Here is a 144,179-nt window from a genome sequence, read left to right on the forward strand (position 1 = left end):
ATTGGGGAATGACTTGTATGATTATACATTTGAGTCAGTTCTCTATATATTCTAGAAATGAGGCCTTTATCCCTGAGCTTAGCCATAAAAATTCTTTCCCAATTTACTATATCCCTCCAGATTTTGGTTGCATTGGGTTTGGTTGTGCAAAAACTTCTCAGTTTAATATAATCAAAATTATCCATTTTGCATTTCCTAATGCTTTCTATCTCTTCTTTAGTAAAAAATTCTTCCCTTCTCCATAAATCTGATTAATACACTATTCCTTGCTTCTCCAGTTTATTCATGGTATCAGTCTTTATGCGTAAATCATGTACCCATTTGGACTTTATTCTTGTGTATGGTGTCAGGCATGGGTCTATGCCTAATTTCCACCACACTGTTATCCAATTTTCCCAGCAATTTTTGTCAAACAGTGAGTTCTTATCCCAGAAGCTGGGGTCCTTGGGTTTATCAAACAGGAGGTTGCTATATTCCTTGCCTACTGTGTCTTGAGTGCCAAGTCTATTCCACTTGTCTACCTTTCTGTTTCTTAGCCAATACCAAGTGGTTTTGATAATTGCTGCTTTATAGTACAGTTTGAGGTCTGGTAGTGCTAGGCCACCTTCCCAAGCATTTCTTTTCATTAGTCCCTTTGATATTCTGGACCTTTTGCTCTTCCAAATGAATTTTGAAATTATTTTATCTTGCTCTAGAAAATAATTGTCTGATAGTTTAATTGGTATGGCACTAAATAAGTAAATTAATTTAGGTAGAATTGTAATTTTTATTATATTAGCACGGCCTACCCATGAGCAACTGATGTTTTTCCACTTACTTAAATCTGACTTTATTTGTGCAAAAAGTGTCTTGTAATTGTGTTCATATAATCCCTGGATTTGTTTTGGCAGGTAAACTCCTAAGTATTTTATAGTGTCTACCTTAGCTTTAAATGGGATTTCTCTTTCTATCTCTTGCTGTTGGACTTTGTTGCTAATATACAGGAATGCAGAAGATTTGTGTGGGTTTATTTTGTAACCTGCAACTTTGCCAAAGTTGTTTATTATTTCAAGTAGTTTTTTACTTGAATCTCTGGGATTCTCTAAGTAAATCATCATATCATCTGCAAAGAGAGATAACTTAGTTTCTTCTTTGGCTATTCTTATTCCTTGAATATCTTTATCTTGTCTAATTGCTACAGCTAACATTTCTAGTACCATATTGAATAATAGTGGTGATAATGGACCTCCTTGTTTCACCCCTGATCTTATTGGGAATGTATCTAGCTTATCCCCACTGCATATAATGCTTGCTGAAGGTTTTAGATAGATGCTGCTTATTATTTTATGGAAAGTTCCCTTTATTCCTATGTTCTCCAGTGTTTTTAACAGGAATGGGTGTTGTATTTTGTCAAAAGCTTTTTCTGCATGTATTGAGATAATCATGTGGTTTTTGTTAGCTTTGTTGTTGACGTGATCAATAATGGTAATAGTTTTCCTAATATTGAACTAGCCCTGCATTCCTGGTATGAATCCTACCTGATCATAATGTATTAATCTCATGATAAGATGTTGTATTCGTTTTGTTAAAATCTTATTTAAAATTTTTGCATCTATATTCATTACGGAAATTGGTCTATAATTTTCTTTCTCTGTTTTGTCTCTTCCTGGTTTGGGTATCAAAACCATATTTGTATCACAGAAAGAATTTGGGAGGACTCCTTCTTCCCCAATTTTCAAAAATAGTCTATATAGTATTGGAATTGACTGTTCTTTAAATGTTTGATAGAATTCACTTGTGAATCCATCTGGCCCTGCAGATTTTTTCCTAGGGAGTTCATTGATGGCTTGTTCAATTTCTTTTTCTGAGATGGGGTTGTTTAAGTATTCAACTTCCTCTTCTGTTAATCTGGGCAATTTGTATTTTTTATAATATTCATCCATCTCGTTTAGATTATTGAATTTGTGGGCATAAAGTTGGGCAAAGTAGTTTCTAATTATTGTTTTAATTTCCTCCTCATTGGAGGTGAGTTCACCCCTTTCATTTTTAATATTACTAATTTGATTTTCTTCTTTCTTTTTTAAATCAAATTGACCAACGGTTTATCAATTTTATTAGTTTTTTCATAAAACCAACTATTGGTTTTATTTATTAATTCAACAGTTTTCTTAATTTCAATTTTATTAATCTCTCCTTTGGTTTTCAGTATTTCTAATTTGGTATTTACTTGGGGATTTTCAATTTGTTCTTTTTCTAGCTTTTTCAACTGCAAGCCCAAGTCATTGATCTCTTCTTTCTCTATTTTATTTATGTAAGCATTCAAAGATATAAAACTTCCCCTAATAACTGCTTTTGCAGTATCCCACAAGATTTGGTATGTTATCTCATTATTGTCATTCTCTTGAATGAAATTGTTGATTTTTTTTATGATTTCTTCTTTAACCCAATCCTTCTTTAGGATTAGATTATTTAGTTTCCAATTGATTTTTGGTTTATCTTTCCATGGCCTTTTATTACATGTAATTTTTGTTGCATTATGATCTGAGAAGGATGCATTGATTATCTCTACCTTTCTGCACTGGATTGTGAGATTTTTATGTCCTAGTACATGGTCAATTTTTGTAAATGTTCCATGTACCACTGAGAAAAAGGTATATTCTGCCAGGCCTAGAGGCCTGAGGGCTACCCGAGTCTTACCTTACCTCTGTCGCAGGTCTTCGGCTGGCCAAACCGGATAAACATATGAGAGAAGAGACTTTCCGGAGTCGAACAAGGGTTAAGCTTTATTCAGGGTCCTGGTTACAAGTGCAGGGGGAATTCTTCCTTAGGAGGGAGCAAGGAATCTCCCAAGGAGGCAAAGATCTTACAATAAGAGATTGGAAGCAGAAGTGTAAGTGGGGAGAGAGGGGGAGGGGAGAGCGAAGAGAGGAAAAGGGAGGAGAGGCCTTCTGTCTGTCAGGGCCCCTCCGCACTAAGAGAGCCTTCAGGCTTTCCTGACCCTAATTAAGCTCTCCGGCCGCATAGTTTGCACCTGAATACCGTGCCTGTTAGATAACAATAGGTGTGCCCAGATCCGGGACAGTCTCGAGGGGGATGCTCCTCCCATCACGTTTCTCATGGGAAGAGGTGGAAATACACGAGATTGCTCGGTCTCACTCCTCGATTCCCTGGTGTTTTATGGGGGGGCCTCATGAGAACTCTAAGATTTAGAAGTTCCCACCTTTACCCGCCCGAGACTGTCCACATGGAATTGAGCTTCCATCCCCAGCAATATTCCTTTCTATTCCCATTCAATTTTCTCCAAAGATCTATCATATCTACCTTATCCAGAGTTTTATTTACCTCCATAACCTCTTTCTTGTTTATTTTGAGGTTAGATTTATCGAGTTCAGAGAGGGGGAGGTTGAGGTCCCCCACTAGTATAGTTTTGCTGTTAATTTCTTCCTTCAACTCCCCCGATCTCTCCTCTAAGAATCTGGATGCTACACCACTTGGAGCATACATGTTTAGTAATGATATTGCTTCATTGTCTATGGTGCCTTTTAGCAGGATATAGTTTCCATCCTTATCCCTTTTGATTAGATGTATTTCTGCTTTTGCTTTGTCTGAGATTAGGATTGCTACTCCTGCCTTTCTTACATGAGCTGAAGCACAATATATTTTGCTCCATCCTTTGACCTTTATCCTATGTGTATCCCCCCGTTTCAAATGTGTTTCTTGTAAGCAGCATATTGTTGGATTATGGCTTTTAATCCATTCTGCTATCCGTCTCCGTTTTATGGGAGAGTTCATTCCATTCACATTCACAGTTATGATTACAATCTGTGTATTTCCCTCCATCCTCTTTCCCACCATTTGTGCTTTTAGCTCTCCAGTCTCCCTTCCCCTCCTCAATAGTATTCACTTTTCTCCCCCTCCTCCTGCAGCCTTCCCCTCCTTCTTTTAGCCCCCCTCCCTTTTACTCCCCTTTACTCTTATTGCTTCTTTCCTCCCTTTTAGCCTCCCCCCCCTTTCTTCCCCCTTCCCCTCCTACTACCTATAGAGCTAGTTAGGATTATCTACTTAAGTTTATTGTTACCTCCTTTAAACAAATCAGATGAGAGTACCTCTCAAACAATGCTCATCTCCTTCCCCTCCTTCCCTCTACTTTAGTTTTGTACTTCTTCCTGTGATGTAATTTTCCATTTTCTGCTTCCTCCTTTTCACACCTCCTATTACAATTCCTTCTCATACTTACATCATATTTTTGACATGACATCATTTACTTTATACCCGTTCCCTCTATGTATATCCCTTTTATCATAATAGCTGCACAGTTCTCAAGATTAACCGGTAACATCTTCCCTTATAGGGAGGTAAACAGTTTGCCCTAATTGAGTAACAAATTTTTGTTTTTGTTTTTTCCCCCTTGTTTACCTTTTTATGATTCTCTTGAGACCTGCATTTGAAGATCGAATTGTCTATTGAGTTCTGGTGTTTTGGTCAGGAAGCTCTGGAAATCCCTTATTTCGTTGAATGACTTTCTCCTTGCCTGAAATGTTATGCTGAACTTTGCTGGGTAGTTGATCCTTGGTCGAAGTCCCAACTCTTTTGCCTTATGGAATTGGGTTCCAATTCTTTCGATCTTTTAATGTCGAAGCTGCAAGGTCCTGTGTGATCCTGACTGTATGTCCTTGATATTTGAATTGTTTCTTCCTGCCTGCTTATAGTATTTTCTCCTTCACTTGATAGCTCTGGATTTGGCAACGATATTTCTTGGGATTTTGAGTTTGGGATCCCTTTCGGGAGGGGAACGGTGGATTCTTTCGATGACTATTTTGCCCTCTGAATCTAGCACTTCTGGGCAGTTTTCCTTGATGATTTCCTGGAAGATATTGTCCCGACTCTTTTCTTCATCATGGGTTTCTGGCAGGCCAATAATTCTTAAATTTTCTCTCCTGGATCTATTTTCCAGGTCAGTTGTTTTTCCAATTAAACATTTTACATTTTCCTCTATCTTTTCATTCTTTAGATTTTGTTTGACTGATTCTTGCTGCCTCACTGAGTCATTAGTTTCTACTTGCCCAATTCTAATCTTTATCATATTGTTTTCTTCAGTTAACTTTTGCATCTCCTTTTCCATCTGACCAATTTTTCCCTTTAAGGAACTATTTTCTCCAGTTAATTTTTGTACTTCCTTTTCCATTTGACCAGTTTTCCCAGTTAGGTTTTGTGTTTCCTTTTCCATTTGGACAATTTTCCCAATTAGGTTTTGGGTTTCCTTTTCCATTTGATCAACTCTTCCTTTTAGGGAATTATTTTCTCCAGTTAATTTTTGAACTTCCTTTTCCATTTGTTCAATTTTCCTTTTCAAAGTGATGTTCTCATCAGTGAATTGTTTTTTTATAATTTTAAGATCATTGGCCAGTTTTTCTTCTATTTCCTTCTTCAGCTGTTCCAGGAGAGCTGCTTGTGCTAGCGAGAAGTTTATAGTCCCTTCTGAAGTTTCAGATGGAAGTACAGTCTCAGCTCTGACCTCTTTGGTGTTTGTGTTTTGGTCCTTATCCCCATAGAAAGATTCTATGGTTTTTTCACCCTTCATCTGCCTTTTCCTGTTCATGTTGTTGACTAAGTGTTGTAGCTTCTGGTTCTTTCAGTCAGAAGCTACAGAACTTTGTGTTGAGCTGATGTGTGAAAAAGCTAAAAGCAGGTTTTTGTTTTTTGTTTCCCGGATCAACCCTGGGTTTAGCTTGTTAAGTGTGTGGGAGGAGTGGTCTGGTCTCAGGAGATCTCCTCAGCTGAACTGAGGCAAAGGCAAGCTCAGGGGATGATGATCCCAGCTTCCCTATTGTCTTCCCTTTTCCCCTGGAGGGCTGAGGCACGCCTAGATGCTAATGCGTGTTCCCACCCCCTCCTGGCTCCTCTCCTGGTACTGAGGCTTGCCTGGGTCTTAGTGCGAGTTTTCTCTGCCCTGGGTCCTCTGTCCTTCCAGTTCGCCTCCACCACAGTAGGAGGAATCCCCCCTTAGCTATTTTCCTAGCCTCAGGTGTTATGAGACTATTTGCCCCCTTCTGCTGTTCCTGCTGATCCAGGATTTTTCTGGGGAAATATTTTATGGTTCTTTCATGGTCATCAGAGGGGGAGGAGAGAGCATTTACTGATCACTCTGCCATCCTGGTTCCTGGAAGTTCAAGTAGGTGACTTACCTTCAGGCTGAAGGTCTCAGGAGCTGCTGCGCTGATATCTGGTTCTCACTGGCTTGGTTCAGCTTGTCTTCCTCTCTGCTGGTTCCGCCCGCCACTCTCAGGCTTCTTGGGTCCCTTCCACTCCTCTGCACTGACCATGCTCTGCGCTGGGGGCTCACCCCCGCAGAGCAGATCCTTCTCGTGGACCTTCCAGTCTAACCTGGGCTCCGAATCCGTCACAGTCTGTCTCCCACTGGATTCTGCACCTCCAAAATTTAGTCAGATTCTCCTTTCAGAAGTATCCAAAGGAGTTTGTCCAAGAGCTTAGGTGAGTCGTTGCTCTCACTCTGCCATCTTGGCTCTGCCTGTCACCTTATTTATTTAACATATGCAAAGTACATCATGCAAAGTAACAGTCTGGACTAACCCAAAGCTGGAATTAAAGTTGTCAGGAAAAATACTAACAATCTTAGATATGCAGACAATATCACTCTGATAGTAGAAAGTGAAGAAGTCTCTTGATGAGAGTGAAAGAGGAGAGTGCAAAAACTGGCTTGAAGTTTAACAGCAAATAAAACTAAGATCTTGGCACCTGGTCCAATTACTTTCTGGCAAATAGAGGGAGAAGAAATGGGAGCAATGTCAGATTTTATATCCTTTAGCTCAAAAATCTCTGTAGATGGTGACTGCAGACATGAAATGAAGACACTTCCTTTTTGAAAAGAAAGCTATGACAAATCTGGACAGCTTATCTTGCCAACAAAGACTCATACAGTCAAAGCTAAGGCTTTTCAGTAGCAACATATGGCTGTGAGAATTGTACTATCAGGAAAATTGAGTACCACAAAATTGATGCTTTTGAGTTATGGTGCTGGACAATACTTTTGAGAGTCTTTTGGATGGCAAGAAGATCAGATCAGTCAATATTTAAAATTAGCTCAGATTGTTTACTGGAAGGTCAAATACTGAAGCTGAAGCTTAAATACTTTGACCACTTAATGAGAAGATGGGACTTACTGGATAAGACCCTGATGCTGGGAAAGACTGAAGGTGAAAGAAGTGAATGGCAGAGGATAAGATGGATGAATAGTGTTATGGAAGCAATGAGCTAGGACAGACTTCAGGAGATAATGGACAGAAGGGCCTGGCATGCTGTGGTCCACAGGGCCATGAAGAGTTGGACTTGACCGAGTAATTGAACAACAAAAATGATTGTAAGAGGCAGAGATGAGTAGAAAGGGAATTCTAGGCATGAGGGACAGCCATTACAAAGACCTGGAGCAGGGAAGAGGAACACCAAATGTAAAATGGGACCACAGAGTACATGAAGAGGATTAATATGTAGTACCTGGAAAGACAGATTAGAGGAAGGTTGTGAAAAGTCTCAGTTGCAAACAGGAGCACTGGTCCAAAAGCCATGGATGAAGCCTCTTCTAGCGTTGGGTCTTAGCTTCCTCATCTTTAAAACGTGTGAGTTGGACTAGATTGTGTTTTTAAGTGCCTTTTAGCTGACATTCTAGGAGGTCTTTAACAGAAGAAATGATACCTCACTAGTCCAGTCTTGAGTTTCAGACTGTGGTAAGGAGGGAATGCTTTTGAGGTAGAATGTGGTCCTTGTCCTTCAAGAGCATGGAGCTGAATGATGTAAAATAGAAGTTCTCAACCTTTTATATGTCATGGATCCCTTTGGAAGTCTAATGAAATATATGGATTCTTTTTAAGAATGGTGGAGTAGTTTTCCTTCTCTCTCTTCCCTCCCCTCCTTTTCTCCTCCCTCCCTCCCCTCCCCTTCCTTCCCCTACACCCTCCCCTTCGTTCCCCCTGTCCCTCTCCCCTCACTTTCCTCTCCTTTCCTTTCTTTTTTTGAAACTGAGTCTTCCCATTTTTCCCAGACTGAATGTGCAGTGGCTACTTATAGTCCTGATCCCCCTGATGATCAGTATGGAGATTTTATCTTGCTCCATTTTTCTGACCCCTGATAGTTTTCCTCATCTTAGCCTGATGGCTCTCTGCTCCTGGCAACGTATCATATTAGTCCCGACAGTGCAAACTCAATCAGCTCAGAATTCCTAAGCTTGACATTTATGTGTCTCAGGCTTCCTCCGCAGCAGAGGTGGGTACCATAACACCCAGCTCAGAATATGGACAACATGCATAAAATAAAATCTATAGAATTCCAAAGGAAAACAATTGTATTAAAATAGTTGTGAAAATTTATGGATCCCAGATTAAGAATCCTTGATTTAGAAACTGTTATATTGAGGATATTCACACTTTCATAATATATTGAGAATGGAGAGGGCAAGAGACAGAAATAATATCTGAAAATGGCAGGAAGATAAAAATATTTGATCTGCCTTGACCAGTTGACTTGGATAAATCTCCCTAGAAATCATGTTATATCTACTCACAGCTATTGTATTTGCAATAGCAAAAAATTGGAAATAACCTGCGTGTCCAGCAATTGAAAAAATGACTGAAGAGCTATAGTATATTGATGTAATATAATGCTCTGAATCTGTTAAACATACAAAACACATAAAGAAATATAGGAAGACTCATACATGTTATAGCTGAGAGAGTAGGTATTAGAGAGTGTGAGTAGCTGGTTTAGCCAACGTATTTTAGCTGCTGAGAAGCAGCACCAGTGTGTAAACTGTGTCCCAGAGTAGGTCACTTGGCAGCTTTTCTCACCATGTGGGTTCTTTCATAAACTTTAATCTGGGAAAAACTTGTCCTTGAGGAACTGGCAAATCTGCTGCTCACAGGGATGATGGAAAGGTGAAGTAGGAGGGAGGCAACCTATAAAGGGACTTGACCTTCTGTCCAAATGATTTCTGGGTGATTGCTCTAAGAGAAAGCAACATGATCACTTGGCTGCGGTTGCTCTTCCTGACAGGGAGCCTTTTTAGCCTGGGACTTGGGCTGTGGGTAATCTTTCTGCATTTCTTTAGAACAGATGTCCCTGCTGGCATTGTCTACACAGGGCGGTTCCGTGCCTTACACTGCATCTTCCTACTAGTGACAGCTTTGGTGAGTTGATCACTTTGACTATCATGTCCTGCTAAGAGTTTGGAGAAAGTGGGTTGGGTGGGAGGGGATGCTGGGGAAAGCTCATGCCACTTATTACTCGGGTGCTCTTAGGAGACATATACATATATATGTATATTTACACACACGTATATACATACACATACATGTATGTGTGTATATATATTTACTCACATGTGTACACATACACACACACATTCCAAGTCAGTGGAGAGGTTCTTCCTGTAGGAGATTGATTACTGTTCCTGGTCTACACTACAGTATCCTATCCATTGTCATTGAGATGTTTTTTATGCTCTGATGGACTGGGGCTTTGGGTATTTACTGATAGTATTTTCACAAAGGGGGTGCTTGGTCAGGGCCAGGGGCAGCCAAGTAAAATGACCTAAGCCTTGTTCTTGAGAAGTTCATGATCTAAATTGGAGGCTCCTCATCTTTGTTAAGTATGAACCACTGAGGGTCATAAATCCAGACTTGGAAGGGATCTTTGAGGTCATTTAGTCCATTTGGAGGGAATTTATCCCTTTGTCTTACAGATGGATAGGGAAGTGACATGATTTGCCCAAGGTCACCCAGGTAGTGAGTGGAGGGCCATGATTTAAACTCATGTTCCCTGACTCCACACTCAGCATGCTTCCCACTGTACCATCCCCAGCTTCCTCCTTTTTGACATAAAAACTTTCTGAGGGCCTCCTAATGACAGTATCAACTGATTGAGAAAATCCATGAGGACAGAAAGCTATTCTGAATTTGATTTTGTTTCTAAATGAATGTATGTTTTATTAACCATCACAACATCTACATGTTGTGTACTTTTGATAATCCCCTCTATATGTCATTGGCACATGCTATGCATTTGGTCTATAGCACGGATGTTTGTCTATTTATTATTCTGATATTTTATTGGCATGAAGTAAACATTAGGATGACAATGACTGGTGTGTATATGTATAAGATCAAATGAGATCATGTTTGTAAAATGCTTTGCAGATCTGAAAATTACTATGGACATGCCAGATTTTTTTTTCTTGAGGGACAGTATGGTAAAATGGAACAAAGCTCAGCTAAGTGGCACTGTGGACAATAGTGATTGGGAGAGAGCAAGATCTGAGTTTCAATCCTGCCCCAGATACTTGTGAGCTGTGTGACCCTGGGCAAATCACTTCAGTTTTCTGGGTCTCAGCTTCCTTATTTGTAAAATGAAAAGGGTTGCACTTGGCCTATCACCAGCTAGGTATTGTCCTTCACTCCCTACTCACTCGTCTCACCCAAATCCAATCTGTTGCCAAAACCTGGTGTAACATCTTCCCTTTTCTCTACTCTGAACATGGACACCACCCTGAAGGCAGCCTTCACCACCTCTGGCTTGGACTATTGCCACAGGTTGTGGTTGGGCCTGCCCTCCTTGGGTCTCTCCTCACTCCCATTCATCCTCCATTTGGCTGCCAAAGTGATATTCCTAAAGTGCAAGTCTGATCTTGTCATTTCCCTAGTAGCCTTCCATCACCTCCAGAAAAAACTACAAAATCCTGTTTGGCATTTAAAGTCCTTCATAACTTTTCTATCTAATTTTCTAGTCTTAAACATCTCCCCTCAATGGATTCTGTGGTCTAGTGATACTGGGCTCCTTGCTGCTCATTGCACTAGACTCCTCATATCCAGAGTCCTGGCATTTTCAGTGACTGTCCCCCAGGCCTTGAATCCTCTCCCTCCTCATCACTGTCTCTTAGCTTTCCTGGCTTCCTTCAAATCCCAGCTAAAATCCCAGTCCATCAATCAGACAGTCAGTAAGCATTTATTTCATTGTTTTCAAGTTTTATCGATACCTTTTGTTCTGACATTACAAAAATTTACAGATTTTCCCCAGTTCAAGAGAAAGTAAAACAGTCAAGTCAACCAATTAGCATTTATTAAGTACTTGTTGTTCAAACATTGTGCTAAGCCCTGGGAATATCAAAATCGACAGAGAGGGCTGAAAGGGAGGGAAGAAATAGTTTTTATTAAATGTTTACTATGTATCTGGCACTGTGTTAACCATTGTGGATACAAATAGAAGCAAAAAGAAATACAGTCCCTGATGTCAAGGAGCTTAAATTCTAAAAGGGAAGACAGTATGTGGATTCAGAGAAGGGGGGAAGGAGGTACCCCATATAGATGGGATGAGGCATGAGGAATGGCTGACCTGAGCACACCCCTTAATGGAAATTCTGGGAGGAGCCACACAATGAGAGGAAGAGGCATCAGCAGAAACAAAAGGGGCAGAGAGTACTTCTGATGGGGGAATTCCAGGGCTGCAACAGGTTTGGGTATGAAGAACTGCCCTACAGTTGAGGAAATCTGGGGTGTACCTTCTAGAAGCCCCTTCTGAACCCCCTTACTCCTACTAAGTACTCTTAGCCTTTCCTCTGTTGATTGTCTCCAATTATGTCTCTCTCTCTCTCTCTCTCCATACATACCTACATATACATATACACACACATATGTATATCTTGTTTATACATGGTTGTTTGCATGATCTACCCATTAGACTGTACCTACAAAGTAATGACTCTCTTTAGCTTTTCTTTGAATCATCAGAGCTTAGCGCATAGTAGGCACTTAATTAATACTTACTGACTGATTCTCAGGTCCCTTCCAGACCTAAATCTGTGTTTCTATGGGCTCTGGACTGGGAATCCAACAGATTTGTGTGACTTGTTTCAGTTTTCTTGCATGCACAATGTATTATAATAAATACTTGTCACATCTGCCTCAAAGGGTTGTAGGGAGGATTAAATGACATAATTTCTGTTTTTTAAAAAAAATATTTTCAAGTATTAAAATTCTATAGAAATAGAAAATATTATAGAAATATAGTAAGGTACAGTATAGTACAGTACAGTATAGTATAGTATAGGTGGGTCTGCAGTAACTCTGTGGCCTCCTTCTCCTTCCCTGCCCTTCTTTCCCAGGTTAGAAACTACTGGTCTAAATGATAAGGGAAGAACAAAAGCCTATCCCCTCTACCTCTTCCCAAATCTGTCTGGAAATGAAGCTCCTCCAGGAAACTTCCTCTGGATGTCTCACTGCCTCTGACTTCATCTGCTTCATTTTTATGGTTACTCTCTTTGCACTGGGGTTTACCAGTTTGTTGGGAAATTGGGCACAGTTCCATGTACTGATCTGTGTTAAGTTCAGAGCCATGGCTAGGACCTCTGAGATCCCTTCTACCTCTAAGAGGTTATAGTTTTGTTCTTGTGCTTCTGTCCATTTTGCCTTTCTAACTAGACTATGAACTTTTTGCATCTAACCAGGTAATGACCAGAACCATGGTGTCCATTTCTTTTGGAACTCTACATAGGACCAAGCCAAAAATGGTAACATGTTTGTCCCACCCATTAAAAGAAGCAGGGCATGCGTTGCTTCCAGTTACCCTAAAATAGATTTGTTTATTTATCCTTGCCTAATGGCTCCCAGACAAACCTACTGTAAGCCAGTAGATTAAGGCCTTCAAGGCTTAAACCTGCCTTTTTGTAACTTCTACCAGGCTACTTTGGAGTTCAGACAAAACCAGTATAATCCTTTCTTCTTGCTTGTTTTTGTGCATTGCACACTGCATACCCCAGAGTTAGATGTCACAGTGGATAAAGTCAAGAAGCCCTGAGGCTGTGTGATCTTGGGCAAGTCACTTAACTTCTCTGTGCCTCAGTTACCTCATTTACAAAATAAGGATATTGATAACACCTAACTCTGAGGGTTATTGTGAGAACGAAGTGAGAAAGTACTTATAAAGTGTAAAACTTACAGTAATCCATAAATGCTAGAGGAGATGATGATGAACATAGGCATCTCAAAGTCAACATGTCCAAAACAGAACTCATTATTTTTCTCAGCAAAATCACCTACCCCTCATCTGAAGTCCAAGACACTGCTGTTTTCCTAGAGTAACTAGATTAGTTACTCAGGCTTAAAACCTCAGTTTCCTCACTCTCACGCACCCCATCTATGCCATCGATTGCTAAATCATTTTGTTTCCATTTTCACATCTCTTATGTTCTTCCTTTTCCCTTCCCTTACACAGCCATCTTCTTAGTTAAGACCCTCATTACCTCTCCCCATTCCCATTCATCCTCCACCCAGATGCTAATGGAATCTCCCTAACAGACAGGTTTGACCATGTTCCCCAGCCCCCTTCTCAAGAGAATCCAGTAGTTCCCTATCACCTTTATGATGAAATGTAAAGCCATTGGGCATTCATTGCTCTTGATAACTATGCCCCTTCTAGCCTTTGCTGTCTTATTCTTTCCTTCTCTGAAGTCTCACTACAGTTCAAGTACACTGGCTTACTCTGCCCCGTCTGTCCCCCCATGCCTGGAATGTTCTCTCGTCTCACCTCTGTCTCTCAGCTTCCTTTAAGACTCAGCTCCTTAGCATATTGCTTAACACGTAGTAGGCATTTCATAAGTGCTTGTTGACTAACTGGCTTCCCCCATGACAGCCTTTCAATTACTTGAAGATGGCAATAATGTCATAGTAGAGTCTTCTCTTTTCCACCAACAGACTTTCCTACTGCCTAGGACCCACACCCGTACTCCTTGATCACCCTCCTCTGGATGATCTTGTTTGTCCAGATCTGTATTAAAATATCATGCTAATAATAACAATACTTCTACTAATGACTAGCTTTCATATAACACTTTCAGGATTGCAGAACACTATGTAAATCACAGAAACCTTGTGAGGTGGGTGCTATTGTTATCATTTTTAATTTTTACAGATGGGGAGGGAATAAGCATTTAAGAAGCACCTATTAGGGAGATTTTTTATCTTAAAGTCCTGCGATCAGATAGCTACTACCTTCCCCATTTGTACACTATGCTTTTTTTTAATGTGGCCTTTTCACGAAAAGGTGATGAGTTTTTGGAGGCTGTGACACATAGTAGACTCCCATTAAGCTTGTTGCATACCCAAACTGTGATTTTTTTCCCACACAGCTCCCACTATCCTGCTTATATGTCCCCAGGTAAGATCTCAGCTGTTCATTGATTGGCTCATCTCAGTGGGGAGTACATGGGAGTATGGAGAAATGAAGGGATAAGGGGGTGAAGGTTTTGTAATAGATCCTAAATATCCTAGGAGAAACCCTTAGGCAAATGTGCCAGGTTACCTCACTCTCTGTTGAGTGTGGAGTAGAGAGGATTCCAATTCAGGTATGACTTGTCTAGATGACTTCTCAGATCCCTTCCAACATGGAGATGCTGTGAATACAGTTAGTCAGTAAACATTTATTAAGTACCTACTATATGCCAAACACTGTGCTAAGTGCAGAGAGTACAAATATGAAGGGCTGTCCCTGCCCTCATGGCATTTACAATCTAAGGGGGAAAGACAACACATCAATGGAAGTTAAAAAGGGTGGGGAATGAGGTGAAAGGTGCCTGGTATGGGAGCATCATGGACAAGTCCAAAGCTGTGAAGTGAGTTTGTGAAATCTTCATGTTCTACTCTCTCAAAAAGACTTTCCCAAACACCTGGGGAAAATTTTTATTGTCTTCAAGTATTTAAAGAGCTGACATTTGGAAAAAGGAGGAGGGATGAGCTCGGTGAAAACTAGATATTGGTGAGGTAAAGAAAAACCTCTTTGTAATTATTGTCTTCATTGGTAATAGATTCCCCCTCTCTGGAAGTCTTCAAGTGGAGATTGGGTGAGCCCTTGTCAGGAATATGAAAAGGGGATTTTGGGTCAAGTAAAAGTTGGACTTAGTGGGCTTTGAATCTCTACCAATGCTGAAATTTTGTGAAAGACTGAGCTCTTTTTTAATCCTAGAGGCAGCTATGTGGTATAGTAGATAGTGAACTGGATCTGCAGTCAGGAAGGCCTGAGTTCAAATCCTGCCTCAGACATGATGACTTCATAAACTTCTGTCTGCCTTAGTTTCCTTATGTGTAAAATAGGGCTAATCAAAGCACCTATCTTCTAGAGTTATTGTCAGGATAAAATGAGATAAAGTTTGCAAACCTGAAGACACCAAATAAATGCTGGCTATTATTAAGTTTTGTGTCTGTGCATGGGAAAAGAAGAGGTCATCAGGAAAGGGAGGACAGTAGTGGTAGAATGAAAATAATGTTCAATATGCTCTTCAGGAGCATTTAATGTAGTTGGGGAATTTCCAGATAAGACCTAGGCAAAGCTTCTGTATCCTGCTCTGACCTCAGGGAATTGGTAGATTCTGAGAAAAAAAATGTCATTCCTCCCTTTTTTCCTTTGTCCCTACCCCTTCTGTGGAAGTTCCTTTGGAAAGTCCCTGTGTGGTCTTAACTACAGTAAAATCAAAACCATCTCCAGACCTCCAGAAGCCCCTGGTGACAAGGATTGTGAAATTCATGTCACTGGAATTGTAGAAAGTGAGCTGAATGGGGAACTGGGAGACCCAGGTTGGAATTTTTACTTGGGCACTGACTTGCTGCGTGACCTTTGACAAATCACTTAATCCCTGGTTTTTTAGTTTTGTCACTGTAAAATGGGGGTTTGGACTGGATGAGCTCCAAACTCTTTTCTAACTCCAGGTCCATCATTCTATGTGCTCTGGAAATTGTGAGATAGAATGGGTAGAATACATGAAAGAAACACGACATTTCTAGGTCTTCTAGATTAGATAAATATGCATCCTTCCTCCAGATCTCCATTGAGATCATGTAACATAAATTTGTTATCTACCCAAGGGGTTCTTTCTTTCTTTTTATCCCCAGTATTTAACACAGTGCCTGGTACATAGTAAACACTTAATAAATGCTTGTAGCCTGACTGACTCAAAGAACATTCTCAAAATGGTTTTAGTCAATAAATATACTAGTGTCTAATTTTCCATATGACTGTACTCCTCCAGACTTTGCCATCATAGCCCAGGAACCTCATTATCCTACGAGATCACTTTAGCTCTGGAACTTACACCTTGTCAGTGACCCCTACTCTTGTGGTCCCTCCCTCTGACTGAGAATGTGGCAGTGAACAACCCCACCTAGAACTTCCATTTAAGGAGGGTACCCAGCCCAGCCATCTTCTTCATTTCTCACCTGGCTGCACTGCTTTGGTCTTTGCCATCATACCCCTATGTTACATACCTCCCACCCACCACCAACCTGTGTTTCAGCTTCCTTTTAAGTATTGTCTTTTCCCATCAGATTGTAAATTTTTTTGAGGGCAATGACTGCCTTTCTAATTTTTATAGATTTTATTCTCAATGCTTAGCATAGCGCCTGGCACATAGTAGGTGATTAATAAATGTTTATTGACTGACCGCAGTAATTTGTCAATATAGCATATGCCAATATTCTGATTTCTTTACTGTGTTCAAAGTCATAAGAATTAGACAAGAGCCCACTGACATCTCAAGGGCAGAGCATGAAAATAATGCAACCAAGGATATAGGACAGTTATTTGTTGCTGAACAGAGATGGAGAAAATCACAAAACCATTCTCACTGGGTCCATTGCAAATTTGTTACTTGATCTCAGCTGACTCCTCACTATGGCAAGGTGAGATCCTTTTACATCTTCCTTATTGGCCACAATGGCTTTTCCAAAGCTTTTTATCTCTCCCCAAACCTCCTATGGCTCAACCTTTCATCCTCTTAGCTGAAAACCTTGCCCCATATTTTACTGAAAAGAATGAGCCCATCCACCGAGAGTTCTTGTTTTTTCCTCCTCATCTTACATCACTACAATGCCTTCCTCTGCTTTCTCCACCCCAGTCTCATATGAAGAAGGAGCCCTTCTCCTTGGCAAAAGGAACCCCTCTACAAGTACAAGTGACCACATTTCATTCTGGCTTCTCCAGCAGATTGCCTCCTCTGTCATTCCCACTCTCTCTTATCTTTAATTTCTCCCTGTCTAAAGGCTGCTTCCCTTCTACATATAAATATACCTATGGTTTTTCCCATATTGAAAAAAAATCTTTATTTGATACATCCATCCTCCTAGCTAGCAACTTCCTCATTTAAAAGTATTTTATTATCAACTATTAGTATTTGTTTTCAAATTGATAGCTCATCAGAAGTAGTATTTACTTCATCTTGTAATTTTATTATGTCTTCAATAGCTCCAGTCCTTCTCCTTCTAATCTCTGGTGAGATCAGTCCCTGCTAGCTTTAGAGTACCTGCAGACTTCAATCACACCCAGAGAAGAAAGCCTATGCAAAATATTCTAATGTCCCCAAACATGGATATTTTACATCTCATTCTCAAGGTTTACATTTTTAAAAAATATTTCTTTTTAGTTTTAAACATTCACTTCCATAAGATTTTAAGTTCCAAATTTTCTCCCCATCTCTGCCTCCCCCCCCCCAAGATGGCATTTAATTTGATAGAGGTTCTACATATAAATTCATATTAAACCTATTTTCACATTAGTCATGTTGTAAAAAAGAATTAGAACCAATGGGAGAAGCCACAAAAAAGGAAAAACCAAAAAAAAAAAAAATGAAAGAGAGAGCAAATAATAAATATGCTTCAATTTACATTCAGACTCCATAGTTCTTTTTCTGGATGTGGACAGTATTTTCTATTATGAGTACTGAAGTTATCTTAGACCCTTGCATTGCTAAGAAGAGGGAAGTTTATCAAAGGTAGTCATCATACAATGTGGCTGTTACTGTGTACAATATTCTCCTGGTTCCACTCACTTCACTCAACATCAGTTCATATAAGTCTTATGAGATTTTTCTGAAGTCTGCCTACTCATCATTTCTTTTTTTTTCTTTTTTTCCCAAGTTAGAAAATAGTTTAATGATCATATACTAAAACCACATGATAATGTTTAATTTTTACAAGGGAATAAAACTATTATGTCATTCTACCAATTGCTAACATTGTAAACTGAACTGTCGCATTTTACAAGTTAGAAATTTCTAGCCTATTATCAACTTCAAACCAGATCTGAAACCCTGAGGGTAGCAGTTTCGGGTTCCAACGTGAAACTTGCAAAAGAAAGTACTCTTGAGATTAATCAAGAAGATTGATCCTTAGAAGAGTTTTACCCATTGTATGCTTGTGTAACGTGGGGTCTATATGTAAGGACACTTCCTCTTTTCAGTTAACCAAGTAAAAGTTATCACCAATCACATCCTGAACTAAATGGTCCTACATTGATAGGAAACAAATCTGAAAATGGCTGCACTTCTCTACCAGGTAACTAAGCTTGAAGATTTGGGGGCAGATGTCCAATCACGATGTCCTTAAAGGACTGGGACATCTGAGCAACAAACTGCACAATGCCTCAGTAGAAGGAAGTATGGAAGTCAGTTCTTCCATTTTTAGTAGTACAGCTTAGGAAGTTCCTTGACCTAGTGAAAAATGATTTTTTTGTGCTTTGAGTTAGGAATCTGCCCCTTTGACTTCAGCCTTCGAACAGCTTCCCGCATGTGTTTAGGCTGTAGTGGTGGCAGCTCTCCCCATTTCTCACACACATCCAAAGCTTCTTCTACCACTTCCCCGACAAATACCTTAGAAATGCCTGACATAGCAATGACGACATTCTGAGATACCGAGGTGCCAGTAATAGACTGGATCAGCCGTTTAATAGCAGCTTTAGGGAATGCTGATCGACGGTACATTTCATAGCGGTTTAGTTGTTCTTCAGAAAAGGAAGAAACCAGGATTTGCATCTTCTGAATTTCATTTTCCTCTACTTTGTGCTTTTTCTCTTTCCTCTCTTTAGTTTCTATCTTCACCTTCTTGGCTGCAGGAGGAAGAAACGATTAGTCCTCCCTTCCAGTTCCTGTTAAATCTGATTCTTCCTGGCCCTCGGCGTCCTCGGCCGCAGCCTCCTTGGAGTCCCCACTCCCCTCCCAGTCCGTCTCCTCCAGGGCGGCGTCGGGCGGCCGGGCAGCTCCCGGGAAGGGCTCAAGGGTGGCGGCAGCGGTAAAGACCGCCGCCTCGTCTGACGCGGGGCCCATCGCCGCCTTCTCCGACGACCCTTCATCGGGCCCGTCCATCGCGGGCCCGGAGCCCGCGAGCAGGAGGAAAGCGCGGAACCTTCCCACCAGGCCAGGCCAGGGCCCCCAGAGCCGGGCCGGCCGCGCAAAACAGCTACTCATCATTTCTCATAGCTCAATAGTATTCCATTATGTTCCATATACTACAACTTGTTCAGCCATTCCCCAACTGATGGGCATCCCCTGAATTTCCAGTTCTTGGTCACCATAAAAAGAGCTGCTATAAATATTTTTGTACATGTAGACCCTTTTCCCATTTTTGTGATCTCTTTGGAACACAGCCCTAGAAGTGGCATTGCTGGATCAAAGCCTTTTGGGCATAGTTCCAAATTGCTTTCCAGAATGGTTGAATAAGTTCACAATTCCACCAACAATGTGTTAGGGTTCCAATTTTCCTACATCTTCTCCATCATTTATCATTTTATGTTTTCTCATGTTAGCCTATCTGATAGGTGTGGTATGGTACTTCAGAGTTGTTTTGATTTGCATTTTTCTAATCAATAGTGATTTAGAGCACTTTTTTGTATGACTACAGAAAGCTTGAATTTAGTCATCTGAAAACTGCCTGTTCACATTGTTTGTCCATTTATCAGTTGGGGAATGACTCGTATTCTTATAAATTTCACTCAGTTCTCTATGATATTTTAGAAATGAGGCCTTTATCAGAGACACTAGCTGTAAAAATTGTTTCCCAGCTTTCTGCTTCCCTTGTCATCTTGGTTGCATTGGTTTTGTTTGTGCCAAAACTTTTCATGTTAATGTAATCAAAATTATATATTTTTGCATTTCATAATGTTCTCTATCTCATTTGGTCATAAATTCTTGCCTTCTCCATAGATCTGGCAGGTAAACTATTCTGTGTACTCCTAGTTTACTTACAGCCTTTATATCTAAATTGTGTATCCATTTTGACTTGATCTTAGTATATGGCATAAGATGTTGGTCTATGCTTAGTTTCTGCCATATTATTTTCCAGTTTCCCTGGAAGTTTTTGTTAAATAGTGAGTTGTTGTCCCAGAAGCTGGAGTCTTTGGGTTTATCAAACAGTAGATTACTATAGTCATTGACTACTGTGTCCTGTGTACCTAACCTATTCCATTGATCCACCACTCTATTTCTTTGCCATTACCAAGTAGTTTTGATGATTGCTGCTTTATAATATAATTTAAGATCTAATATGGCTAGGCCACCTTCCCTTGCATTTTTTTCCATTAATTCCCTTGACATTCTGGACCTTTTGTTCTTCCAGATGAATTTTAGTATTATTTTTTTCTAGCTCTGTAAAATAATTTTTTGGTAGTTTGATTGGTATGGTAATGCATCTTGCTCATTTGCTAATTTTTTGTTTTTATTTTCTGCTCTTTTTAATCAGATTAGCTAAAATTCTATCACTTTTATTAGTCTTTTCAAAGAACTACCTTTTAGTTTTAATCATAATTTCTATGGCTTTTTTGTTCCACTTTATCTCTTTACTTCTAATTTTTAAATATCTCCTAGGTTTATTTAATTTTTAAAATTTTTGAAAAAGATTCAGTTCATTAATCTTCTCTTTCAATTTTATTGATATATATTATAAGGATATGATTCCCTCTCTTCCTCCCCCAGGACTGATATAGCTGCATCCCAGAAATTTTGGTGTCATATTTCATCATTACAATTTTCTTCTAAGTGGTTATTATTTCTGTGATTTATTTAATGACCCATTCATTATTGAAGTTTTTATTATTAAGTCTCCATTTAAATCTTGTATCTTTTATTTGTGGTTGATGAACAAATTGTGATCATGGTCTTCAGGTAGTCCAATGATTCTTAAATTATCCCTCTTCAATCTATTTTCTAGGTCTGTTGTTTTTTCTATGAGATATTTAATATTTTTTATTTTTAGACTTTTTGACATATCACTTTTTTTGTGTCTTATGTAATTGTTAGCTTCCATTTGACCAATTCTAGTTTTTAAAGAGTTATATTCTTCTTCAGTGAGATTTTTATACCTCTTTTACCATTTGGACAGTTCTGGTTCTTTTAAAACATTTTTAATCTTTTTATTTTAGACTTAAATACTAAAACTTAAATACATAAAAAGAAAAGAAAAAAGGAATATAAATGTGAATATTAAAACTTAAATATAAAATAAGAAAAGAAAAAATGTGCACAGCAGAACATAAGAGAGAATTAAAAATATATAACAATAAATTTCTATTTCTAGAAAGTCTATGTAACAAGTACTATGTGTTGTGTTGAGAGCTGGCCATTTTTTTCTTTGCTTCCTTGTAGGTTTTCTTTTGTTCCCTGCTGTACACTTTTTACTTTGTTCTTTTTTCCCCCATCCTCTTCTCCCTCCCAGAGGCTACAATTGAGCATTGATATACTTATATATAGATATATACATACACATACACATACATGCATATATAAACATATATTTTTCCCTAACAAATTCTACTCCTAATCTTTGTTTTTATGTTTGTTTGTATCTCTTATTTCCTATCCCTCCTGATTCTACTTTACTTCTGCCTGCTACCTTGCCGCCTATTACTTAATCTACCACTCCTCCAATGAACCCTCTCTTATCCTCTCATTCCCATTAATCTAAATACCCTTCTATATCACTCTTTAACCTATTTCCTCATCCTTCCCTCCAAAGAGTCCTCCCTTTTCCTCTCCCCCCTCCCTATCTCCTTAGTGTTTGATTTCTTTCTAAATTTAGTAGATTTTTATACTATTCTAGATGTATAGTTATTGTTCCCTCTTGAACTCATTCCCAATGAAAGTAGGTTTCTAGAACTAACAGCTCTCCTTCCCACTTAATTCCTTTGTGTTGGTTCTTCCTCTTGCACCTCATTTATATACATTAATTACTCTTTTTAGCTTTTCCAGAATGATTTTACTTTTTGAAGTCATACCATGATCAGGTGTCTTGTTGCTGAGTTTTGTTGGTAATATATAGAAATGCTGATGATTTATGTGGATTTATTTTATATTCTGTAACTTTCCTAAAATTATTGATGATTTCAAGAAGTTTTTACTTGATTCTCTAGAATTCTCTAAGTATACCATTATATCATCTGAAAGGTTCTTTCCTCACTGACTATTCTAATTCCTTTAATTTTTTTCTCTTATTAATATCACTGGCATTTCTAGTACAAATAGAATAATAGGGGTGATAATGGGCATCCTTGCTTTACCCGTGATCTTACTAGGAAGGCTCCATGTTTATCCCTATTACAGATAATACTTGCTGATGGTTTTAGATAGATATTACTTATCATTTTAAGAAAAGCTCCATTGATTCTTATGCTCTCTAGTGTTTTTAATAGGAACAGGTGCTGTATTTTGCCAAAAGATTTTTTCTGCAACTATTGAGATAACCGTATGATTTCTGGTGGTTTTGTTATTGATATGGACAATTATGCTGACTCTTTTTCTTATATTGAACTAGCCCTGCACTCTTGGTATAAATCCCACCTGGGTCATAGTATATGATCCTTGTGATACATTTCTGTGATCTCCTTACCAGTGTGTTATTTTAAAATTTTGGTCTATAGTCTTCTTTATCAGTTTTAGCTCTTCCTGGTTTAGGTATCAGCATCATAATTGTGTCATAAAAGGAATTTTATAGGACTTGTTTGTCTATTTTTCCAAATAGTTTATAAGTTATTGGGATTAATTGTTCTTTAAATGTTTGGTAGAATTCACTTGTGAATCCATCTGGCCCTGGAGATTTTTCCTTAGGGAGTTCATTGATGGCTTCTTCCATTTCTTTTTCTAGGATGGGTTTATTGAAGTATTCTATTTCCTTTCTGTTAATCTGGACAATTTATATTTTTGTAAATATTTATCCATTTCACTTAGATTGTCAGATTTATTTGTTTATAGTTGGGCAGAAAAATTCTTAATAATTGTTTTAAATTCCTCTTTATTTGGGGTGAATTCATCCCTTTCATTTTTGATACATGTAATTTGGTTTTCTTTCCTTTTTTAAATCAAATTAGCCAATGGCTTATCTATTTTATTCTTTTCCTTCCCTAAAACCAACTTCTAGCTTTATTTATTAGTTTGATAGTTTTCAATTTTGTTCTTCTTTTCTTTGAGTTTCAGGATTGTCAATTTGGTGTTTAATTGGATATTTTTAATTTGTTCTTTTTCTAAATTTTTTTAGTTGCACATCTAATTCATTGATCTGCTTTTCTTCTATTTTATTGATATAAGCAATTAGAGATATAAGTTTTCCCCACAGTACTGCTTTGGTTGCAACTCATAAAATTTGGTATGTTTTCTCATTGTTGTCATTCTCTTTAATAAAATTATTTATTATTTCTATGATTTTTGTTTGACCCACTCATTCTTTAGGATTAGATTATTTACATTCCAGTTAAATTTTAGTCTATTTTTCCATGGTCCTTCATTACATATAATTTTTATTGCATCATGATCTGTAAAGGATGCATTTAATATTTCTGCCATTATGCATTTGATTGTGAGATTTTTATGCCTTAATATTTGGTCAGTTTTTGTGTAGGTGGCATGTACTGCCTAGAAAAAAAGTACATTCCTTTCTAATCCCATTCAATTTTCTCCAGAGATCTATCATTTCTAACTTTATGAAATTCTATTTACCTCCTTAACTTCCTTCATGTTTATTTTTGGTTTGATTTGGAACAGTTTGATCTAGTTCTTATAGGGGACAGTTGAGGTCTGCCACTACTATAGTTTTAATGTCTATTTCATCCAGTAACTTAACTTCTCCTTTAAAAATTTAGATGCTATACTATTTTGTGCCCATATGTTTAGTATTGATATTACTTTGTTGTCTATAATAGTTTTTTTTTTAGCAAGACATAGTTTCCATTCTTTTTTCTTTTAATTAAATCTAGTTTTTTTTTGCTTCGTCTGAGATCATGATCACCATCACCGTTTTGTTTTGTTTTTTTTTGCTTCAGCTAAAGCAAAACATAGGTTCTGCTCCAGCCTTTACTCTGTGTGTTTCTCTGTGCTTCAGATATGTTTCTTGTAAATAGCATATTGTAGGATTCTTCAGCTAGGGAGGAACTGACTTCAACCTGTGGCAAATAGTCAATGGTTTCAGCATTGATTGATCACAGTCTTTTCAGAACATATGAATGTGTTCAGCTCATCTCTTCAGAATCATATCCTTATCACCAATCAGTGTGGCTCTATCAGCATTGAGTAGTTGAGATGCACCATGGATCTTTGGCCCATAAATAAACTTTAGGGCATCATAAAAACACTTTGGATTGTTGATGTCAGCATAAATTTCATCTGCCTTCTTACTGAGTAAAGAATCCTACATCTTTCTAAGCTTTGCTTGTACTTTGCTTTTGATGGAATTAAATGCTGCCTTCTTAGGGATAGATGAACTATCCTGCAAGTAAAGTTCTGTAAAGTTTTCTCTCTCTCTCTTTTTTTAATTTAGCAGCTTCTGAATTTCCCCATAATTTTTGTCAAACCAGTCTTGGTGTTTGTGAGTGTTCTGACTTAGATGAACAAATGCAGTGCTGTACACCAAATCTCTGAAAGCTGCCCACTGCTTTTCTGCTCCACTGTAGACAACTGTACGTTGGTTCAAGTTTCCCTCTAAGTTAGTGAGTGCACTAATTTTGGCCTAACAATTAACACCAGGAAAACACAGGTGCTCCGTCAGTCAGCACTATACCATCCATATGTGGAACCTAAGTTACAGCAAATGGAGAAGTTTTGAATGCTGTGGATAAGGTCACTTACCTTGGTATGGGACTTTCCAAGGATATACACATTGATAACGAGGTTGACGCATACATTGCCAGAGCTAGCTCAGTATTTGGGAGGCTCCAAAGGAAAGTATGGGACAGAAGAGGTATTTGACTGACTACCAAATTGAAGGTCTACAGAACTGCTGTGCTGACCTCATAGTTGTATGCCTGTAAAATCTGGACAGTATGCCAGTGCCATGCCAGGAAACTGAATCACTTCCATGTGAACGGTCTTAGGAAGATTCTGAAGATCACCTGGCAAGATTAGACACCAGACACTGAGGTCCTTTCTCAAACTAAACTGTCAGGCATTCAAACTCTACTTTCTTAAGAGCTCAACTTCTATGACCTGGTCACATGGTTTGAATGCCAAATTATGCTTGCCAAAAAGACCAGTTTTATGGAGAACTCACACAGGGCAAGTACTCACATGGTGGCCAGAAAAAGCAATACAAAGACACTCTCAAGATCTCTTCTAAGAACTTTGAAACTGATTGTGTGGCATGGAAGACACTGGTACAGGACTGCCCAGCATGGTGTGCCCTCATTGGAAAAGGTGCTGTGCACTATAAGCAAAGGAGAATTAAAGTAGCTGAAAAGAAATAAGATGCGCAAATGTAGAGAATCCACCCCAAGTGTTCACATGGACCATTTGTGCCTGACCTGTGGTAGAGCATTCTGAGCTCATATTGGTCTGATCAGCTACAGTTAGACACTCTGTAACTTGACTCTAGTATAGTGATGTTATTTTGTTCCTCTTTGAGAACCAAGGACAACAATATTCCATTCTCTTCCACATTTTCTAGTGGATACAGAATAGTCTTGCATTATTCAAATGCACTTTCATTTTTCTTTTCCCCTAATGATTTGCAGAACTTGTTTTTGAATTGAATTGTTAAAATTAACCACAATGTTTCTTGGAGTTTATACCTTTGGAGTTTTTGGGTTTTTTTGAAAAATTTCATTTTCTATATTCAAAAGTTCTGGGTAGTTCCTTTTTATTATTTTCTTCTTTATGGTGTTATTTTTTTTTTTTGTCCTGTCATGGTCTTCTGGGAGATACATGATTGTTAGGTTGTATCTATGTATCCTGTCTTTGAGATGAATTTGTTTTGTTTGCAGAGTAAGCATATTTTATTTTAATGTAATTCTTTTTGTTTTTCTTCTTCTAGGTTGTCATTCATTTTTTGTGTATCTGCATTCTCGATATATTGTTTTCCCTTTTGTTTCTTTGGTGAAGCTTTCCATTATAGATTCTAGTTTTTCTATTCATTGTTTTTGCTATGTAGGATATTAATTCAGTTCTCATAATTATCATCTCTCTTTTAAAACACCCAGGAATAGCATACAATAGTTTCATGTTCTTCTCAAATTCCAGAGTCCTCTCTCTTATCAAGTAGTTAGAGCATCTTCTATGGTTTTGAAATATTTATTTATAGATGGCTGAAGCTGTTGACTAGATCTGGAAGCCATATTTCCTTCTGTAGTTAATGTTTTACTTGTCAATTTATCTGTTTATGTTCAATGTCTTCTAATTTTCTTCTTTCTGAAATCTTTGGTAATTTCATCCTCTTCCCCCATTATTTGCTCTATTATTTACTTTCTGACTCCTTCCTCTCTGATTGTGGTTTCCTTGGGGTCTGTATCTTAAAGTATTTCATTTTCCTCCCAGCTTGGGAAATTTATGGTTCACTAACCTGTATCTGCCCTAACTTAATTGTGAGTGATGAGAACTGACCCTGGTTGGATGTTACGTTCTTTTCGAGGCTTGATGGAGTATGTACCTCATGCCAACACACATGGTATTCTGTCATGGTGACCTATCTCACTCTCTCTGCTCCTCAGATCTCTGGCCTGGTACCAGTAGTTCAAAATCTGTTTTCCCAGGACTGGCAGTTCAGAGTTTTGCAGTACTGTTTTCCCTGGCAGCATCAGGTCAGACTGTGGTAGCACTGATACAATGGGGTTTCAGTCACCCAGCAAGCTTTTGCTCCTGAAAGGCTATGGTCAAGTTGTCTGTCAATGCCTGAGCAAACTTCTGCAACCTGGGGTCAGGATTTCCCTGACACTAGAAAAGGGATGGTTGGGACTTGAATATAGGGGCAAGTTTTGTTGTAAGCCTGTGACATGTCCTTATGTCTGCTAGTGCAGCCTCCCTGCTGAGAAGTGCTGAGAACTCAGGGTTAATATTTGTCAGTTCATACATTTATGACTTTTTTAGCTTCTTTTGGATTCAGGGTGTCCTAGACCATGGAGGCAGCTAAAGTTACTTTATCTTTGGCACATCATTTCTGTTTTAGAGAAGTCTGAAAGGTCATGGAGATTAGAGAAAATGTTTAGTCTTCCACTTAATTGTTCATGTGACCCAGAAGTTCTGGTTTAGTAACAATGATGATCCCTTAATTGACTATTAAAAAAATTTCATTTTCTTCAATAATCCAAAATCTGCATTCTCTTCCTATCCTTAGTCCTAATGAGAATGAAGAAAAAGCAAAGTTCTTACAGAGATGTATGTTTAAGTGAAACAAATTTTTGCATGGGTCATATTCAAATACACACACGTATATATGCATACACACATATATAAACAGATACATGTGTGTATGTATTTATATGTATATATGTACATATACATATACGTATGTTTTTATATGTGTATTGTGTCTATATGTCTCATGTTCTTAGTCATTCACCTCTCTATATAGAGGTGGACAGCACAATAATAGTAGTAGCAATGATAATAATAGCTAACATTTATAAAGGGCTTATTGCATATAAGGTTCTGTGGTTAAGTACTTTACAATTATCTTATTTGGTCTTCACAACAACCCTGGGAGGTAGGCGCTATTATCCTCATTTTACAGATGGGGAAATTAGGTCAAACAGAGGGTAAGAGACATGCTAGGGCCACACAGTAAGGGGCTGGATTCGAACTCACTTCTTCCTGACTCCAGGCTCTGTGCACCATCTACTGTGCCATCTAGCATGCTTCATCACTAGTCCTCTGGAATTGTGGATGTTCATTACAATGATCAGAGTTCCTAATTCTTTCAAAGTTGTTTGTCTTTGTTATATTGTATAAAGTGTTGTGGTTCTGTTCACTTCGCTCTGCATCAGTTCATATGTGTCTTCCTAGGTTTCTCTGAAACCATCTTTATCATTTCTTATAGCACAATAGTATGCTATCACACATATATATCGAAATTTGCTCATTCATTCCCTAATTGATAGTCCCTCAGATTTTGTAACTTTACTACTTCAAAAAAATCTACAAATATTTTTGTCTATTCTTGGAGTTTGTTGTGCTTAGGACTAATCCTACCCTTAATCTACCTTCCCTCTAATTCCCCCCTTTCCCTTCTATTTCATTATTGAGTAAATATATATTCCTGTATCCAATTGTTTGTGCATACTCTTCCCTCCTTTGACTAGTTCAGATGACAGTAAAGTTCTAATGTCAACCTTCCCCCTCCTCCTTGTTTGCATAATCCTTGTGCACCCTGATCATGAGATAGTTTTCCCTAACCTTCTGAACCACCCCAGTGTATTTTTCTTCCTCTTCCTTTTCACTCTCCTCTTAACATCATTAAGACGTAATAGAACCAATTCCAGTCCTCTTATCTAATTAGATTTCCTCTATGACCCCGATGATGATAGTTTGTCTCCCCATATTTGAATGTTAGCAGTTTACCATTGTTTTGTACTTTATCATTGTTCATGCATGTTTACTTTTTACATTTCTCTAAACTCCTGTGTTTGAACCTCAGAGTTTCTACACAGGTCTGGTCTTTTTATCAGGATTGCTTGGAAGTCCACCATTAAACTTCCATTCTCCCCTACTCCCCACATTGTAGCATTGTACTCCACGTTTCTGGGTAATTATTGACTGTAAGCCCATAAGCCTTCTAAAATATCATATTCTAAGATATCCACTCCTTTGTAGTGGTGACTGCTAAATTATTTGTGATCCTGGCTGTGGCTCCTTGGTACTTGAATTCTTGCATTCTGGTTGCTTGCAAAGTTTTTTTCTTTGACCTGGAAACTCTGATTTTGGCCATCATGTTCTTCAAAGTTTTCAATTTAATGTCTCTTTTAGGAAGTGATCAGTGGCTCCATTTTGTTCTTTTGTTCTAAGAGATCTGGGTAGTTTATTTTGAAGATTTCTTTAAATATGATGTCTCTTTTTTTGGTCATGGCTTTCAGGTAGTCTACTGATTCTTACAATTCTTCTCCTTGATCTGTTTTCTAGGTAATTTGCTGCCATTTTTCAGTTTTTTGACTGTTTTTAATATTTCTTGGTGTCTCATGGAGTCAGTTGCTTCTATTTGGTTTATTCTAATTTTCAAAGATCTTGTTGCAGGGGCAAGATTTTGTGCTTTTTGTAACAAGCTGAAAAACTCTCCCCTCCCACCAATTTATTCCTTTAGAACTCTCATGTCATTGAAAAAAAAAATGTACTTCTCTAACAACAACCACAAAAAAAAAAACAAAACCAAGTCTTGCTGAATTGTAGCTGAATTTTGTCAAAGTTGTGCTTTCCCTCTAGGTTTAGTTTGTAGATATTTTTGAGCTGTTCTTTTTGGGGCTTGTGTCTTGAGAGTCCCTTTCACCACAGTGGCTTTGTATGGGTTTTTTTTCTGCTTGTTTATCCTTCTAGTTTATTTTAAAACTTTGGATTTGATGTTAAGGCTAAACTCTGTGCACTTCTGAAGAGAAGGTCTGGGTTCGTCCTGTTACTGCTTTCTTGGTGGTTGTTAAGTGATGTATTGTTCCAAGATCTCAGGGACATCTCTGGCTGAGGACTTGAAAACTTTCAGTGCTCCCAAAGTAGTCTGATCTAGGGCATACTCTGAGTGCTGCCTTCCTTGTCTGAGCTCTGCAAGTTGCTGACCTGGACTTGTTTCTGAGAAATAGTAGATTCCTGATGGACTCAACCACTGTCAGGGAAGCTCTGTTGGCTCAGAGTTATGCAACTGCAGATTTCCCTTTGGTCTGGGATTCCTGCACTGGGTTTTCCTTTACAGACTGGGCTGGAGGCTGGGCACTCCTATTGCTTGCTTCTGAGTTTGCCTCTCTTGGTATATCACCCAGAACCTTAGACCATTGCAAATGGTGGTGGTGGTAGGCTCAAGTCTCTTAGTCTATCCTGGATCTGTGACCCAGAACTACTGGGAGGGCAACAAAGGTGCAGGTTCACACATGTCCCTAGGCTACCTCAGTTCACAAGCTTTCTCTGGGTACTGCCATGCTCCATACTAGTCCTCACTCCTCATGTCTCTCTCTCTCTTTTTTTAATATTTATTTATTTAACTTTTAACATTCATTTTCACAAAATTTTGGGTTCGAAATTTTCTCCCCTTTTGTCCCCTCCCCCCACTCTGAAACACCGAGCATTCTAATTGCCCCTATCACCAATCTGCTCTCTCTTCTATCACCCCTCTCTGCCCTTGTCTCCATCTTCTCTTTTGTCCTGTAGGGCCAAATAACTTTTTATACCCCTTTACCTGTATTTCTTATTTCCTAATAGCAAGAACAGTACTCGACAGTTGTTCCTAAAACTTTGAGTTCCAAATTCTCTTCCTCCCTCCCTCCCCACCCCTTCCCTTTGGAAGGCAAGCAATTCAATATAGGCCATATCTGTGTAGTTTTGCAAATGACTTCCATAATAGTCGTGTTGTATAAGACTAACTATATTTCCCGCCATCCTATCCTGTCCCCCATTACTTCTATTCTCTCTTTTGATCTTGTCCCTCCCCATGAGTGTTGACCTCAAATTGCTCCCTCCTCCCCATGCCCTCCCTTCCATCATCCCCCCCACCCTGCTTATCCCCTTCTCCCCCACTTTCCTGAATTGTAAGATAGGTTTTCATACCAAAATGAGTGTGCATTTTATTTCTTCCTTTAGTGGAATGTGATGAGAGTAAACTTCATGTTTTTCGCTCACCTCCCCTCTTTTTCCCTCCACTAAAAAGTCTTTTGCTTGCCTCTTTTATGGGAGATGATTTGTCCCATTCCATTTCTCCCTTTCTCCTCCCAATATATTTCTCTCTCACTGCTTGATTTCATTTTTTAAAAATATGATCCCATCCTCTTCAATTCACTCTGTGCACTCTGTCTCTATGTGTGTTTGCATGTGCGTGTGCATGTGTGTGTGTGTAATCCCACTCAGTACCCAGATACTGAAAAGTTTCAAGAGTTACAAATATTGTCTTTCCATATAGGAATGTAAACAGTTCAACTTTAGTAAGTCCCTTATGACTTCTCTTTGCTGTTTACCTTTTCATGCTTCTCTTCATTCTTGTGTTTGAATGTCAAATTTTCTTTTCAGCTCTGGTCTTTTCATCAAGAATGCTTGAAAGTCCTCTATTTCATTGAAAGACCAATTTTTCCCCTGAAGTATTATACTCAGTTTTGCTGGGTAGGTGATTCTTGGTTTTAGTCCTAGTTCCTTTGACTTCTGGAATATCCTATTCCATGCCCTTCAATCCCTTAATGTAGAAGCTGCTAGATCTTGTGTTATCCTGATTGTATTTCCACAATACTTGAATTGTTTCTTTCTAGCTGCTTGCAATATTTTCTCCTTGACCTGGGAACTCTGGAATTTGGCCACAATGTTCCTAGGAGTTTCTCTTTTTGGATCTCTTTCAGGCAGTGATCTGTGGATTCCTTGAATACTTATTTTGCCTTCTGGTTCTAGAATCTCAGGGCAGTTTTCCTTGATAATTTCATGAAAGATGATGTCTAGGCTCTTTTTTTGATCATAGCTTTCAGGTAGGCCCATAAATTTTAAATTGTCTCTCCTGGATACTCCTCATGTCTCTTGATCTATTTTCCTATGCTGACCTAGGCTAGAAAAATGAGCCACTGTGACTTTCCTGAATTTTTTTATCAGAGTTCAGTCTGTTGCATTTTCTAGATCTGTTTGGAGGAACTTCTCTTTTGAGGTGGGAATTCCTCACTGCACTCCTTCTTGCTACTCTGTCATCTTGATTCCTTTCTTGATTGCTAACCCTAATTAGCTTTTTCTCAATCCTCATCTTTCTTGACCTCTTACCTGCCTTTGACCCCACTGATCACTCTCTTCTCTCAAGGTTTTCTGTTGGCACTCCATCTTATTTTTCTGCCTGATTCTTCTCAGTCTCCTTTGTTGCATCTTCATCCAGGTCATATCAGTCTCTCAAGGCTCCAGCCTGGGTCCTTATCTCTTCTCCTTCTTTATTCTTTTACTTGATGATCTCAGTATCTCCCGTTGATTCAACAATTATCTCCATGCAGATGATTTCTAGATTTATTTGCTCAGCCTTAACCTGTCTACTGACCTCCAGTCTTGGATTGCTATTGAACGAGCATCTTGAACTTGATATCCCATAGATATCTTAAGCTTAACACGTTCAAAACTGAACTCATCCTCTAAAACCTTTATCTCCTCCAGAAACAAACACAAAATTCTGAGGTTGGCATTCAAAGTCCTTCATGACCTAGCCCTTCTATTTTTCCAGTCTTTTTACATCTTACTCCCTTGCATGTACTTTTCAATCCTTCTTGCTGCTCCTGTAACAAGATAACCCATCTCTCAGCTCCCAACATTTTCTCTGGTTGTCTGCCATGCCTGAAATATTCTCCTTCATCTTCATCTCTTGGCTTTCCTGGCTTTCTCTAAGTCCCAGCTAAAATCTAAGAAGCCTTCTACAAGAAGCCTTCATAAATCCCTCTTAATCCTGTTGTTTCACTGGAACAGAATTTGGTGTTTTTCTTTCATGACTCTTGAAAGCACAGTAATTTGTAAAGATCTTAGCATGCCTGTTTGAAGAGATCCTGAGACTGATGGCTTGAGTCTAACACCACCTGGTGGACAATAGCCTTCAACACTGTAGGGGCCTGTCTATGTGTTCATTGAACGGTGTATGTAGGGCTCTTTGGTGTTATCTGGGACCTGAGTGTTTCTTGAAGCTAATAGCAGCAAAAGTAGCAAAAAGGCTTTTCATAACATGTGAGTCCTTTATCTAGCTTTTCTCACATTAGGTCCAAGTTAAAAAAAAATATCCAAGGGTCAACAACATGAACTCATAGCCTTCCACATCATGACTTTCCCCATTATGGTTTTGATATATCACAGGTTGGCATATGAAATTATATTGGAATTTTGAAGGAGTTTTGAGGAAGCTATAGACAATATGTGAATGCCAGCAGATGACAGAGAAAAAGTTTAGAAGCTCAGAAATGCACTATAAATATGTATGTGTATATATATATGATATTGTAGAATATCAGCACATTTTACTTTTTAATTTCATAATAGTTCACATTTAATCTCTGTTACAAAGGGAGGGTCAAAACATTTTACACAGATTTTCCTGATCATGGGGGTGCCACATCCCTAACCTTTTTGATGTGGAAGGGATAACTGTATATGTTTTGGAAAACTCAGTTGTTCAGTCAGTCAACAAGCATTTATTAAGTGCTTACTATAGGCTAGATAATCACTAGGGAAAGCAAAATCAGTTATTGCCCTCAGGAAGCTCATGTGCTAATGGGTCAGACAACTTAGACAGAACTAGGTAAATCCAAGGTATATTCAGAGTAGATGGGGGTGGGGGAGTACAGAGAAGCTAATCTTTAGAGGAAGCACTAGCAACTTGGTGAACCAGGAAAAAGTCTTGGCAAAAGGTTGAATTTGATCAGAGTATTCAAGGTAAAAAAGGAAACTAAAAGGTGGGGGTGAGGAATGGAACATTCCAACTGGCACAAAGACAGGAAGTCAGATATGAAATGTTGTATTTGAGGAATAACGAGATCAATGTCCCTGGATTGCAGAGCTCAAGGAGAGAAGAAAAACTGGGCTATGAAGAGCTTTAAATGTCAGTAAGATTTTATATTTGATCTTGGAAGTAATAGGGAGCCATTGTTGTTTCTTGAGTAGGGAGTTGATACAGCCAAACCTGTGCTTCAGAAGAATCACTTTGGTAGCTGGGTGGAACATGGGCTAGAGGGGAGAAACTTTAAAAAACAACAACATTGTAGTACTTACTATGTGCCAGGTACCACGTTAAAATCTCATTTGATGCTCACAGCAACCCTAAGGGGTAGGTGCTATTATTAGCCTCATTCTACAGATGAGGAAACTGAGGCAAGCAGAAGTTAAGTGACTTGTCCAGGGTCACAGGACTAATAAATGTCTCTGGCCAAATTTGAATTCAAGTGTTCCTGACTTCAGGTCAGGTGGTGTATTCACCACCTGGAAACACTATTTGATAGTCCAGGTAAGACGTGTTGAGGACCTGAACAGGGCAGTGACTGTCAGAGTGGAGAAGAAGGGATGAGATAGTGTAAAGGTAGAAGTGACCAGATTTGACAATTGACTGGATATATGAAAGGGGTGAAAATGAAGATGGTGCCACTCTTGCGAGCCATGATGACTGGGAGCTGGTGGTGTTCTCAACAATAAGGAATAAGGAGAGGTGAGGGTTTGTGGGATGAGAGAGTGAGTTCAGCTTTGGACACTGAGTTTGTGATATTTAAGGGACATCTGGCTCAGGGTGCCTCAGAGTGTGAGAAGCAGCACAGGAGAGAGACCAGGGCTACATATATAGATCTTGGATTCACTGAACCATGGGAACTGATTTCAGAATAGCAAAATTACACTCTCTCTTTGCTCTCACTATCTCTGGGCCACACCTTGACTTCTTGAGGAAAATATGTCTTGTTCCTTGGAGGGATGAGTTCTCTTTTCTTACTCTCAAACCTCACATTCTATGTGCTTGGACACAAAACACAGTAAAAGATAGTATTTGTAAAGTACTTTATGGACCTCAAAGTGCTACATCAATGACTTGCTATTATTGAAAGAGCTCATGGTTGAATTATCAACTTTAAGAAAAAAAGAGGAAAAACAATCCTTTCAGGTTCCAAGTTTTTCCATCTGCAGGCTGCCAGAAGGAGATGGTTCTAGGTTCCTTTACTTTCCTCCTTTCTTCTTTCTCCTGCTTCCCAACAAAGTGGGAAAGATATGGTTTGACAGCCACAGGGAAGAGCTGGCAGCCTCGCCTAGGCTATCTCTTGGTAAGGAACAAGGGGAAATAGGTCTGATGGCCTTGAACATTTGAATATCCACCCTCCTGTTGCTTTCACTGTTAGCTCCTAGCAGTACTGGTTTGCAACTGGTCAGTATGTCCCCCTTGGTTCCCATTCTCTGTTGGGCCAACTCTGCCTCTGACTCCAGGAATCCTGGAGGGGGCTCTCTCTTGGTCCTTCATTAGGCTACCATGGCTGCTGCCTCTCTTCTGCAAGATGGGGTCCTTACCCCTTGTGGTCACATTGGCTCATCTATGGAAGTTTGTGTCTCCCTCAAGCCACCCAGAACTGGAAGACCTTGAAGCCCAAGTGGCTGCATTCTCTCACCTTTTAGTCCTTGGACTCTCATTGACCTGTAGAGGAGTGTTCTTTATCTATGACCTTCCCTCAGCACGCTGTCATTTGTTACCCTAACAAGACCCTCCATCTCTCAGTTCTGGGCACACCCTCATACCTGGAAGGCTCTCCCTGTCTCCACCTTTTGGCTTCCCTAACTTCCTTTAAATCCTCATTAAAATTCCACCTTCTACAGGAAGCTTTCCCCAAACCCTCTTAATTCTAGTGCATTCCCTCTGTCGATTATTTCCTGTTTGTCCTGTCTATGGTTTATGCATTGCTATTCCCCCATTAGACTAGGAGCTCCTTGAGGGCAGGGACTGTCTTTTGCCTTTCTTTGTAGCTCTTTGTACAATATTCAGCACTTAGTCCTTAATAAATGTTTATAGATGGACTTGGCAAGCCCTTACACCAGAGCTACTATTCCCTCCGAATACCCCACGTACCAGGGTTACTCATCCACTCTGGGTGTCCACCTTTCACACAACTCTCAGCTGTGGCTCCAAGAAGCTGTACATGACCAACTGGTAAAATCTTCTCCAGAAGATGGGCTAAGCCAGGATGGGGGTAACCAACAGACCTCAAACACCAGTGGTGATTAGGGGGATGTCTACCCCAAATATATGAAGACCTCCCCCAGAAGAATGAGTAGATGAGAACATTTTGTTCCAATGGCCATGAAGCAGGCACTATGGAGAGCTTAGAGCTTAACCAGACGTTGAAGAGGCCAAGGTCATCCACTGCATCCTGGGCCATTAACAGCTGTCTTGACTTTTGTCTTGCCATTAGGCTTTGATGACTCTGAAAGAGAGTGTGAGGTTGGCAACTTGGAGCAACTCTACCTCACTTAAATCCAATTCATGTGCTAGTCAAGATATCACCCCATGATGCCGTTGGTCCTCTGAAATTAAGGATAAACAACTGACTGACCAGCCTTGCCTGCTTTTTAACCTATATCATCTTTGATTCTTCACTCTCTCCCCATATCATTAGTTCCCAAATCTTGTTATTTCTATCTTCCTAATATTTCTTGTATGAGCCCCTTCTTTCCTCTGACACTGTCTTCACCTTGGTGCAGGTTATTATAATGTCACACCTAAACTATTGACATAGTTGACTGCTACTTGTTCTCCCTGATTCAAGTCTTTCCACTGTTCACTCTCAAATCATCTTCCACTCAGTTATCAAATCTTTCTAAAGTTCAGGGTTGTCCATGTCACCCATCCCCTCCTCTATTCCATCAACTACAGTGACTCTCTATTTATTGCTTCCAGGATAAAATACAAAATCCTCTAGTTGGCTTATAAAGCCTTCTATAACTTGTTTCCTTTCGTTAACCTCTTTCTTTTCTCTGCCCTCCCTACTTTGCAATTCAGTGACACAGATGTCTTTGCTGTGTGACCCTGGACAAGTCACTTAACGCTCTGTCTGCTTCAATTTCCTTATCTATAAAATAGGTTAATACTAGTACTCTCCGGGGTTCTTGTAAGGATCAAATGTAATGATAACTATAAAGAGCTTAGCACATAGTATGTGCTATATAAACATCCACTCTTATTATTCCCTTTTCCCTCTAACAGGGTGAAATTTTAGAGAAGCTGGGAATCTGCTCGATGCCAAAATTTATCCGTTTTCTGCAAGACATTATTCCAAACAAGAATGACCCTAACGTTGTGGTAACCAAACTGTACTTTGGGACGATACCTGTGAGGTTATATCAGCCAAAGGCACCATCTGGAAGACCCCGTTGTGGGATCATTTTTTTCCATGGAGGCGGTACTGTATTTGGGAGTCTGAGTAAGAAAATATTTCCCTTTTGCTTAATAAAGGAGCAGAACCATGGTTGGCCCACCCTATTTCCAAGCTTTGTTCTCCATGTGTATGTCAAGTAGTGAACATGAATGTTTGAAACTGTTGCTCTTCACAAGGACCACAAATCCAGTGGTTTTCAAAACCATGGGAAACCCCCACCCCCTCCCACAAAGGTTTCAGACTTGATATGTTAGGTGATCCAACTCAATTTTAAGCCTTGATAAAACAAAAGACAGAAGTCTGTGGGGATAAGTAGAATTTCTACAGTCACTTCCTGACTCGGCGTGGGTAGATAGTCATTAGATCTTGGTCCTCCATTCCTCCCATGCATTTCTTGCAAATAGAGGATATTTCCAATTGGGACAGAAGGTGATTTAGTCGCATCACCTGAAACACAAGTGTTTATATACTTTTCACCATGGGATCATAGGATTTAGTGCTGGAAGGAATTTTAGGGATCTTATTATGTGAGGCTCTTAACTTGGGGTACTTAAACTTGTTTCTAAAAATATTGTGATGACTATTTTTCAATGAAATTGGTTTCCTTTGTAATTCTATGTATTTTGCTTTATACATTTAAGCCTATGATTCTGAGAAGGGGAAACACAGGTTTTCGCAGACCAACAAAAGGGCAGGGCCCTCGGATGGTTGAGAACTCCTGTTCTAATTTAACTTCTCTCCCCTATTTCAAAATGGAGTTCCTGCTTAATCAATTTAAAACCATGAGGTTGCCCTTTTATGGGCCTATCTTTCCCCAAGATCCATCATCCTCTGCCATAGAACTGATTGGAATAGTAATTGGGGAATATCATCAGCTTGAAATTGTTTCTTCTGGTGAGTGATTAGTTCAGAAGTTATCATTTCCAAAGGGGGGAAAAGGGTCCTACCTTTGATATCAGCTCAGTAATTCCCTAAGTAAAATGAGGGCAAAAGGTTGGTAAGACTAACAAATAATATCTTTCATCTCCCCATACTCCTTACTTCATTGCAGAAGAGTCAGTTGTTAAGCCTTCTTACCCACATGTTGGTCTGGATTCTGTACCAAGAAAAATGAGCAAACCCTAACCAACTCCTTTGGGGCCTCAAAAAATGTGAAATTTCCACTCATTGACTCATAGAAAAGTGGAAGAACTCAGTTGAAACAATTGGTTGGTGGATTTTCATTTCAAATAACCAATTAGATTAAAAAAAAACATTAAAAAACAACCTGGTTGTCTGAAATGCCCATAAGATATGACTGGCTATTTTAGGATCATATTGAGAACATCTCAGGCAATGTTATTGTAAGGAAAGAAGAAACATGGGGGATGATGGAAAGAATGACCCACAGATGTTCCCCGACAGGAAGAGAGCAGATAGTGATGTAATGAGCAGATAGAACATACATGCTCTACACAAGGGTTAAAGCTGAGGAATATAAGAGGAAAAGTATGGGAGGTAGGGCAGTGCTGGGAGAGGTAAGTCAGCTCCCAGTTACTACTGAAAACCGTTTCTTTTCCAGGCCTCTACAACAGCCTGTGCTGTTACTTGTCCAGGGAAAGTGACTCCGTGGTTTTATCTGTTGGGTGAGTAAGAGATTTTCCTGTAGGCAAGAGGGGTCTGGTACATGTGAGAGGGAATAATTTGATAGGCAGGTATTCTGGGAAGCAGAAAAAGGAGGAAGGAAGGCCTGTAACTAATCAGGGAAGGAGAATTCCTATTTCCAGAGATTATAGAACCATAGGCTTTTAGAGGTGAAAAAAAATCTAAGATGCAATTGAAGCCAATCGTTATCCAAAAAGGAATCCTGACTACAAGTCTTCCACAAGGAGGGGTGTGCCACCAGCAATTGTGAGACAACCCATGACCTTTTTTTGATAACTCTAGTTGTTAGGAAATTTTTCTTGATCTGAGAGTTAAATCTGCCCCTTTTCAACCTCTACCCACTGCTATAACTTCTGTTTTTTGGGATAAAACAGGAAAAACTGAACCTCTTTTCTATATGAAAATCTTTCAAATGATCTCATCTTAGAGCCTTCTCTTCTCCTTGCTGACAATTCCAAGTTTCTTCATCTAATCCTCATGAGAAATAGACTCAGGGTCCATCGACATCCTGGTTTCCCTCCTTTGGACACTCTACAATTTCAATTCAATGATTATCTTCCCATTTTGTGGTTCCCAGAAATGAATTCAACACTTCAGATATCACATTAGGGTTTTTTGACTGCTATAACACACTGTCACTATAACACATATTGATCTTACTATCCACTAAAACCTTCAGATCATTTTCCTCCATTAACCACAGATCCGTCATTCTGTACTTTTTCTCTAGTGTAAAAACTATCTAAATAGCTATCTGTGTTTGGTTATTTACTTTTATTTCTAAAATTCTGAATATAACAAACACCAGATAAAATGAGAACTGGCCCAAACAAAATATAATGAGAAAGAAGATTACATATGAAACTGTGAATCTCTTATTTTCCTTGAAAGTATAAAATAAATTCAGCATTTGACCTTTACAAAATCAATTTTCTTTTCTTTTTTGTTTTTATCTTTTTAAAGTTTGGACTTAAATACTAAAACTTAAATACACAATAAAAGAAAAAGAAACAAAAATTTATATGTTCAAACTTAAATACAGAATAAGGAAAGAAAAAACATCATATGCACAGCAGAACATAAGAGAGGATTAGAAATATGTAGCAATAAATTTCCATTTCAAGAAAGCCTATGTAATAAATACTGCAAGTTGTGTTGAGAACTGTCTATCTTTTCTTTGCTTCCTTGTAAGTTTTCTTTTGTACTCTGCTGTGCACTTTTTACTTTGTTCTTTTTCCCCCTTCCTCCACTCAGAAGGCTATAATTAAGCATAGATATATTTTTAATATAGATATATACGTACACATATACATGTAACATACATATATACATATACACATATACTTGCCCTAACAAATTCTACTCCTGATCTTTGTTTTTATGTTTGTGCATATCTCTTATTTCCTATCCCTCCTGACTCCTCTACTTTCCTTCTACCAGATACCTTGCTCTCTTATTACTTAACCTACTTCCCCCAAGGATCCCTTCCTTGTTCTTCCATTCCCATTGATATAAATACCCTTCTATATCCCCCCTTTAACTTATTCCCTTACCCTTCCCTCTAAAAATCCCTCCCTTATTTTCTCCCCCCACCCCCTTAGTATTTTATTTCTTTCTGAATTTAGAAGACATTTATCTGTCTTCTATAGATATACATAGATATACATAGATATATATATAGATATATATGTATTTTTCCCTCTTGAATCTATTCCCAGTGTAAGTAGGTTTCCAGAACTAATAGCTCTCCTCCCTGATCTAATTCCTCTGTGTTGGTCTTGTGTCATATTCAACTTGGTTTTTCTTGTTGCTTATGATATTTTATCTTTGAGCTGAGGTTTTTGGAATTTGACTGTAATATTCTTGTGGTTTTCCTTGTAGGATCTCTTTCAGGTGATGACCAGTGGATTTTTTCTATTTCTACTTTCCGTTATTGTTCTAATGCTTCAGGACAATTCAATTATTTCTTGTATTATTATATCAAGATTCATTTTTTTATTATAGCTTTAAGGTAGTCCAATTATGCTCATGTTTTCTCTTCTTGATCTGTTCTCCAAATTAGTTGTTTTTCTTATGAGAGTTCACATTCTCTTCTATTTTTCCAATTTTTATATTTTATTATTTCTTGAGCTCTTAGAACTTTTCTGACTTCCTTTTGCCCAATTCTGATTTTCAAGGAGTTGTTTTCTTCCTTATGATTCTGAATCTCTTTTTCTGATTGATTTTCTTTTCATAATCTACTTGTTTTTCTTGGATTTTTAAAAAAGTTTTTCTTTAATCTCATTTGATTTTTAAAGTCTTTTAAAAGTTCTTCTATGAATTCTTTTTGGGCAGGTAATCATTTGATGTTACTCTTTTGGGTAGAAGAGGGTTTCTTTGCTTCAGTATCCTCCTCTAAAGATGAAACCTAATCTTCTCCAATTCCATAATAACTCTCTAGGGTTGGATTCTTTCTTCTTTGCCTGTGCATTAAAAAAAAATTGTAGTAGCTTAGTTTTTGTAATCACCTCTAGTCCTGGGGTATGGAGGATAATGCCTCTGGTCTCAGATCCTCCTTCAGTTCTCCTCTCTGACCCTGAAGCCAAATCAAGACCTCTAGCCTCTCATAAGTGTTCACAGCCAGCAGCATCCCTACTCCACTGCTTCTACACTCACTGGGTATGTGCTGGTTCTTTTTCACCCCTGATGTTTCTCTGTAGCATAGCTGGGTCTAGTGTTTCTTGCAGAGGTATTTACTTTTCACTGGGACCAAATCTCATCTGGGGATTTTTTTTTCAGATTTTTCCGGATTGTCTCAGGAGGACCCCTACTCTTATTCATTTTTACTACTCTATGTTTGCCCTGAAGCACTATTTTATCTTTTTAATGGGGAAAATCTTGAGAACTTGGAATTTTCTGACCTACCTGCCCATATTTCCAGAATCCTCTTCTATTTTATTTTTCAGTTCCAAAGTCCGAAATCCAAGAAAATCAAAACCAGGAACAAATATATGTATACACATACATACACACATGTATATGTATGTGCATATTATGTGTGTGTATATATTTAAGAAAACTAATTCTTGCATTAGTTTTGCCCACTCCCCTTCCTCCCACCTAGAAAAAAAAATATGCTTTAATCGTCACTCTGAATCTAAAAACTCTATCTGGAGGTGGACAACATGTTTCTTTATGAGTCACTTGGATTTCTGTTTGATCATTATGTGATCAATCTTTCAAAGTTCTTTATCTTTATAATATAGTTATTATTATAGAAATTGTTCTTCTGGTTCTGTTCATTTCATTTTGGATCAGCTGATATATCTTCCAAGGTTTTTCTGAAAGTGTCTCGTTCATCATACATCACAATAATATTCCATCCCATTCATATATCATAGCTTGTTCAGCTATTCCTCAAGTGATGGGCAACTCCCCAGTTTCCAATTCTTTGCTACCACAAAAAAACCTGCTATAAATATATTTTGTACATATGTGTTCTTTTCCTTTAATTTCTTTGGGATTTGGACCTAGTGGTGGCATTGCTGGGTCAAAAGGTATGCATAGTTTTTAAAAGCCCTTTACTTATAGTTCTAAAATGTTCTCCAGAATGGACTAGTTTATGCTTCCAAAGGGCATTAATGTAATTATTTTCTCACTTTACCTCTAGCATTTGTCATTTTTCTTTTCTATCATCTTAGCCAATCTGATAGGTGTGAGGGGTTACCTCAGACTTGTTTTAATTTACAGTTCTCTATTAATGATTTAGATAATTTTTATATGACTATTGATAGATTTGATGTCTTCCTCTGAGAACTACCTGTTCATATCTTTTGGCAATATGTCAATTGGGAATGGCTCTTATTTTTTTTATATAAATTTGGCTTAGTTTCCTATATAAACTGAGAAATTAGACCCTTGTCTTATGGTCTCATTTGCTTCTTTGTGACCAATTCCAATTTTCAGGTGATTTGTTGCTTGGGCAAGGTTTTCTGTTTTTTGTGCTAAGATGTTAATTCTTTTTCCTATTCTTTCTTCCATAAAAGGGAGCCAGTGGCTCAGTACATAGAGCACTGAGCCTGAAGTCAGGAAGACCTAAGTTCAAATCTAGCCTAGACACTTCCTAGCTATGTGACCCTGGAATGTCACTTAACCTTGGATTGCCTGACAAAATGGATCCACTGGAAAAGGAAATAGCAAACCACTCCAGTATCTTTGCAAAGAAAATCTCAAATGAGGTCATAACTGAACAAAATTTCTTCCTCTGGAACTCTCATTTCTTTCCCCAATTTTACCTCTAGCTCTCTCATTTCACAGACAAAACACTTTTTAATTCTTGCTTCATCTCTTCCAGGAATTCTAGCTGAATCTGTGTTAAAACCACTTTTCTTTGAGGCTTTGCTTGTGGATGTTTTAGTCTTTCTCCTCTTCTGAGTGTCCCTGTCACAAGAATATTTTTCTAGTGGGACTTTTTTTTGCTTGCTATTCTTCCAGTCCACTTCCTGACCTCAGATCTAATGCTAGGGCTCTTGTTGTGGTTGTTCTTCCTTTGTTTTCAGAGACATCAGAGGGATGTCTTGACTTACAAGTGAATTGGATTTAAGTGAGGCAGAACTCTACAAAGTCATCAGCCCCACTCTCCCCCAGAACCACTAAATGCCAGTAGCAAGACCTAGGTCAGGATGACTAGCAATGGCCCAGGATGCAGTGGAAGACTTTGTCCTTTTTAAACTAGGATCTTACCTAGGTCTCACTTTATGTGAGGTTATACCCATCCACTAGTTAAAGGCTAAGTAAGAAGCGAGGTAAAAATGATTTAGTTTGCCTTCTGAAAAGAATCAGTCTGAGAAGGGAAGACCCTCAGTGTTTCTGGCCAGAACAGAAACAATTGCTACTTACACTGACTTTGAGCCATCAAAACCCAAACAATGAGCAAGTGAGGATTGTGTTGGTGTCTATTATTGGCCAATCAGTGAGAGTCAGAATGATTTGGATTTAAAGGCATAGTCAGGTAGCTTCATTTGAAGCCCAATGATCTTTATCAAAGTCTGGTTTTCCAGAGCTCTACATTTCTGTAGGGAAGATCTAGGCAAGTCTGGATGCTGTTTTCTTGGAGGTATTGAGTATTGTGTTATTCCAAGATCTCAGGGATTGCTCAGGCTGGGGCCTTGCTAGTTTTTAGCCTTCCCCAAAGGGTTTGACTTAGGGTACAGTGTGGTTATTGTTTGCTTGCTCTTAGGTCTGTAAGAACCTGATCTAGGTTTCACTCTGAACAACAGTAGATTGTTGCTGGACTCAGTCACAATTAGCCTCTGGAAAATGGTATCAGTTCAGTGTAACAGAACAGTAGGTTCCGCTTGGTCTGAAATTCTTGCTCTGGTTATTCCTCTGCAGGTTTCGGAATCATATTGCTACTGTATGCTTCCTCAGTACATTGCCCAGGATCAGGACCAAAATGTTTAGAATATAGCCAAAACAATACTTGGAGGAAAATTAATGTCTTTAAATACTTTCATGAGTAAAAGAGAGAAAGAACAGATCAGTGAATTAGGGAAGCAACTAAAAAATTCTAGAAAAACAACAAATTAAATATTTCCAATTAAACACATACTTTTAATGAGATAGTAGGAGATAAATGAAACAATGCTTATTTTAATAAGTAAAATAAACAAAATACTAAAAATCAAAGAGATTGATGAAATTTAAAGTAAAAAGTCATTGAATTAAGAAATAAAACTAGGAACTGTTTTTGTAAAAACCGATAAAATGTATACACTGGCTAATTTGATTTTTTTAAAAAAGAAAGAAGAAAGTCAAATTACTAGTTTCAAAAATGAAAAAAAGGAAAATTCACAAACAACGAAGAAGAAATAAACGAAATTGTTAAGAACTATTTTGTCCAATTATGTACCAATAAAACTGACAATCTAAATGAAATGGATGAATATTTATAAAAATATAAAATGCCAAGATAAACAGAACAAAAAATAGAGGGTGTAACCATATCTTAGGGGGGAAAAACGCTAATAAACCATAAGTGAATGTCTAAAGAACGAAAAAATCCAAGGTCAGATGAATTTGCAAGTGAATTCTATTGGACTCTTGAAGAACAATTAATTCTAAAACTATATAAACTGCTTGAAAAAAATAGCAGAAGAGTGAGACCCATCATATTTCTCCTATGACACAAATAAAGTGTTGATTCCTAAGCCAGAGAAAGAAAAAAATAGAGAAAGAAAGCTGTGGACCAATGTCTTTAATGAATATTGATGTAAAAATTTAAAATGAAATATTAGAAAAGAGACTATAGCAATATATCATAAAATTTAACACTACAAAGAGACGGGATTTATATAAAGAAAGCAGGACTGCTTTAATATTAGGAAAACTCTAAACATAACTGACCACATTAGTAATAAGAATAACAAAAATCATGATGTTATCACCAGATCAGAAAAAGTTCCAGTGCTCATTTCTGTTAAAAACGCTAGAAAGTATAGGAAAAAGTAAATCTTTCCTTAATATAAAGGGTATCCATATAAAACCAAGAGTTAGGATTATCTCTACTGGGAATAAGCTACAGGATTTTCCAGTAAGTTTGAGGTAAAGCAAGAAGGTCCATTATTTTACCATTACTATTTGATGTAGTTCCAGAAAAAATAACTATAGTAATAAGGCAAAAATAAATTGAAGGAATAATCACAGGCAAAGAGGAAACAAAATTATCACTATTTTAACGGGGCATGACCAAGAAAAGAATTTGTTTTGTTCGATGATACATGTTTGTAACAGGGGTTTATTTTTCTTCCTTTGTCATTTGGAGGTGAAAAGGTAGGAGGGAGAGAATGTAGATCTGAAAATGAAATAAAATTTAATTTTAAAAATGCAAGGATAATTGAAGTCCCTCATACTTCCCAAAAGTCTAATGGTTTTTTATCTGTTCCTTGAAATCATTCATTTTCTTTTTCTGTCAGGTGATCTTCAGAATTTTGCAATGAAAATATCACTTTTGCTTATCATTCCTTTGATCTTCAACTAAAAGTCAGGTCCATATCCTGTCTATGATGCTTTCTCTTCTCAAAATGAGGAAATTGGTATAAATCGCCCCTAAGGTTGCTTCCAGCTGTATATTTATGATCCTAATATTCTAAGCATGCTCTCCACCTTATTTCTCTAGCTTTGGTTCCCAGCTTTCCTTACATATGTATACTTTCTTAAAACACAATGCTACTATCTGTTCTGTTTCTTTTGAAAAAAAGGCATACCCTTCTAGAATAATATTTCAACCATGAATATCCTCCCACAAAGTCATGACTGTTAAGTCGACACTTCTTTATTTACCTGTTCCCATGTATCAAATACAAGTGGTTCTTGTTATGGGATAGTGCGATGTAAAGAACATTTGTATCTGAAGTTATGCTGCTTGGCTCTCCTGTTTCCTAGCTGTGGGACCTTCATGCAGGGATTCTGAATATTTTCTGGGTCATGGATCCTTTAGTTAATTGGATGAATTTTATTGACCCTTTCTCAGAATAATGTTTTTTAAATGCATGAATAATATACATAAGATCACAGTGAAAACCAATTACATGAAAATATAACTATAAAAATTTATATATTTTTAAAGTTCATGAACTCCAGGTTAAGAACTCATGCTTTAGAGTAAGTCCTTAACTCTCTCTGGGCCTCATTTTGCTCCTTCGTAAAATGAAAGACTTGACAATCTCTATGGCCCTTTCTAGCTCTGACAATATATGATTCTTATGTAGAACATAACATTTTTAACAGACATTTGAATATAAATGAAAATAATTTTATGAGAAGGTATAATTCTATTTATCTCTGGATTCCTCTTTAGTTACCGCATGGTTCCTGACCACAGGTACCCTATTCCATTTTATGACTGTGTATCTGCTACAATCTACTTTCTGAAAACCCTAGAAACGTATGGGGTGGACCCATCGAGGATCATCCTCTGTGGAGACAGTATTGGAGCGTCAAGTGCAACTTGTATTTGCCAAAAGCTCGTGACCCAACCAGATCTCCCCAAGATACGAGCTCAGATTCTGCTCTATCCCTATCTCCAGGGATTTAATTTCCAACTGCCTTCTCATCAACAGAACAGACATGTCCCATTTCTTACCTGGAACACTTTCATTTATTGTGTGTTCCAATATTTAGATATCCATCCCTCTTGGGAAGCCACTCTTCTGAATGGTGCTCATGTACCCCCTGACATGCGGGAAAAGTCTGAGAAAAGGATAAATGCCCACAATATACCTAAGAGGTTCAAAGAGAGAGGCTACCAACCCATGTCACCTGGCCCTTTTAATGAGATTGCTTACTTGGAAACCAGACAGATCTTATGGACAATGAATTCACCTCTAATTGCTGATGATGACATCATTGCCCAACTCCCAGAGACCCTGCTTGTGAGCTGTGAGTTTGATATCCTACGGGATGAAACACTGTTGTACAAGAAGAGGTTGGAGGATCAGGGGGTACCAGTGAGCTGGCACCACATTGAAGATGGTTTTCATGGAGTGGCTATCAGCTTTAACACCAAGCTCTTTTCCTTCCCCTGCTCCTTAAGAATTTTGAACATTGTTGTCCAATTTATAAAGGATCTCTGAATCTCATTCCCAGGAATTTGAAGAAAAAAGGGCAAGTGTGGACTCTGTCCAAAGCTAGGGGCCCTACTGAACTTTATTTTACTGATTTAGGGGATAAGGCAAGTTCTTCAGCTGAGGGTCAGAGATTGGGTGGATAGTCCTACCTTAGAATCAAGTGTACCAAAACAGTTTCTAATGGATAAATAGTTAAAGGAAGGTGATTTGAGGTCATGCTTGTTCACAGACATGGTGGTGGAAAGACTAGCCCAGATAATCCCTGTGTTATCTTTTCTAAGTCTATGTTGGCAATGTGGGCTATTCATACTAGAGGTGCCCTGAGATGGATTGTAAGTACCCAAATGATTCTAGGGTGACAAGGTTCAAGACTGACTGGAACATCTGCCTTCCCTCTATGAACCTCTAGTGGCTTGGCCTATGAATGACAAACTGGTCTATGATTGAGAATGGACAATCTCATGTGGTTTTCTGGGATCAACTTGGAAGATGGAAAGATGGTATTTCCCTTTGGTTCACAGATAGGCTTATACTGCTGTTAGGCTTATACCCCAAAGAGATCAAAGAAAGAGGAAAAGGAGATACAGGTACAAAAATATTCTTAGCAGCTGATTTTTTTTAATGCAAAGAACTGGAAACAATGGGCGTTCCCAGCAAATAGATGTTGGCTGAACCAATTTTGGTATATAAATGTAATGGGCTACTATTGTGATGTAAGAAATGAGAAAAGAGAGAGTTTCAGAGACATCTTGGAAGACTTCTACGAACCCGTGCAGAGTTAAGTGAGCACAATCAGAAAACAATTTCTATTACAACAACATTGTAATGTAGAATAACATAAAGAAAAAAAACTTCAAAAGTCTTAAGAACCTTGATCAATCCAATGATCAGCTACAATTTCAGAGCACCAATGATGAAGCTGGCTACAAGTCACCTGACAGAGAGGTTAAGATGTATGCATACGCATTTGGATATGGCTAATGGGGGAATTTATTTTGCTTAACTATGCATATTTGTTACAAGGTTTTTGTTTCAACTGGGGCATGATGAAGAATGGGGAGCAGGGTTAAGCTTGCCTGAAAAAATAAAGAACAAAAAAAGAAAGAAATATCACTGAAGCATTTAAAAAAATACATAGGGAGGAAAAAAAGGAAGACCAGAATGAGTCACAGATAAGGAGGCTGGCTTTTCAGGTTACATGTTAAATATACTATAAACATAAGATGAGCAGAGATTTGCAGTTTTATATATGATTTTCTTCTTCTGTTTTACTATACATATGAAAATGTTCACTTTATTTGGTGTTTGTTAAGCTCAGAATTTTAAAAAATCCCCTCAAATTCAAGAAAGATGATATTTGAAGTTATCAAGGATAAGAGGCAATAGTGTTAGTGAAGTGATTGGTTCAATATCTTCTATATTAAATTGGATACATTCTATATTGTTGATGAGTGTTTGTTGGTCATTGTCCTTCATTCTTGATGAAGACCAAAATGACATCACCACGATAAAATGAAGTTTCAATGTGTACGACTGTGGCTGATCAGACCAATATGAGGCTGATCAGACCAAAATGAGCTCAGTATGCTTTACCACAGACTGGGCACAGATAATCAGTGTGAACATTTGGGGTGGTTACTCCAAATTTGTGCATCCTACTGAGTGGGATAGGTTTAGTGAAGACTTCTCAGATTGTAGTTCTTCTCCCAGGGGTGAGGTAAGACTGAGAGGCTCAAGGTTACTATATTTTTAGAACAGAATAATTCCATATAAGGATATAAAACTGTGTAGTACATTAGGGTCTCAATGATTGGATAAAGTTTACCTAATTCTTCAATGTCTTCATTTCAAAAGGGATTGGTTAGATTTCGTGTTTAGAATGTAAGATCATATTCTCAGCTAATGAGAATAATGGTCAGTGGTGGGGGGGAGGGATTTGCCTTAGAGTCTATATAAATCACTGCCTTTTCTTTGTCTTCGGCTTTCCTACTCCAGGTGAACTGCTGTAGGATTGTCCAGATTCTCGAGAATCGAATAAATCTCTTTTCTGTCATCACTTTGAGAGGCCTCTGAGTAATTGATTTATGTAGGGACCTGAGCTATCCCACACAGTTTGGGGGCTTCGCCCGGGATCTGTGACCTTTCTGAGAGACGGCTGACAGCTCAATTCAAAGACTGGGCACCCGTGGGGAGATTTCCCCATAGTCCTTGAAAAGGGCTGCTGGGCCTCCCTCTCTGCAAGGTAACGACCCGAAGCAGAGGAACTCAGTGAAGACAGAAAAGAATAGAGATAGGGACTCCAAAGACTCCGAAGCTGTGAAGTGTGTAAAAATGCCAACCAGTTGGTGTTGAAGGTTGCAGTCAGGCAACTTGTACGGGTACAACCCAGTGGTAAGCGCGGGGCGGGGCCTGGGGGTCAATTCGTTGAGTCTTAGATAGACTCGGAGAGAAGGTGATGACTCCCAACCAAATTGGTGGACTGCGGGACCCCAGGGTGAAGGGTCCCCCCAAAAACGTTTGCTGGGTGACTGTGGGTGGGTGGGCGACCCCCACTGAGAGCTAGCGAGGGAGCTAGCAAAATTTGTTGAGTCATAGACTCGGAGGTGTTGGTGACAACCCTCAACCAAAAGAATGGGGAAGGGGCAGTCCAAACCCCACCGAGCTTCGGAATGGAGTCAGGAAATACCGGTAAATAGTCTTTTGGGAAATCAATTACAAAACTGACACGAATTACCAAATTATAGAGGAAAGGACAAGAAGAAGATGATTAAGTATTGTTGTTTCACATGGGGTGAAAAGATATCAGAGGAGGAGGCACAATCTGGCCCAAATATGGTTCCTCCGAGGATTGGGTTTGCCAAAAATTTAAACCTATATGTACTATTCTATTCTGTTAAATGTTTTGTCTGTATATGTTGTGTTGGTATTTCTGTGTGAATGAAAGTCTGTGTGTCTCTGTTTTTATCTGATAAGGTTGTAAATTTAGCCAGCCAGCCAGCAGGAGCAGAAAGGCTGAGCTGAACTGTCCTTGAAATTCCTGTTACTCCCCTTCTTCAACCCCTCCATATTAGTTTCAGAGGGGTGGAGGGACAAGGAGGGAGAGAAAGGGAGAGAAAAATTATTTTACTGTTCAGTTTATATAGTTGGTAACAGCAAGTAAAAGAATGTAGGAGAAGTAGAAAGAAATAAGTTATGTGCAGTTTCAAAGTGGCTTGAGGGAAAGGCAAGTGAATTTAAGCAGGTAGAGATGATGAGCGGGGGTACTGTGTAATCAGAAGGCTTGGAAGAAGTACAAAAGGGAGGGAGGGAATTTATCTTTTTCCCTCAGATCAAAGAGGCATGCTAGCAACCATTTAACCATTTCCTGCCTCACCCAAAAGAAGAAATTTTAGTGTAATGGGAAATAACAGAAAGTTAATTGAATTCATTCTGGTTGTATTTGGAATTGTGAGTAGGTGGAATGTATCATTCTTAATTTAATGTTTAAGACAGGTTAGAATTTATTAAAGTTTGGTGTAAGTAAGTAAGTAAGATTAGAAAGTAAAAGAAAATCTCAAGTAAGCAACTTAGAGCTGAGAGTTTTGATTATAGGTTTAATTAGATCAATATATTTGATGCCAGGCAATGTATTTAAAGTAAAAAGATAATAAGTTTAGGTTTTTCTTTTTCTTTGCAGAGTGGGAGGGCCAGAAAGGGGTGGCCTTGGGAATCCTGGCACAAATAAGAGTAGGGCAGAGACACCCAGTAGCATTTCTGCCAAAAATGTTAGATCCAGTAACAAAAGGATAGGTATTTGTTAGATGCAACATTAATCTAATGTAACTGTTACATGATTTTAAATTTTGTAATTTATTACATATAGACTGGGGTTTTAAAAAGATGTGATAGAAATTTGATAATTTGAAACTTACATTTGGTTATAAAAACAAGGAGTTGAATAGGTTAATGGCTTATTTTAAGTTTTAAGTAAACTTAAATAAGTTTAAATTTTTAGGTAATTCATCTAAATATTGTATTAGAAATTGCATTGTTAAGCTATTTAGTGAATTGGTTAAAAAGAGCTGTCATGAATTTTTTTTTGTAAGAGTTTTCTTGTTGTAGTTCTTATTAAGAAAATGAGAATGCTTTAAAAATGTACATATATACATACATATATATATATGTAGGTGTGATTTTCAAGCCTGTTCCATCTGAGGATGTATTATGTTAAAAGTTTATTTCTGCTGTTGAAAAGGAAATTTTAGCTAAAATTGTTTTCGCCATGAATCAAGCATTTACTCTCAAGTTATGTTTGTAAAAGAAAGTTTATGGGCAAATGTGAAAAGGCTGTGGGTTTAGGTCTTGTGATTTCTGTCAATTAGTTTCAAGGGGATTGTGATAAATTGTAAACTGTTCGTAAGAGAGGAAATATTTGCTGTATTAAGAAATACTTTGTAAAATCTTTTGTATGGGTTTTTGGAAGGCCTACCTATCCAATTTGTATTTGTAAGTTACAAAAGTGGGAAGAACTTAGTTTCTCTAATAGGATATGAAAATACCATTGATGCCATCTGAAATTTATTGTTAAACAATTTGTTATCACTTATAAAAATTATGTTTGCCATTTGTAATTCTAATGCTAAAACCTAAAGCTGGTACACTGTGTGTATATGTGGGGGAAAGAAGCAGTCCTCAGGCTAGTAACAAGTACAGCCCCAGCAGATGAGGAGATTGTATATAGAACTTGCTTTGGTGAGAATTTGAAAATGTATAAGAAATGATCTTCAGTGATTGGCTTTTTAGGGCAAATTTAAGATCTAAGAGGTAAATAAAATCGCTGGGAACATCTTTCTAAATCTAATGGGAATAAATAGATATTGTATCATTGTTACATAGAACAAGATTGGGATTTAAAGTTAACTATAATTGTATTTTATTTACAGGGGGATTCAGGGAAAGGAATCCCTTACAAACAAAAAAAAAAAAAGGGGGGGGGTGGTGGCCCCAGGTGGTCTGGGAGCTCCAGGAATGGTCTTGATGGGAGTGGCCAGTAAACTGGAGATTTGGACTGATAGAATTAAGAGTGGGAAGTAGAATAGACTTGGGCATAGTGATAGAGTGGACCTTAGGAGAGTTGGTTCACGTGGAAAAAAAACCCAAGGAGTTTTCAAGGTGAGGTTTTCCAGAGCCTTTAGATAACTGAGACTAAAACTCTTTTGGGGTAATGGACAAAGGTCCCAACTTGGAATGAGATCTTTACAGGTTACAAAATGATGTAAAAGCAATTAGTATTAAAACAATTGACTGAATTAATTACTGAGACTAAATCACAGGCATCTTCAGTTTGGGAAAAAAGAATTTCAGTCTAATTTTCTTAGAGGTAGGTAGTCTCTGGTAATATTTGGCACTGAAAGTTAAATGATTGTTTTGATTTGAATTCATTACATGAACATAAAAATTCAAGTTAGTGTTTGAACTTATCACATGTGTAGCTCATTCTTTTAGATTGAGCAGGATTAGAAAGGGATAAAGTAGTTTGGGAAATGGATATAAATCTATTAGAGCAATGACTTATGATTGTTATTCAATCAGGAACTAGAACATGTATAGAAAGGCATGTAGGCTACTTAAGACCTGCTTCAAAAGATGTTCCTTGGCCAATGTGAAATTAGTCATGTCTGAAACTGATTATTGGAGCTTGTTATTTTAAGATTTTTGTGGGACTATTAACTGACTGTTCTTCTGAGTCTAACTCCAGGTGTGGATAGCAACAGAAGTGGTCTGAGCCACTGATCCATGATGCCAATAAGCCTGTGAGATGCTGGTATGAACTGCAAAAAGGTGATCTCATGGGAAGGTCAGGAGAGCGACTGTTCAGCCTGGGCTGAGGTAGGATTCTCCTCACTCAATTTCCCCACTGACACCTGGAAGACTTGAAGCCTGGCTGAATGCCAGTTGACAATCTACTCCTCCCTGGAACTGACGTGAAGTAAGGGAGATGTTGTTTCCCTGCAATGTCCCCACTCTTAGTGGCAAATTCCTAAAATCAGAAGTTTTGTAAGTAATAATACCAGATCTGTTGAATAATAGATTGTTGGTAGGGGAACATCTGAGGTTAAGTCTAAAATTGAGCTAACAGGTTTAGGATTTTAGACCAACAACAATAAGTTAGGGTCCTTTAATTCTTAGTGTGGAGATGATTAGGTCAAGGGCTTGTGAGACTAGCATGCGTAGTTATTATTTTGTCCTAGTTGGTTAATGCTAAATGAAAAATGGTTTGTGGACTATATTGTAAATGCTTTAAAAGAAGCATCACATGATCACAAGTTGGAATTGTTTTATGATGTGATAGGCACTGTGTTAAAAATGATTATTTATTGTATTTATATAAATACTGGAGCCTGGTATTGACTTCTTAGTGAAATCTCATCTTCCTAATGAGGGAATGAATAATGACTTATTGTGAAATGTAGAAGCTGCATTTTAATGTGAATTTTCTTTTCTTTTAAAAAAATGACAATTTGTCCAAGTTTCAATTTTGATTTTTGTAAGAGTGATAGGAATGGTAATCTAAGATGGTATTAAGTTCAGTTCTGCAGGAGAGTGGACATCTGGATTTCTACAAGAAGATGAAGAGAAGAAGATGCTGAGATGCTGTGCTGAAGACTGTTTGAAGGAGCATCCAGATCAGAAAACTGCATAAGATGATACTTCTCCCCAGACTGCTGTATGAGATGGAACCTCTAAATGGACAATTCATTAATTTACCTTTCCATTTGAATCTCTGTATGAAGGGAAGGATTCATAAGGGAAAGAATGTGAAGGGGTCATGACTATGACTATTTGTAGAGTTGCATATATATATGAATAGTACTAAGAATAACACAGAAGATAAAGAATGGGTATGGAAGTGGGAGAATGGGACACATAGGATGATGTTTGATACTTTCTGGAGTGTAATCAATAGAACTGGGAAGAATTATCAACATTGTATATGGAAGAGGAAGCAACAACTATGGAGGTGTAAGTCAGAGATCATGAAAGGAGGACCATTAGGCCCGGAAGATGTGAAGTACTTTCTGGTTGTGGATTATAGGGTAAGACTGTTTCTAGAGGAAAATCCTGCTTTGAGAGGACATTATTGGGTATGTGGACAGACAGCTTATATTCACCATCCGTTAAACTGGAGGAGTGTTTGTTATATTGGATTGGTGAGACCTAAATTCTTTTTCTTGCCTGAATCAGGGAAACGGCATCTGGGGGTTCCTCTATATGATGATCTAGCCAAAAGGAAGAGGAACATTGACACCTCCCTCACTCAAACTGGAAATGCAAATGGGTGGGGTGACACTTGGCCTCCTGAAAGGATAATCAGAGAGTATGGGCCTGCAACTTGGGCTCAAGATGAGAGTTGGGGTTATACAACCCCTATATATCTATTAAATAGACTAATCAGATTCCAAGTAGTAGTTGAAATTATTACCAATCAAACAGCAGAAGATTTGGACTTATTGGCCTATCAAGCCACACAAACTAGGAAAGCAGTACTGCAACATAGGTTGATCTTAGACTATTTACTTGAAGAAGAAGGGGGAGTTTGTGGAAAACTCAATTTATCTACATGTTGCTTAAAAATTGATGATAATGGAAGAATAGTGAAAGAGATCACCAAAAATATCAGGAAGGTTACTCATGTTCCTGTACAAACTTGGAACTCCCTTTTCAATACATCTTGGTGGTCCTGTTTTGAAGGGAGCTGGTGGAAGAGATTACTGTGGTTTGGCATCATAGCAATTAGTGGTATCATATTACTTCCTATTTGTCTACCTTGTTTGATTTCACTTATTACTAAAATAGTTAGAAATTCTCTACTAAAACTTGCTAGAGTAGAAGAGAAGACCGAAGGAGCCATTCGGTTAATGATACTAAAGAGGGAAGGATAGGCAACTGTGGAGACAAAAGACAGGAATGATCCTGATTGGGATGAGGAGATTAATAGACAGTGTGAGATCATGTTACAGAACTGTGGTTGAAATATCCGTGAGAAGTCTTCAGGTTAATAAATAAGAGGAGGGATTGAGTGGGATAGGTTTAGTGAAGACTTCTCAGATTGTAGTTCTTCTCCCAGGGGTGAGGTAAGACTGAGAGGCTCAAGGTTACTATATTTTTAGAACAGAATAATTCCATATAAGGATATAAAACTGTGTAGTACATTAGGGTCTCAATGATTGGATAAAGTTTAACTAATTCTTCAATGTCTTCATTTCAAAAGGGATTGGTTAGATTTCGTGTCTAGAATGTAAGATCATATTCTCAGCTAATGAGAATAATGGTCAGTGGCAGGGGGGAGGGACTTGCCTTAGAGTCTATATAAATCACTGCCTTTTCTTTGTCTTCGGCTTTCCTACTCCAGGTGAACTGCTGTAGGATTGTCCAGATTCTTGAGAATCGAATAAATCTCTTTTCTGTCATCACTTTGAGAGGCCTCTGAGTAATTGATTTATGTAGGGACCTGAGCCATCCCACACACTACGTTTCCTTTGTGCTGTTTCAATTCTACTTTGCTCATAGAGCACAGCACTCTTTCTGATGTGGGCACATCATGCTGAGCGATCCTATGCCAGTGTCTCCCATGTTGCACAATCAAATCCAAAGTTCTTGAGAGAGACTTTCAGAGTGCCTTTGTATCTTTTCTTCTGACCACCATGTGATCACCTGCCCCATGTAAGTTCTCCATTAAATAATCCTTTTGGCAAGCGTTCATTTTGCCTTCAAACAACATGGCCAGTCCATCAGAGTTATACTCTCTGAAGCATAGTTTGAATGCTTAGCAATTCAGTTTTAGCAAGGACCTCAGTGTTTGGTACCTTATCTTGACAGGTGATCTTCAGAATCTTCCTAAGACAGTTCAAATGGAAGTGATTCAGTTTCCTGGCATTTCGTTGGTAGACTGTCCATGTTTCGCAGGCATACAACTGAGGTCAACGGTTCTGTAGATCTTCAGTTTGGTAGTCAGTCTAATACCTCTTCTCTCCCAAACTTTCATTTGGAGCCTCCCAAATACTGAGCTAGCTCTGGCAATGTGTGCATCAACGTCATCATCAATGTATTCATCCCTGGAAAGTAGACCACCAAGGTAAGTGAACTTATCCACAGCATTCAAAACTTCATTTATTGTAACTGATGGTTCCATGTATGGATGGTGTGGTGGTGACTGATGGAGCAGCTGTGTTTTCTTGGTTTTAATTATTAGGCTGAAATTAGCACAGGCAACAGAGAATTGACCCATGCTTTGTTGCATCTCAGCTTCAGAGGCTGCACTGAGTGCACAATCATCTGCAAACAGAAAATCATGCACCAACACTCCCTCCACTTTGGTCTTGGCTTGTAGCTTTTTCAAATTGGAGAATTTACCATCAGTAAGGTAGTTGACCTTGATGCCATGTTCATCCTCATTGAAAGTATTTGACAACATGGCTGAAAACATCATGCTAAAAAGCATGGGAACAAGCACACAGCCCTGTTTCACTCCATTGGTGACTGGGAAGGCACGAGAGCATTGTCCACTATTCAAAACCTGGGCAAACATGCCATCATGAAATTAACATACAATACTGATGAACTTCTCTGGGCAGCCAAATTCTGACATAATTTTTCATAGGCCCTCATGACTAACAAAAGTCAAAGGCCTTAGTCAAATCTACAAATGTTATGTATAGACCTCTATTCTGCTCCTGGCATTTCTCCTGGAGTTGTCGGGCAGCAAACACCATATCGATCATTCCTCAGCCCTTTCTGAAGCTACATTGGCTCTCAGGTATATGACCATCTTCTAGGTGAAGGATCAACCTATTAAGGAAGACTCTAGCAAGAATCTTGCCAGCAATGACTAAGAGAGGGACACCGCCCCCCGCCCCTGTGATTGTTGCAGGACAATCTATTCCCTTTACCTTTATAGAGATGGACAGTGAAGGCATCCTTGAACTCCTGGGGGATAACCTCCTATTGCTATATAACCTGGAAAATTTCAGTCAGCTTTTGTATGAGCAAATGGACTCCCCACCTTGTAAATCTCAGCTGCAATAGAATCAGCACCAGGTGCTTTGCCACATGAAAGGAGCCTAATGGCACTCAAAACCTCTTCTTCATTTGGAAGTTCAGCTAAGGAGGGATCGACTTCAAGCTGAGGTGAATGGTCAATAGCCTCAGTATTGATTGATGATGATCTGTTGAGAACACTATGGAAGTGTTCAGTCCATCCCTCTAGGATCATGTCCTTATCACTAATCAAAGTGCCTCCATCAGCACTGAATAGTTGTGAGGCACCATAAGTTTTTGGTCCATAAATAGCTTTCAGGGAATCATAAAAGCCCTTTAGAGTGTTACTATCAGCATAAAACTGAATTTCATCTGCCTTCTTACTGAGCCAGGAATCCTGCATCTCTCTAAGCTTTGCTTGTACTGTTGATGAGTGTGGAGATAATAGGGAATCACTCTATGTCAGTGGTTCAGAGTTTGCCTCTGGAAAAAATTTTAAAATGGTATGGGTGACATCTTTTGATTTGTGTGTAAATTGGGTTTAAGTGAGAGAGAGTTGCACAAAGTTGTCAGCCTCACTCTCTCTTCCACATTCGTCACAGTCCAGTGTCAGGACAAAGTCAAGATGACTGATAATGGTTCAAGGTGCTGCAAATGACCTAGGCATCTTTGATGACTAGCCAAGCTCTAAGTACTCCACAGAATTTGCTTCAGGCTGTTGGAACAAATTGTTCCCATCCACCCATTCCACCAGAGAAGTCTTCATGTGCTTGATGCAGACACTCCCCCTCACTGAGGGTTGAGACCCCCTCAGTTACCTTCAATCTGGGTTAGCCTGTCTGCCAAAATGATTTATGGTGGTGTGGCTGCTGCACATGTTAGAGCTTCTTGCAGCCACAGGTAAGAGTTCGGTGGATCAGGTAGGTACCAAAAGTGGAAAGCAGCCCTGAAAAGGGCTCAGCAGCCTGCACACCAGAAGTACTAGTCTTCCCTGAACATAACCCTACACCTTGTACACACACACACACACACACACACACACACACACACACACACACACACACACACACATACACACACATCAATGGAGAGTCTGGGAGCTACTCTCCTAATCCCAACTCCACTGTCAGGTACAGTGCTCAGAGCATGACTGCTGTATGTCTCATTAGGGAACCAGGGATAACTTTGAACATTTACAGAGTTGTGTTTCTCATAATATAGCTCATAAGCTTAAAATGGTATAATTCATGCCATGAATTTTCAGTTGATAATAATTATTCAGTCAGACTTAACTTTTAGAAAGGTATATTTATTAAGTTAGCACCAATAAAACAGTTGATACAACACATCTCTCAAAAATTCTGTGACATGGTCTTTCACTAGTACACACAGAATTCAGGGGAAAGTGAACTTGAACTTAGAGAGAATATGTGACAAAGGAGTCTCTCCCAGTTTCTGGAATTCCTTTGACTGGAGTTTTCTAGAGTCTCCCCTGCTGTAGTTTTCTAGCCCTTTGTAGAGCTGTGAATCTGTATCCAACAGCCTGCCCTGGGCTCCCAGTACAGATGCTGCCATCAGAATTCCCAGGGCTACTGCATAGAATTTCCAAATTCAAAAAGTCTTTGTCTAGTGAAGAATGGAGATAACAGGGAACTACTGAAGTTTATTGAGGATGACATGGTCAGACTTGTACTTTAGGTAGATCAATCTGGCAGCTGAATAGAGGACGAACTGGAGTGGGGAAAGACTTGAGGCAGGTGGACCCACTAGCAGCCTTTGTAATAATGTAGGCATAAGGGGATGAGGTCCTACACTTGAGAGGCATCAGTCAGAAGAGAAGAAGGGGGTATATTTGAGAAATACTGCAAAGGTGAAAATGGTAGGTGTTGGTAACAGATTGGATCTGGGGGATGGTAAGAGAGAATGAAGAGAATTGGGAGGATAATGTTGTCCTTGATAATAACAGAGATGTTTGAAAGGAGGGTTTGAGGGAAAATATAATAAATTCAATTTTAGTCATGTCAAGTTTAAGATGTTTACAGGACATCCAATTTGAGATATCCATTACGACAAGTGGACATGCAAGACTGGAGATCTTAAAAAAAAGCTACCACATTTGGGAAGAGCTCTGTAACTCACATAAATAGATCAATCAATCAATCAACAAGTATTTATCAAGTGCTCATTATGTACCAGGCACTGTGCTATGCAGTGGGAATACAAATAAAGGCAAAAATAGTCCCTGTGCTCAAGGAGTTTATATTATGGAATGGAAAACATGCAAATAGGCACATTCAAGCTATATAGAGTATTAATAATGGGAGTAATCTCAAGAGGAAGGCTCTGCAGGTTGGGGTGGAAATGCAGGGGGAGAGGGGCAGCACACTGAGTGATCAGAAAAGGCCTCTGGACCAAGAGAGGATTGGCAATGAGTCTTTAATGAATCTGAGGAAACCAGATGGAGGTGAGGAGAGCATTTTTGGCATAGGTGACAGGGAAAACTCATGGGGTTGGGAGGTTTTTTGTTCTCAATGGACATAAAGGTGAAAAGGAGAGAAGGGAAGAAAGGGAAGAGTCCTACTCAGGGGCATGATAAAAAAGTCCAGAGGAGAGCAGCTGGGAGGGAAATAAAGTATGGATGTGAAACACTGAATATAATGTCAGGGTTTTCTTGATCATTTATTTAGAGTTTCTTCTTTTTTTTTCTTCTTTATTATGAGCTAGCTCTCTGGGAGGGGAGAGGAGAAGGGAATAAATTGGGAAATGTAGGAAAGTGTAAAAACAAAGGATAGGGAACTTCTGGAAGCCAAGATGGCAGAGTAAGCAGGAAATAACCATAACTCTCCCATATTTACTTCCAAATAACCATAAAATAGTGCTCCAAAGTGAATCCTGGAACAGCAGAATCAGCAAAAAAAAAAAAAAAAATGGGGGTGAAAAAATCTTCTAGCTCAGAAACTTGGTAGGTTGTCAGGAAAGATCTGTCTCACTCAGGCAAAAGGAGAGCAAAGTCCAGGGCAGAAAGTAACCCAGCAAGGCAACAGAAAGCCCTACCTCCGCAAACCAGTGGCAGATCCTGAGCCCCAGGATGGTGTAACAGACAATGTCAATACAAGACCCCATCCCCCATCATGTGCTGGAATTCATAGACTCCAGCACTGATACCCACCATATAATGAAGCAAAATTAGGTGAGGCAGATCCCAGTGTCTGGACCCACCATGTGCTTCAGTGTAGCCCCAAGCAAGCAGGCAGATGTCAAAGCAGGGACTTTCTAGAGATTTCAGCATATGTTAAGCACGAGCACTGGCTATCAGACCCCTTTGGCCTCCAACAGTGTCAATCACCCCACCACATCAGCACAGTGCCAGACATGAGAGTCCCTCATGGGCCTCAGGGTAACACCAGTGCAGTACCAGGAAAACAGTCAAGGACTGCAGTTACTGGAATAAGAAGCAGGAGACAATTCAACTTCCACCCCAGGAGCACAGCTCTAATTTTTAATTTAATTTTTAAATTGATTTTAAGCAAGGAAAAAGGCTGGAAAAGATGACTAAGAAACAACAACAACAAAATAGAATCTGACCATGGAAAGTTATGGTGAAAGGGAAACTCAAGACACAGACTCAGAAGAGGACAATGATATCAAAACATCTACAGACAAAATTTCAAAGAAAAATGTAAATTGGCCTCAAGCACAGAAAAAACTCATGGAAAAGCTCCAAAAGGAGCTTAAAAGGCAAATAAGAGAGGTAGAAGAAAAACTGTGAAAAAAAATGAGAATGATGCAAGAGAATTGTGAAAAAAAAGTCAACAGACTGGAAAAATGAAACAATTAAAAAAGTAATATTTGCGGAGAGATGGAGCCAAGATGGCAGAATAAAAGCAGAGTCTTGCTCAAGCTTTCCCCACCCAAATCGGGGTGTCTGACTTCCAATTCAAGGGTGGAGACTCCAGTGCAACTGCAATGGCCCTTACTAAAAATTTGATAGCCTCATCCCCAGGCGGCTCATGATGTATCTGCCCCAGATGTTAAAACTAAGTCCTGGAATCACCAACGGCCATACGGTCCCTTGGCGATCCTCTGCCTCCCACTTTACTGGGTGCATTGTCTCTAAGGTATTTTGGCACCCTCCTATTCCCCACACTGGTCTCTGGCTTTCTTTGAGCTTCCAGTGCCGGGGAACTGAGCGACCGCTAAGGCAGGTCCTATCCACTCCAGTATCAAGGAGGCCAGTCATGGGAATTCCATTGAGCCAGATTGTACACTCAGGTCTATTCTGTCCTATTTCCTTTAGTAACTGGATTTGAACTGAGTGCTTTAAGGGAAGGGCAATAGCTATGGGAAGCTGATTGTCTATATGAGCCGGCTCGGCTACCACATTGGAGCATGGAAGTGCTGTGGTGCCAATGGGATAAACTCCTGTATATATAACTATGGGTGCATGAGAGGGGTTCTGTAATATCAGGGATTCCTCCTGTATGGGGTCTCTCAGGGGAATCATAGTAAACTGATGAGCTGCAAGCTGGCACTTATCTAAGCTGTAAAGGTGTTGCATTCCTTCCTCTGGCCCCATAATCTCCTGTATTCTCCCTCCAAGGGGCCGTCCCGATTCTCTGCCAAAGGGTACACTTTCGGGGCCCTCGAGGGGCCCCTCACCCCGTTTCCCGACTTCCTACATTGTCTAGCTAGGTGACCTGGCTTTCCACATGAAAAACAAGGGTCCTGGCCCCTCCCTGTACTCATTTCTTTCCTACACTCTTTCTTAAGGTGTCCTGGTTTTCTGCAGTGAAAACATTTTCTCTCCAGAGAAATGTTACTTAAGGCTGCGGCCAGGTACTTCCCTTGCACCTGTGCCAAGTACATCGGACTTCCTACCCTGTCACATCTCTGTATCATTTCTTCAACAGATGCATTCTTTGGCAGTCCCAGCATTGCCTTTTTGCAGTCATGATTACAATTCTGCCGCAGCAATGTCTTTAACACTATCTCTGTCCCTTGATTCTCCTCTCCCATGTCTCGACCCACTGCCTCCTGTATTCCCTGTAAAGTATCTCAGCCCAGACCTCCTGTTCCTCTGGCTTTATTACTGGCAATTGATTCCCCATCCCTGCCCTTTTCCCATGGGTGTGGGAAGCTACTCACTCTTTCTTTCCTTCCGAATCTAGGATTCGGGACTCACGTCTTTCATAGCCCCTTCCGGGTGTCCCCAACCACCCAGGATATCTGCATCTGTCCCTGTTTGGAATGCGCCAACTGCCAGGCCTAGAGGCCTGAGGGGTACCCGAGTCTTACCTTACCTGTCCCAGGTCTTCGGTTGGCCAAACCGGATAAACGTATGAGAGAAGAGACTTTCCGGAGTTGAACAAGGGTTAGGCTTTATTCAGGGTCCTGATTACATGTGCAGGGGGAGCTCTTCCTTAGGAGGGAGAGAGAAATCTCCCAAGGAGGCAAAGATCTTACAGTAAGAGATTGGAAGCAGAAGTGTAAGTGGGGAGAGAGGGGGAGGGGAGAGTGAAGAGAGGAAAAGGAAGGAGAGGCCTTCTGTCTGTCAGGGCCCCTCCGCGCTAAGAGCTTTCAGGCTTTCCTGACCCTATTTAAGCTCTCCGGCCGCGTAGTTTGCACCTGAATACCGTGCCTGTTAGATAACAATAGGTGTGCCCAGATCTGGGACAGTCTCGAGGGGGATGCTCCTCCCATCACGTTTCTCACGGGAAGAGGCGGAAATACACGAGATTGCTCGGTCTCACTCCTCGATTCCCTGGTGTTTCATGGGGGGCCTCATGAGAACTCTAAGATTTAGAAGTTTCCACCTTTACCTGCCCGAGACTGTCCACATGGAATTAAGCTTCCATCCCCAACAAATTTTAAACAATATAAAATATTTAAGAGTCTTTCTGCCAAGACAAACCCAAGAACTATATGAAACAATTACAAAACACTTTTCACACTAAAGCCAAATCTAAATAATTGGAAAAATATCAGTTGCTCATGGGTAAGTGAAGCCAATGCAATAAAAATGACAATTTTGGCTAAATTAATTTACTTATTCAGTGTCATATCAATCAAACTGCCAAAAATTATTTGATAAGAGCTAGGAAAAAATAGCAACAAAATTCATCTGGAAGAACAAAAGGTCAAGAATATCAAGGGAATTAATGAAAAAAATGCAAAGGAAGGTGGTCTAGTAATACCAGATCTCAAACTATACTATAAAGCAGTAATCATCAAAACTTTCTAGTACTGGCTAAGAAATAATATATCAGTGGAATAGATTAGGTACACAAGATAAAGTAGCAAATAACAATAGTAGCAGTGTTTGATAAACCCAAAGGCCCCAGTCTTTGGGATAAATACTTACTATTGGACAAAAAATGTGGGTATATTAGAAAATGATATGGGAGAAACTAAGTATAGACCAACATCCCCTTAACAAGATAAGATCAAAATGGGTACTTGATTTAAACATAAAAGGTGACACCATAAGCAAATTAGAAGAGCAAGGAAGAGTCCATCTGTCAGATCTATGGAGAGGGAAGAATTCATGACAAAGCAAGAGTTAGAGAGCATTATGGAATGTAAAATAAATAATTTTCATTATGTTAAACTAAAAAGCTTTTGCACAAACAAAAACAATGTAACCAGGATTAGAAGGAAAGCAGATAGTTGGAAAACAATCTTTACAACAAGTTTCTCTCATAAAGGCCTCATTTCTCAAATATAGAGAGAACGGAGTAAAATTTATAAGAATACAAGCCATTCCCCAATTGAAAAATCATCAAAGGATATGAACAGGCAGTTTTCAGATGAAGAAATCAAAGCTATCTATAGTCATATGAAGAAGTGCTCTAAATCACTATGAATTAGAGAAATGCAAATTCAGAAAACTGAGGTATTGCCTTACACCTATTAGATTGACTAACAAGACAAAAAGGGAAAATGATAAATGTTGGAGAGGATGTGGGAAAATTGGGACACTAATGAATTGTTGGTGGAGATGTGAACAGATACAACCTTTCTGGACAGCAATTTGGAACTATGCCCAAAGGGCAGTCAAACTGTGCACACTCTGATCCTTTAAAAAGCCAAGAGAAATTGGATCTTACCCAGGCTTCCAACTATCATGCCATCACCATGGAAGAAGATGATTCCTTTCCACAGGCTTGCAGAAATTGCCTTTGGCTGATACAATCTCACAGGCACTGTCCCAAAGCACAGGTTCTTTACCATGAGCTTTGAGTCCTTCTTGATTGGAATTCTTTGCAATAAAAAGGCATTGAGCAGAGTCCCAGCTTCTCACAAATCTTCCCCTGTTAGAAGAAAGAGGAAATCAGTTAGGAGTCTAGTTTCGGGCACTGTTGGATCATTGTGGGCACCTGTAATCACAGTCAATCCTACTGATTCTGCTTCTCTGATGTCATCTTTATACATGTTTGAAGCTATTTTTTCTAGTATCAGTTAAAGGACTGATAGACTTGGAATGCAGACTGAAGAAAACTTTTTTCACTTATTTGTGTGTGTGTGCATGCATGCGTACACGTGTGTGTGCGCGCGTGGCTTTCTTCTTTTGGGCTGTTTCTTCTTTTACAACTGTGACAAAGGTGGAAATGTATTTTACATGATTGCATATATGTATATATGTATATATATAACTTATATAAAAATTGCTTCCCATTTTAATAAGAGGGAAGGGAGGGAGAAAAATCTGGAACTCAAAATTTTGTGAAAATGAATGCTAAAAATTGGTTTGTATATAATTTTGAAAAATCACATACAAAGAAAAGAAAAATAAAAAGGTGGGGATGGGTTTTATGTGTGACATACTGCATGTACTTTCAATGAGGTCACTATATTTTTGTTTATTTTCCTTAACAGTTTTATTTCTTACAAGAGCCCTTTCATGAAGTGAGAATAATTTGCAAATGTTTGTAATGAGAAAAACCCCACATCAATAAAACTTTAAAAAAAAGTTTACAATAAAAAACCTGATAAGTGATTTACTGATTGATTCCACAAACCTGGAAAATATAGTTAATATAGCATGATGGAATTCAGATCCAAAAAGAACTTAACGGGTTACGGCATTGGGCTGAATATAATAATGTGGAATTTAATAAATAAAGTCTCTTACTAGGGCTCAAAATATCAAATGACTCATCTGTTTCTCCACCTGCCAGGATTTGTCAGTCCTACCAGCAGTAATACACAGGCACACAGGCACAGACATACACACACATACACACGCACACACACTGTCAACAGGATATGAACAAAAGTTCTCAAAAGAACTACAAAACTATTTCCAAGTACAGGAAAAAATGCTCCAAATCAACAATAGGAGAGAAATGTAAAACAAAACAACTCTGAAATCTTACCTCATACCTTTCAAATCACCCAAAATGGCAACAGTCAATGTTGGAGGGGTTGTAGGAAGACAGGCTCAAAACATTTTGTTGGTAGAACTGTGAGATGGTACAACCCTTTTGGAAAGAAATTTGGAATTATTAAAAGAGAATGACTAAAATACCTATGCCCTTTGAACCAGAGACTTCATTATTGGGCTCCTGCGTCAAGGAAGCCATTGATAAGAAGTAAGTCCTCATATATTTGAAATATTTATAACACTTTTTGTGATACTAAGAATTGGAAACAAGGTAAATGCCCATCAACTGGGGGATGCTTAACAAATCATGGTATATGAATGCAATGGAATATTACTGTGCTGTAAGAAATGATGCATATGAATATAGAGAAGCATGGAATCCATATAAACTGGTGCAGAGTGAAGCAGAGGCAAGAAAACACTATAGAGAGTAACTACAACAACGTAAAAGCAAAGAATGATGACATTAAAAAGTTAAAAGTAAATGTAACAAAATTATAGACATTAAGCAGAATTCAAAGTGATATGAGAAGATACCACCAATCTACTCGTTCATGGAGATAGGAGGTCCATGGATGTTACACTTTGCACATGTTTTCAGAATTTCTCAATGTATTGATTAGTTGCGTTAATTTTATTTTTCTCTCTAAAAAAGTAAAAAAAATAATAAACCCATTTTTCACATGGGATGGCTCTCAGGAGGAGAGGGAAGAATACATGAGATATTGGAGTATTGTAAGAAATAGAAAATATCAATAAAAAATTTATTTTTAAAAAAACAGACTACATACAGTGAAAGACTGCACTTGATACTTCCTGGAGGTTCTAGGTCTATAATTCTAGATCTCATGACTGGCTTAAGATGGAGAGAAAGAGGAGACTTTACAGCCTTGACACCTATGTGCAAAGGGTGACTTGATGGACTCTTCCCTTCGGGGTTAAAGTTCCATGACAAACGCATCCAGGAGAGGCTGGTCTTCACTTAGGATTCTGATTTCACTTGGTTGTCCCTCATTTTTGGAATTCTATTCCTCCTCATCTCTGCCTCCTGACTTCCATCAAATCCCAGATAAAATCTCAACATCAAGAATCCTTTCCTAATCTCCCTTAATTCTAGTGCCCTCCCTCTATCGATTATCTCTGGTTTATCCTGTCTCCTTCTTGTTTGTACTTGTTTACTTGTGGGAGCTCTTGGAGTGCAGGGATTGTCTTTTGACTTTCTTTGTATCCTCAGGGGTTAGTATTGAGTAAGTAATTAATTCTTAATAAATATTTGACTGAATCAATCAGGTTATTCCGGTCTAATTCATTCAAGGGAAATGAATCTTGAGAACTTGGCAAAGCTATTGCCTATAGGGAAACTGGACAAGGGTAGAGAAGGAAAGGGGAGGGAACTTATAAAAGCACCAGAACATTTGTCAAAGAATTTCCAAAGAGAAGCTCCCTCTCAGCCTCACTCTCAGGAAAAGCAGGATGATGATCTGGTTCTTCCTTCTCCTGGCAGGATGCATCTTTAGCCTGGGAATTGGACTATGGGTGATCTACGAACATTTCTTTACTACAGATATCCCTGCTGCTATTGGCCACACAATGAAGCTCCACATACTACACTGTACCTTTCTACTGGCGATAAATTGCGTGAGTGTTACCCCTTTGCCTCTCAGGCCTTGGTAAGGGGGGGTGGGTTGAACAGGAGGGAGGTAGAGAAAGCAAAAACTAAGTGATATAGCAGACCCTAAGTTAGCAAAGGGCCTTCCTCAAGGAGGCTGAGGACTTGGGTAACACAGTCTTCAGGCTGCTGTGTTTGGAATGCTTTGCATTGCCTGATGAAGAGGGATTACAGGAAATTAGCTATATTGTTTATTTTTGTGTGCAAGGGGACTCTTCTTGTCAATGACCACCTTGGGTTATATGCCTGATAGTAGAATCTGGGGATGAAGGACTTGGGGGTGAAATTTTTCTGAATAAAGTAAAAGCCCAATCATTGGCTCTGGTATTGCCAAGAATAACCTGCCCATACCCTTCTCATCTGGAGAAGGAGCATTACACAGCATCTAGAACACTGATGTTGAAATCAGAGAGGCAGGGGTCAAATCTTACCCCAGGTAGTTTCTAGCTATATTCCCCAGGACAAGTCTCTTAACCTCTCTGAAAATCAGCATTTGTAAAGTAGGAATAATCATGGTGCCAATTTTAGACATTTGTTGTGAGGAACAAATGCGATATTATTTGCCACTCAAATAGTTCTGTGATCTCACTGATGTGAATCGTAAGAGTGACTAGGGGAAGGGATAAGTTTGGCTCTGGATCTCCTGTGGACAAGGTTGAGGTCCATATCTAAGTGTCTTAGACTGTTTATCTCTCAACTCCTGAGTTTGGGGTTTGTCTGCAGACCAAAGGAGCTTTTTTTGTTTTGTTTCTGGTTGCTTGGTCTTGCAGACATTTGGTCTTTATTAAGAATTTAACAGATTTGATTTCATCCTATTTTATTTTATTATTAAAGAATTGTATGCTGTTATACCATATTTTTATAAGCAAGCTGCTTCAAAATGGAAAGGGAGGTTGATTTTCCGGTGGTGAGGGCATCAAGAGCCAAGAAATTGAGAAAGTAAATCCACATACACTCTTTAATCATAAATAAAAGGGACAGAGCAAGGGGAGAGGTCTGGAGTTACCTCAGAGCGCTCCCTCATGTTGGGTGGAATGCATAACCACTGGGGTTCAAAGGGAGATTAACGGTTGTACTTGACTCTTATTAATAAATAGGGGTAAGGCAGGGTCCAGTGGTGAATGGAAGATTGAAAAAGCATTTATTAAACACTTACTATGTACAAAGCACAGTGGTGAACACTCAGGGTACAAGTAGAAAGAAAGCCTTGATTCTCAAGGAGTTCACATTCTAATTGGGGGGGACATCACATATGGAAGGTTTCAGCAGCAGAACAGATGGAATGGTCCCATGGCCCCTGGAGTACAGTGGCCAAGCACATAGTAACATGTAATTTCCTATTTAAGTCATATCACCTTCTGATGTTGAACCACCTGATGGGACCAAGGACTCTGATGGAAGAACTTTCTTCTCTGAGTCTTTGGGAGCTCCACCTGCAAGTGCAGTTACCAGACTGTGTCTCTGTAAGGACTTCTCAGGATGATGGCTTTGAGGAATGGGGTGAAAGCAGGACCTGTGGTCTAGGAGGTATTACCTCTCCCAGAGGTTTTAGGCAGAGAACCACTCTCTGGAGGTACTGCCATTTCCAGGGCAATTTGGCAGCTGGCATTGGTAGCTGTGATGAAGGGAGGCCCCTTCTCCACAGTGATTTCTTTCCCCAATACTGGTTGCAAGGACCCAGGCTGGAAGCAGGACCAGGAATCTGGGAAGCACTGCTATTCCTAAGACTCCTGGATTCAGGGTCCTAAGCTATCTCCTTCAGAGCATACCTGCTGATGCTACCTGCTGTCCCTATCTTTGGATGCCTTTCTGCCTCATAGCTGGTAGTTGGTGGGGACAGCTGGTCCCCTCTGCACAGGAGTTACCTCCCCAGATAATGGCTGTGGGGATGGCCTAGAAGCTGGCCTGGTGGTCTGGGGCATTGCTATTCTCAGTTCTCTTTGGTTTGGGGTTGTGGGCTATTTTCTGCAGAGATATGAAGGGAGATGATGGTGGTAGTTTGACTTGCCCAGTATATGCTGCCTCCTTTCTCTTCCTTCTTATAAGATCTATAGGTAGTAGTTAAAGGTCTACATCTGAAAGTCTCACATGACTATTTTTTTCCTGTTTCTGCTCCCAGTTTCTTTCCCTATGCATTTATATACAGGTTGTGGTAGAATAATTTGTATTTTTCATCATGTTGATTCCTAAGCATTAACCTCAGTATCACAGATGGGATATCTAAAGTCCATTTCAACCCTGGTCTAAGCTCTATGTCCTTCTCTAATGTGAGCCAGTTGATCATTCCTAGGAAAAGAATGTTATCCTCACTTTGAAAATCAGCTTCTTGGGCTGCTCTCTTCATGCCCAAAGAAAAGCCTCTCTGCAATTTCAACCACAGTGAAATCAACATTACTTCCAAATGCCCCTTGAAAGACCATAGTGAAAATGATCATGAAGTCCAATTTACCCTGTAGACAATGAAACAAAATGGGTAGGATTAGGAGAAATGGATAATGTGGACAAACAATAACTTTCATTCTTGAAGAAGACCATAATATCAGGAACGTGCCATGATTTGCAAGTGGATTGGATTTAAGTGAGGAAGGGATATGCAAAGCCACCAGTTTCATTTTCTCCTCTGAAGCCATGTGGTTCCAGCTCTGCCCAAAGTAATACAAATTTTGATCACTGAAACCTAGCAAGGTATCTTGGAGTCTACGGGCTAGATTTCTTTTTATGAACCATGCCTTAAACCCAAATTGCTCTGGGTCTCATTGACAGGCCAACAAGATATCCTAGCCCAAGCCTTACTTGGCCATTAGTCAGATTCTGGTGGCTCAGAAGTAGCAATTGTTTCTGTTTTGGACAGAAAACCCTAAGGATCTTCCCCTCCCAGACCGATTTTATTTTTTGACTAGGTAAAAGAGGCCATTCATTGCATCATTTTTACCTAGCCTTAATCACTGAATAGGCACTGTCTTAGACAACCTGAGACCTGGGAAAGACATTAGCTCAAAAAGGCCAAGGCCTCCCACTGCATTGCGGCTATCTCCAGTAGTCTTGATCTTTATCTTGCTACTAGACCCAGATTATAAGGGGAAAGGTTCTGTAGTGGAAAGAGCTCTAGATAGGGAGTCAGAGAAAAGGATTGAGAATTCTGCTCTGTCACTATCTGTATCACTAAACAAACCACTTTACCCACTCAATCTCCGATTCCTCATCTTGAAAATGTGGGGGTCAACTGGATGATCTTGATCAGGTCCTTCCTTTCAGCTCTATATAAGCCTATGATCAAAGATATATGACAATATATCATTCTCGACCTAGTGCATGAGAGATTAAGGGCTAGTGCTAGATTAAGAGCTAAATTAGTTCATGTATGTACAAGGGAAAATTACAAACATTTCCAAATACAGTTATGCAGATTCAACAAACAACATTGTTTACCATTTAACAAATACCTGTCTTGATGTACAAAATGGCTAACCCAAACAATAAATAAAAGAAAAAGACAAAATCAGCTTCCTACCTCAAAAGTAAATCCCCCTGTGGAGTTCCCTGCTAGCATTTAAGACCTAGGATCCACCCTCAGGCAAGAAGCCAAACAGATTGTGATCTGTTGTGTTTACAATCAGGCTCTGGGTCCCCAGTGGTTGGAGTACTTCAAACTCTCTCTCTTTTTCTAAGGCTCCCCCACATCCCTTCACCTCCATACTTAGAGTGAGTTTGATCACTGATCAACTTGAAGAAAATAAATTTAAGCATTCCATCTCAGAAGGAAAAGTTTTCTTCCCTCCATTAATCCTAGGACAACTGTAACTCATCTAGGATGGCCTGGAAGTCACCTCCTTCACCCTCAAATAAGAGCCTAAACTATCCTGGGTGAAAACTCTTCCATGATTCCTTTAATGAACAAGGCATTCTAATTGGAGTCTGGATAAAATTTCTCAGTATCCTTTTTTCCACAGAGCACACCAAAATGTCCTCAGGGGTTTCTGACATATATGATCTGAAGTGCAGATCAGTTTCCTCTGGGTCCTAATAACAAAGGACAGCAGAAATTTTCCCCAAGAGATCCATGACACTTAGAATTCCAAACTCAATAATCGCACAAGTTGTCTCAGTTAGGATGTAAAGAGAGCACTATAACATAATCTCCCAAAAGAGAGAGACTGCCAAGAAAAGGAAGGAAATGAGAATTCATGAAGAACCTACCAACAGGGCAGCCATCATGCTAAGTACTCAAATCAGACTTCCTGCCTCCAGGTCAGCACTGTCCATAGCCACCTAGCTGTCTCCTAGCCCAGGAAAAGGGATTAAGTATTTAGGTTTGATTATTCAGGGCAACAATCCAAGTATATCTTATAGACTGATAATCTTTAAGAATCTCACAATACAGCAAACATTCTAGGTCTATTTAAAAGCAGGAGGAATACAGAAACATTTGTCAGCTGGAATCAGCATTTCAAGGCCATGGAATCCCAACTTTTCAAAGATTTTGTAATATAGCAGCCATCAATATTTAAACATTGAAAAAAATGCTAAAGTTACCTCAAAAGAAACTGTTATGGTGTGCAAAGGACACACATATTTGAAAGAGAGAGAGAGAGAGAGAGAGAGAGAGAGAGAGAGAGAGAGAGAGAGAGAGAGAGAGAGACTGACTATAAAATTATAGGATAGAGTGGGGGAAAAAAACAATTTGCCAAGTTTTCTTTAGTGGATCTTCAAAGCTAAGTTATCTGATAATGAAAGTCTAAGATGAAAAATTTCTCCAGGGGATTGCCACAAATTTGAAGGGAAGAATTTTATCCTAAATGAGGCCCCACATGTAACCTGTATTAACCCTGGGAATCCTTATCTCAACCCTTGCTCATATGAATGAGTCAGGTCCCCCAGGGCAAGTCTACATCTGCCCATCAGGGTTCTGGGCATACTCCCAAGAGGTCTGGGGTGATTCTAATTCTTTCAGCTAAAGTCCTAATCCAGTGTATTTTCACCAATGATAACTTCAAGTACTTAGCACTGCAGTTTTATTTGAACAATTAAAATAATTAGTTTTTATCATGGAATTTCAATGAAAGGATATATAGCAAGAGGAGAAATACAAACATTCCTCTCTTTCCCCAACTACACCATGGCTAACCATCGGGCAAATGTGTGACATTTGTTAGGTATGGAATAGAATGAGGGAGCGTGGATGGATAAATGAAAAGTAGTCACTAAAACCAGAAAAAAATAGCTTCAAAGATCTACAAAGATGACATCAGAGAATCAGAACTAGCAGGGTTGACTGTGATTACAGCTGCCCACAATGATCCAACAATGCCTGAAACTAGACTCTTAACTGATTTCCTATTCCTTCTAACGGGGGAAGATTTGTGAGAAGCTGGGAATCTGCTCAATGCCAAAATTTGTCCGTTTTTTACTGCAAAGCCTTCCAATCAAGAAGGACCCAAAGCTCATGGTAAAGAACCTATGCTTTGGGACAGCACCTGTGAGGTTGTATCAGCCAAAAACAACGTCTGCAAGTCTGCAGAAAGGAATCATCTTCTGCCATGGAGGTGGCATGGTATTTGGGAGCCTGGGTAAGATCCAATTTCCCCTGGCCTTTTAAAGGATTGGATCCACCTAGGCATTGCTACTTTATCCTGGTCACACTGGGAGCATCCTGGTGCTATGGGAAGATGGAACTTTTTTTTTAATTTTAATTTAATGTTTATTTTGGTTAATATTTAATTCTTTTTAATTTTCTCTTCTTTTACTTTTTTATTTAAGTTTTCAACATGCATTTCCACAAAATTTTGAGTTCCAAATTTTCTCTCCATGTCTCCCCTCCTCTACCCCAAAATGCCAAGCATTCTAATCACCCCTTCCACCAATCTGCCTTTCCTTCTAACACCCCTCCTTTCCCTTATCCCCATCTTCCTTTTGTCCTATAATTAAGATAAATTTCTGTATTTCTTATTTGTATTTCTCTCTGTATTTCTTATTTCACAGTTGCATGCAAAAACAATTCTGAACATTTGTTCCTAAAACTTTGAGTTCCAACTTCTCTTCCTTCCTCCCTCCCCACCCATCCCCACTGAGAAGGCAAGCAATTCAATATAGGCTATATATGTGTAGTTTTTGCAAATGACTTCCCTAATAGTCATGATGTGTACTACTAATTATATTTCCCTCCATCCTATCCTGACCCCATTTCTTCTATTCTCTCTTTTGACCTTGTCTCTCCCCAAGAGTGTTTACTTTTAAGCGCTCCCTCCTCTCATTTGACCTCCCTTCCATCATTCCCCCACCCACCCTGCTTATTCCCTTCTCCCCTACTTTCCTTCAGGTTTTCATACCCAATTGATTGTGCATGTTATTCCTTCCTTGAGCCAAATGTGATGAGAGTAAGCTTCATTTTTTCCCTCTCACCTCCCCCCTTTTCCCCTCCATTGAAAAAACTTTTTCTTGCCTCTTTTATGAGAGATAATTTGCCCCATTCCATTTCTCCCTTTCTCTTTCCAATATATTCCTCTCTCACCCTTCAATTTTATTTTTTTTAGATATGCTCCCTTCCTATTCAACCTACCCTGTGCTCTCTCTCTCTCCATATGTGTGTGTGTGTGTGTGTATGTGTGTGTGAGATTAAGATCAGCTGCTCAGGTGGGGGCAGATCAGCCATATAGGGGTCAGTTCCCTCAGAGGCTTTACAATGAGGCCTTCAATAATGGATGCGGGCTGCTGCCTGCCATGGGAGCCCCAGTCAGTTGCTGCCTCTACTGCTGCAACCTGAGCAGGCCTGAGTTATGGGGACACCCTGCTCCCTTCTCAGCCAGCTGAAAAAACCCTCTCACTGACCTTTAGTGCCTATAGGTTGAGGGATCTGTGCTGCCGCTGGAGATTCTGTCCCCGAAGCCTGCTCAGTTCTGCTCCTCCCAGTGCCATGTGGCCAAGGCTGGGTTGAGCTCTGCTCTGCGTCCAGTGTGACCGACCTTTCCTGTTGGTCTTTAAGGTCACTGTGGGCTAGAAATCTCTTTCACTCCATTGTTCTGTGGCTTCTGCTGCTCTAGAATTTGTTGAGAGTTCTTCTTTACAGGTATTTTATGGGCTGTGGGGTAAGAGCTAGTGTATGTGCATTTTTCTACTCCACCATCTTGGCTCCACCCCCAGCTTAGTTTATCTTAAACCTGAAGTCAGCTTTTACACTCTCCTTTTTCACTTTCAACAATAGGCTTCTTAATTCTTCATTTTCTCCGTTAGAGTGGTATCCTCTCATATTTGAGATTGTTGATATTTTTCCTGACAACCTTAACTCCAGCTTCTCATTCATCCAACCCAGCATTTCAAATGAAGTCCCCTACACACAAGTTAAATAAATAATTAACAATATACAGTCCCATCATAATCAATCAGTTGTTCCATGTTAGGTCACTGGACCACATACAGGTTCCTCAGGAGAAAAGTAAGATAATCTGGTTCTCTCATCTTTTTGAGGACTTGCCAGATTTTATTGTGATCAACACAAAGGCTTTAATGTAGTCAGTGAAGTAGAAGTAGATGCTTTTTCTGGAATTTCCTTGAATTTTCCATAATTCAGTGAATGTTGGCAATTTGGTGTCTGGTTCCTCTGCCTCTTTAAAAACCAGCATACTCTACTGGTAATTCTGGGTTCACATGTTGCTGAAGCCCACATTGGACAACCTTAAGCATAACCTTGCTGGCATATGAAATAAGCACAATTGTCTGGGAATCTGAACATTCTTTGGCATCACCCTTCTTTAGGATTAAGACATAAACCAGTCTTTTCCAATCCAGTGGTCATAGTTGCATTTTCCAAAGTTGCTGGCATATTGAGTGCAGCACTTTGACAGCACCATCTTTTAGGATTTTAAATAGCTCAGTTGGAATGACATCACCTCCACTGGCCTTATTTTTAGCATTGTTTCCTAAGGCCCACATTTTCATTCTCTAGAATAACTGACTCTAGATGAATAACCACACCACTGTGATTTTCAGTGATGTAAAGACCTTTCTTGTATAATCATTCTGTATATTCTTGTCACCTCTTCTTATTTTTTTCTATTTCTGTTAAGTCCCTACCATTTTTTTCTTCTATCATGCCCATTTCTGCATGAAATATTCCCTTGATGTCTCTAATTTCTTGAAGAGATCTTGTTTTTCCCATTCTATTGTTTTCTTCTAGTTCTTTGCACTGCTTATTTAAGAGAACCTTCATAATTATCTCTCCTTACTATTCTCTGGAATTCTGCATTCAGCCAAGTACATCTTTCCCTCTCTCACTTACCTTTTGCTTTCTTTCTTTCCCTAGCTATTTGCAAAGCTTCATCAGATAGCCATTTTGCTTTCTTAATCTGCTTTTTGTGGGGGGGGATTTTGTTTTCATTGCTGCCTCGTGTATAATATTGTGAACCTCTGTTCACAGTTCTTCACTCTATCAGATCTAATCTCTTAAATCTATTCCTCATTTCTATTTCATATTCATAAGGGATGTTATTTAGGTTATACCTATATGCTCTGATGGTTTTCCCTACTTTCTTCAATTTGTCTGAATTTTGGAATGAAAAGCTCATATTCTGAGACACAGTCAACTCCAGGTCTTGTTTTAACTGACTTTATAGAACTTCTTCACCTCTGCAATGTATATTATGAATATTATTTCAACATTGACCATCTGGTGATATCCATGTGTAGAGTTACCTTGTGGTAGTTGAAAATGAGTATTTGCTATGACTAGAGAGTTATCTTGACAAAACTGTTAGTCTCTGTCCTGCTTTATTTTGTACTCCAAGGAGAAACTTGCCTGTTACTCTGATTATCTTTTGATTTCTTACTTTAGCATCCCAATCCCCTATGATGAATGTGACATCTTTTTTGCTGTTTAGATTTTGCAGGTCTTCATAGAATTGATTCACTTTCACCTCAGCATCAGTGGATTATAGATTTACATTACTGCCATATTGAATGGTTTGCCTTGAATTTGAACAGATATTATTTTGTCATTTTTGAGATTATACTCCAGTGCTGCTTTTTTTTTTTTTACCCTTTAATTGACTATGAGGGCTATTTCATTTCTTCTAAGGGGTTCTTGCCTATAGTAGTTAATATGTGTAATGATTACCTGAATTAAATTCACCCATTCCCATCATTTAAGTTCACTGATATCCAAGATGTCAATGTTTAATCTTTCTATCTCCTATCTGATCACATCCAGCTTTCCTTGGTTCATAGATCTTATAGTCCAATCCTATACAATATTGATCTTTAAATTATTGGACTTTCCTTTTGTCACCAGAACACGTCTACAACTGAGTTTCCTTTCAGCCTTGGCCCAGCCACTTCATTAGAATTGGAGCTACTAGTGGTTATCGTCCCCACCTCCCCAGTAATGTATTGCACACCTTCTCTCTGACCTGAGGGACTCAACTTCTGTTGTAATATCTTTTATCATTTTAACACTGTCCACTGGGAAAAGACAATGGAGTGCTTTGCTATTTTCTTCTCCAGTAAATTACCTTTTATCAGAACTTCCTACTATGACCTATCCATCTTGGGTAATCCTGCATGGAACAGGTCATAATTTCATTGAGCTATGGAAACCCCTCTGACATGACAAGACAGTGATCTTGGAGGGGCCCTTTCTAGCTTAGGGTCATTCATAAGATGCTGCCTCTTCCATTCCACCAAAAAAGTATATTTTCTAATAATTAGAGGATATTCCTACATGGTAGCAGAAGCTGATTTAGTCCCAAGGTCTGAGACATTTCCAAAGTGGGAGGCAGGTTTTACTCCCTGACTCCTAAGATTCTGTGACCCGACCCTAAGAAGTGTATGATCCTATTGATTAGAGAAATGCCAATTAAAATTGGCTAATATGACAAAAAAGGAAAATGAGAAATGTTGGGGAAGATGTGGGAATAAATGGAACAGTAACATATGTTGGTGGAGTTGTAAACTGATCCAACCATTCTACAAGCAATTTGGAACTATGCCCAAGGGACTACAAAACTGCATACACTCTGATCCAGTAATATCACTACTAGGTCTGTATCCCTAAGAGATCATTAAAAGGGGAAAAAGATTTATAGCAGTTCTTTTTGTGGTGGCAAAGAATCAGAATTTGAGGAGATGCTCATCAATTGGTGAATGGCTGAATTACTTGTGGTATATGAATGTAATGGAATACTATTGTTCTATAAGAAATGATGAGTAGGGGGGTTTCAGAAAAATATGGAAAGAGTTACATGAATTGATGCCGAGTGAAGCAATCAGGAACAGGAGAACATTGTACATAGGAACAGTTACATTGTGCAATAACTAACTTTGATAGATTTATCTCTTCTCAGCAATGCAAAGATGTAAGACAACACCAAAGGACTCATGACAGAAAATGCTCTCCACATCTAGAGAAAGAACTATGGAATCTGAATGCAGAGTGAAGCATACTATTTTCTCTTTTTTTTATTTTTTTGTGATTTTTCCTTTTTGTTCTGATTCTTTTTTCACAACATGACTAATGTGGAAATATGTTTAATATGATTGTACATATATAGCCCATATCAAATTGCATGCCATCTTGGAGAAGGAGGAAGGAAGGAAGGGAGAAAAAATTTGGAACTCAAAATCTTGTAAAAGTGAATGTTGAAAACTATCTTTGCATAATTTGAAAAAATAAAATAATAAGTGGGGAAAAAAGACTTTTCAATAAATAAAGTAAGATCTAAACAAAAACAAATAAAATAGGTGTGTGGTCAACCACTCAAAGGGTTGGAAGACAGGTGGCATCTTACCCATCTTCAATAAGTTTGTGGTTGGCTTCAGTACAAGCAAGCCTATCATTATAGCCCAGCATTCTGCCTTCTCGTTAGCTTTTTATAATGTTGTTTTTTTAATTACATGTAAACAAAAATTTTTGCATTTAAAAAAAATTGAGGTAGAAATTCTTTTCCTCCCTCCCTCCTTTACTCCCTTCCTCCCCTACCCCTCCTTGAGAAGATAAGCAATTTAATATAGATTATATACATGCTGACAAAGGTCCACATTGTTTGACAACAAAGGTCCATATAGTCAAAGCTATGTTTTTTTTTCTAGTAGTAATAATGTATGGCTGTGACAACTGGAAATATAAGGAAAGCTGAATACTGTAAAATCAACACTTTTGAATCTTGGTGCTGGAGAAAACTTTTGATAGTCCCTTGGACAACAAGGAGATGAAATCAGTTAATTCCTAGAGAAATTAATTAAAACTATCCACTGGAAGATTAAATGATGAAGCTTAAATACTGTGTCATAAAATGAGACCAGATTCACTGCAAAAAACCCTGTGATTGGGAAAGATTGAAGGCAAAAGGAAAAGGGATGTCAGAGAAGAAGATAGATAGTGTCATAAAAACAATGAAAATGAATCTGGACAAACACTGGTATGCTATAGTCCATGGGTCACAAAGAGTTGGATACAAGTGAACAACAAATAAAATAGCTAAGTAGTTATGCAAAACTTTTCTACATTAGCCATGTTAAAAAAGAAAACAGACCAAAAAACCCCCTAAGAATAATAAAGTTTGAAAAAGTATCTTCCAATTTGCATTCAGACTTCAACAGTTCTTTCTCTGGATGTGGATAGCATTCTTCAACGTAAGTCCTTTGGAATTGTCTTGGATCATTGTATTGCTTAGAATAAAAAGTCATACACAGTTGTTCAATATTACTGTTTCTATGTACAATGTTCTCTCAGTTCTTCTCATTTCACTTTGTATCAGTTCATGTTAAGTCTTTCCAGGTTTTTCTGAAATCCATCTGCTCATCATTGCTTATAGCACAATAGTATCCTATCACAATCATATATCACAATTTGTTCAGCCATTCTGCAATTGATGGGCCTCCCTTCACTTACTAATTCTTTGCTACCACAAAAAAAGCTATTATAAATATTTTTGTACATAGAGGGCCTTTTCCTTTTTCTTTGATTTCTTGGGGGTACAAACCTAGTAGTGGTTTTACTTCTCCTTTTGCTTCTAAAGCTCCCAAACTAATCTTCTCAGACTATCATTGATCTTTCAGGGCAGTAAAAATCTAAACTAACCATTACCCACAGAATTTGTACAGGTGCCATAAGGAAAAATTTTGCCTTCTCCTCCTTATCCCAAGATCATTTCAAGGCTTCTGTGTTCATTCTTCATTGTTGAAGAAGACCATGCTATCAGAGAAATGATGACATGACTTGCACTTGACTTTGTTTTGAGTGAGGGAGGGCTGTGCAGGTCACCAGACTCACTTCTCCTCCAGAGCCATCTGAATCCAGTGACCAGATATTCATTAGGATGACTGGAGATGACCCAGGATGAGGCAGTTGGGGTTAAGTGACTTGCCCAAAGTCACACAGCTTGTGAGTGTCAAGTTTCTGAAGTGAGATTTGAACTCAGGTCCTCTTGACTCTTGCACTGGTGCTCAATCCACTGTACCACCTAGCTGCCCCCAAGGCTTCTGTAGCTCCCTTCAAAAGGCAGGTTCTGCACTTGGGGACAGTGACTAGTGAGTAAGAGGTCTTTCCCCTTTCTGGTTCTCCCCTCTTCCCCACACAGCATGAGCAGGTATGAATGGTCTGTGATCTTGTTCACAGATATTACATTACTTCCCCTGACAAACATACCCTTCTTTCAAACTTTCCTTTTTACTGTGGAGTGCACCACTATCTTTCTAGGCACTCAGGTTTTCACAACTTCATCATTGGCTTCTCATTTTCCCTCATCCTACCCCCTCCCCATATCCAATCCATAAGTGGCCAAATCTTGGATTTTGTCTTCACAGCTCTTAGACCTTCTCTCCACTGATACTGACACCACTCTACTCTGTGCTCTCAACATGTCTTGCCCAGACTTTTGGATCCTAGTTGGTTTTCTTGCTTCAAGCTTCTCCCCTCTCCATATAGCTCCATCCTTCCATCTTCTAGATAGTGGGCAAAGTGATCTGAATAAAATACAGGTCTGATCATGTCACTCTCCTATATCTATCTATCATATCTATCTATCTATCTATCTATCTACTCTATCTTTGCCCATGCCTCATGAGACCTCATGGGGTTGAAAAGACCTTAAGAATCATCTGCACTAATCTTTTCATTTTAAAAATACAGCATTCTATTATGATGTAGAGCTAGAAGAGACCTTGAGATAATCTAATTTATTCCATATTTTATAGAAGGAGGCTTGTGTAAGTCTCTTCATATAAATTTGTAAACTTGAATTTCTCCCGTTTATGCCCTCTACATTTCCCTAAGCCCACCTGCCCACATGAAGCCATATGGAGAGTAATAGTAGCAACATTATCAGTCTGAAATTACTACTTGCCTGGGTGAATGACTGAGAGGCTAGCATTTCCAAAAGGGCAAAAAATATCCTAGCTTTGAGATCTAAGAAGCAAACGATATAGCAATTACAAGTAAGTTCTTTCATGTTCCCCTTCTCACCTTATTGTTTGTGCAGAGTCAATTAGGCAGTCACTTTAGTCATGTGTTGGGGTGAGCGATCTTCTGAGTATGATGAAGAAATCATAATCTTCCCTTAAGGCCTTACAATCTAGAGTTTCCATATCAACTAGTGAAACAAATAAAAAACTTAGTTAAGATTAGTGAATGGGTTTTCTTTTTCCACAAAAGTCACATAACCAGTTAAACTTAAAAAAAATTAATTGCCTAAAATGGATTATTTTTAGCTGGATATTCTGTGTTTGTATAGTATAGCTAGCCAGGAAATATAATTTTAAAGGAAACATGTAAGATGAAGTGAGTTGTACAAAGGAATACAATGGAGACATTACACAACAAGGTGAAACTAACTCATGAGGTTGAGTTAAATTATATATATATATAGACACATACATTACAAATGTTCTATGCACCACTTAATACCTGTTCTATATCTGGGGTTGCAGGATGAGAAGTGTGGGAGAAAAGGCAAGTGGGTAAGAAGATAAGGTAGCTCCAGACTATTAATGAAAACTCTTTATCTTCCAGATGACTACAATAGCTTGTGCTGCTACTTGTCCAAGGACACTGACTCAGTGGTTCTGTCAGATGGGTAAGTAAGGGAAAAAGTACATGAGAAGGGATGAACATGGTCAGGTAGGTAGGTTATTTGAGAAATGAAGGAAAAAGAGAAGAGGGCGTGAGGTGTAGTCAAAGACAGCAAATCCCCTTTTTTTTATTTTTAGATTATGGGTTCTTAACTTAGGGTCCATGACCTTATTTTAAATTTTGGTAACTGTATTTTAAGAATAATTACATTTCCGTTTGTAATTCAATGTATTTTACTTTATGAATTTAAAAAATATTCTAAGAAGAGATTCATAGGCTTCATCAGATATTAATAGAATCTGTTTTTTCTTTCACAACTATGACTAATAAGGAAATATTTTACATGATAGCATATTAATAAACTATTATTAATAACTGCCTACTATTTTCAGAAGTGGGAGAGCAGGAGGAGAGGAGAAAAATTCAGACCTCAAAATCTTGTAAAAATGAATGCTAAAAATTTTCTTGACATGTAACTAGTGGAAAAATAAAATACTATTTAAAATATTCTAAGACGAGCACCATAGGTTATCATCAGATTGTTAAAGGAATCTGTGACACAAAAATGGTTAATAACCCTCATAATGAGTAAATAAACTAATAAGTAGAGACCTAAGAAAATGAAGAGATACATGCTCTCAAATATGATACCTAAAGGGCAACCTTCTATACAGTTGGAAAACTAGAAATATTTTTAGCTCCTATAATTTATTATATTTCTGAGGCCTTGCACTTTATTTGGTACATTTCATTTTGACATATCAGTCACTTCCTAATAAACACTCCCTGCCATATTACTTTGTATTTTTTTTTAAAAATGGTCTGACAGAGCAATTGACAATGTGTGTATAGATGTAACTTTCCACTCAGCATCCTTTGGGGCCTGCTTTCTTTGCTCTACATCAGTTCACAGAAATCTTCATTATGTTTTTTAACTTCAGAGTCATCATTCTGATGATACTGAAACATTCATAGACCACATTTTGTTCTCTGCAGCTCTCTTCAGACTGGTAGCACTGGGCTTCATCTTAGGACACAGATGCTTTACACTGGTTTCTCCAGCTCTCTTATGCATGCTGCATGTGTGGGCTCTAGAGCACAAGTCACAACCTTGATCAATAGATGCCTGTGAGCATTCCCACATACCAAAATGGCAACACAGTGGGAAGAGATGGTCTCTCTTATGAACTCATTTCACTCCCCCAGATTTCCAGCCTCAGTTTAGTCCAATATAAAAAGGGGGTTATAGCAGAACCTGTCTCACAAAGCTGTGGTAAGAATCAAAAGAGATCACATAGGTAGTACAAATACTTTGTGAACCCTAAGTGGTCTATAAATTATAGCTATTATTATTATGAACAAATACCTCTAGACAGACAGAAGATTAAAATTGAGCTATGCTATTTAACTTATACTCTCATTAATTACTTTAAATTCAATTATTGTTTAATTTTGGTGCCAGAGGAAGAATTGAGAAAGATCCTATAAAAGGAATCATGATTGATATGTATTTAGCACAAAGTAATCTAAGCTCATTATCTTACCTGAAGCTCACAAGCAACCTTGCTAAGTAGGTGCTCAAAGAGAAGTTCAGTTTGCTTACCTATCAATTTTGTCTAATGCTATACCTGCTCCTACTGGGTTGCCACTGCTGCTCAGTCTTCCTCAGGGAACTGGTGTGTGGCAAGGTCTGTCACTGACAGTGATATGGCTGAAAGGGAGGTAAACTAGATGTTTCTAGGCTCTTCTTCCCCCCCCCCCCCTTCTCTGAGAGACTTTATTTCCTGCCAGGAGAAGAATTAGGAGGTTGGAGTCAGAAGCTTGTTCACTTTGCTCAGGGTTTAATGATAAAAGAGATCACACGGAGGAGTAAGCTTTGAGTTCTCTACATCAAACGCGTTATGTAAAGGCAAAACACCAGCACTTTTTTGAGCGGAGAAGGGGAGTTGTAGTAAGTAGCTTCCTTTCTCCAGGGTCAAAATAGCTGTTGATAGTCTGGGGTGAACAGGACACTGTCACTGAAAGGAGAGGCATGATATTTGCCAAACATACTTAACTTTACATTTGAAAATTCAGAGTTCATTCACTCTCCTCAAATTGAATCTGCAGTCTGGCTTTGTTGTTACCAGGCATGGTGACAACATATCTGAATGTGCCCTTGGTAAAAGGGAGTGAATTCAATCAATCAATAAGCATTACAAGACTACTATGTGTCAGACATCCATCATCCTTGCCCTCATAACTTCAAAAAAAAAAAAAAAAGGAAAACAGCTGCATGGTGGCTCTTATGATAATAAAATCCTTCCCAGTCATGAGACAGATTCTTTCTAGGCAGAAGGAAGTTATTTTTCATTTTGTTCTTTTTCACTTCCCCATTTTCATATCAGCCAGTGAATTTTTTTTACCAAGAGTCAAGGACTTCCTTTGTATACCTTATTTCTTAATCAGCTGCTATCTTGCTTCAAGGTTTTAGTTAAAGAGACTGGGCAGTGTGGTATAGTGGAAAGAGCACTGGACTTCAGAGAAGCGAATCAAGTTCAGTTCCAGCCCTTCCATCTCTTGGCTCTTGGGCCTCAGGCAAGTCATTTCCTTTTCTGGGCCTTCTGCTCCCTTTTCCACACACAAACATCTTCCACTCCACTGCCTAGATGGTGAGGTTCTTGAGGTCAAGAACTGTTTGATTTTTATCTTTTTATCACTAATGATGAGCATAGTGCCTAGAACATAATAGACATTCAAAAAATATATTGTAGATTTTCAAACTGGGAGGGACCTTAGAGTCATGCAATCCAGTTGTCCTCATTTTACAGATATAGAAACTAAGTGACTTGCCCAAGGTTCCATAACATAGCAAAGACAAGATTCAAACACAAACTCTAATGCCAACTCTACTGAGTTCAGTGAAATCAGGTAGTTGGACTAGATCATGGATTCTTATCCTTTTTTGCATCATGAACTCCTTTGGCAGTCTGTTGAAGCCTATAATATTTTTAAAATAATTCAAGGAAATGCCAAATTTTAATTAGAAGTTAGTAAAAACAAAGATGTAGTTTTCTTCATTCAAGTCCAGAAACCCCCTGAAATCTATCCATTTGCTCCACTGAACCAAAGTTAAGATCCCCTGGATTAGATGGTCTCTGAGGTACATTCAGCTCTCACATCCTGTAATTCCAATGCAGGCAAGAGCATTTAAAGTTTGGCTCAGAACATCAATTAAACTGATTTCTTGACCCCTTAATCCTTTGTCCCAATCATAAGGTATGTTCTTTCACTCTTCTTTAGTTACCGCTTGGCTCCTGAGCACAGGAGGCCTTCTGCAAGTAATGACTGCATGGCTGCTTCCATCCACTTTCTGAGAAACCTGGAAACATATGGTGTAGATCCTTTTCATGTCATCCTCTGTGGAGACAGTTGTGGAGGGACATTAGCGACTTCTGCTTGCCAAAGCCTCATGACCCAACCAGGTCTCCCCAAGATACGAGCCCAGATTCTGATCTATCCCTATCTCCAGGGATTTAATTTCCAGCTGCCTTCCTATCAACAGAACAAAAATGTCCCATTCCTCAACCAGAACTTAGTCATTTCCTGTATATTTCAATACTTTGATATCAACCCTTCTTGGAAAACTGCTATTCTCAATGGTGCCCATGTGCCCCCTGAGATGAGGGTGAAGTCTGAAGAAAGGATGAATGTCCACAACATACCTAAGAGGTTCAAAGAGAAAGGCTACCAACACATGTCACCTGGCCCTTTTAATGAGGATGCCTACCAAGAAAATAAACAGATCTTATGGACAATGAATTCTCCCCTAATTGCTGATGATGACATCATTGCCCAACTCCCAGAGACCCTGCTTGTGAGCTGTGAGCTTGATATCTTACGGGATGATGCACTGTTGTACAAGAAGAGGTTGGAAGACCAGGGGGTACCAGTGAGCTGGCACCACATTGAAGATGGTTTTCATGGAGTGCTCATCACCTTTGACAATAAGTACTTTTGTTTCCCCTGCTCCTTAAAAAATCTGGATATCATTGTCCATTTTATAAAGAACCTGTAAACCTCACTCCCAGGACTTTCAGGAAAGAAAGGATTCTATCCAAAATTAGGTTCCCTGTTGAGTTTCAATTTGCCAATTTAGGGGCTAGGGCAAATTCTGGGGTTGAGGGAGAGATTGGGAATATAGCCCTGCCTTAGATTCAAGTATACCAAAGTAGTTTCTGATGGATAAATAGTGAGAAAAAATAATTTGAAGTACTGCTTGTTCACAGATATGGTGACAGGAAGGTTAGGCTGATAATCCTCATGTCATCTTTTCTATAAGTCTATAAGTCTATACTAGCACGTACCCTAAGATGAAATATAAGCACCCAGAGAAAGACATGGACTGTTCTGGTGTGACTAGAACACAAGCCTCTGTGTACCTCTGGTAGGTAGGCCTAGGATGTCTTTTAGGATGTCTGGCGTGACCTTGAATGGCTTCTCTGTGCCCAAACTGGGAGCTGGAAAGATGACGCTCTGTCCTGGTTTTATTCTTTGCATCTGTATCCCCAAGGCCAGATGCGGCAGGGGAGCAATGGCCTTAAATGTATCTGAATGGGAAGAGTTACAGGGAGTCTGTTAAAATTCTGAGAGATGAGACCAAGTTGAGAGTAGAAAAACTATAGGAAAAAAACGCCTTTGTTTCTTTGTTTTTTTAGTCTGGGACAGGTTTGGAAGAATAAGGAAAAATTTTGTAACTTGATTTGAAAGCCAATAGAGGTAACGACATAAAGTTAGGAGAAATTTGATAAGCAAGGTGCTGCTAAGTGATAATTAAAATCTGTTCTATACCACCATTTTTAAACATTTTTGCACTAGATTAGTTGGAAAATAGTGAATCCCATAATATGAAATGCTTGGAATAAATAGCCCTTGTGTAAAATATAATTCTAAATAACTAAAATTATAAATTGAGGTTCTTTAGGATAACATTTGGAAAATAGACACAGGTGTAATTGAATTAATTCTGGTCTTTTAAGTGAAAACTACTATTATTATAATTGGTATACTATACTATGAAACTTGTTAGCTGTGTGGTTTTAAGCTATTACTCCAGTTATGTAATTTTTAATGTGTATACAGATAATACCTGGCATTAACTTGAGAATTTACTGTATTAGAAATATTGTTAGAAATGTGAATTCTTTAATTCTTTTGGGTTATAGGTTTAAATGTTAAAAGACTGATGTAAAAAAAATAATACAGATTAGTAACTGAGGCTGTCAGTATTTTAAGATTTTAGGATCTAACCCCATGCTTAGGTAGTTAAAGTGCAGTGATTTGACTTCAATTTAGGGCTAGAAATTGCAAAGGAAAAGTTTAGAAATCAATCTGTAACAGCTTTACTCTGTTATTGTTATTATCCTTTTCTTAAGGGGATTTGCTCTGTGAAGTTTGGATTCAGTCAAAGGGCCCCATTTGAGGACTTAGAGGGCCACATGTGGCCTTGAGGCAACAGGTTTCCCACCCCTGGAAAAGCAATGTCAGATTTAATCTGGTTAATCATGTCCACTCACCTATCTGGATAAATCTGTAAGAAGGCATTATTAAATACAACACTGCATAAACGTTGGATATGATAAAGATATTGGTTATTGTGATTATTATGTAAAATCTTGATGTTTTCTTGCACTGTTCAAGTATTTAATTTAACTCTTTAAGTAACTTGCCTTGTGAAAACTCTTGGAGGTTTCTTCCTGGGGAATCTGGCCACACCCTGCCAGAATGAAATCAAATTCCTCGAGTCTCTGCCTGGGCCCAAAGGCAGCAGTACTTAGAATCTTGGGATATTTTAAGCCAGCACATTTTAAGTTAACCTGATAACAGGTATAATTTCAAACTGTTTGTAAAATTTTATATGTATTTCCTAGTATATGCCCCTTGAAATTCCTGAAAGGATGGAATGGGGAGCCAGAATGCTTAGGTCAGCTCTTTATCTGATAAATCTCCAGGGGAAAGAAGACAGGGGATTCCAACTCTTTTTTTAATTTTTTTTTAAATTTAATTTAATTTAATTTAATTAATTTATTTATTTTTAATTTTTTAATGTTTAACAATCACTGCCATACAATTGAGATTTTATCCCCACACACCTACCCCCCACTACCCTCCTCCCTCTCCATGACCGCATACAATTCTGTATAGGTTCTGCATATACTTTCCTACTGAGTACATTTTCACTATAGTCATGCTATGTAGTCAGACTAAAATAAATGGAAGAAATCATATAACAAGTCAAAACATGATATACAAAAACATACACGTACGCAAACATGATCTGCTACATTCTGTGAATGACTTCCATATTTCTTTCTCTGAGTGTGGAAGGCATTTTGCCTTAGAAAACCACCATTGGGATTTTATTTTTTTTAAGAAGTTCTTGCGTTATTACGAAATTCCAAGTCTACCAGAAAAAACTCTCGCACACTGTGGTCGTTGCTGTGCACAAAGTTCTCCTGGTTCTGCTCCTTTCACTCAGCATCAGGTCATATAAGTCCTTCCAGGCCTCTCTGAAGTCTTCTTGTTCATCATTTCTTATGGCACAATAGTACTCCATTACATTATTCAGCCATTCCCCAATTGATGGACATCCCCTTGACTTCCAGTTTTTGGCAACTACAAAGAGTGCTGCTATAAATATTTTTGTACATGTGGGACCCTTTCCCATTTTTATGATCTCTTGGGGATACAGTCCTAGTAGCGATATTGAATTCCAACTCTTTAAGCAAGTAGAGGAAAAGGTTGTATGAAGCTAGGAATTGTCGCCATTTATCTCAAAAAAAAAAAAAAAAGGAAAACTGGCAATCGCACAAAGAAATACCTTGTAAAATCTCCTTCCTAATCTTATAAGGATTCTTGGAATCATCTAGTCATAGATTCTTATCAACTCTGTGCATGAGTTTTCTGTGTTGTGGAATTCCTACTGAGTAAATGGTAATCCTGGCACAAAATGGGGATTTAACTTTCAAGCCTGCTTCATCTAAAGATATTTAAATATATGTATGTAAATCTGATGGTTTATAGCAGTTGACTAGTGTCGTTTTTCTAGAGGTTTAAGTAAATGATCACATACTCACTATCTATGTGGGATTCCAGAATGTAATTATTTTCTTTATTTCTAATGGTATGTTTTAAGACAAAGGGAAGAGAAAGGCCTGGTAAACTTTGTTTTTGCAATAAGGATGACTTAATTGAATATATATGTATATGTGTATGTTTTGGCTTAGAAAACCTGAAAGCCCTCCTCATTACAAATACTTTTTTGAATAAAGAAAGGTGGGTACTTAGGAATTTGTAATGATTAGGAATTTATTTTGGTTTTATGGAACTTTTGGACTTAGGTTAACTTAAAGATAATTGACACCAACTTAGCTATGACAAATTCCAATTTTAAAGATTTATTTTTGCTTTAAGGTTGAAGAAGAGAGAGATAACTGTCATTTTCCAACTAACTTATTTCATGAAAGTTTAGTGATTAACTTTTTAACATTAGGATAAATTTTAAGCTGTTTTTAAGAAATAAATACTTTTAGGAAGAAATGCTTAAGTAAAAAAATCTTTAGTGTATTTGTTTAAGTAAAGCTCTTTTGTGTAATTTTTGGAAGGCCCACTTCATTTTATTTGTGAGCTCGTTTATTGAAATAATTTGATGTTGAAAATAATCATGTCCAAACCTGCTGTGATTAGCGAGACCATTGTTTGAGGGGAAAGCTTTTTGGGACCCTAAATATTCTTTCTCAGTTTCATTCTTAGGTTTGTTGTGTCTTTGGACTGGTCTTAAATTTGTGCTTTGAGAAAAAACATCAGCTGTCAGTAGCTCAATGAAAGCAAAATCTGATATCTAAGGCTAGTGAACATCTGTCCCTGGGAATAAGGTAGTGAGGTTACCTTGGGAAAGCTAAGGTTGGAACCCCTAATTCATTTTTCTGTACAAGAAATTTGTCTACCTGGTTCCATATGTTAGGTTATGTAAAACAGTGTAGGCCTTGAGGAGCCATGTTCCCTGCTTGTAACTCTTGTAGCAAATTTCTATTATCAGGGTAGACAAACAGTAGAAGTTTGTCATTGCAACATGAGATCTATTAGTTACTAGATTAATATTAAAGCATCTGAATGAGTGTGATAAGCTGTAAGTGGGAAAGCTTTTGTTGTTTTGATTTGAATTTGTCATCATTCCAAGGCCTAGGCAAGAGTTAAATTAATGTTTGAACTTGTCATGTGCATGAGATTCAATTCCTGAAGTATCTAATTCTTTCAGAAATACATGAATATAATTAGACAAATGTAAACAAGTTTGTGAAATAAAGATGTAAATCTATTAAGTTGTGAAGTTAAAGTCAGGAATGTCTTTTTGTTTTAAGGAACAGGATTTCAGTTCAGATGGCTATGTTAGTAGAAAGTAACTTATGAGCTATTTTGTGTCACCTTAATGGGAAATCTGATTTTATTTATGATTGTTATTTAATCTGGGTTTAGAACCTGTGTGCAGAACATGCAATGCATGCAAATTAACCAAGAGTCACCTTAAAGATGTTCTCATTTCTTTTTTTTTTTGTTGCTGCAAAAAAATTTTTTTAATTTTTCATTTTTAACACAGTACATATCATATAAAACAATTCGAACTTTTGGTCAATTTACAATATAGACCACAAAAGAATTTTTTTTTCTTTAACACTAACCAACTGAGACACAAATAATAACTGTGTATGCTAACTTCACAAGCCCTTGAAATAATTGTCTCCAAACTATTATTGAATTAAAGGACCCTAACTTATTGTTGTTAGTCTAACGTCCTAAGCCTAATAGCTTAATTTTAGACTTAACCTTAACCAACAATCTATAATTTAATAGATTTGGTATTAAGCTTACAAACCTTTTGACTATAGGAAATTGCCACCAAGAGTAGGGACATTGCAGGGAAACGATATCTCTCCAACTTCAAGTCAGTTCCAGGCAGGAGTAGATTGTCAACTTGCATGCAGTCAGGCTTGAACTCTGCCAGGTGTCAGTGGGGAAATTGAGTCAGGAAAATCCTACCTTAGCCCAGGCTGAACAGCTGCTCTCCCACCCTTCCCATGACATCACCTTTTTCAGTTCATACCAGCATCTCACAGGCTTACTGGCATCATGGATTGTAGGCTCAGATCGCCTTTCTTGCTATCCATATAACCAGGTTTCAAATAAGATTATAATTTCACTTTGGCTAAGGAACATCTTTTGAGGCAAGTCTTAAGTGGCTTACATGCCTTTATATATATGTATGTGTGTGTGTGTGTGTGTGTGTGTATGCTTTGGAGGCCCTAGAGCCAGGGGTCTTAACTTCCTGTGACAGTAAGCCTTGTTCTTCCTCATCCAAAAGGATGGGAAGAGACACCTGTTCACCAAGAAAGTAATCTTCTATGGTCTTATTTTTTCCCCCTTTTTTCGGCACTTTCCCAGTCAGTTACTTGACTTCTGAATCCTTTCTGAAGAGATTAGACTCAGCTGCTTGGTTCCCCTGGGCTTTGGGTGGGGGCTGGCCCATCACTGAGGGCTGGGATTTAGATCAGCTGCTCCCTACGACCAGGGGCTTTAAGCTGAGCTGCCTGAACAATGGATCCACTTTGCTTCCTGGCCTCCACAGCTGCCTACAGTCTGCTGCCATGGCCTCTGCCATCTCCTGGGGCTATTACTAGAGGAACCCCGTTCCCCTCTTGCCCAGCTGGGAAAGCCCTCCTACACTGACCTTTGGGGCTTTCTTCGTGGCTTGTGGGTTGAGGAATTTGGGACCCTGCCTGCTGGGAGATCCTGTTCCTCCCAGTGCCACGTGGCCAGGGCTGTGCTCCGCTCTGCTCAGCGTCCCATGAGATAGACCTTTCCTGTAGGCCTTCCAGATTACCTTTGGCTGAAAACCTCTTTGTCTCTGTTGTTCTGTGGCTTCTGCTGCTCTAGAATTTGTTGAGAGTCATTTTTTTACAGGTATTTTGTGGGCCATGGGGGAAGTGCTAGAGTATATGTGTCTTTCTACTCTGCTATCTTGGCTTTGCCCTGATGTTCCTATTTCTTAAAAAGGATTCTTTATTTGTAACTTTCAGATATTTTTTAAAAATATATAATTTATTTTTCAGTTCTCAACATTCACTTCCACAAGAATTTGAATTCAAAATTTTCTCCCCATCTCTCCCCACCCCCACCCCAGGACAGCATGCACCCCATCCATCCCTTCCTCCAGTCTGTTCTCCCCTCTGTTACCTACTCTTCTTCCATCCCCCTTCCTCTCTATTTTCCCATAGAGCAAAATAGATTTCTATACTCCATTGCCTGTATATCTTAATTTCCAGTTGCATGTTAAATTTTTAACATTCATTATTGAAGCTTTGAGATCCATATTCTCTCTCTTCCTCCCCACCTTCCCTCATTGAGAAAACAAGCAATTCAATATAGGTCATACATGTGTAACAATGCAAAGCACTTCCATAACAGTTATGTTGTAAAAGACTAACATTTCCCTCTGCCCTGTCCTGCCCTTCATTTATTCCATTCTCTCCCTTGACCTGTTCTCCCACAATAGTGTTTGCTTCTGATTATCCCTTCTCCCAATTTGCTATTCCTTCTATTATCTTCCTTCTTCTATCACCTTCTCCCTTGCCTTCCTGCAGGGTAAAATAGATTTCCATATCCATTTAAGTTTGTGTTATTCCCTCCTTACAGCAAATCCCATGAGAGTAGGGCTCACTTATTTCTTTTCATCTTTCTCCTCTTCCCCTGCATTGTAAAAGCTCTTTCTTCCCTCTTTTATGTGAGATGATTTGCTACATTCTACCTCTCCCTTTCTCTTACTACTAGTAGATTCCATTCAACAGTAAATTTTATTTTTTTTAGGTATTCTCCCTTCATATTCAGCTCACCCTGTGCCCTCTATGTACACACACACCTATGTATATATGTATATATATATATATATACACATACATACCTACACACACACACACACACACACACACATACACATATATATATATAATATACATGCATACATACCCATACATACCTACATAATTATATATATTCCCTCTAACTACCTGAATACCGAAAAAGGTCTCATGAGTTACAAATAACATCTTTCCATGGAGGAATGTAAACAGTTCAACTTTAATGAGTTCCTTCAGGCTTCTCTTTCCTGTTTACATTTTCATGTTTCTCTTGATTCTTGTATTGAAAGTCAAATTTTTTATTCAGCTCTGGCTTTTTCAACAAGAATGCTTGGAAGTCCTCTGTATCATTGAAATTCCATTTGTCCCCTGAAGTATTATACTTGGTTTGCTGAGCAGGTGATTCTTGGTTTTAATCCTACCTCTTTTGACCTCTGGAATATCATATTCCAAGTCCTTCAGGCCCTTAGTGTAGAAGCTGCTAAATCTTGTGTTATCCTGATTCTATTTCCACAATACTTGAATTGTTTCTTTCTGGTTGCTTGTAGTATTTTCTCCTTGACCTGGGAACTCTGGAATCTGGCTACAATAGTCCTAGGAGTTTTCCTTTTGGGATCTCTTTCAGGAAGGTGGTTGGTGAATTCTTTCCATTTCTATTTTACCCTATGGTTCTAGAATATCAGGGCAGTTTTCCTTCATAATTTCTTGGAAGATGATGTTTAGGCTCTTTTTCTGATCATAGTTTTTGGGTAGACCAGTAATTTTTAAATTATCTCTCCTGGATGAATTTTCCAAGTCAATTGTTTTTCCAATGAGATATTTCACATTGTCTTCTATTTTTTCATTCTTTTGATCTTGTTTTACAATTTCATGGTTTCTCATAAAATCATTAGCTTCCATCTGTTCCATTCTAATTTTTAAAGCACTGTTTTCTTCAGTGAGCTTTTGAACCTCCTTTTCCATTTGGCCAATTTTGCTTTTTAAAGCATTCTTCTCATTGGCTCTTTGGACCTCTTTTGCCATTTGAGTTAATCTATTGTTAAAGGCGTCATTTTCTTCAGCATTTCTTTGGGTCTCCTTTAGCAAGCTGTTGACTCCCTTTTCATGATTTTCTTGCATTGCTCTCATTTCTCTTCCCATTTATTTCTCTGCCTCTCTTACTTGATTTTTAAAATCCTTTTTGAGTTCTTCCATGGCTTGAGACTATTGAATATTTTTTGGAGGTTTTGGATGTAGAAGTCTTGACTTTGATATCTTCCTCTCATGGTATAATTTGTTCTTCCCCATCTGAAATGATGGAAGAAAATACCTTTTCACCAAGAAAGTAACCTTCTGTAGTCTTATTTTTTGCCCTCCTCGTTTTTTTTGGCATTTTCCCAGTCAGTTACTTGACTTTTGAGTCCTTTGTCAAGTGGAAGGTATACTACCCTAGGCTTCAGAAGTTTTGTGCAGCTGGTCTCTGAGATATCTCTAGGGATCTGTAAGTTTTCTGTTCCTCCCAGGTTGCACAATCAAGGGAGAGGAGTTTACTCCTCTCCAGGCCTGCACTCTTTTCTGCCCTGGAACTGCGAGCAGGTTTCCCTCTCCACAGCCAGCAGTAGCTCCATCACGCCAGTGCTAGTGCTCCTCCTCACTCCAGGGCTGCCACTCAAAGGCTGAAATCCAGATCAGCCCCCCGATTCCCTCAAGGTCTTTAAGCTGAGGGCTCCAAAAGTGAATGCTGCTGCCACCCTGGGGCCAAAGCTGGGGCCAGACCATTCTCCCCTTTCACCCAAGTGCAAGTGCTTTCTTACTCACCTTTGAAGCCGTCTTTGGTGTTTGTTGCTTGAGAAACCTGTGAATTGCAGTTGCTACCCGTGATTCCATGCCCCGAAGCCTGCTCTGGTCCTGTCCCTGCCAGATGGCCCAGGCTGGGCTGTGCTCTGCCCCAAGCCTGGTGTGATAGACCTTTCCTGTCAGCCTTCCATGCTTTCTTGGGCTGGAAATCTATTTCACTTTGTCATTTTGTGGCTTCTGCTCCTCTAGAATTTTTTTAGAGTCATTTTTATAGGTATTTTATGAATTATGGGGGAGGAGAGCTGGAGCAGGTCTGTCCTTCTACTCCACCATCTTGGATTAGTCCTCTTAAAAGGGATTCTGAGATCTGTAGTCTGTGTTTATGTCCATTTGAACAAGATTAGTAACTGAACATGTTAGTGCATTTGGTGAGGAAACTGAAGTCAACAGAGATTAAGAAACTCATTGTTCCTACTGTTCCACTGACAGATCAGAGCTCCTACAGCTCTCAAGGTTATTTGTTTTTAGAGTGTTGCTGTTATTGTACACATTGTTGTTCTGGTTCTATTAGTGAGAGTTTTTACTCAGTTTGATAAAATTTGCAAATTTCTTCATGTTATAATATTAATGTTATGGTGTAAATTGGTTTTTTGTTTCTGCTTAAAATATATGGTTAGAGTTTAGGGTTTTGATGTTGTCTATAAGCTGTTCTCTGCATACAATTTGGGATTACTGGAGTTACACATCCCATCCTAAGTCTTTTGCTGTTTGTTATTAAGCATCTTAAAGCAAAATCATTTGTTTAATGTTGAATTTGGGAATGAAAACTCATCTACTTAGCATAAGTACTAGTTAAACAAGATGTGATTTTTTCTGTGATGCATCTCTTCCTGTTACCAATGTGAGACTGTAGTCGATACTTGTTGCCTAGGATATGTGATTTTTGAAAGCTGAATTCACCTGAAGCTCTGATTATTAGAAATTGCTATTTAAGACCTTATGGGACTGTTAACTGACATTATTCTGAGGCTGACCAGGTATGGTCATCAAGGAATGCTATGAAGTCAATTGATGCCAGCAACCCTATGGGGTTTTACATCTATGAACTGCAGGTGGAGTTGTCATGGAAAAAGGTTAGGAGATAACTTTTGGCATGGGCTGAGGTAGGATTCTCCTGACTCTATTTCTCCAGTGTGACTTTTCCTCTTTAATGGAAATCATCCCACCTGTCTGATTTTAAGCCAGGCTCAATATAATTGGTTATCAGTATAACTTTTGCCTGGAACTTACATCAAGATAAAAGAATGCTTCCCTTTATGTCCCTATTCTTCTTTTATGGCAAATTTCTATAATCACATCAGATGATCAGTATGAACACAATACTAAATCTTTATCTTATAGGTTAATACTGGGGCACATTTGAATTACTGTACTAAGATGCAGGTATTAGATTGGTGCTATTTAGCCTAGAATTTTAGTCCTTTCTCTATCCCAAACAACTATTTAAGTATTTACCCTTGACATCTGTTACTAGTGTTAGAAATAACCATAACTCATATGGCCATGAGTGAATTTAGAAAAAAAAAAGTTTTATTTTACGTCTACAAAGATAGGGAACTTGACCTCCAAGCAGAGTCTTGCCAAGCCCCCATAATGCTAGTTACATAAATCTTTTATAATTCATCCAGATCTGAATTTTGCACCGTGAACCCCATTGGTCAGCATTTGAAGGTTCCCTAAACCTCACCCCTTGATTACATTTATTCTTTACATTTTTAGTCTATCAAATAGAGAGTAATTTTCAATTGCTAAGGCAACTGATAAAAGCTGTAAGTTTGAAGATATATCAATGACAAAGGTGGGTTTATGGTCATTATTTCTATCCTTTGTAAATTAGGTCTGGCCTGGCAGTTATATACGAAGAGGCCTTTTCAGAACAAAGAGAAGTAGTAGACATGCTCATTTCTAGGTAGCCAGCATTTCCCTCCCACTGCCTTATACAAGCAGTTTTATCTTTAACGTGAGCCATCAATATAAATTATAATTTTATATAACTTTTGTGGAAACAAAATTCAATCATACCTTACACCAGTTATACATTTAGATATAAGATAAGATTCTTTAATTTCTTACTATGGTATGGGGATAATTAGGCAAATGATGCAAAGATTTGTGAAACCAGTATATAAACCTGTTATTTACTGAAGTTACTCTCATAACTGTTCCAGTTCTGCGTTGATAAAAGGAATATCAGTACAAGAAGTTATTGTAAAAGAAGAATGTCTTGTGGTTTATCTTGTAAAATGTCTTAAAGAGATGTCCAATTTTCTTTGGAGTTATTCAGTTGAACATGACTAGAAGTTGAAAATGTTCTATTATAAATAACTTACTTGGTATGCACTGTTATGAAATTGATTATTCAATGTATTTATATGTATCATCCCTGAATCTTTGGTTACAATTGAAGTTTATCTGACAACTTTTAAATTAATTCATTTTTGTATTGAATCCTTCTTCTTAGAAAAAGTGTTCTATTATTAATTCCTTAGCAGAATCTCATCCCCCTAATGCGGGAATGAAAAATACCAAGTATAAAAATTGGGTTCAGTTTTCAGTTTGTATCTGAATTTCTTAGATATATCAATATGACAATTGGATAACTGAAACCCTGGTCTGAAAGTTCCAAATTTGATTTTCTAATAATAGAAACATAAGGTTTGAGCTAACTTTCATTACCTCACCTAGTCATTGGCAAAATAAATTCAAAATTCTGTCAACATCAATTTTGTAGGAAATTTTTAGCAGAGAAGATTTCTACAAGTGACCTGAGTCTAAGAAGACAGTCAGCTGGAAAGTGCCCTGAGATGACTCTTAGACCAGAGAGCTACATCAGATGGTGTCCCAAGTATCAGACAGCTGTATGAGATGAGACTTCTGAACCTTAAATGGATAAATTTTTACCTGTTTACTTTTTCCCTGTGTACCTTTTATCTCTGAGTCTTGCTTAATAGAAGAGACTAGCCTCTCTGGTTTTGTCAATGCAATTGACCTGTTTTCCCTGTTTTTCCTTCAAGGTGTTACCCATCATAAGCCTCATAGTTAAGAATCTTTGATGATATGCTTGTAATATCAGTTAGTGATTTGTTGAGGAGACTTTGCCTCTCAAAAGAATCAAATGTGAGAAATTAGCTATTTCTTTCTTGTATTTAAAAACAAATTATTGTATGAGGATTAAAGTTTTTCCCCTTTTCTACTTTGTCATCCAGAAACAAAACAGCGCGAGAAAACTGTCTTAAAAATTTACCTAGGTCAAGATCTAATCAGACAGTAAAAGAAATTCTAAGTTTGGGCTCATGGGTATATTCCTGCTCACTATGTTTGCTCAGACAGCTCTAGGGAAAGGTTGATTTTCCCTATTATCAAGACAAATGATATGGAAATTGATGTCTCTTTGACCAAGATCTGAGTGACCTAAGTCACATACCCCAAGACCTTGATTTTAATATATTTCATACCTCCCACTGTGTTAACCAATCCAAGTTCCCCTCAGGAATACCTACTCTTCAAAGGGCATATAAGCTTTGACCCCATTTGAAACCACAGGGAGTCTTTGGTCTAAGAGAGACAGCCAAAAACCCATCCTTTTATTAATAAACTGCTAGCCTTATGTGATGGCAAGCAAAGCAGGATCTTTTGCTGTTTTTGTTTTAGTATAATCAAGTGCCTCTGATTGAATATTGCCTTTATCAACCAAGAGTCTTTATTAGGAGTAAAGCATAGAAACAAGAGTTTCTTTAACTAGAAACAGTATATGTATTTGTATTAATTATTTTCATGTGATTAAAGATCTCCCCCACCCATTAATGGGCCTGCTCATTAAGAGGAGTTTGATTAGGGAAGATTTGTAGGAAGGCCCACACCTTTTGCTAAGTTTCTAATGAAGCACTGGTTCTCAAGGGTTGTGATGCTGTCTGGCTCTAAAAAATGTATAACTACTCTGAGGGTGAAGTTTTACTTTGGGGCTTAGTTTTTGGAAGAAGCTTTGTGTGTCAAATGAGACTCTGGGAAGCTGCTAAGCAGCCCCCTGGCTTTGAAAACCCAGATGTTGGTGCTTCCCTCTCTGATAACTATGTATGTATGTAATAGTCAGCTGGATCTGTCTGTTGATCTATGATGTATGTATTACTTATGTCAGACAGTTGGAACAGACTGTCAGATAGTCTGTTGATTTTGATTTCTTTGTATCTTCTCTGAAGTTCAGGGTGCTGAATTTTTGCCCTGAACTAAGTGAAAAATGTATATGCTTGATTAAAGTGGCTGTTGACCCCTCAAAACTTGCTTTCCTTTTAGAAGAGCAGATCGAAGAACTTGTACAGCAGGCCCTCCTGTGTATGTTGAGGTGCTTGCTTTTACAGTTTATTAATTAAATGATTAAATTACCCAGAAACTATGTTTCTCAAACATTTTCAGCCATCGCCATCTGTCTCTTAGGTCAAAGATAATCCTGGTGGTGGGATAACAGTTGATATGCACTTTGAAGAGTATTCCTGAGGATGGCAAACAACTCTGATTAACAATTAATGAGATAATGAATATCAGCAAGGGGTTGGACTTGAAGTTTGAGTATGTCATTTATTTAAGTTACCCCCAGCCTTGGGCAATCGAGTCAAATAATTTATCTCTAGCTTAACCTGAGTTAAACACAATAGCTGCCCTATCTGTGTGAAGTCTGGATAGGGAAGATTAGCTCCATCTTCAGAGAATGAGGTCTTGAAATGAGAATAAAAGAAAAAAGGGGGAAATCTTTATATTCCCAAGTCACTGGCTATTAATAATTTTTCTCAGCACTATACTAATACTCCTGCTAAGCACATATACCCAGGGAGGTCAAAGGCAGAAAGAAACTCTCTATACATGAAAATATTTATAGCAGTACTTTTGGAGGCAGCTGAGACCTGGAAACACAGTAGATGCTCAAAAATTGCTGAACAGATTGTGGTACATGAATTATCATGCTTTAAGGAGCCAATATGAAATGTAGGTAGGCTTAGGAAGACTCATATGAACCACTACAAAGTGGAAAAAGTAGAACCAAGAAAACAATATATACCATTAAAATGATCTAAAGAGAAAGGAGAAAGATGGTTCTAATGAACAAGCAGAGCTCAGAGGAGGTACATGCATGCCCCTTCTCTGCAGAGGTGGCTCATTACAGATAGAGGGCACCAAATGGACATTCAGACTTGAGGGATATGCTAGGAAATGCTGCTGAATGGCTCTGTCTTTTTTACTTGTTATGAAGGGATGACTTTTGGGTAGAAACGTAAGGAATATACTGGGAAATGAAAGTTTTATAAACACAGAAGGCTTCAGTAAAAAAACAAATTGTCACTTTCACCTTGGAAGGACAGACTAAGTATATTTATTATTTGAAAATATCTGCCGGGTAGCATACAAATGACCACCACTTGTCATCACAGAAAAATAATCGGTAAATGTAAGGCACATTTTTTTTGTAGAAGAAAAACACATGAAACCTTTAGATTTGCCAACTCTTTTAAGCAATTTTTCAGTAGATAATCAGCAAACCTCTGTGTGGAGAAAATGGTGGCAGATGTGATCTTTTGGGGGTAAAGGTTTTTGAAGTATTTTTTAAAATTTCTTGTTTTAGAACTTCCAAAAATAAATACTTGGTTATAAAATACTTGATATTTTTTCCCAGTACTTGAGTATAAAACTATACAGTTTTTTTTCCCCAATGTATTGCCTATCTCTTTTCACAGTGTTTTGAAATACAAACCTTTCTGTGGTTTGTTACATGAATTGGGAAATTCGGTTAAACTTGTATAAGTTGCAACTAAATATGATTCTCAAATGTCCAAATGGATCTGTAACCATGTAAATATGTCACTTACATCCAATGTTCAAGCAATCACTGAGAATTTATTAAGTACCCACAATGCACCAAGTACCATGTGAAACACTAGGGATGCAAAGCCAGAAATGAACATCCTTGCCTACACAAAGCTTATGTTCTGTCTAGGGAGACAACATGTAAACAAATAAGTATATAATGGATACAAACAAAATAATTATCAGCTGATTCTGGGAGGAGTGAGACTGGAGAACTTTGCCTCATATTTGACAAAAGATTGAGGTCATTCCCGAGGAACTCTCTCCTCTCTTCTTCCTCACCTCTTATCACTCAGATGTCTTCTGCCATGTTCTTCTCCTTTGCTTCTATTTCATATGATCAAGTGGCCTTATGCCACTTATCCCATTCCATCTGGTCTCCAACAGACTGTTCCCTCTGTTTTGCCCACTCTTTCGCTTATCTTCAATCTTTGCCTGGCTCCTTCCCTATTGCCTGCATACATGCCAGTATCTCCCCTGAAAAATATCCAAACAAACCCTCATTTGATTTTTTGATCCCCTGTTAACTATCTTCCTAGACCTCTTTTGCCTTTCATAGCTAAACTCAAAAAGGTTATCTGCAATAGATGCCCTCAGTTCCACTCTTCCTACTCCCTTAACTACCTCACAATCCAACTCCTGATCTTATCATTACACTGAAACTGCTCTCTCCAAAGTTACTAATGATCCAAATCTAATGATCTTTTCTCAATCCTCATTCTCCTTGACTTCTCTGCAGCCTTTAACACCATTGATCACTCTTCTCCTTGATATTCTCTTCTCTCTAAGTTCCTGGGACACCACTCTCTCCTGGTTTTCCTCCTACCTATTTGATAGCCCCTTCTCTGGCTCTTTTACTGGATCCTTTTCTAGGTCATGTTCTCTAACTGTAGGTGTCTCTCAGAGTTGGGTACTGGGTTATTTTATTTTCTTTCTCTATACTACTTCACCTGGTGGCCTCATCAACTCCCAAGGATTTGTCATCTCTGTGCTGATGATGCTCAAAGTGACCTTTCCTGCCCCCAACTCTCTGCTGACCTCCCATGTCACATCTCCAACTGCCTTCCAAATATCTCAAACTGGATGTCCAGTAGACATCATATGGTTGGTTGGTTGGTTGGTTAATTGTTGTCCTTTGTTCTCAAAGAGGATGAAAATGACATCATTATGATAAAATTAAGTTTCAATGTGTCCGACTGTGGCTGATCAGACCAATATGAGCTCAGAATACTCTACCACAGATTTGGCATAGATAGTCTGTGTGAACATTTGGGGTGGATACTCTAAATTTGCATACCCTATGTTTCCTTTGAGCTGTTTCAATTCTGTTTTGCTTATACAGCACAGAACCTTCTCTGATGTGGGCATGCTATGATGAGCTGTCCTGTGCCAGTATCTCCCATGTCACACAATCAATTCCAAAGTTCTTGAGAGAGACCTTGAGAGTGTCCTTGTATTGCTTCTTCTGACCACCATGTGATTGTCTGCCCTGTGTGAGCTCTCCATAAAATATTCTTTTTGGCAAGTGTACATATTGCATTCAAACAATGCGTGTTCAGGGAAGACTAGTATCTTTGATTTGATGGCTGCCAAACCCTTTTCAGGGCTGCTTTCCACCTTTGGTGTCCATCCATTCCACATAATTCTCATCTGTGGCTCCAAGAAGCTGTAGCATGTGCAGAGGCCACACCCTGGTAAACTGTTTCAGCTGATGGGCTAAACCAGGTTGAGGGTAACCAAGGGGTCTCAAACCCATTGGTGAGTTACAGGGGTGTCTACCCCAAGATGTGAAGACTTCTCCTGATAGAATAGGCAGAAGAGAACAATTTGTTCCAATAGTCATGAAAGCAGATGAAGCAGGCGATATGGAGCACTTAGACCTTGGTAAGACACCGAAGATGTCAAGGTCATCCACTACATACTGAGCCATCACCAGTCATCTTGATTCTGTCTTGCCACTGGAGTACGATGACTCTGGAGGACAGTGTGAGGTTGACAACTTCATGCAACTCTGTCTCACTTAAATCTAGTTTACCCACAAATCAAAAGACATCACCCATATCATTTTACTATTAGACATCATCTAAAATGGAACTTATTATCTTCCCCCCTCAACCTTTCCCACTTCCTACCTTCCCTATTACTGTAGAGAACAACACCATCCTGCTAAGTTTCCTTAGGTTTGCAACCTGGGAGTCATCCTGAATTCCTCATTCTTTTTCACTCCCCATATCCAAGTTGTTGCCAAGGTCTACTGATTTTACCTTTGCAACATCTATCGAATATACCTGCTTTTCTCCTCTGACACTGGCCCACTCTGGTGCAGGCCCTCATCACCTCACACCTTGATTACTGTAATAGGCTGCTGTCACGGTGGGGGAGAGGGATTTTCCTGCCCCAAGTCTCTTCCCATTCCAATCCATTCTCCATTCAGCCATTAAAGTGATTTTCCTAAAGTGAAGGTTCAATCATCACACACACACACACACACACACACACACACACACACACACACACACACACACACACACACCACACACACACACACTAAATCTAGTAGCTTTTGACTAGAAAGCTGCATACAGGAGCAAATAAAAAATGTTCTATTTGGCATTCAAAGTCCTTTATAACCTAGTTCCCTCCTACTTTCCAGTCTTCCTTACACTGTACTCCTTGATACGTACTCTTCCATTCAGTGGTACACCTTACGGACATTCCATAAAACAAGACACTCCATCTCTTGGCTCTGGGCATTCTCTCTGACTGTCCCCATGGCTAGAATGTTCTCCCCTCTCTGCTCTGACTGCTGACCTTTCTGACTTCCTTTTGTTATAAATAGGGCCCCTCCCTGAGTTTCCCTCTCCATCTAGAGCAAGGCTCACTCCCAGCCCAATAACAAAGCTAAAGTCTGAAGTGAAAGAAGAAACTTTTATTATGGTCCTTGCAAGAAGAGGGCACATTCCCTCCTATGAGAGAAGTGCTCACCTTAAACAAAAAAAACAGTACTTGTGAAATCAGGAAAGACTTCATTAATTTTTATGTTCATTTCCCCCGAATTCCCCAAGGAAGGTCACAGGAAGGCTACAATTTGTTCAGACCAGCGTAAGCCCTTTATACTGTTCCAAGTTTGAACTTCCCGGCATGCCATCTATTGGCCAGAAGAACCCTCCTGAACACCTCACTTCATGTTCTCCTCTCTGATAGGCTTCCCTACAAACAGCTCATCATGCCTGCTTCTGACTTTTTACCTGACCATGCTAGATCACAACTCTGATGAATTGCTATCACTCAAAGCTGGGAGGAGTTTTAATCCTGTGGAAACAGAATTCCCTCTTTGTTTCACACACTTTAAGTTCCAACCAAAATCCCACTTTCTACAGGAAGCTTTTCCTACCTGTTCTTAATTTCAGTGCCTTCCCTCTGTTGATTATCTCCTATTTATCCTAAATATAATTTGCTTTGTATACATTTACTTGCATGTTATCTCCTCCCTCCCCTCTTTGACTATATAAACTCCTTGAGGACAGGGACTATTTTTTGCATTTTTGTATTGTATTCCCAGTGCTTAGCACAGTACCTGGTACATAGAAAGTACTTCACTAGATGCTTATTGATTGAAGGATTGATAGGAGTTGGGGGCCTCAGGAAAGGCTTCACACAGAAGGTTTTGCTTGAGCTGAGTCTTGAAGGAAACAAGGGATTCTGAGAGGTGCAGGAGGATCAAGAAAGTCAGTTTGGTCACATCACAGAGTGTGTGATCTATAATAGAGCTGAGAAAGTTGGTTGGGGCCAAATTGTGAAGGGTTTTAAAAATCATAAAGAGGGTTTTACAAATGATCTCAGGTACAATAGGGAACCATTGGATTTTATCAAGTGACATGGTTGGATTTGCACTTAAGGAAAATCACTTTGGTAGCTATGTAGAGGTTGGATTGGAGAGGGGAGAGACCTGATGCAAGGAAGTCAATCAGGACAACTGCTGGAACAGTCCAGGTGAAAGGTACTGAGCGTAATAGCTCAAAAGAGTGGCTGTAGGAGAGAAGATAAGATGGTTTATGCTAGTGAGAAGGCCTCCTTTCTCCTTGGTTTGGATGGTCTTCTTATGTACTCCAGTGGTAAGAAATGGTACATGCCTTGTATTTCTTTACAAGTATATTCCTTTCCCCCTTCCCTTTGCTTTCCTCTCTTAATATAATCCAAACAACCAATCTTCTTCCAGGCTTTTTTTCTCTTTCATAAAAATGAAACAAAATAAAAACCCCTTTCTTCATTAAAATGTAAACAAACCAGCAACCTTTAATCTCTTGTAAATTCTCAAATGTATTTACCTTTTTTGTTTTCTGTTGAAATTTGTGCTTGCGTTCCAGAGGGAGCTAGGAGGCACTAAGTATTGCCCTTGGAATCAGGAAGATCTGAATTTGAATTAGATCACAATTGCAAGTCACTTAATTACTTTTTGCCCCTCAGTTTCTTCAAGCATTTAACAGAGCCTCAAACGAGATGATATTTATAAAGCCCTTAGTACAACGTGTGGCATATAGCAAGCACTTAATGAACACTTGTTCCTTTCCTCCTTTTCTTTTCCTTCTCTTGCCTTCCCTTCCCTTCCAAGTTTCTTACCAACTCTGGTCTTTTTATCAAGAATGCTTGAAAGATCTCTATCCCACCAAAAATCCATTTTTGACTTGTAGGATTATGCTCAGTCTTGCACAGGCAAGTTGTTTTGTTGTTATTTGTTTTTGTAAGCCCTTTTCTTTTGACTTTTGGAATATTATATTCTAAGTTTTTCCTCCACCTCTTTGTGGTTCCTAGGTACCTGAATTCTTTCTGGCTACTTGCTGTTTTTTTTTTTTTTGTTGCCCTGCAAACTCTGGATTTTTGCTGCGACATTCAACATTTCTCACTGTCTTTAATTTGGGGTTTCATAAGTGTCTAGTGATTTTTGCTTTGTCCTCCAATTATAAAAGATGTGGGTAGTTTTCTTTCATGGTTTCTTGAAATAGAATATCTAGCATTTTGGTTAGTCATCGTGTTTATGGAGTCTGGTGATTATTTAGCTATTTTTCCTCAAACTATTTTCTTTTTGGGGGAGGGGGAAAATTTTATTTTTTCTTCAATTACATGTAAAAACAATTTTAACATTCATTTTTTACAATTTTAAGTTCTAAATTCTCTCCCTTCCTTTCTCCCCTCCTCTCTCAATAAGAAGACAAACAATTTGACGTAGGCTACAAAGGTGTAGTCATGCAAAATATGTTTCTATATTCATCATATTGTGAAAGAAAATACAGACCAAAAAATCTCCAAGAAAAATTTTAAAAGTATGTTTCAATGACCATGTGAGATTTATACTGAGAATGTAATACTGCTTCAATATTAGGAAAGGTATCAGCATAATTGACCATATCAATGAACAAAAGTAACAGAAATCATGTGATTATTTCAATAGATGCAGAAAACAATTTTTTGACAAAATACAATACCCATTCTTATTAAAAACCCTAGAAAGCATAGGAATAAATAAAATGATAGGAGTATCAATCTAAAATGATCAGCAAGTACTATCTGTAATGGGGATAAGCTAGAAGCCTTCCCAATAAGATCAGGGGTGAAGTGAGGATGCCCATCATCATGACTATTATTCAGTATTGGACTAGAATGTTAGCTTTAGCAATAAGAAAAAGAAATTTAAGGAATTAGAACAGGCAATAAGGAAACCTATTACTCTTCGCAGATGATGCGATGGTACACTTGGAGAATGAACTAAAAATGTGAATGTAAATAGAAATTGTTTCTGTTTTGGTCAGAAAGTTCTTCCTTCCCAGAATGCTTTTTTTTAAACTAGATAATAGAGACCATTCTCTGCCTCCTTTCTTACCTAGGCTAATCACTGAATGGGCACTGCCTCAGTCAGACTGAGACCTGTTAAAGACCTTTGCTTAAAAAGACCAAGGACTCCCACAGGATCTAGGGTCATCTCTACTTATCCTGGTCTATATCTTGCCACTGAACCCAGGTAGCTCAGGAGGAAATAGTGAGGTTGGTGACTTTGCACAGCCTTCCCTCATTTAAATACAATTCACTTGCATGTCATGGCATAACCTTCCTGATGACATGGTCCTCTTCAAGGATGATGGACACCCACCTGCACAAAAATATTTATAGCAGCTCTCTTCCTAAAAACTGGAAATCAAGGAGATGCCCATCAATTGAGGAATGGGTCAACAAGTTGTGGTATATGAATGTAATGGAATACTATTGTGCTGTAAGAAATGAACAGAAACACTTCAGAGAGGCCTGGGAAGACTTATATGAACTGACATTGAGTGAAAGAAGCAGAACCAGGAGAATTTTGTACACAGCAACAACCACAGTGTGTGAGGAATTTTTCTGGTAGACTTAGTCCTTCACAGCAATGCAAGGACCTAAAAAATCCTCAATGGACTTTTGAGGCAAAATGCCTTCCAAATCCAGAGAAAGAACTATGGAATTGAATCACAGAATGAAGTAGACCATTTTCTTTTGTGTTTTGTTTTGTTTTGTTTTATGGTTTCTCCCATTAATTTTAATTCTTCTATTCAACATGACTATGGTGAAACTGTATTTAATAGGAATGTATGTGTAGAACCTATATAAGATTGCAAGCTGTCTTGGAGAGGGAGTAGGGAGAGAGGGGAGATGGGGGGGAGATCTAAGATATATGGAAGTGATTATAGATAGAACAATGAAAACAAATAAACAATTATTTTTAAAAAAAAGATCAAAAGACAAACAACAACCTTTGTGAGTAGTAGTAGGAGTTGCCCCACTGGGGACCTAACTGGAACTGGACAGTTGGGCAACACAGCTCCCTTCCTCCCTCCCTCCCTTCCTTCCTTTTTTCCTTCCTCTCTCTCTTTTCCCACTTAATAGTATTTTATTTTTTTCTGAATTATATGTAAAGATAGTTTTCAACGTTCAGTTGATTTTGACAGCAAGTAATCTGATATAGGTTATATGTGTGCAATCATACTGTCTTTCCACATTAATCATGTTGTGAAAGAAGAATCAGAACAAAAGGAAAAAATGATGAGAAGGAAAAAACAAAAAAACAGTGAAAATAGTACGTTTCAATCTACATTCAGACTCCATAGTTCTTTCTTTGGAAGTGGATAGCATTTTCCATCATGAGTCTTTTGGAATTGTCTTCCATGATTGTCTTGCTGAGAAGAGCCAAGTCTTTCATGGTTGATCATAGCACAGTTACTGTGCAATCTGATTGCTGCTGATCATTGCTGTTACTGTGCATGATGTTCTGGTTCTGCTCACTTTACTCAGTATCAGTTAATGTAAGTCTTTCCAGGTTTTTCTGAAATCTGCCTGCTCATCATTCTTACTGCACAACAGAATTTCATTACATTCATACAACACACCTTGTTCAGCCATTCCCCAGTTGATGGGTATCCCCTCAATTTCTAATTCTTTGCCATCACAAAAAGAACTGCTATAAATATTTTTGTATAAGTGGACCCTTTCCCCTTTCTTATGATGTCTATGATACAGACCTAGTAGTGGTATTGATGGATCAAAAGGTATGCACAATATCATAGCCCTTTGGACATGATTCCAAATAGCTCTCCACAATGTTTGAATCAGTTCACAATTCCACCAACAATGCATCAGTGTTCCATTTCCCACCCCCACCCCCACCCTGCATCTTTTCTAACATTTATAATTTTCTTTTTCTGTCATATTAGCAAATCTGAAACGATATGAGGTGGTACCTCCAAACTGTTTTAATTTGCATTTCTCTAGTCAAGAACAACTTAGATCATTTTTTCCTGTGACTATAGATAGCTTTAATTTCTTCATCTGAAAAATGCTTGTTCATTTCTTAATTGGGGAATGTCTTGTATTCTTATAAATTTGACTCAGTTCTCTATATATTTTCAACATGAGGCCTTTATCAGAAACACTGGCTATAAAAATGGTTTCCCAGTTTTCTGCTTTCCTTCTAATCTTGGTTGAATTGGTTTTTGTTTGCAAAATCTTTTTAATTAAATGTAATCAAAATTATTCCTTTTGCATTTCATAATGTTCTCTACCTCTTGTTTGGCCATAAATTCTTTCCTTCTCCATAGATCTGACAGGCAAACTACTTCTTGCTCTCCTAATTTGCTTATGGTATCACACTTTATGTCTAAATCATGTACCCATTTGAACCTTATCTTGGTATAGGGTGTGAGATACTAGTCTATGCCTAGTTTCTGCCATACCATTTTTGAGTTTTCTCAGCTGTTTTTCTCAAACAGTGCATTCTTATCCAAGAAGCTGGAGTCTTTGGGTTTATCAAACAAAAGATTACTATAATCACTTACTACTGTGTCATGTGTACTGTATCTATTCCACTGATCTACCACTCCATTTCTTAGCCAGTATCAAATAGTTTTGATGGTCTGGTATAGCTAGGCCACCTTCCTTTGCATTTTTTTCACTAATCCCCTTGATATTCTGGACCTTTTGTTTTTCTAGATGAATTTTGTTATTATTTTTTCTACCTCTATAAAATGATTTTTGGTAGTCTGATTAGCATGGCATTCAATAAATAAATTAATTTAGGCAGAATCATCATTTTTATTATATTAGTTTGGCCTTCCCATGAGCAATTGATATTTTTCCAGTTGTTTAGATCTGACTACTTGAGTGAAAAGTGTTATGTAACTGTGTTCATATAATTCTCAGGTTTCTCTTGGGAGGCAGATTCCCAAATATACTGCCTACTGTTATTTTAACTGAAATTTTTCGATCTCTTCCTGCTGGGATTTCTTAGTAATATATAGAATTACTAATGATTTGTGTGGGTTTATTTTACATCCTAAAACTTTGCTAAAGTTGTAAACTATTTCAAGTAGATTTTTAGTTGATTCTCTACGTATACCATCATTTGCAAAGAGTGATAGTTTTGTTTCTTCATTGTTATTCTAATTCCTTCAATTTCTTTTCCTTTTATTGCTAAAGCCAACATTTCCTGTGCAATGTGGAATAAAAGCAGTGATAATGAGCATCCTTGTTTCATTCCTGATCTAACTGGGAAAGCTTCTAGCTTATCCCATTACAGATAATGCTTGCTGATGGTTTTAGATAGATATTACTTACCATTTTAAGGAAAACTCCATTTATTCCTATGGTTTCTAGTATTTTTTAATAGGGTGCTGTTTTTCTGCATCTATTGAGATAATCACATGATTTCTGTTAGTTTTGTTATTGATGTGGTCAATAATGCTGATAGTTTTCTTAATGTTGAACCAGCCCCGCATTCCTGGTCATAGTGTATTATCCTGGTGATAAATTGTTATAATCTTTTTGCTAACATTTTATTTAAAAATTTTGCATCAATATTCATTAGGGAAATTGGTCTATAATTTTCTTTCTTTGTTTCTGGCTTTTCCTGGGTTAAGTATTAGCACCATATTTCTGTCATAAAAAAGAATGTGATAGGACTAGTTTTTCACCTATTTTTTAAAATAAGTTTATGCAGTATTGGAATTAATTGTTCTTTAAATGTTTGGTAGAATTCACTTATAAATCCATCTGGCCTAGGAGATATTTTCTTAGGAAGTTCATTGATGACTTGTTTATCTCTTTTTCTAAAATGGGGTTATTTAACTATTTTATTTCCTCTTCTGTTAATCTGGGCAATTTATGTTTTTGTAAACACCCATTTCACTTAGATTGTCAGTTTTATTAGCATAGAGTTGGGCAAAATCACTCCTAATTATTGTTTTAATTTCTTCTTTTTGGTGCTGAATTTACCTTTTATACCAGTAATTTAGTTTTCTTTTTTTTTAAATCAAATTAAACAGAGGTATTTTTTCTATCTTATTGGGTTTCCCCTCCCCCTATAAAATCAGCTCTTAGTTTTATTTATTGGTTCAATAGTTTTCTTACTCTTAATTTTATTAATCTCTCCTTTGATTTTTAGAATTTCTAATTTGGTATTTAATTGGGAATTTTTATTTTTTCTTTTTCTAGTTTTTTTTAATTGCATGCCCAATTCATTAATCCCCTCTTTCACTATGTTATTCCTGTAAGCATTCAGAGATATAAGGGCGCTTTGGGGGCATCCCATATTTTGGTATGTTGTCTTGTTATTGGCATTCTTTTTGATGAAATTATTGATTGTTTCTGTGATTTGTTGTTTAACTCTTCATTCTTTATGATTAGATTATTAAGTTTCCAATTACTTTTTAATCTCTTTCCATAGCCCATTACGACACGTAATTTTTATTGCATCATGGTATGAGAAGGATGCATTTAATATTTCTGCCTTTCTGCACTTATATTGTTAGGTGTTTATCCCCTAATACATGGTCAATTTTTGTGTAGATGCCACATATTGAGGAAAAGGAATATTCCGTTTTCATATTCCTCATATTGAGGAATATTCCTCAATTCAATTTTCTCTCTATCATATCTAACTTCTCTAAAATTCTATTTACCTCCTTAGTTTCTATCTTTGTTTTGTGATTATATTTGTCTAGTTCTGAGATCTAGGTTGAGATCCCTCACTAATATAATTTTGCTATCTATTTCCTCCTGTAACTCCCTTGACTTCTTTAAGAATTCAAATGTTGTACCACTTGGTGTATATATGTTTATTATCGATATTGCTTCATTGTGTTATGGTATCTTTTAGCAGGATGTAGTTTCCTTCCTTATCTCTTTTAATTAGATCTGTTTTTGATTTTGCTTTGTTTGAGATAAGGATTGCTATCTCTACTTTTTAAAATTTCCGCTGAAGTATAATATATTCTGCTCCAGCTTTTTGCCTTTACTCTGTGTGAATTATAGGATTATGTTTTTTTAATCCACTATGCTATCCATATCTGTTTCTTTCTGGCACTTTCCTAGTTCCTTTTCTATACCTTCCCTTTCCTACCCACAGTGCCCAGGGACTTCATTTCTCCATTCTGGTGATTCAGAGATCTCCCTAAATTAGCGGAATCAGGTTTGCCATTTCTATTCTAAAATTATCTACATTTTGAGGTCAATTCCCAATTAAATTAATGCAAATGTCTGGAGAGAAGCAATACAATTTTTGCTCCTGAAGTAATCTACACATCTATCTCCTTCTTTCCACTGATATGGTCAGCATTCTAGTTCACTGCCTCATCACCTTGTACTATTGCAAAAGTCTTCTAATTGCTCTGCCTAACTCAAATCTCTCTCCTCTTCAATCCCTCCTTTACATGACTGCCAAAGTGGTTAAAGGTCTAAAAGATGGCTAGGTGGTGCAGTAGATAGAACCTTGGGCCTGGGGTAGAAAGAAGACCTGAGTTCAAATCCCCCTTCAGCCATATACTAGCTGTGTGACTCTGGACAAGTCACTTAACTCTGTACACCTCAGTTTCCTCAACTGTAAAATGGGAATAATAATAGCACCTACCTCACAGGGTTCTTGTGAGGATTAAATGAGATAATATTTTTAAAGTATCTTTCACAGGGCCTGGCATAAAACAGGTATTTAATAATGCTGGTTCCATTCCCTTCCCTGTATCACTCTCCTCCTCAAGAAACACCAATATTGTCTCCAGAATAAAATACAAACTCATCTGGTACACATCAAATGATCTTTAATCTGGCTATAATCTTCATATAGTCTACTTTCAAGGAAAACTGGCCTATTTGCTATTCTTCATACATGACAATCTGTGTTCTGTTTCCATGCCTTTGAATAGATGGTCTCTCATGCTTGAGATGACCTCCTCTCCTCAACTCATTTTAGACCTCTAGCATTTTATAAGGGTCAGAACTCAAATGCCTATTATACAAAGCCTTTTCTGAGTCACTTAATCTCTAGGTTCTTCCTCCTTCTACACCTATATTTGTTGTTCTTTTTGCTTAGTTGTGCAGTATTGTTTAACTCTATATTACCCCATGGACATTGTCCATGACTTTTTCTTGACAAAGATACTGAGAGGGGGCAGAGTCAAGATGGCAGAATGAAAGCACGGATTCACCTAAACTCTGCCACAAATTCCTTCAAATACCTCTAAAAAGAGAATCTGAACAAATTTTAGAGTGTCATAATCCACTAGGAGAGACAGTGTGGCAGATTTCCGGCCCAGGGCAGCCCAGAAGGTTGACAGGAAGGATCTGTTACATGGGGCTAAGGAAGCACAGAGCACAAAGGCTGTACCAGCACAGACTCTGCCATAGCAAAGCTGAGCAGGAACCTCCAGGGCTGATTAAATCAGAAGAAGCAGTGTGGATTCTCAAACATATCAGCACAGGATGGGAGTCCAACAGAACTGAGTGAGAGAGAAGTGCAGGACCCCAGGTAACAGCAGCAGCTGTTCCTGAGATTATGAGTCCACAGATTAAATTTTGAAAGTCATCTACCTGAACTTCTGGGAGCCAAGATGGAGGAGTGATCTGTAAGTGCTCTTTCCCTCCCCTTGTTGACCTTGAAAAACCCAGAGAATATTTCCCCAGGAAAAATCCTGGAATAGTGGGATCAGCCAAAGGGGTAAACAGTTTCTCAGTTTGAGAGGCTAGGAAAATCATCAAGGAGAGGCCCTCTTGCAGTGCAGGACCAGAGCTGTCCCAGACAACCCCAACTCAGCAAACCAGAAGGAGATCCTGAGTCCCGGGGCAGGGGGAGGGGTGGAGGGGAGGGGAAGGAAGCCCATAAGCACCAGCACCTGGACCCCAGGCATGCCTTAGCACAGCCAGGGGAATCAGGAAGACACCAGTGCAGACTGGAGTTCACCAACCACTGAGCCTGCCTGTGCTCTAGTTCAGGGGAGGAGACCTCCAGCAACCAGACCACCCCTCCCCCACACCTCACTCAGCGAGCTTCAGGATAACTCTGGGGAAACTCAGAAAGACTTCATCTGGCTTCTGTCTTGGCACACCAGCCAGCTCAGTACCAAGTAAGCTGCAGCATTCTAGCTTCCAGCTGAAAGAACCAGAGGCCATAATACACAAGGCCTTAAATTCTCAGCACAAGAACTGTGGGACAGAGCTCCCTGTGCCCCAGAAGCAGAGGTCCACTTTAAAAGCCAGGAAAAAAGCAATCATCATGAGCAAGAAGCAAACCAGAAAAGAAAAGACCATAGAATCTTATTATAGGGACAAAGACCAAAACATGAATTCAGAAACGGACAGCATTGAAACTGTACTCACATCTGAAACCTCAGAAGAGAATATGAACTTGTCTCAAGCCCAAAGAGCATTCTTGGAAGAGCTCAAGAAGGATTTTAAAAGCCAAATTAGAGAGGTAGAAGAAAAACTGGCCAATGATTTCAAAATTATGAAAAAAGAATTCATGGATGAATTTAAAAGGAAAATTGGGCAAATGGATAAGGAGATACAAAATCTAACTAGAGAAAATAACTCCTTAAAAGGAACGATTGGACAAATGGAAAAGAAGGTACAAAAATTAATCAAAGAAAACAATGTATTAAAAGTTAGAATTGGCAAGTAGAAGCTAATGACTCTATGAGACATCAAGAGTCAGTCAAACAGAATCTAACGAGTGAAAAAATAGAAGAAAATGTAAAATATCTCATTGGACAAAGATACTGGGATTATCTGCCATTTCCTTCCCCAGTGGATTAAGGCAAACAGAGGTTAAGTAACTTGCCCAAGGTCATAGAGCTAGTTAAGTATCTAAGGCCAGATTTGAACTCAGATCTTCCTGACTATAGGTCAACTCTATTCACTACACCAACTAGCTAGCTGCTCACACCTATATTGCTTTGTATATATTTCTATTTACTTTTCTGTTTACAATTTTCCTCTTTGGAGGAATATAAACTTTCTGATGCCTCTCAGTGATTACTCTGGATCTTGATTTTGTATCCTTGGTACCCAACACAGTGCCAGGGGCACAAAGAAGACTCTTACTAAATGTTTAGTAAGCTCTTGCTTATAGTTAACTGACATTACTTCCTCTATTTTACAAAGTAATTATAATTATCTTTGTGATTGGTCCCTGATCACAAAAATAGCTCATATGTGTTGAACACCTTAATATTTGCTAAGGGCTTTCCTCACATCAACCCTAAGATGCAAATATCATCATACTCATATTACAGATGAAAAAACTGAGACTTCACAATGTCAGGTGATTCACCCATTATTACAATAGGAGGAATCCAAACCCAGGCCTCCTGATTCCAAAGGTAACATTCTTTCCATTATATCTGTAGTAGAATAGTATTCAGAAGAAGGGCAACAGCCCACCCAAAGATAACTTCTTGTCAACTTTATTGTCACTCACAAGGGGAAGAGGAGAACACTGATAGTAGGGACAGTCTCCATGTGTGGCCTCCATGTTGGTAGTGGGGAGCACACAGTGGGGGAGGTGGATATCTATGCACTGGACAAACCCCCAGGGTTCCTCAAATCTCAAATTTATATAGAGTTTTGGACAAAGATACCAATGGGAGATTGTCCTGTTATCTCTAGGACCAGTAAAAGGTAGCTATTTTCTAAATTGCCTAATAACAGTGAGGAATATGGAGTACACAATTAGGGAACCTAACCCTATTTGTGCCAATCCAACAGGAAGTTGAAAAGTGGTCCTGTTATATCTAGGACCAGTAAAGGGAAGTTATTTTTAAACTGCCTAATAAGGAGGAATAAGGGGAAGAGAATTAGGGACCTAACCTAATTGTGGCAATCCAGCAAGAGGCTGAAAAGGAGGAGAGGGAAGAAGGGATGGAAGTCTCTAGGTTTATCAGCCTTGCATCCTGGGGAGCTGGGGCCAGATATGAGTCAAATAATACTGTTTCACCTTTCCAAAACAACTGATATTTATGTATTCTATGGACCAGGGAATCTCAACAAGGAGTATTATGGGCTTGCAAAAAAGAAAAGTTCCATCACAGGCAGCCTGACCCTACAGAGAGAATCAGGATGACATTTTTAGTTCTGCCCTCACCCCAGAGTAGCTTGAGGGAAATCTCTAAAACAATGGTTAGATATGACTCATCTCTTGGGTGTTTCCAAAATGTGGGTAATCTTTTCCCCTTAGAAAAGATATTCAAAAAGACAAATGCATAGCCCAGGAATGATTGTTCTATTTTTTTCTGGTCTTCAGAAAGGAAAGAAAAGGGAAGGAGAAATACATTAACAAAAAATTAAAAGGACATGGAACTTAGTATTTCTCATAACTGAGGTGTGTGATGAAGAATATGCAAATATGAAGGAAAGGATAGGGAGAACAAGCATGTCATGAATGTAATTCTTACCTGAACTAGACAAAAGAAGGTTAAACATACACACATGAGTTTGGATTAGAAATACAATAAATTCAACAGGGAAGAGAACAGAAGGTTTAAGGGGGAATGGTAGTGTAGGGGATAGAATAGTCACAACCAAAACAAACTTCAGCTTTGAAGGATGGATCAAAAATAGAGTATTAAAAGGTGAGGAAGAAAGTATAAGAACTAATTACTGGTATATGGGCTAAATGAAAAGAGAATGGAAAGAGGAATAGGATCACACCACTTAGTTACAGATTACTAGTACTGGTCATACTAATGTTTGCCACCTTACTCTTTTTTGAAAAAGATTAGGTGGAGGCAAAGAGAGGAAAAAAGTATAAGAGGATATGATAGAGGGGCAAACATAATTAACAAGTGTAACTAAGAATGTGAATGGTATAAGCACACCCATAAAATATAGAAGTGTAACAGAACAGCTTAAAAAGCAGAACCCAACAATACATTGCACACTTCATACATAACACTTGTACCACAATCTGCTATTGCCACTGGGGACAGCACATTCACCTCTCCCCTTTAATGGAAGTGTAAAGGGAGAGAAGAAGAATGTGCTAAGAGAGAGTGACCCAAAAGAGAAGGGCAAAATCATTTCCTCAGTTCTTTTCTAGACTTTCTAAATAAGAGTTTACCCTCTCTGATATTCAGTCACCAGTCACCAAGACCTAATTAGAAGCTGCTGTGTTAACCTTCCAAGGGGTGGGTCCCTCAAGAAAGAGCCAGAAAGTGAAAGTTCAGCTCTACAGAGGATTCCCTGGTCCTGCAGACAAAGAGTCCCCCTGATTAAACCTACAGCATTTACATGCCCCCGAAAGCTCTTTTCATACATCATATAATTTGAACCTTCCAACAATCCTATAAAGTTAATGCTATTGATAACATTGCCTCCATTTTTCAGGGGAGGAAACTGAGACCCAGAAAGGTTGTGACTGAAGGTGGACTTTGATCTCAGGTCCCTCTGACTCTAACTCCAGCACTCCAATCAACCAACGATAGGACTTTTATTTACATACCTTTAAGACAAGGGGAGAGCCTAGGATTTCAGAACTAAGAAAAACTGGAAAAGAAGAATTTTAATATAACCCATTATAATAACCTCAGATATTCACTACCTATATACTTCAACAAGGGAGTTTTTACTGTTACGAGCATTACAACAGCGAAATCAGGTCTGTTGTGTTCTGGAGGGAGATTAAAACAAGCTTCTGTTTTGCTCCGGAGAAATCAGCAGTTCTCTTGTTAAACTTAGGTGTAGTCAGAATCTGTTGCCATAGAGATAGTAAACAAAGGAGCATTCAACACCACTTTTGTTTCTCTGAGTAAAGGAGGAAGTGGTACCACAGGGAATTTTTAAGCCATGGTCCCTTAGAAAAGAAAGTGGAAAAAATAAAACCATAGCAAATCCCTTAGGTACCATCATAGATGCTAAAAGAAAGTGATAGTTTAATGCTGTTGCTAACTCTGTCCCAGATCTCAGGGTCTGGGAAATTTGGTACAAACTGTTACTATGCTTCCAATATGTCCACAGTCATGGTCTACTCCCAGTTGGAGAGTTGAGCCAAGATTTTCAACTAGAGTGCTCCTTGGAAACTGGGTAGAAGAGAGAAGAAAGGTAAGGAGTTAAGTGAAGGTGGAGACAAAAGTGGGCAGGGAGGGCTTAAGACGGAGAAAAGGAACACAAGGTAAAAAGGGCACTATATGTAGTCTGGGAAAGGTATATATTCACGTGTGTATACGTATGTGTATTTTAAATCTTTCATAGACCAAGAGATTCAGGGCATGATGTCTGTCTCTAAAGATAAAAATAGGAAATTAAAGACCTTATACTATTCTTGAGGTCAAGCTGTAATCAAGAACTCTGGCACCCAAAGTAGTTTCCACCGAACTTAGTGGAAATCCTGAAGGCAGGAGGGTCTAAAGTAGATTAAAAACAAAAGTTGCTGACGTTGAAAAGACTGAGGAAATGGGTGCTCAGGGTCAGTGATAGAAGTGGGGAGAAGGCTGAAACAGATACTGGACTTGTGCTTGCTATGTGTTAGTGAGAGGCAACACAGCATAGAGGATATAGATAGAGTCAGCCTCAAACCCAGGGAGACTTGGCCTCAGGTCTGTCTTCTCATCTATACTGACTGTGTGACCTTAGACAGGTCACTCTCAGGGCTAAGATTCAAAATGGCACAGAAGGTACTAACCTGCACCCTAGTGGGAGTTTCCTCTCCAGGCAATTCCCTACACCAGTGACATTACAGTACCTATTCTTATATATAGGACACTTAATGCCAGCAACAAGAGTTTTCAACTTCACTTGAAAAAGAACAGAGAGCCCCAAAAGGCTTTTGAATAGAGGAACAACATGCTCATAGGATCAGAATTCTAAATGTGGAAAGGATCTCAGAGACCACCTAGTCCAATCATTTCACTTTATAGATGAGGAAACTAAGGTCCAGAAAGCTTTATGGATTTACCCAAGGCCATAAAAGTAATTAGCATCAGAGTTCATATCTTCTGGCTCTAAAGTCAGTGTGCTTTCTACTGAACTTATTGTAGTGAGTAAGAAATACCACACAAACAGTAGTGTGAAGGATATATGTGAGAAGAGATAGAATGGATCAAAAAAGATTGATAAGAAGGTTATTACAATATTTTGATAAATAGAAAAAAGGAACTGAACAAGAATAATTTTAATGGAGGTTGGAAGGAGAGGACAAATGACAAGACTTGTTGATTGATGAGTGAAGTGAGGGAAAGGAAGGGAGCCCAAAATGACTTCAATGCCCTGCAGCTGACCCTCTGGATGACTCAGAAGAAGGTGGCATTGCTTTCAACAGATACAGATATGTTATGGGGAGGCAAATGTGCTGTGAAAAAAAGGATGAGAAATAAAGTGTGAAAGGTGAAAGAGGTGGTCTGAGATGATGCCAAGGTTCTGATAACCTAGATTACCTTTTGCTATAGAGGCACCTACAGATTATGTGGAGGAGCTGTGTGTACATGGATGCACAAGAATCAGGAACAAAGGCAAACATTTGATTGGAAAATGAATATGATCCTTCAAGAGGAACCCACGAATGACCAGCAACACTAAACAATGGTCAAGGATGCCCCTAGGAGGCCTAAGGTCTGTGCATGAGAGGAATAAACAGGGTAAAAAGAAAGGGAGTTTTTGGTTTTTTTTTTTAAGTAAGAGGAGAGAGGAGAAGAAAGAGAAAAAAAAAGACCACATGGTGAACCCTAGTCAAATGTTACCAACATCTGCTTTGTGTTATGTATCCTTAGACCTCTTGATTTACACCAATTTATAACACTAACAGAAAAGCAAGATGAAGCCTGGATTCTGGACCTCCTGTCATGGTAGCTTTGGTATTTGTTAGATGGAAGTGTTAGAAGAAGGAAATCACAGATTTTGAACAAATGTTCTGGTCTCTTTCAGCCCATCAAAACTTCAAAACCAAGTTACCAGAGCACATTCCAAAAGGATTTTGTTTGGTTCCCAGATCAAAAAGCAGATCATATAACAAAATGGTATTACATGAGAAGAAGTGAGGTAAGAGAATAGCAATTGAACCATTTCCCAGGGTTCTGGGTAGTCCAGGAACATAAGATACAGGCCTAGATCCCTAATATAGACCAGCAAAACATGTCTATTCCTTCTTTCAACTATAACTGTTCAAATATCTGAAGACAAGTTATCCTTATTCCCTAAATCTAGTCTTCTCTGGTCTAAATATTATCCATTTCCCTCACGCAAACCTCATATAGCAGGAGCTAACGGTCATAGTGGCTGCCCTCCTCTGGATGCTCTCCAGCCTATTCATGTCCCTCCTTTTAGGTATATTTCATGTGAAGAAATAAAATGTAAATTATGCATACAATATGACACATGAAGAGCTCTTTATAAACCTTCAGGGCTATGTAAGTTTATTTTTGGTGTTCAGTCGTATGTGACCCCATTTGGGATTTTCTTGGCAGAGATATTAAAGTGGTTTGCCATTGTCTTCTCTAGCTCATTTCCCAGAGGAGGAAATTGAGGTAAACAGAGTTAAGTGATTTGCCCAGGGTCATAGAACTAGTAAGTGTCTGAGGCTGGATTTGAACTCAGGAAGGTGAGTCTTCCTGACTCTAGGTCCAGTGCTCTATCCACTGTGCCACTTTGCTATCCTAGTATCATTTCAAAAAGGACGTTGATAAGCTAATATCCTATAAAGTTTCATATTTGACATATAATTGGAAAAAGACTAAAAAACACCACAGTTAGACAGGTAGTAGGAGATATTGTGCTGTTGTTATCCTCATTTTACAGTTGAGGAAATCTGAGGCAAACAGAAGTGAAGTGACTTGCTCAAAGTCACATAGCTAGTATCAGAGGCTGGATTTGAACTCAGGTCTTCCTGACTGCTAGCAGAATCAGCAGAATGGTGTACAGGAAATATTAGGCACTTTCCTCACATCACATACTTTTCACATCTCACTCCTTGCATCCCCTCCCAATTTGACTCTACCTTAAAGAACCTATACACACACCCTTATACATTTCATTCTATGTCTGGGTCATCTATTTCCCAACAACACTGGAAAGGGCACACTTGCACATTCCTTTTCAAGTGTGTTTTCTTTCTTTCTTTTAACTTGTCAAAACAACCCATAGGGTCTCCCTCAATATGAATGCCTCAAAAAGCACAAACCCAAGTCACCATTTTCTATGTGCTTTACTCCTTTAGAAATGTACATCATTTCATACTTAATATTTTAGAGGGGAAAATATTTCTAAAATTGAAGAGCTCTCAAAGAACACCTATTAACGTAACACACATCACTGGAGTCCAATGAACCACAATTTGAGAAACACTGCAACACACAGTTCAAAACTAATTGACTAACTACGGTTCTAATTACATATTCAAAAGAAGTGAAGGAAACAAAATTTTATCAATTAAAAACAGCAAAGTAACTATTCTCTCGAAACTGACTTGAATGCAATTAAAATATATTCAAAATATTCTCTTGTAATTAATTCATATATTCCTTCTTTGTTAAGTGTCTCCTATGTGCAAGTACACTGTGCTAAGAGAGATCTAAAACTTGAGACACTGTCCTTGGTATCATGGAATTACTTTGGATTTTTTTCTGTATACAACTCATGTTTGCATTTTCTTCCAGCCTCTCCCATCCCACTGAATTCTAGTACCTTTCCTTTGCTAATCATTCTCTCCATATAGCTTGTTTGTTACCTATTTGTTTGCTTGCTGTCTCCCTCATTAGAGTGTGAACTCCTTGGGGGTAGGGGCCATCTTTTCCCTGTCTTTTTGTATCCCCGATTCTTAGCACAGTGCCTGGCTTATAGTAACCATTTAATAAATGCTTATTGACTGATTCATCCTGGGCCATTTCCAGTCATCCTGATGAACATCTGGTCACTGGATCCAGAAGGCTCAGGAAGAGAAGTGAGGGTGGTGACCTGCACAGCCCTCCCTCACTCAAAACAAAGTCAAGTGCAAATCATGTCATCACTTCTCTGATGGCATGGTCCTCTTCATAAACAAAGGATAAATATGATAGACTCACTCTGTTCTAGACACTGGAGGACTCCTGCAAGAAATCAGTGAGACAATGATAACAATCATCTTAAGGAAGCTCAATATTCATTTTGATCATATTTTCATCCAAGAAGGATGACTTTTGAATCAGAAAAAAACCGAACAAAAAGTTGCTACCTAATTTAGTTAAGGTACTTAGACAGAGAATACCAAAGTGTCCTTCGTTAATTCAAGCCATCTGGCCCAGATAATGCCTACTTGGGAACTGAACACAGTATTGGAAGTGCCTGCTGGATCACTAACAGTCATGGAGAAAAGGAAGACTGTGGAGAACAAATGAAAGAGGTAAGATTAGAGAACGGCAAATGTTCTGATCTTCAAAAAAGGAGAAGAGGAAGCCTTAGGCTGGAAAGAGCAGGGAGTATGAATGTGATTCCTGAAAAATTCCAGAATATATTATTAAAGAGATGCTTAGTGAACATTTAGGAAAAGAAGCAGTGATGACTAAGAGTTAACCTATTTCCAGCAAGAACAAGTCATGCTAGTCTAACCAAAAGAGCAAAAGGCCTCACTTTCCTCCCATATAAAGATCAGGCAAGGGAAATGTTGGAGAAGAAACAACTCAGAGAAGACTTTTGAGCCATCTTCAATTGCCCAATGGGTTTTCATGCAGAAAAGACATTAAGCTTGTTCTGTTTGGCCCCAGAGGGCACAAATAAGAGGAAAGACAGGAAGTTGAATTTAGGCTAGACTTCAAAAAAATGTACAATTACAGCCATCCGAAAGGGATACCTTAGGAGGTAGTAAGTAGGCTGCCCCTTCCTACAGGACTTCAGGAAGCTGGATGAGCATTGTAGTCAGGATATTTTGCCAGGCATGGGTTAGACTCAATGGCTACTAAGATCTGAATTAATATAATTAGCTCTCCCTGCTTCTGATCTTTTCTCTTTCCATTCTATCCTCTATAAGACTGCCAAATTGATATACTTAATGTACAATTTTTCCCTGTATTATTTTACACTGTACATAACATTAACAATGTACATGACATTCCAGGTTCCAGCTTCCATGCCTTTGTTCCAGTGGTCACTCCTTTCTAGAATATACTCCTGCTTTGCCTCTACCTCACAAAATCCTTAGTTTCCTTCCAAGCAGAACTCAGGTGTTTACATGAGACATTTCCTGATCCCTCCAAGTATTAGGACTTTCTCCCTCCTGAAATATTTTTGTGTATAATCTGTACATTTTCAATATTTCTTCTTCTACTCACTGCTTTCAGCAGATAAGCTTCTGGAAGGCAGGGATTTGTTTTTATCTTGGCATTTCTAGCACCCAGTTTGAGTGTCTAACTCATAGTAGAAACTTAATGTTTGTTGAGTTGAAGTGAACCAGGCTGAATCTGTGAGTCTCTCTGACCTCAGTTAGAAGCTAAACCTACCTAAACCTGTCATTCCCATGAATCTCCCTTTTTTCCTCCCTTCTTTTTTCCAGGGTCTCTACCTTGCTTATTTATCCCAAATATTGTCTTGATGGAAAAGAACATAAAATCATTAGACAGGAATGATTCTTCCCTTTTTCTTGGCAGAACACCACCAGGGCCAGCACTACCCCCAAACCAAGGGGATTGTGGGAATCTTTTCTGGCCTTATCAGAAAGGAGCCCTTTTGTTGTCCACATTCCCTTCCCTTCTCAGCTTGCTCCTACAAGGTACCATTGTGTCTAATCAACATCTGTCTTCTCATCACTGAGAACCCAAACAGCTCATTTGCCCTGGCCTTACAAATGAAGTCAGGTGGTACCCAGTAATGTAGACCTTGGAAATCTCTGGCTAATTGTTCATTCCCATCATCATCCTGTCTCTTTAGCATTGTACTGTGACTTATTTATGGAATCACTGTTTGAAATATTGGGCTTAGCTGGCATGTCCAGACCATAGCAAACACAAACTTTACTGTCTTCTCCAAACATCAGGGCGGGCATGAAAATCAAGATTATTCTCCTGATAAATCAGTCCATTTTCTGGGCCACAAGGAATTCTTAGGAAATTCACTCACTTGAACAAATCTTCCTCTCCAAAGAAGGAGGAGAATATGGCTTTCTTTTCTCAGTAAATACCTGCTACCAAAGAAAACATTCTACCAGTTTCCAGCTGAGAAAGCCTGTAAAACCTTTGTAGCAGAAGACAATTTATGGAGATGTCTCTGCCTCCTCCCATAGTAACAAGTTGAAAAATGTGGCATAACTGTCAGGTTTGGTATTCACTATTTCACTCTTCTGAAGGAAGTATGAGTTTGTGATGGACTTGTATAAATCAGAATATAGCAAAAGGGATGCAATTTCAGCTTACAAAGACCTGAATTAAGTTAACCCCCTGTCCACTTAACCTGGCAGTCCTGTTATTTTAATCATGCACAAATTACATCCAAACTGAGAATTTGCCATTCATTAGATGAGAGTCCATTCACATGAAAATCAACTTTTGGAGAATCATTGGAGACCATATATTTGAAGGTGAGTCCAGAGGAGAGACATATCTCTTTGACAGACTCACAGAGTGTTGGAGCTGAAAGAGAGCTAAAAGATTACTGGACACGGTTTATAAGGTTATTAGAAATCATCTGTTCTTGGCTTCACCTCCTCCTTGTTGTAACTATTTTCAAATTATCCATAATTTATATGTGTGTATAGACATGTACACATATATACATATATACTTTTTTTTACTCTGACTCAACTTCTAAAAATGCTTCTAATCTTTGTATTTTAAAAATTGGCAAACACTTGTAACATTAAATAAAGCTTCATAACTGTTTCTAGGATCAGATTTAATTTTTAAGGCACAGTAACTATAAAAGTATATGTATCAAGAGAAAGTATATTTATGCTGCTAAATAAGCAAAATGATGGATTCTGATCCTCTTAAATGACAGTAATGTTAGCAATATCCTGTCTAGTCTACACATAAGAAGAAAATAAAAATTTTCCTCAAAGAAAAAAAACGCTAATTTGATTAGCAAGTGACTATGGTAAACTTTAGATGATGAAACCAATCAACCAATTGGATTAATGTATAGTTTTCCTTGCTTTGGGGTCTAATTAGTTGCAGAAGCATCAATTGGTTGTTCCTTGAAGGCAACACCTGTACACTGTGCTAACTCCACACTCTCTCCCCTTCCCATTCTACTTCCAGAATCACTTGTCTGGGATTTCCTAGGTAATCCCTTCAAAAAATGCCTGGATATGTCTGTCTTTCCAGGGTCTGCCGTATAATCAGCTGATGACCCACCATGAGGAACCGAAACATCGGAATTTGATCAGCACATACGACGACCATTTCAACCGGCATGGCTACAACCCTGCCTTGCCACCCATTCGTTGTTGGAACGGGCAGAAACTGGTGTGGCTGCCAGAAAAGTCAGACTTTTCCCTTCTTGGTACTTTCTCAATTCTTTTCTCCTCTGTACAGCTCACCACAGGTTCCAAAACACCCTAAAACTTAACTATAATTGACCCTACCATGACATACAATTTCATGGAGGTAGGTCAGCCTCAGACTCCAGGGGAGTTACTGAAATTGACAAAGTCATAATATAGTTTATAACAGAATAACATTGAAGGATGCTGGGACAGTATGATGAAACACTGGCATACTGTGCTTCTCCTCTCAGGGTTACCTTTGCCCCTTTGTTCCATTTCACAAGCATTATACTGGCTACATTGAACAGTGCTGAGTGGCTGTCTCCAGAAGCACAGTTTTTGTGGTATAGCTGGCACAGGGACTCATCTATGTTCCTATACCAGCTCTAGGCTTTATTTGACACACTCCACCCATCTCCACCCCATGATTCCATCATGCAGTGCCTTCTTTTAGAAGTGTACCTGGCCCTTCCCTACATGAAGTTATAGACCAAGGGGAGCTTTCTCCAGCTTCACCACAGTGAAAATAAGTTTAGTGAACAATTCATTCAGCCAATGTTTAATAGGAGTTACAATTATTTACACAGAAATGCAAGGACCCTCCCTTGTCACACTAGCTCCTCTTCCCTAATAGGCTAGTAACAACTTAGCCAACAGCACAATGGATACATCTCTGGCAAGTGTCCAGGAGTGCACAATGGCTTGCACACAGTAGGCACTTAGATATTTGTTGAATTGAATTCAAGATATCAGGCTATTGATGTTTGTTCCCACAAGGAAAGCTAGGTCCTTGGGCTCATGTGTCCCGAAGCCTTCTAGGTGGCTGACTCTACAGGAGTCCAGCCTGGCCCTATCTTCCCCTTCTTTCCTTCTAGCACCTCCCAGACCTAACTCTTTCCTTTTAAATAGTCTTAAACTCCTGTCACAACTTTGTTTCAGTTCAACCTGAGAAAACGACATGGAAAGATCCACCTCCCTATCTCTTTGCTCCCTCCTGGGGTTGGGCCCAATTCTCCATTCATAATTTCACATCCTGACCCTGATTTCTGTTGCAGCTCCCCCCACCAACTATGGCCTCTTTGAGAGTCTCAGGAAGAAATGGCAAGATTCTACTAAGACTCACCCTAATCACAGTATTTACACATTGTCTTATATAAGACACCCAGTGTCTGCTCTGTCCAGGCGGGAACTTGCAACCCCAGTTTCCTCTCTCCGCCTCCAGTGAGCCATCTTGCCCATTTGAAAGCTGCTGTCTTCCCTGGACATGACGAAGCTAGGCCAAGGAATCATAACAACTTCAAGTGCCAAAGACAGCAAATGAGGGAAGCAAGAAGGATGGCCACCTCCTTCCCCTACTGACATGCTTGAGTAGCTATAACGTATCAGGAGGATACACTGCACAAAGACCTATGGGACACCCACAATGTGCAGCCTGATTCTTTAGAAGACAGAAGCACCATTCTCCTCCAATTTGCAGGCTGCTCTTTCTTTATTTTCCACAATTAAATGTGTATGGAGCTATTAGAGTTGATGGTGTAACAAGAGATACAGTGCTTGCTCTCATTGGGTTTCTAGTGTAATGGCAACAATTGGTCAAGTACATGCTACAGAAAAATGCAGATCAAATCCTCCTTTTTACTCCCCAGAATGGGCAAATTATTAGAAATCACATTCCTGAAACAGAAAGAGCATTAGTTCTGGAGTCAGAGGACTGGGTTCAAATCTCACATCTAGACTTATTGCCTGTGTGACCCTGGACAAGTCCCTTCACCTCCCTGGGTCTCCGTTTCCTCATCTGAAAAAATGAGGAGGTTGGACTAGCTAGCCTATGAGGTCCTCTCCTGATGTATGATGTTAGGTCCTCTAAACCCTATTGGGGTAAATGAGACAGACAGACACACACACACACACCACTCATTTTTTGTCCTCCAACCTCTGCTGTGTCATTTAGGTGGGTGATGGTCTGGAAATTTAGGGGTTTTTTTCCCTAGCAGAATGGCCTATTCAAAAAAGTCAACCAATGCACACAGCCAGCAAGGACTGTGGTTTGGCTAAGTGACAGATTCTCTGGTGGGGCACCTGACTGAGGCCCGGATGTTCTGTATGCATGTATGTCTTGATGTGTTGGTGCATGGGCATTTGCTTGTGTGTGAAAGCTTATCTGCTCCTCCCCCAATTAGATAATAAGATTCCAGCATCCTGGTTCCCTAACACTCTGTCTGGTGTAACCTAAACCTCCATTCAGCCTTACCCATGTCTACTATTGTCATTATTCACACCCTACCTAGACACAAGCCCATTCTTATCTATACTCTCATCTTCATCCCATTGAGTATTTCCTCTCTACCCATCCCCCTCTTTCTGTATTGCTAGAAAATTTCTTTATTCTAAATTTCCTTCTGTCCTCTTCCTTTCACCATCGCCAGAATGAAACAATTCTCTCCTGAATGATAACAGAATCACATGGAGACTTCAATTTCTGCCACTCCTTCTGATCTGATGACTAAAAGGGAAAGGGGGAACTGCCCTTTTTTTCCTATTAAAACTCAGTTCAACTTTCCCCTTCCTTAAAGGGGAAAGGGTGTGTGTGTGTTCCAAAACACACACAATGATATAACCAAATTATAAAGACACGAAGGTTGCAAGAAAGATCAGAAAAAGATTTTGTTCCATTGGATTATTAGGAAGTATGATCTCATTGATTCAGAAATTATGTAAGTCTCAACACATCCTAGGGCAGGTTTTTCTATGACCTCACATAAATTCACCCCAGTGGTCCACCCAAGTGTGCAGAGGCCACCCTCAACATAACAACCTATGAAACAAAAATGCATAGATATAAACATATGTCTACAAAAGATATGCTTGGTCTCATTTCCTCCATGGCTAGGGACACCCATGAGACCACACTGATAATTCTGAAAACTTACCTTACTTCCCCTCCTTTTCCTTTTGTCTGGGCTTCCACATCACTCACTGACAGTGAATGCCACTATCCTCCAAACTGAAAATTCTTTACTTCTCTGTCTTTGGGGATGTATAGTAAATCAACTTGGTGTTACATTTGCTCAATCCCGCTAAGTGTGAAAGTTTTTTCAAATGCAGTTGGCTTAAAATGATATCCTCTATAGTTCAAACTGGGCACAAAGGTCTTTAATTCTACATCCTAAAGAAATGTTTGATCTCATAAAATCTAAATAAAAACAAGTTTTTCTTTTTCACACAAAAATGAGAAGTACTGAAAGAGGTAAATCTGTGGTTAGGATTTATGGGAGAGGGAAAAGCTCATTGGAACCTGTGTTCTCCAGATTTATAGCCTGCGTGGCAAGACTTGTCACAAGTTCTCAATGCCATTGTTGCCCAAGAGCATAACTGTACCTCTTTTCCCTGTTCTGGGGAAATGCTCAGAATTACAGACTTTCTTGAATCTTCCCTATTGATGTCCAACTTATTAAAACAGCATACTCTGTAATGTTGTAGCATGGGCTGGTTGCTGATTCCACAACCTTCTTACTAGGCCCCAGTCACAATAAGATATTCAGGGATAGATCCTCATAGTTGAACTAACCTGGTTAAAAGTTTCATTCTGCCATCCTGGAAGATAAAGACTGAGGCCATCCTAAGACATAGAGGGGAGGAAGTATGAACTATGAAGTAGGGCATAGAGCATGGAAGATCTGGGTTCAAAATGTGCCTCCAACATCTGCTGAGTTACCCTGAGAAAGTCACTGAAGTTCATAGGTTACACCACTTCATCTATAAAATGGGATTGAGTATGTACCTGCTTTGTGAGAATCACATGGAATAACGTCAGCTACCATTGTCCTGCCTGGAGTCAGGGCCTGATGGTTTCCTCAGGCACTCCAGACTCTTCCCCTCTGCTTCCCAGACAAGTAGAACAAAGCAGGACTTAAGACTGCTTTTTCAAATCTACTTTCTTCACATATGGTGTGACCCTAGACAAATCACTTAACGTCTCAGTGATCTGAGCAACTCTTAAGACCATAAATCTTAGAGAAGCCGCCAACCTACACTTACAGGAAGTCTCATATTATACAATGAAATCAGTCCAGTCCATATACCTTCCAAACTTTTCAGTGGAAGAGTTGTTCTAAACAAAGTGACAAGAGACATAAAAGCTATTTTTAAGTGCTTGCCAGGCTATCCCATGGAATAAAGATCAGCCCCATCCTGCTTAGCCTTGCAAAGTACTGAATCAGAAGTAATGAGCAGAAGTTGAAAAGAGGCAACTTTCCTGAGACCAGACCACCCCTCCCACACACCTAACAAGCTAACCGCAGGGTTGATCTGGGAAACAAAAAACAAAAACCTGCTTTTAGCCTCGACACACATCAGCTCAACACAAAGATCTGTACCTTCTGACTGAAAGAACCAGAAGCAACAACACTCAGCCAATATCATGAATCGGAAAAAGCAGACGAAAAGTGAAAAAACCATAGAATTTTTCTATGGGGATAAGGACCAAAACACAAACACCAAAGAGGTCAGAGCTGAGACTGTACTTCCATCTGAAACCTCAGAAGGGACTATGAATTTCTCGCAAGCTCAACTAGATTACCTGGAACAGCTGAAGAAGGAAATAAAAGAAAAGAGGCAACTTTAAACTTTATGATGTAATGGATAGTGTACCTGACTTGGATTTGGGAAGCCCTAGGTTCAAAACCCACTTCAGACATTTACCAGCCCTGAGATCTTAGGAAAGTTCACTTAAAATTTCTGTGCCTCAGTTTCCTTATCTTTAAAATTAGGTGGAAGACTCAAAGCTTCTAAGACCCCTTCCAGCTTAGTCTACTGATGATATAATGGGTCACCATGGGAAATAGCTCTTCATCCCATGAGGTTTTCAAGGGAGGGCTGGATGCCTGGGCCTGAGATCTTTACTCCTAGAGGTCTTCAAGGAAGGGCTGGATGCCTGAGCCTGAGATCTTCATCCCTAGAGGTCTCCAAGGGAGGGCTGGATGCCTGAGCCTGAGATCCTTATCCCTAGAGGTCTCCAAGGAAGGGCTGGATGCCTGGGCCTGAGATCTTTACTCCTAGAGGTCTCCAAGGAAGGGCTGGATGCCTGAGCCTGAGATGTTCATCGCTAGAGGTCTCCAAGGGAGGGCTGGATGCCTGAGCCTGAGATCCCTATCCCTACAGGTCTCCAAGGGAGGGCTGGATGCCTGAGCCTGAGATCCTCATCCCTACAGGTCTCCAAGGGAGGGCTGGATGCCTGAGCCTGAGATCTTTACTCCTAGAGGTCTCCAAGGGAGAGCTGCATGCCTGAGTCTGAGATTCTCATCCCTACAGGTCTCCAAGAGAGGGCTGGATGCCTGAGCCTGAGATCTTCATCCCTAGAGGTCTCCAAAGGAGGGCTGGATGACAGGGCCTGAGATCTGTACTCCTAGAGGTCTCCAAGGGAAGGCTGGATGCCTGAGTCTGAGATCTTTACTCCCAGAGGTCTCCAAGTGAGGGCTGGATGCCTGAGCCTGAGATCTTTATCCCTAGAGGTCGCCAAGAGAAGGCTGGATGCCTGGGCCTGAGATCTTTACTCCTAGAGGTCTCCAAGGGAGGGCTGGATGCCTGAGCCTGAGATCTTTACTCCTAGAGGTCTCCACGGGAGGGCTGGATGCCTGAGCCTGAGATCCTCATCCCTACAGGTCTCCAAGGGAGGGCTGGATGCCTGAGCCTGAGATCCTCATCCCTAGAGGTCTCCAAGGGAGGGCTGGATGCCTGAGTCTGAGATCCTCATCCCTACAGGTCTCCAAGGGAGGGCTGGATGCCTGAGCCTGACATCTTTACTCCTACAGGTCTCCAAGGGAGGGCTGGGTGCCTGAGTCTGAGATCCTCATCCCTACAGGTCTCCAAGGGAAGGCTGGATGCCTGAGCCTGAGATCCTCATCCCTAGGGGTCTCCAAGGGAGGGCTGGATGCCTGAGCCTGAGATCCTTATCCCTACAGGTCTCCAAGGGAGGGCTGGATGCCTGAGCCTGAGATCCTTATCCCTACAGGTCTCCAAGGGAGGGCTGGATGCCTGAGCCTGAGATCTTTACTCTTAGACGTCTCCAAGGGAGGGCTGGATGCCTGAGTCTGAGATCCTCATCCCTACAGGTCTCCAAGGGAGGGCTGGATGCCTGAGCCTGAGATCCCCATCCCTACAGGTCTCCAAGGGAGGGCTCGATGCCTGAGCCTGAGATCTTTACTCCTAGAGGTCTCCAAGGGAGGGCTGGATGCCTGAGTCTGAGATCCTCATCCCTACAGGTCTCCAAGGGAAGGCTGGATGCCTGAGCCTGAGATCCTCATCCCTACAGGTCTCCAACGGAGGGTTGGATGCCTGAGCCTGAGATCCTTATCCCTACAGGTCTCCAAGGGAGGGCTGGATGCCTGAGCCTGAGATCCTTATCCCTACAGGTCTCCAAGGGAGGGCTGGATGCCTGAGCCTGAGATCCTTATCCCTACAGGTCTCCAAGGGAGGGCTGGATGCCTGAGCCTGAGATCTTTACTCCTAGAGGTCTCCAAGGGAGGGCTGGATGCCTGAGTCTGAGATCCTCATCCCTACAGGTCTCCAAGGGAGGGCTGGATGCCTGAGCCTGAGATCCCCATCCCTACAGGTCTCCAAGGGAGGGCTCGATGCCTGAGCCTGAGATTTTTACTCCTAGAGGTCTCCAAGGGAGGGCTGGATGCCTGAGCCTGAGATCCTCATCCCTACAGGTCTCCAACAGAGAGTTGGATGCCTGAGCCTGAGATCCTTATCCCTACAGGTCTCCAAGGGAGGGCTGGATGCCTGAGCCTGAGATCCTTATTCCTACAGGTCTCCAAGGGAGGGCTGGATGCCTGAGCCTGAGATCCTTATCCCTACAGGTCTCCAAGGGAGGGCTGGATGCCTGAGCCTCAGATCCTCATCCCTAGAGGCCTCCAAGGGAGGGCTGGATGCCTGAGCCTGAGATCTTTACTCCTAGAGGTCTCCAAGGGAGGGCTGGATGCCTGAGCCTGAGATCTTTACTCCTAGAGGTGTCCAAGGGAGGGCTGGATGCCTAAGCCTGAGATCTTTACTCCTAGAGGTCTCCAAGGGAGGGCTGGATGCCTGAGTCTGAGATCCTCATCCCTACAGGTCTCCAAGGGAGGGCTGGATGCCTGAGCCTGAGATCCTTATCCCTACAGGTCTCCAAGGGACGGCTGGATTCCTGAGTCTGAGATCCTCATCCCTAGAGGTCTCCACGGGAGGGCTGGATGCCTGGGCCTGAGATCCTCATCCCTAGAGGTCTCCAAGGGAGGGGTGGATGCCTGAGCCTGAGATCCTCATCCCTAGAGGTCTCCACGGGAGGGCTGGATGCCTGGGCCTGAGATCCTCATCCCTAGAGGTCTCCACGGGAGGGCTGGATGCCTGGGCCTGAGATCCTCATCCCTAGAGGTCTCCAAGGGAGGGCTGGATGCCTGAGCCTGAGATCCTCATCCCTAGGGGTCTCCACGTGAGGGCTGGATGCCTGAGCCTGACATCTTTACTCCTAGAGGTCTCCAAGGAAGGGCTGGATGCCTGGGCCTGAGATCCTCATCCCTAGAGGTCTCCAAGGGAGGGCTGGATGCCTGAGCCTGAGATCCTCATCCCTAGAGGTCTCCAAGGGAGGGCTGGATGCCTGAGCCTGAGATCTTTACTCCTAGAGGTCTCCAAGGGAGGGCTGGATGCCTGAGCCTGAGATCTTTACTCCTAGAGGTCTCCAAGGGAGGGCTGGATGCCTGAGTCTGAGATCCTCATCCCTACAGGTCTCCAAGGGAGGGCTGGATGCCTGAGCCTGAGATCCTTATCCCTACAGGTCTCCAAGGGAGGGCTGGATGCCTGAGCCTGAGATCCTTATCCCTACAGGTCTCCAAGGGAGGGCTGGATGCCTGAGCCTGAGATCCTCAACCCTACAGGTCTCCAAGGGAGGGCTGGATGCCTGAGCCTGAGATCTTTACTCCTAGAGGTCTCCAAGGGAGGGCTGGATGCCTGAGCCTGAGATCCCCATCCCTACAGGTCTCCAAGGGAGGGCTGGATGCCTGAGCCTGACATCTTTACTCCTACAGGTCTCCAAGGGAGGGCTGGATGCCTGAGTCTGAGATCCTCATCCCTACAGGTCTCCAAGGGAAGGCTGGTTGCCTGAGCCTGACATCCTTATCCCTACAGGTCTCCAAGGGAGGGCTGGATGCCTGAGCCTGAGATCCTCATCCCTACAGGTCTCCAAGGGAGGGCTGGATGCCTGAGCCTGAGATCCTTATCCCTACAGGTCTCCAAGGGAGGGCTGGATGCCTGAGCCTGAGATCCCCATCCCTACAGGTCTCCATGGGAGGGCTGGATGCCTGAGCCTGACATCTTTACTCCTACAGGTCTCCAAGGGAGGGCTGGATGCCTGAGCCTGAGATCCTCATCCCGAGGGGTCTCCAAGGGAAGGCTGGATGCCTGAGCCTGAGATCCTCATCCCTAGAGGTCTCCAAGGAAGGGCTGGATGCCTGAGCCTGAGATCTTTACTCCTAGAGGTCTCCAAGGGAGGGCTGGATGCCTGAGTCTGAGATCCTCATCCCTACAGGTCTCCAAGGGAGGGCTGGATGCCTGAGCCTGAGATCCCCATCCCTACAGGTCTCCACGGGAGGGCTGGATGCCTGAGCCTGAGATCTTTACTCCTAGAGGTCTCCAAGGGAGGGCTGGATGCCTGAGCCTGACATCCTCATCCCTAGAGGTCTCCAAGGGAGGGCTGGATGCCTGAGCCTGAGATCCTCATCCCTACAGGTCTCCAAGGGAAGGCTGGATGCCTGAGCCTGAGATCCTCATCCCTAGAGGTCTCCAAAGGAGGGCTGGATGCCTGAGCCTGAGATCCTTATCCCTACAGGTCTCCAAGGGAGGGCTGGATGCCTGAGCCTGAGATCTTTACTCCTAGAGGTCTCCAAGGGAGGGCTGGATGCCTGGGCCTGAGATCTTTACTCCTAGATGTCTCCAAGGGAGGGCTGGATGCCTGAGCCTGAGATCCTCATCCCTACAGGTCTCCAAGGGAGGGCTGGATGCCTGAGCCTGAGATCTTTACTCCTAGAGGTCTCCAAGGGAGGGCTGGATGCCTGAGCCTGAGATCCTCATCCCTAGAGGTCTCCACGGGAGGGCTGGATGCCTGAGCCTGAGATCTTTACTCCTAGAGGTCTCCAAGGGAGGGGTGGATGCCTGGGCCTGAGATCCTCATCCCTAGAGGTCTCCAAGGGAGGGCTGGATGCCTGAGCCTGAGATCCTCATCCCTAGGGGTCTCCACGTGAGGGCTGGATGCCTGAGCCTGACATCTTTACTCCTAGAGGTCTCCAAGGAAGGGCTGGATGCCTGGGCCTGAGATCCTCATCCCTAGAGGTCTCCAAGGGAGGGCTGGATGCCTGAGCCTGAGATCCTCATCCCTAGAGGTCTCCAAGGGAGGGCTGGATGCCTGAGCCTGAGATCTTTACTCCTAGAGGTCTCCAAGGGAGGGCTGGATGCCTGAGCCTGAGATCTTTACTCCTAGAGGTCTCCAAGGGAGGGCTGGATGCCTGAGTCTGAGATCCTCATCCCTACAGGTCTCCAAGGGAGGGCTGGATGCCTGAGCCTGAGATCCTTATCCCTACAGGTCTCCAAGGGAGGGCTGGATGCCTGAGCCTGAGATCCTTATCCCTACAGGTCTCCAAGGGAGGGCTGGATGCCTGAGCCTGAGATCCTCAACCCTACAGGTCTCCAAGGGAGGGCTGGATGCCTGAGCCTGAGATCTTTACTCCTAGAGGTCTCCAAGGGAGGGCTGGATGCCTGAGCCTGAGATCCCCATCCCTACAGGTCTCCAAGGGAGGGCTGGATGCCTGAGCCTGACATCTTTACTCCTACAGGTCTCCAAGGGAGGGCTGGATGCCTGAGTCTGAGATCCTCATCCCTACAGGTCTCCAAGGGAAGGCTGGTTGCCTGAGCCTGACATCCTTATCCCTACAGGTCTCCAAGGGAGGGCTGGATGCCTGAGCCTGAGATCCTCATCCCTATAGGTCTCCAAGGGAGGGCTGGATGCCTGAGCCTGAGATCCTTATCCCTACAGGTCTCCAAGGGAGGGCTGGATGCCTGAGCCTGAGATCCCCATCCCTACAGGTCTCCATGGGAGGGCTGGATGCCTGAGCCTGACATCTTTACTCCTACAGGTCTCCAAGGGAGGGCTGGATGCCTGAGCCTGAGATCCTCATCCCGAGGGGTCTCCAAGGGAAGGCTGGATGCCTGAGCCTGAGATCCTCATCCCTAGAGGTCTCCAAGGAAGGGCTGGATGCCTGAGCCTGAGATCTTTACTCCTAGAGGTCTCCAAGGGAGGGCTGGATGCCTGAGTCTGAGATCCTCATCCCTACAGGTCTCCAAGGGAGGGCTGGATGCCTGAGCCTGAGATCCCCATCCCTACAGGTCTCCACGGGAGGGCTGGATGCCTGAGCCTGAGATCTTTACTCCTAGAGGTCTCCAAGGGAGGGCTGGATGCCTGAGCCTGACATCCTCATCCCTAGAGGTCTCCAAGGGAGGGCTGGATGCCTGAGCCTGAGATCCTCATCCCTACAGGTCTCCAAGGGAAGGCTGGATGCCTGAGCCTGAGATCCTCATCCCTAGAGGTCTCCAAAGGAGGGCTGGATGCCTGAGCCTGAGATCCTTATCCCTACAGGTCTCCAAGGGAGGGCTGGATGCCTGAGCCTGAGATCTTTACTCCTAGAGGTCTCCAAGGGAGGGCTGGATGCCTGGGCCTGAGATCTTTACTCCTAGATGTCTCCAAGGGAGGGCTGGATGCCTGAGCCTGAGATCCTCATCCCTACAGGTCTCCAAGGGAGGGCTGGATGCCTGAGCCTGAGATCTTTACTCCTAGAGGTCTCCAAGGGAGGGCTGGATGCCTGAGCCTGAGATCCTCATCCCTAGAGGTCTCCACGGGAGGGCTGGATGCCTGAGCCTGAGATCTTTACTCCTAGAGGTCTCCAAGGGAGGGGTGGATGCCTGAGTCTGAGATCTTTACTCCTAGAGGTCTCCAAGGGAGGGGTGGATGCCTGAGCCTGAGATCCTCATCCCTAGAGGTCTCCAAGGGAGGGCTGGATGCCTGAGTCTGAGATCCTCATCCCTAGAGGCCTCCAAGGGAGGGCTGGATGCCTGAGCCTGAGATCTTTACTCCTAGAGGTCTCCAAGGGAGGGCTGGATGCCTGGGCCTGAGATCCTCATCCCTAGAGGTCTCCAAGGGAGGGCTGGATGCCTGGGCCTGAGATCTTTACTCCTAGAGGTCTCCAAGGGAAGGCTGGATGCCTGAGCCTGACATCCTCATCCCTAGAGGTCTCCAAGGGAGGGCTGGATGCCTGAGTCTGAGATGCTCATCCCTAGAGGTCTCCAAGGGAGGGCTGGATGCCTGAGCCTGAGATCTTTACTCCTAGAGGTCTCCAAGGGAGGGCTGGATGCCTGAGCCTGAGATCTTTACTCCTAGAGGTCTCCAAGGGAGGGCTGGATGCCTGAGCCTGAGATCTTTACTCCTAGAGGTCTCCAAGGGAGGGCTGGATGCCTGAGCCTGAGATCCTCATCCCTAGAGGTCTCCAAGGGAGGGCTGGATGCCTGAGCCTGAGATCTTTACTCCTAGAGGTCTCCAAGGGAGGGCTGGATGCCTGAGCCTGAGATCCTCATCCCTAGAGGTCTCCAAGGGAGGGCTGGATGCCTGAGCCTGAGATCCTCATCCCTACAGGTCTCCAAGGGAGGGCTGGATGCCTGAGCCTGAGATCCTCATCCCTAGAGGTCTCCAAGGGAGGGCTGGATGCCTGGGCCTGAGATCCCCATCCCTACAGGTCTCCAAGGGAGGGCTGGATGCCTGAGCCTGAGATCCTCCTCCCTACAGGTCTCCAAGGGAGGGCTGGATGCCTGGTTGCCCCGCATGGTAGACAGCAGAATGCGCTTCCCGGGGGCCCTGCCACTAAGGTCCCTGCACAGCTGAGGGGGCGGAGCTCCCGGGAGTCTCTTGGCTGCTGCCCCTCCCCCACCGCCACGCCTCCCTGACGGCCCAGAGTCCGAGGCCCAGGGCTCCCCAGCCCTCACTGGTACCTCTGCTGGCAACAGCCTCTTCAGGCCTCGGGCCTTTAGCGGTGACCCCTGCCCCCGTGCTAGGGCGGCAGAGCTCCCCAGTGCCATCCCTGACAGCCGCCCGCTCTTGCCCCAAGTCCGCTGTGGGGAGGGGAGGTGAAGCACGAGACGCCATCTTGCTGTCTTCTCCTCAGGAAGACGCCTTTCGGCTTGCGCCTGCGCACTCGCTGTCCCTGCAGCCTCGTTTTCAATCCTGACTCTCCCACCTCCCCCTCCCACCTGCCCCTAGGGGGCGCCTCGCTCCTTGTTTCCTTACTGGGAGTCTCTGAAACCCATCTCTTGAAGGAGGAGGGGCATTCTGACTCCGCCCTTGAACTTGGAGTGGGGAAGATCACATCCTTCCTCTGACACTTAGCAAAAGTCTGGAGACAGACAGACAGCTCCCATCTAGCCTTAGCCACCTACAAACTGTGTGACCTAGGCACCTCTGTCTGCCTCAGTTTCCTCCTCTGTCAAAGGGAGATAAGAGCAGCGCTTCTCTCCAGGGTTCTTGTGAGGATTACATGAGACACTATTTTGTAAGGCACTTAAACTAGTGCCTGGCACACAGTGGGGGCTTGGAAATCTTTGTTTCCTTCTTGCTTCATATGCTGAAAAATAATATACGTATATATAATGTAATGTAATATAATAGGATATAGCACAATATAATATAGTGCAAAATAAAAACTATATCTGGAAGAGCTCTCTGTTCCGACCTTTCTCATCTTACAGATGAGGAAAGTGAGGCAGAGTGAATGTCCAAGCTCACACTGATAGGAAGAGACAACTTATAGGACCCTGGCTGTGGCTCTGGGCTCCTGACAGGTGACCCAAGCCCTTCCCCTACTCCCACACTTTCTTTTGATCTTTAGCTCTGGATACATTAACTAAATGAACACTACCATCCCCAGAAAGGACACGTCAAGTATAGTCCTATGACTCGACTCATCATCTCTATGTCTTTCTAGGCTAGACCAACGCACCACTCCCTCCCTACAGGTTTTGTCTTCTGCATTAGAATAACAGCTAACTTCCTAGCCAGCAAAGTGCTCTACATGTCTGCAAACTCTTGGAGGTTAGGGTTTGCGTTACTTTTTGTATTTGTAACCCTGGCACTTAGCACAGTTTCTGGCATATGCTGTTTTTTCATTCATTCATCATAGGTTTAGAGCTTGTATCAGTTAATCAATAAACAATTATTAAGTGCCTATTATGCATCAATAACTATTAGGCTTTGTGGATATAAAGAATCAAACAATCTCTATTCATAACGAGTTTACATTCTAATGGGAAGAAGAACCTCAGAGGGAATAAACTTTCGATGGCCAAAAGCTGCCTTTTTTTTTCCTTTGGGTTTATTGACTAGGTTTCTTTCTGAAAGACCAGGCCTTAAGCCCAATTTACTCTGGAGCTTATAGACTGCACATCAGGTCCCTACCCTCCTAGCACAGAGTGAATGTAAATACTAAATAGTAACTATCCCTCTTTTGGCCAGGAACCCTGAGGGTCTTCCCCCCCCCCTTTTGATTTTTTTTATTGTTATTAAAGCACCATTCCTTGAATAACTACTTAAAGAGGTCTTCTAATCACTGAATGGGTGTTATCTCTCTAAAAGTGAGAACCTGAAAAGACCTTAGCCTAAAAGGGTCTGAGTTTCCCATCACATCCTGGGCCATTGCCAATGGTCCTGATGAATATCTGGCCACTGGACCCAGATGGCTCTGGAGAAGATAGAGAAGATGGCTCTGGTGACTTTGCACAGCCCTCCCTCGCTCAAATCCAAGTTAACTGCAAGTAGTGTCATTATCTCCCTGATGTCCGGGTCCTCTTCCAGAACAAAGGACAAATACAACAACTCCATTGTCTGCTTTAGTGCTCTGGCACCCATTGTTACCATTTCCTGCCCACTCTGATCACAAATGGAACTTCTGATAGGACTTCTTCATTTCCCCAATTTACCACATTGCTAAGTACTCCCATATAGGAATACTTATTGACCTAAGCCCAGAAAAGAACGAACACAAAAGAAATCAATACATATGGCCAGCTGCCTTTCCTACATCCAGCTGCTTAATCCAGTCCTTCTCAATAGAATCCCTGAGTAAAGAGACAGTCAGTGAGATGTATCTTTTGTAGGTACATTCAGTTTTAGATAAAACTCCTTACCACTTTTTCTTCTTCCAAAAGTAATTAAAGGGCCTTATTCATCAATACAATACTAGCCTTTTGGTGACTATAAACTGCTTCCAATGTTCCACAATCTAGATTGAAACCTGTCAGGGAATATCTGGGCATGCTATGTATGATCTATTTTTGTTGTTCAGTCATTTCAATCATGTCTGATCAGCTCTTCATGTCCCCATTTGGAGTTTTCTTGACAAAGATACTGGAGTGTCTGTTATTTCCTTCTCTGGATCATTTCACAGATGAAGAAACTGAGGCAAACACAAGTAAGTGATTTGCTCAGACTCACACAGCTAGTAAATGTCTGAGGCTAGATGTGTATTCATGAAGATGAGTCTTCCTGACTCCAATTGGTGCTCTATCCATTGTGCCACTTCACTGCCCAATAAGAAGAGCAAATCTGAACATGCTCGTTCTATTACATACAGATGAGGAAAACTAAGGTCCACAGAGGACCAGGAAATTGTCAGTGGTCACTAACAGGGAATGGGAGAAAGAAAAAAGCATATATTAAGTGCCCACTGTGTACCAGACACTGTGCTAAACATTTCACAAACATTATCTCATTTGATCGCTAATGTGTCTGAACCTAACTAGAACCTACCTCATCCATGGCTGAGCCAAGATCCTTTTATGAAATCATTCCTTCCTTGACAAAAGGGCTCATCACTTGAATGTTTTCATTGCATAACAAGCTTCTCTGGTGTCCTTCATATGAGATCTGATTCAGTAAAATGTAATTTGCTAGATGTACTTCTTTCTTCTTCAGGAATAGTCTTATGTTGCTTAAAGTAAACTAGGTCTTGCTCCACTGAGGGCAATTTGTATTGACTTTGCAGCAAACTACCCTTGTAGCCCAGGCTGACAGGCTAGATCCAAAAGATTGTTTTGGCTTCTTCTTTCATTAACATCTTACTCCTCAATCAATTTATCTTCCTTAGAGAATGCAGGCTAGCAGACTGTGTACTGATTATAAAGCAATTAGAGCTTGGAAAGATCATAGATTTCTTTATGGGAGGACCCTTAGAGGTCATCTAGTAAAAAGCATGATATAGATTTGGAGATTAAAGCCCAGAAGGATTAAGTCACTTGCCCCAAGTCATTACATTATCACACTTGGTATTCAAAATTGAGTCTTCTTTTTTAAAAATAATTTATATTGATATTCTTTGTTTTCATATCACTTAAATTTCCTCCTCTGTCCTTCCCTTTCTGTTCCCAGAAAGCCACATCCATAACAAAAAATATTTTTAAAGTCAATTTTTGACTGTTTTCTTTTTATTTCACTCAGATTTCTCCCTCTTTCCCTCCCCTTCTCCCTCCCAAAGAGCCTATATAACATTTTTGAAGAAAAGAAAGAGGAAAAAAATCAGGATAACTGATCAATACCTCAAAACAGTATGAAAATAATGAACTTGTGGACCCTGTACTTCAGCAAAGGGCTAGGCTTGTGGGGAGAGTGGTATTTCCTCATCCCTTCTCTATGGGGCCAGCCTTGCTCTCTGTAATTGTGGAACGTTCACTTTTGATCGTTTTATGATTCTATTTCCATCTACATTGTAGCAGTCTTTGTGTACAGTGCTTTCTTGGCTCTGCTTACTTCATGCTGCAATAAACACATTTTTTTAAGGAAAAAAAGAAAAAGTGGAAAAAGCAATCAATGAAATCCATCTAAGCACAGAGAAGGAAATCTGAAAATGGCCACACTGTTCCACACACATTAACCTCCCACCTCTGCCCAGGAGAGGGAAGAGGGCAGCTTCTCTTATCTGTTTGTTGTTTGCAGTTTTCCAGTTTTGCTCTTTCCTTCTTACAAGGTTGGAGTTGTCTCCATTGATAATGCTGTAGGCACACTAGTTCAAGTTGCTTTCCACTGTACCAGATGTATTACACCCTAGGTTTCATTGAAGGAGTGGAGCACCAGGTAACTGGGTCAGAGTTCCATCCAATTTGACAAACATTCCCTAAGCACCTGCTATATTCTAGGGCCTGGGTTGGCACCAGGGATATAAAGGTGTGTGGGTTTTTAAAATTAAATTTAAAAATATTTTTGTTACATTTTAAGTTCTGAACTGTCTCCCTAGCTCCTTCTCTGCCCTGCACTAGAGAAGACCACCATTTGACCCAGGTTTATAAATATACATAAAGTCACTCTCTGCATACTTCTATATAGCAGTTCTCTTTCTGGAGGGGAACAGCACCTTCCTTCACCAGTCCTTTACAGTTGATTTATAGTGCTCAGGACAATTTAGTCGTTCACAATTATCCTTTGAGCAATATTGCTGCTGCTGCATACAACATTCTCTTGGTTCTGCTTGTTTCACTTTTCCTGATTCCATGCAAGGGTATGTAAAGATTAACAAAATGAAAGGAACTTCAGTCAACTGGTGGGACATAATATGTATATGTACATGTAAGCAAGTTAAAGAATACATCGCTATATCAATAAGCATTTTCATGCAAAACAATGAAAAGTCATTTTACAAAGAAGAAAGTATAAATAACTTGGGTGAACAAGGCAGGGCTGATATCAGAAGTACCCTCTGGGCTGGTATCAGAAGCTTTTGATAAAAATCAGAGTTTCTCCAGGGCAGAAGTGAGGAGAAAGTATGTTAGTCCAGCAACACGGTGCAACAGAAAGGATTTTGGGCTTGCAGTTAGAGGAATTGGTTTCAATTTCAGCTCTCACAACTTATGTGGTGTTGGGAAACTCACAATGTTTTTCTGGCCAGAGAGCCATCCCAGATAATAACATTTATTTATTTTCACTTTTCAAAATTTATTTATTTTTAGATTTCAACATTCATTTCCACTAGATTTTGAGTTCCAAATTTTCTCCCCATCTCTTCCCTCCCCCACCACAAAACACTGTGCATTTTGATTACCCCTTCCTCCAATCTGTCTTCCCTTCTATCACACCCCTTCCTTCCCTTATCCCCATCTTCTCTCTTTTCTTGTAGGTCAAGATAGCTTTCTATACACCATTACCCATATTGCTTATTTCCCAGCTGCATGCAAAAACAATTCTCAGCATTCATTCCTAAAACTTTGAGTTCCAACTTCCCTCCCTTCCTCCCTCCCCACCCATCCCCACTGAGAAGGCAAGCAATTCAATATAGGTTATACATGTGTAGTTATGCAAAAGACTTCCATAAAAGTCATGTTGTGAAAGGCTAACTATATTTCCCTCCATCCTATCCTGGCCCCCATTTATTCTTTCTCTCTTTTGACCTTGTCCTTCCCCAAAAGTGTTTACTTCTAATTACTCCCTCCTCCCATGACAGTAACATTTATAAAGAAAAAGAAATGAAGAGTAAAAAAAATTAATATAACTGATCAATATATTGAAAAAGCCTGAAAATGTGCACATTTATATGCTTTGTTTTTACATATCACAAACTTCTTCCTCAGTTCCTCCATTTCCCCCTCCCAGAGAGTCACCCTCTAGAACAAAGAATATTTTGAAAATAAATTTTATTGATATCTTTTTTATATCACCTAAATTTCTCCCTCTATCTCTCTCCTGATCCCTTAGATGTCAGAGAAGAAAAAGAGGGGGAAAAATCAGCATAACTGATTAATATTTCAGAAAAGTCTGAGATGTGCAGTGCATTGTAGACTTCCCAACCTTCAATCTGTAAAATGACAAGGTTAGAGTATATGATGCCTAAAGTCCTTTCTGTCTCTAGATCTATGATCCTTTATAGGACAGATATGTTTTTGAGTCATAGCTTATTAGAACTAGAAGACAGTTTACAGATTGTGTAGTCTAAATTTCTCAACTTAGAGAGGATATAGGAAGGAAGGAAACAAGCATTTATGAAGCACCTACTATGGGGCAGGCACTTAACAACTATTACTTCATTTGATCCTCTCATTTAACCCCTGAGAGGAAGATGATATTTATTTTCCCTACTTTATAGATGAGCAAACTGAGGCAGGCAGAGGTGAAGTGACTTGCCCAAGGTCACCCAGCTAGAAGGAATCTGAGGTATTTGATCTCAGAGCTCTGTGACTCCAGGTCCAATTTTCTCTGTACTGTGGCACACCCTAGGGCCTGTATTGTATGATACAATAAAAACAATAGTGACCCCTAGCATAACGGACTGGATTCAAGTTTCTGTTCTTTTATTCCCTGTGTGACTGGGATTGTCACTTAATCCTGACTACCTCTAAAAAGAAAAGTTTTGGTTCTTTCACTTCCTAAATGTGTGACTGTGATTCAGTCAATCAAATATCATTTATTAAGAGCCTACTAGGTGCTAGAAACTGTAAAGAAAGGTGAAAGAGAGTCCTAGTATTCAAGGAGCTCACAGTTGCTAGGATTGCAAACTGGAAGGGGTTGTGGGTCTTATCTACTTCACAGGCTCATAGAGTTAGAACTGGAAAGGACCTCAGAGGTCATTCATTTAGTCTAATCATCTCATATTTACAAATGAGCAAACCAAAGGCTAGAAAGGCACAGTGATTTGCCCAAGGTCATTCAAGTAATAAGGGACAGAACTGGGCTTCAAACCCCGGTCCTCTGACCCAGTCCAGCCCACTATCTACTGTACAATGTTGCCTGAGTATTAAACAACATCAGGATTCCCAGTGGGCTCTCTCCTGACTCCAAATCCAGGTTTCCTTTGGTTCCTTTGCCTTCCTGAGTCTCAGTTTTTCTCTACTATAAAATTAGGGCAATGACCTCTGAGCTACCTACCTCACAAAGTTGTTGGGTGACATCTTAAAATCATTATAGGGATGTGAACTTCATCACTGCAAAGTGAACCCTGAAGAAGAAAAGCAAACTGTCAGGTGTTTCAGATCTATTGATAAAGCTTGTGGGACCTGGATTAGGTCCTACTCAAATACAACATCAATAGAGAATACCTGTGAGTTCCACTTTGACCAGTGCCTTGTGAGTGTGTGGGAGTCATTGTGAATAGCTGTAGAGCAGGTGAGAGGCGAAAAGTGAAAGGCAATTCTCCACATGGAAGAGACTGGGGAGCCAACTTCTGGAAAGGAATGATGACATGTAATCAAAATGTCCAATTCCCAGTGGTATGGTGGTAAATGTTTAACAACCTTGTGGTTTGTATATACGTGGGGAGTGGGTGGGAATGGATGTATACACAACATGCTTTAAGTTTAATTTGGATTATTAATATCTTCATTATTTTTTATATAATTTATTTTTCAGTTCTCAACATTCACTTCCACAAGAATTTGAATTCAAAATTTTCTCCCCATCTCTCCCCATCCCCACCTCAAGACAACATGCACCCCCATCCACCCCTTTCTCCAGTCTGTCCTCCTTTGTATTACCCACCCTTCTTCCATCCTCCTTCCCCTCTATTTTCCTGTAGGGCAAAATACATTTCTATACTCCATTGCCTGTATATCTTAATTTCCAGTTGCATGCTAAAACAATTTTTAACATTCATTATTAAAGGTTTGAATTCCATATTCTCTCCCTCCCTCCTTACCCACCCTTATTGAGAAAACAAGCAATTCAATATAGGTCATACATGTGTAACAATGCAAAGCACTTTCATAATAGTTATGTTGTAAAAGACTAACCATATTTCCCTCTGCCCTATCCTGCCCTCAGTTTATTCC

At 39.8% G+C, this 144,179-nt stretch overlaps 4 protein-coding genes and 1 long non-coding RNA gene across 6 annotated transcripts; 3 read left to right on the forward strand and 2 right to left on the reverse strand.

Moving 5' to 3' along the window:
- The first annotated feature begins 9,008 nt into the window (after positions 1-9,008).
- Positions 9,009-47,420, forward strand: LOC140507472 (arylacetamide deacetylase-like 4). Its single transcript, XM_072615551.1, has 4 exons — positions 9,009-9,176; positions 36,903-37,119; positions 38,636-38,699; positions 46,556-47,420. Exons 1-4 carry the CDS (start codon positions 9,009-9,011, stop codon positions 47,328-47,330), a joined length of 1,224 nt encoding a protein of 407 aa, XP_072471652.1. The 3' UTR covers positions 47,331-47,420.
- On the reverse strand, positions 17,916-19,165 carry LOC140508576 (transcription initiation factor TFIID subunit 11-like). Its single transcript, XM_072616503.1, is given in 1 exon segment — positions 17,916-19,165. A coding segment is annotated over 1 exon segment (651 nt). The 3' UTR covers positions 17,916-18,514.
- Positions 47,421-59,702: 12,282 nt separating the features above from the next.
- Positions 59,703-85,512, forward strand: LOC140507473 (arylacetamide deacetylase-like 4). The gene is made up of 5 exons (XM_072615552.1): positions 59,703-59,805; positions 67,229-67,362; positions 72,750-72,960; positions 81,390-81,453; positions 84,732-85,512. Exons 1-5 carry the CDS (start codon positions 59,703-59,705, stop codon positions 85,504-85,506), a joined length of 1,287 nt encoding a protein of 428 aa, XP_072471653.1. The 3' UTR covers positions 85,507-85,512.
- A 7,087-nt stretch (positions 85,513-92,599) lies between these two features.
- On the reverse strand, positions 92,600-94,511 carry LOC140508577 (uncharacterized). Its single transcript, XR_011968466.1, has 2 exons — positions 94,196-94,511; positions 92,600-93,685 (listed from the first exon to the last, which is right to left on the reverse strand). It is a non-coding gene; the product is annotated as an uncharacterized lncRNA (long non-coding RNA).
- Positions 94,512-116,626: 22,115 nt separating this feature from the next.
- On the forward strand, positions 116,627-125,836 carry CFAP107 (cilia and flagella associated protein 107). 2 transcript variants are annotated; one of them, XM_072608919.1, is made up of 4 exons: positions 116,627-116,971; positions 118,790-118,903; positions 124,150-124,327; positions 125,366-125,836. In XM_072608919.1, the coding sequence occupies exons 1-4, from the start codon at positions 116,867-116,869 to the stop codon at positions 125,533-125,535; spliced, it is 567 nt and encodes a 188-aa protein (XP_072465020.1). In that variant the 5' UTR covers positions 116,627-116,866; the 3' UTR covers positions 125,536-125,836. The 2 variants fall into 2 exon arrangements, with proteins under 2 accessions (XP_072465020.1, XP_072465021.1); XM_072608920.1 differs by lacking the exon at positions 116,627-116,971 and adding an exon at positions 118,354-118,477.
- Positions 125,837-144,179: the final 18,343 nt, after the last annotated feature.

Source organism: Notamacropus eugenii, chromosome 5 (assembly GCF_028372415.1).
Source record: "Notamacropus eugenii isolate mMacEug1 chromosome 5, mMacEug1.pri_v2, whole genome shotgun sequence".
NCBI lineage: Eukaryota > Metazoa > Chordata > Mammalia > Diprotodontia > Macropodidae > Notamacropus > Notamacropus eugenii.

What these genes read in the sequence shown, in the direction of transcription:
- CFAP107 (XM_072608919.1), top strand. Translation starts at nt 116,867, where the DNA reads ATGCTTCCAATATGTCCACAGTCATGGTCTACTCCCAGTTGGAGAGTT. An exon ending in ATTACATGAGAAGAAGTGAG is followed by an intron (nt 118,904 to 124,149) that starts GTAAGAGAATAG and finishes CTGTCTTTCCAG; the next exon opens with GGTCTGCCGTATAATCAGCT. An exon ending in GTCAGACTTTTCCCTTCTTG is followed by an intron (nt 124,328 to 125,365) that starts GTACTTTCTCAA and finishes TTTCTGTTGCAG; the next exon opens with CTCCCCCCACCAACTATGGC.
- LOC140507473 (XM_072615552.1), top strand. Translation starts at nt 59,703, where the DNA reads ATGCAGGGGGAGAGGGGCAGCACACTGAGTGATCAGAAAAGGCCTCTG. An exon ending in CATGGTATTTGGGAGCCTGG is followed by an intron (nt 72,961 to 81,389) that starts GTAAGATCCAAT and finishes TTTATCTTCCAG; the next exon opens with ATGACTACAATAGCTTGTGC. An exon ending in TCAGTGGTTCTGTCAGATGG is followed by an intron (nt 81,454 to 84,731) that starts GTAAGTAAGGGA and finishes ACTCTTCTTTAG; the next exon opens with TTACCGCTTGGCTCCTGAGC.
- LOC140507472 (XM_072615551.1), top strand. Translation starts at nt 9,009, where the DNA reads ATGATCACTTGGCTGCGGTTGCTCTTCCTGACAGGGAGCCTTTTTAGC. An exon ending in TACTGTATTTGGGAGTCTGA is followed by an intron (nt 37,120 to 38,635) that starts GTAAGAAAATAT and finishes TTTCTTTTCCAG; the next exon opens with GCCTCTACAACAGCCTGTGC. An exon ending in TCCGTGGTTTTATCTGTTGG is followed by an intron (nt 38,700 to 46,555) that starts GTGAGTAAGAGA and finishes ATTCCTCTTTAG; the next exon opens with TTACCGCATGGTTCCTGACC.